The 129,032-nt window shown below is 39.1% G+C and overlaps 2 protein-coding genes and 1 pseudogene across 3 annotated transcripts; 1 reads left to right on the forward strand and 2 right to left on the reverse strand.

Moving 5' to 3' along the window:
- Positions 1 to 9,111: 9,111 nt before the first annotated feature.
- Positions 9,112 to 59,854, forward strand: BCL2L13 (BCL2 like 13). 2 transcript variants are annotated; one of them, XM_027857281.1, is made up of 7 exons: positions 9,112 to 9,293; positions 22,243 to 22,432; positions 31,605 to 31,712; positions 33,940 to 34,096; positions 38,135 to 38,204; positions 51,933 to 52,076; positions 55,348 to 59,854. In XM_027857281.1, the coding sequence occupies exons 2-7, from the start codon at positions 22,312 to 22,314 to the stop codon at positions 56,179 to 56,181; spliced, it is 1,434 nt and encodes a 477-aa protein (XP_027713082.1). In that variant the 5' UTR covers positions 9,112 to 9,293; positions 22,243 to 22,311; the 3' UTR covers positions 56,182 to 59,854. The 2 variants fall into 2 exon arrangements, with proteins under 2 accessions (XP_027713082.1, XP_027713083.1); XM_027857282.1 differs by lacking the exon at positions 9,112 to 9,293 and adding an exon at positions 17,238 to 17,259.
- A 5,350-nt stretch (positions 59,855 to 65,204) lies between these two features.
- Positions 65,205 to 116,423, reverse strand: BID (BH3 interacting domain death agonist). Its single transcript, XM_027857287.1, has 6 exons — positions 116,279 to 116,423; positions 86,177 to 86,257; positions 79,195 to 79,390; positions 76,368 to 76,507; positions 69,697 to 69,915; positions 65,205 to 65,365 (listed from the first exon to the last, which is right to left on the reverse strand). The coding sequence occupies exons 2-6, from the start codon at positions 86,183 to 86,185 to the stop codon at positions 65,354 to 65,356; spliced, it is 576 nt and encodes a 191-aa protein (XP_027713088.1). The 5' UTR covers positions 86,186 to 86,257; positions 116,279 to 116,423; the 3' UTR covers positions 65,205 to 65,353.
- Positions 100,909 to 102,310, reverse strand: LOC114039553 (annotated as a pseudogene).
- Positions 116,424 to 129,032: the final 12,609 nt, after the last annotated feature.

Below are 129,032 nucleotides of genomic sequence, written 5' to 3' on the forward strand. Positions count from 1 at the left end.
CTGTTAAGATAGAACAAACCCAAAAGAGGCAGAAGGTGCCATGTGTTCATGGCCACCATAGCCGTCTGTGAATACCCCCCACAGCTCTCAGGAGGCAACTCAAACCAGACCTGTCTTTCCAAAAGGAAGGAAAAAGGAATGAAGGAGGATGGGTTGCTCCTTTTGTATATCTACTGAGTTCCAGCTCAGCAATTAATCAGGGAACTCTTCATCATCACTCAGTGCAACTCCTCTCAGGCACATTTGGCTGAAAGTGGCTTCCCCAAAATGTCTTTTTTTCCATGTCTGGCAATTTTTAAAAGGTTTCTTATTTTTACTTACTTATTTTTATTTGTTTATCTATTCCACTACCTGAGCAAATTAAAATAAATAAGCCCTCAACACACAGCTACACAGCTACATACTCTAACAAGGCAGATGCCCACACTGGCCATGTCTCACAAGTGTATGTGTCTTTTTCTGCATTTTAAGTTCACCATCTCTCTGTTCAGAGGTGAGCAGCATTTCCACAGCCTTCAACGTGGTAGACTGTAAATAGGAAAGGGACATCTGTCTATGCTCCTTAGACCAGTTCATCTATGCTATAAATTAAAAAAAAAAAGGGAGAAAGTAACTCATTAAAACCAATCAATTCATCAATCATATCTGAAAGTATATTAAATATTCCCCACCCACAGTGCCCCATTTCTGAAAAGCTAAGATAAGTGAAGAGGTTTTTGGGTGTTGGGAACCTGACAATACCAAGGTAGAGTTGCCTGGAACAAATTCACACACTCAAGCCCTCTTTTAGTCAAGTGGCAAAAGTTTATTATAACGCTTTAGCAAAAGCAGGCAAAGTTCCAAGGGAACCTGCAAGCTAGTGAGGATGGTATTGGGCTTATATGGAAAAAGGACAAGGGAAAAGAATGCCAAGGATGCTAATTAGATAAACTAGGCACTTCAAGGGATATGCCAGGGGTCCAGGTGTCTTTGGGAGTAGGCGCCTATAATCTGTGGATGGAAAAATAGAGAGAGTCTGCGGAGATAATTTTGTTGATACCAGTCATTGAGGGAGAAAAGACAGTTTTTGTTTAGTTGCCAGAGGCATGGACCTTGGGGATCTGGGGAGGGAGAGTCCTTGGGCCAGCCAGGGACAAGAATCCTTGGGCCATGCACCCCTGTGTCTGTTCTAATAAAAGGAATTAGAGTCAGGCCTGCATGTGTTCTGAAAGAGAAAATTTTCACACAGGGCAGGGGCCTACTGAGAGACTGGGAGGCTTCCAGAGACATGATCTTAGGGCTGAGGCCCAAGCACAAGCATCCCATCAGAAATACATTTTCTCAACTCTTCTCATGGACTAAGCTTAGCCATAATTATACAGCATTCATTTTCTTTTTGCTTTTCATTATTAACTTGACAAACATCAAGAAAAATTACATAACATTTTCTCATACTAAGAACATAAAAAGACAACTGTATATGAAACTGTGACTCTCCACAACTTCTGTCATAGGACATAAAATAAAAATAAATTGATCCCTCTTAACATAACAACTCTTCAAATATTTGAACATAATGAGCATGTCTGTCCTGTCTTTTTTTTCTCCATATTAAAAATTTCCATTTCCTTCAAATGATCTTTGTATGGTTTCTAGTCTCCATACCATCTTGCCTACTTTTTCCTGGACAAAGTTCAAATTATCAATGCCCTTTCTAAAATATGGCATCCAGATTTGGATACAACACTCCAAATGTAGTCTGATCAGGGTAAATAACAGTGGTTATACAATCACTTCCTTCCTTCTAGAGATTATAATTGTATTAATGAAGCCTAAGATTTTTGGATGTCACGTCATACATGTCTTCTCTAGAGCCTTTTTCATATTAACTGTTTACTATTAACTATTTTCCCCTGCTGTCTTCCTGTACGTCTATATTTGTGCAGTTGATTTTTTTTAAAGCCAGATGTTGGGCCTTATATTTAATCCCATTAAATTTCCTGAGTGGCAGCATGACATAATGGATAGTTGGCCTCCAATCAGAAAGGCCCAGGTTCAAGTCCCACCCTCGATTCAAACTAGTTGGGTTACTCTTAGCAAATCACTTAACCTCTCAGTGCCCCAGACAGCTCTAAGACTTTATATTATAGAGCAGGTACTGATCACAGGTCCAGTAAGAAAAGAAAGAAAGAAAGTATCCTAATAAAATCAGCCCATCTTTGTAGTCTGTCAAATTTTAATTCTGTTTACCAGTGTATTAGCTATGTTTCCCAGCATTCTCATTGGTCAATTTGATGAGCACATCACACGACTTCCTCTATATCATTGATAAAAATGTTGAACAGAACAGGGAAGACAAAACCTATCATACTTTACATGAGAATTCCCTCTAAGTTGACATTAATCTATTAATCAATATCCTGAACACCACGTTTATAGCACTTCCCAGATTTATTAGTCTATAAACCTTGTTGCCTAGACTGGCAGCCTAAGTGTCATCCTTTACTCCTCATACTTTCACTTACCATCTCCAATCTGTTGCCAAAGCCTATCAATTTTACCTTTTATCTCTTACATATGTCCTCTTCTTTCCTCTGACACTGTTGTTCAGTTGTATCCAACTCTCCCTGGCCTCATTAGGGTTTTCTTGACAAAGACGTTTTGCCAAAAGGAGTGGTTTGCTATTTCCTTCTCCAGCTCATTTTACATATGAGGAAACTGAGGCAAAAAGGGTTCAGTGACTTATCCAGGGTCATACAGCTAAGTAAGTCTCTGACGCCAGAGATAACTCGGGAGGATAAGTCTTCCTGGCTCTAGGCCCAGCACTCTATCCACTGTGCCACCTAACTGCCCTCTGTCAATACCCTAGTGAAGGCCACCATCACTTCACGTCTGGACTCATATAGCCTGTTCTTCCTCCCCCAAATCTCTTTCCCATGCCAGTCTTTCCTCCATTCAATTGTCAAATTGATCATCGTAAAGCCCAGGTATGACCATGTCACTCTCCTTCCTCCATCCATAAATCCCTATCGCTTCATATAAAATATAAAATCCTCTGGTGTTCAAAGCCCTTTATAACCTATTCTAGTGCCCCTCCCACCTCCCAGCTATCTAGTCTTCTTACACCTTACTTCCCAACCCCCAAACCCAGATACTCTTTGATCCAGTGATGCTGGCCTCTTTGCTGAAAACAAGACACTCCATCTCCTGACTCCAGGTATTTTCAATGGCTGTTCCCCATGCCTGTAATGCTCTCCCTTACTCACTTCTCCTTCTTGGCTTCTCTGGCTTCCTTCAAGTTCTAGCTTTTATAGGAAACCTTTCGTGATTCCTCTTACTTCTACTGTCTTCTCTCCTTTGATTATTTCAAATCTGTCCTTCTGTAAATAGCTGCTCGTATGCAACAAGACTGTGAATTCCTTAAGAGTGGGACGATCTTCTGCTTTTCTTTGAATCCCTAATGCCTGGCACATAGTAGGCATTAAATAAATGTTAACTGGCTGTCTGAAAAAGAAGATGAGGTATAACCTGTTCTTGATGAACTAGTGCTGCCCTCCGCGTCACTGCTTCCCTCACAAGCCACCCCATTCAATGATCCATTCCAATGATTCCAGTGTAATTTTTTTCAAGAATTAACATCAACCTCGTCAGCTTTTAGTTCGAAGAATCCACCTTTTTCTCCTTTTTGAAAATGAGATATTTCCCTGTGATTGTATGGCACCTCTCATTTTCAACTCTTTTACTTTAGTGATCATGGTTCATGATCCCCTCGCTACACGTCTCAACAACACTCTATGCCAAATGAAGACACATAGCCCGTGCCCCCTGTTCTTATGCCTATGAAATCTGTAAAAAACAAAATCAAAAACACCCCCTAAGTTGAGATTCCAGGATAAAAATCTGTGATTGACAGGAATCTATTAAGCACCTATTATGTGCCAAGCATAGTGTGCCTAGGCACAGGGGATACAAATAATAAAAAATGAAATAATGTCTATACTCAAGGAGTTTTTTGATAAAGAGTTCATCAAATATCATCCTGACACAGACAGACTATTGTATTACCTTCCAAACTAGTCTTTTCTGTCTCTAACGTCTTTTACGCTGCTGCCCACATAATTTCTGATCCTAGTCATTAGGCCCTTCCCATTGCCTACTCCTGAATATGGCATTCAATGTCTTCTACAATCTAACTTCACTACTATTTCTCTTAACATACTGGTCTAACTTCTAATCCATTCTTGTTCTGCCTTTCTGTCTCCATGCTTTTGTACAAGCCACTGCAAGTATATAATTTGCCAACACTTGAAGTGGGTGTCTGATTAAATTCTTCCCTTGGTTCAAGGCCTAATTAGAGTGTCACCTCTTATTGTTGCCAAACTCTTCCTTACTCCCACTCTCCAAACTTAAAATGATCTCTCTTATCTAAAATTATTCATAGTATATTGCCTGGACCTCTCTCTTCTTTGTCACCCTATCCCTCGGAAGCCAAAGTTTTAAGAGCAGGGTCTGTATTGTATATAACTTCGTAATTCAGCATTTCCCCATGTCCAATATATTCCCAAATATTAATAGCACTTCTATATATTAATCTCAAAAACAATAATGCAAGAAAATTATAAAGATTGCATTAAAATAATCTCATGAACTAAAATATACAATAAAACTTGTCATAAATATTAATTAATAACATTAGTCCAATTAATAAATAACATTAGTCCAGTTCATTTCCAAATCATCCATGGGGAAAAAATACTCCATTCATATATATCCCAATTTTGACATTCTATGTTGATAATATAAACAATGTGGTAGGCTTTGGTGAGATACCTACCCTAAATGAACATGGCAGAGAATTAACTAGGTGGAAACCAGAAAAAAAACATGTTGTAAAATAGGGGAGGGAAAAAAGTCTGAAAAACATGTTGCAAAACGTTAAATAGACATACTGAATCTAGATCCTGTTTTGATTGTTACCCAAGCAACTCCCAAGGCTGATGCAGCACTCAGCATTTGGGGATACAAGTAGTAAGCAGGAAGAGAGGTCATTCCACTTGTGACCAGGCAAAGTCTTCTGATTTTGAGGGGGCTGTTGTGGGGGTCAGGTAGAGGTATGGACAATCTGTCTCCTGACTGGAACAGTGATTAGGCCTTATTTGACGTTGTAGCTTTACCAGCTGAAGTAAACGCCTTTTTTATGTGCCCTTCCTTGATTGTATTGGGTCAGCCTTTTTCATTACCTTGATGCCCGAGATTAAGATGGCTTCCTCAGTCTACAAAAATAAGGGGTTAGCATCTTTTTTTTTTTTTGGTGCATGGGCCAGGAATGTTAGCATCTTTTTAAAAAAATCTACATGATTTTGTTGTTCTGTATTTGATATATATAATAAAAAAATGAACACTTCCACATACATGGAACAGAAAAAGATGCTTGTATACGAACCCATGAATCTATTATAGGTAGATTCCTTCTTTAAAAATAATATAATACATGTTAATTTCAAAGCCATCCTTTTGTGCAAGAAATCAGAACTTCCTTGTGTTCTCTTCTATTCATAAAAAAGCTGTAGTTCTCTTTTCTTTCCTTCTTTTGTTTTTATATCACTATCATTAGTCCTGCTTCTCCCTCCAAATTCCCTCTCCCAAATTAAAAAAAAAAACCAAACAACAAAAAAAACCCCCCAAAAAACTCCTTTGTAACAAATGAGCAAAATAAAAATACAGCTCAATCTGCCCTTTGAGTACTTTCCCTCTTTTTTGATTTCTTTGTATCACAGACCTAGTAGTGGTATTATTGGGTCAAAAGGTATGTACAATATAATGCTTTTGGGGCATAATTTCAAATTGTTTTCCAGAATGGTTGGACTAGTTCACAACTCTACCAAAAGTATATTAAATAAAGTACCTGTTTTCCTATGTCCCCTTCAGTATTTGTCATTTTTCTTTTTTGTCAGCTTAGCCAATCTGATAGGTGTGAGATGGTACCTTGAGTTGTTTTGTGTTTCTCTAATTACTAGTGATTTAGAACACTTTTTCATATGGCTATTGATAGCTTCAGTTCCTTCCTTTGAAAACTGTGTATTAATATCCTTTGGTCATTTATCAATTGGAGAATAGCTGTTATTTTTATAAATTTAACTTAGTGTCCTATAATGAAATTAGACTTGTCAGAGAAATTTGCTGCAAAGATCCTCCCCAATTTCCTGCTTCTTTTTAAATTTTAACTGCATTAGTTTTGTTTGTGCAAAAACTTTTTAATTTTATGTAATCAAAATTATTCATTTTATCTCCTATGAATCTCTCTTTCTCTTGTTTAGTCATGCATTAGCCATATATCTGACAAAGAAATTTTTTTCATGATCCTCTAATTTGCTTATAATGTCACCCTTTATGTCTAAATTATGTACTCATTTTGAACTTATCTTGGTTTACGGTGTGAGATGTTGGTCTGTACCTAGTTCCTGTCAAATAGTTTGCCCAAAAGTTTTTGAAAAATAAATTCCTACCCTAATAACTGTTATCTTTGTTTACCAAAAACAAAGTTTCTATGCCCCCATAATTTCAAATTCTTTGCTACAGCAAAAAGTCCTTCTACAAATAGTTTTGTACATATGGCTTTCTTTTTTCTCGGATCTCTCTGGTGTATATACCTAGTGGCAGTATCATTGGGTTGAAAAGCATGCACAATTTGGTCACTTTTGGGGTATAGTTTCAAATTGGTCTTCAGGATCTTTATAGCAATTCAGAGCTCTACTGACAGTCTATTTGTTTGCCTGTCCTCCCACATGCCCTCAAAATCTTTTAAAAATGAATGTTAAGAACTAAAAAGAAATAAATTAATATGTGTGTAAATGTATATATGAATGCATATATGTATATGTATATATGCATATATATACACCTACACATACTGTAAATAGAAGGTAATCTGAGGATGAAGAGTTGTGGCGACAAGACCCAGAATGACTTTTGAAGGTGAAATTTTATTTTTTTTTAATCAATTAATTTATTTTTAGTTTTCAACAATCACTTCCATAAGCTTTTGAGTTTTAAATTTTCTCCCCTTCCCTCCTTGCCTCCCTTCCCAAGACAGCATGCAATCTGATATAGACTCTACATATACATTCCTATTAAACATATTTTCACATAAGTCATGTTGTAAAGAAGAATTAAAACCAATAGGAGGAACCACAAGAAAGAAGAAACAAAACAAAACAAAAGAAAAAAAAAAGAGCAAATAGTATGCTTTGATCTGCATTCAAAAGCCATAGCCCTTTCTCTGGATGTTGATGTCTTACATCCTTGCATTGCTGAGAAGAGCCAAGTCTATCAAAATTAGTCATCGAAAAACATGGCTGTTAACTGTGTACAATGTTCTCCTGGTTCATCTCACTTCACTCTGCATCAGTCCATTCAAGTCTTTCCTGGTTTTTCTGAAGTCTGCCTGCTCATCATTTCTTATATCACAATAGTACTCCATTACATTCCTATACCACAACTTGTTCAGTCATTCCCCAATTGATGGGTCATTCCCTCAAATTCCAATTCTTTGCCACCACAAAAAGAGCTATAAATATTTTTGTACATATGGATGGATCCTTTTCCCATTTTTATGATCACTCTGGGATACAGACCTAGAAGTGGTATTGCTGGGTCAAAGGGTATGCACAGTTTTATAGCCCTTTGAATTATGAAGAGCATATCAAGCATGGGGGACAAGAAAGGAGGCTGGATCCATGACTTTGAAGTGTATTCTTTTGATAAGCATTTGAGTAGCCAACGTGATGCAGTGCAAGGTACACCTTGTTGGGGAATATGAGGCCCAAGTCTGGTCCCCCCATTTTAATAAGTAAGCACTTACCACTACAAGAACCAGGCAATTGATGAAGAACTTTCATAATTTTATTATAACTTACTTTAGTTACTGGGGGCAACTACTGGTACAATGGATAGTGCCAGGCCTGGAGTCAGGAAGACTCATCTCCCTGAGTTCAAATCCAGCCTCAGACACTAGATGTGTGACCCTGAGCAAGTCACTTAACTCTGACTCAGTTTCCTCATCTGTAAAATGAGAAGGAAATGGCAAACCACTCCAGTATCTTTGACAAGAAAATCCCAAATGGGGTCATGAAGAGTTTGACACCATGAACAAATATGTCTCCTATCTATGCAAATGTACTTTACCAATATTTGCAAGAAGAATTTCTAATTTGACTTTTAAATAAAAAAATTCACCCCAGTATCTCTGTTCTCTTTGTCTTAAGGTAGACAAGCAGACATTCTAATTTTACTGTGAAGAAAAAATTTCACCCTATCCTTATTTCCTTTGCCTTAAAGTAATTTTACGAGCAGATTTTCTTGAAATAAAAATTTTTATCCTATCTTCAATTTTTTTTTTTTTGCCTTAAGGTCCTGGATAAACAACAACAGAAACGCAACGAGTCACTTAATAATTCAGCTTGGTCTTTTAGACCTTGTCTTGAATGCTGGTTCTTCTCATTACCCAGTGACTGAACTGTATAAGAAATGGCTAGGCAAAGGTGGGAGAGTCTGATACGTGTCAGAATCAGGCCTTGAACCCAGAACACCAGGCTTTGGGGCCGGCTTTCTCCCCATGACACCCGAGCTCTCAACTGGAAGAGCCGCTGCCAGGCCGCCTAATTTCGGACTCGTTCAGACGTGATGACATCACTAGGTCCTAGCCCTACAACGTAATGATGCCACTTCGCAGCACGTGTTTGGGAGTAATTGCTCATCTCCTCTTCTGACCTAGTGAGCGATGAGGTTCGTGAAGAATAAAATGTCTTTTTCACTTCCGCTCGCGCCCCCTCCCCCATAAGCATCTGTTCTTTAAGGAGCCATGACCGGAAGTAGCTGCAGTCCACGTCGCTTTCTCCCCGCCGGCAACTATAGAGTCAGAATGCCCCGATCCGGGGATGGTGCCGACTCCGCAGACACTTTCCGGTCGGGCCCGTGCAGGATCTCTCTCTTCCCCAACACTCCGGACACCTCCCCCTCACTAGGAGGGAGGGGCTCTGGTTGCCTCTGGCCCTCCTCCTTTTCCTTCTCTTTCTTCCACCCTCCCCTCCAGACCGCCTTGACGCTGGCGCTGACGTCATCACGCACGGGTGACCTCCGCCTCCATCATGGTCGCGGCAGTAGATTGGGGTCGTGGGTCGGGCCGGTTGCTGCCGTAGCTGCGGGATTGTGTGAGGACCCGCTGCCGCTGCCGCCGCCGCCGTCGCCACCTCCTCTCCCTCTTCCTCTTCCTTCTTCTCTTCCTCCTTCTCTTCCTCCCCCGGAACCAGGGCCAGGTGACGAGGGGACGGGGTCCGGGCAACCAGGGCCGGGCCGGGCCAGCCGGGGAGGCGGGGGCTGGGGCCGGGAGCTCGGGTGCCCCTCCTTCCCAGCCCCTGGGGTGGCTTTTGTGCTCCCAGCCCCCCTCCCCGGGGACGTTTGGGGTGCAAATAGACCAGTCCCTTGCCTTGAGCCTCGCTGAGGCCCCCCCTCCCTTTCCAATGAGAACTTTTGTACTGCCAGGAGGAGTGGGGCCGCTTCCATTGCAGGTCCAAAACTTGAAAACCAGAGAGCTGATAAATAAGAACTCTTGGTTAAGAGTGTGATCGAATAATATTACAGATAATAACTATTGACTTGATTTTGCCTGGGTCACTCACCAAGTGGCTGGCGTGGGGGTCTAGTTAATATGACATATATAATTAAGTCACTATGAAATGGTGGGATAGTGGGGTCTATGATAAACCCTACCTATCAAGGTTTTTGTGAGGATCAGATGAGATAGTATATGCAAAGTTCTTTGCAAACGGTATTTATCCAAAGTGATCGTTCCACTGCCCCTATTTAGACTTTTTAAATCTAGCTGATTCTTTATATCTTGTTTTTGTATTGGGGTCTTTTCATCAAAATAGGGGAAAACAGCCGGTTGAAAAAAGCTGTTCGTTTCCACTGGATACTTGAGATAAAATTTAGTACCAGAACGCCAGTGACTTGCCTACAGTTTTGGATAAGTAGACACTTTCTTCTAGTATTTCTTTTTTCTCCAGAGAATTGAGCAAGTACTTAACTACTGGTGCTGTTTTGAGCTTGTGAAATGTTCACAAGTCCTTGGGTAAATGTCCCTTGAGTATCATGAGTATTTAAAGCATTATGAAACAACCTTTACTTAGCAATACGAAGCTGAGGGAAATGGGATCAGAAATTATCTTGATGTAGATCCTGCTCATTAATCTTTCAGTCTGGAGATATGTAGGAATATCTTCATTATTGCAGCTAATTATTATGTTTTTCAGACATTTAATAAGCACCTACTATGTTGCAGGTATGTTTGGTACTTAGAATACAGAGTTGAAAACCAATACAGTCCCTGCTTTTAAGGAATTTACGATTTTAAGTTGACAGCTCTCTTTTACCTCAGAAACATCTCACTTTTCCAACCACTAGCCTGCATCAGGTCTGGTATGGCCAATTGTAATAGGGTTCTAATTGATCTGCTTGCTACCAGTTTCTTTCCTTTTCCAACACCTACCCTCCACACTGCTGCCAAATAATATTCCTGAGTCTGTCTTTATAGCTTGGCAATCTTCATTATCTAACTATTGCTTCTAGGATAAAATATCTGATCCTGTGCAGTTTAGCTCAGCCTTAGTGCTCTGCGCTTTAAGTTCCTGCTCTCTTGCCTTCTCCCACTTTTCTTCTCACCCAGACCCCAGTCATAGGTTTATATCTTTTATTTTTTTCCTCTTAAGTCTTTCTTCCCAGTTACCTGCTCCGAGCTTTGTTTTGCCTATGACTAATCTCTCTTGTCTCTTCCTGTTCCCTGTCCTGTTGTATTTCTACACCATACTCTTTGTGTATATGTTCTACCCTATTTTGACCAGTTTCACATGACCGTGAGGTTCAAGCGATACCAGTTCCTCCTACTCCTTCTTTTGTAATGATTTCTTTCCACACCCTGATCATGTTCACGACTCAGTTTGACATTTTTGTTAGATATTTGTTTGATTAGTTGTGGGGAGAGTTATTCCAGTTTTCAGGAAGATAACATGCGTAGTAGAGATGGCCCAGAAGCCTTGTGAACATGTAGTTTGGGACAAGGTGAAGGAAGGCTCACCTATGAGAGCCCAGTTTCCCAGGGTAGTTCCAATTGAAATACATTAGAGAAAAATAAAAGAGAGAGAGCCTGTGTAAGAGGTTGAAGATAGTGAACTTAATTCCTTCCCATTTTGAAGGATATATTAGATTATGTTTAGAAGATTATGTAAGCTAGAAGTTAATATTTATTAGAAAATTCAGTTAATAAATAGTTATTGAGTACCTTTAATAGTAAACCATAAGAGCAGCAGTTCTTAACCTGGAGTCCTTTAAATTATTTAAATATTTTGATAGCTCTTTCAGTATAATTTATATGTTTTGTAATCCTATGCTTTTTATTTTATGCATTTAAAAATATTCTGAAAAGGTGTCCGTTGGCTGCTGTGTCTATGACCCCCCCAAAATTAAGGATTCTTGCTTTAAAGTATGATGTTGTTTCCCTGTGTTAATATCTTTTAACAAAACAAGAATGAATCCTTTTTTTTTCTTTTTTATCAAAGAAATTTTTGACTAATAGTCCAGCCAAATAAGGTGGTTGCCGTATAGCCCTTTATACATATTTCTTTTTATTGCAGAGGGCTTTGTTAAAGGCAAGAGGTGCCTTAAAAGATGAGCTATATATAGAACGAGTGGGTCTTGATGGATAGAGAGACTTTCTCCAGTAAGTAAGACTTGGGGATCATCAAAAATTCTTTCTGTGACTTAATTGGAGTGGCTTATCTGCATCGGTAGAAGTTTTCTTCTGGGGGACCCACTCTTTCCCTCTTCCTTCTCTAAAAGGATACTGCCTTTTCTTGTAAGTGAATTTTTTGTACTGGTATTCATCACTGTCATCACATTCATCATCTATTTATAGGTAATCGTAACGAAGTTTAATTAACTTATTTTGAAAAGCAGTGCCCTAAAAAGTTAATATTTGTCGTAGTAGAGATCAGAATTAAAGCATAAAGGAATGCCAGTCAGTGACTATAAATATTCTTGGACAGTTATTACAAAGTTTTAAGTAGTGTGTTTCAATTAGATAAGCATGTTTTTTAGCTCAATAGTGTGTTATTTATTAAAATACTTAGCGTCTGTTCAGTTTTTAAAACAAAGCATATATTGGCTGGCTGTATTTCCCACGATGGTAGAATTTCTGCACATTCACAACTTGTATTAAACATCTGCATTTTTACTCCTGCAGAAAGTTCTAAAGACATAAAAAAACATCAAGGAAGTACTTATCTCAGCTGACTACACCAACAAAATTCTACTTGAAGTAATATCCCAGAAGATTCAATCTTTTCACTCCTCCTGATAGCCCAGCAACTACTGCAACTAGCCCTGGGCTTTATTTCACTTCCAGGTCATCTCCCCCATTGCTTTGCCATTTGAACCGGAAGCCTTGCCCTTAGGACTTAACTCTTTTTTTTTTTTTTTTTGGGTGAGGCAGTAGGGGTTAAGTGACTTGCCCAAGGTCACACAGCTAGTACATGTCAAGTGTTTGGTCTGAGGCTGGATTTGAACTCAGGTCCTCCTGACTTCAGGGTCAGTGCTCTATCCACTGTGCCATCTAGCTGCCCCTTAGGACTTAACTCTTTAACTTTCTTAATGTTCTTGGGGGGGGGCGGGCCCTATCATTGTAGTCCTGGTCATCATGGTTGTTATTATTTAGTTGTTTTCAGTTGTGTGCTCTTCATGACCCCATTTGGGGTCTTGGCAAAGATATAGGAGTGGTTTCCCATTTCCTCTAGTTCATTTTATAGATGAGGAAACTGAGGCAAACAGGGTTAAGCCTGGGGTCACACACTAGTAAGTGTTTGAGGCTGAATTTGAACTCAATCCTGACTCCAGGCCTGGCATTCTATCCACTGCCACCTAGCTGCCCCCTGTCATTAATGGTCCTTATTGCTGTTCCCTACCCACTATATCTTCTAAGCCTGGCTCCCTCGATTCACTCCAGGCTATCTTGTCATCTTATTCCTTCCTGTTCCCACTTTCCAATTATTATTATTTTTTTTTTTTTGCAATTGGGGTTAAGTTACTTGCCCAGGGTCACACAGCTAGTAAGTGTCAGGTTTTTAATCTGATGCTGGATTTGAACTCAGGTCCTCCTGACCTCAGGGCCCGGTGCTGTATCCACTGTGCCACTTAGCTGCCCCCCCCTTCCAATTTTTGAACCATAATCAAATCAATTCTGTCATTGGCCCTGGAAAGGAACTTTCCAAAATACACTGTTCCACTACTCCCCTAAGAGAATGTAAGCTTCTTGAAAGCTGGCTTTCCTTGTTTTGGTACCAGCCCTAGCCCTTGGCACTTAATGAATGCTTAATAAAACATTTATTTTCTCTCATCAATTCTTTCATCTTTTAGATCTCTTCCATCTCTAAACAAATGAGTTAAATAAATGTAAAGTAAACTATTGCATTAGTGAGATTATCAGTGAAAATTTATGCTGAGTCTGCCTCAAGTCTCATAGTGTCCTTGTAGTCAGTCTTCTCTTGATCAAAAGTTAGAAAGTGTCGGTGATCTTTTTATAATCAAGAAATTAGATCCAGAGAATCCAAGTGACAAATAAGGTCATGAAGCTGGATAATATTGTAGGTCTGGTATTCAAGCCCAGATCTTCTAATTCCAAATCCAGTGCTCTTTGTGTTATGTAGTAGATAGAACACAGGGCTGGAGTCAGGAAGACTGGAGTTCAAATGTTGCCTCAGATGCTCACTAGCTGTGTGACCCTAAGCAAGTCATTTAACCTCCGTGTTTCAGTTTCCTCCTCTATAAAATGGAGATAATAATAGCACCTATTTCTCAGGGCTGTTGTGAGGGTCAAATGAGTTAACATGTAAAGTGTTTTGTACATTTTAAATCATTATATAGATGCTTTTTTAGCAAAATTATTTATAAAATACTATGCAAATGAAAGTCAATTTTTAGCCTTAATGTTACAAATAAAAGTAGCCACCAGATATTGATTTGTTTAGTAGGTTGTTGTAAAGAAACTATGCAAACTGAAGCATACTATCTCCTGAATGTCTTGTACGTTTCCTGTTTGTTTTGTTTTTCCATCATTGCTTGATGAATTATTACTAATCTTTTGTGAATTTCTACTAAGCTCAACTCGGATGTTACCTTTTCTATGAAGCCTTCAGATCCATATATTATTCCCTTTTCTCTTTCTAAAGTTCCAGTCTCACATCATGAACTGCCTAGTGAACATTTCTCACTAGATAATCTATAGTCATGTCAAAGTCCTCATTTCTACAATAACTCACTATCTTTTCTTCCAAACTTCTGTGCTACTAATATCCTTCTTGTTCTGCATTTCTTACCTCACTGTTAACTCCTCATTTTTCTTCATTTCACATCCAAGTTGTCATGTCTTTAAATTTGTGTCTACATTTCTTGTGTATCCTTCCCCTCCCCCAATCACCACTTTGGGTCAAACTCTCATGTCTTCTTACCAATGTTATGGTTGTCTTCCTAATTGTTCTTTCTGGCTAAAAATCTCTCCTAATTCCAGTCAGTTAGTCCTTCAGAAGTGATTTTTCTAAACCACCAACTTCAGTTTTTCTCTGTTACTTCTAATAAACTGCTCTTTTTGACATCAAAGGTTTTTCGTAATTTGGCTTCTTCCTTTCTTCTCAGTCTTCTTACACATTGTTCCTCTATTGTCCAGCCAAAATGGCCTACTTGTTATTCTTCACACAAAACCCTTTACCTCCTATCTGTATGTCTTTGTATTGGCTCTCTCCCATTCCTTGGATGTCCTCCCTGCTCACCTCTGACCTTTGGAATTCCTGCCTTTCTTCAAGACTCAGCTTTTGTTGTTGTTTGTCCTTCATTTTCAAAGAGGACCAGTGACATCATGGGGTGATGTCTTGACTGGTGCTTGTGAATTGGATTTAAGTGAGGCAGCATTGCACAAAGCTGTCAGCTTCACTCTTTTCCTGAGTCGCTGAAGTTCAGTGGCAGGACAGAAATCAAGATGACTGGCAGTGGCCCAGGATGCTTGACCAAGCTCTAAGCAGTCCACAGCACCTGCTTAAGCTGAAAGCTTGAAAGCCTTCATGGCCTTTGGAACAAATTGTTCTCATCTGCCCATTCCTCTGGGGAAAGTCTTCAGATGCGTGGGGTAGACATCCGCCTAAGAGAGGTTTGAGGCCCATTGGTTAACCTCAACCTGTTTTAGCCTGTCTGCTGAGACTGTTTACCGGGTGGGGCTGCTGTGCATGCTATAGCTTTTTGGAGCCACAGGTGAGAGTGGACACCAAAGGTAGATGAGCAGCCCTGAAAAGGCCTCACACCAGAGGTGCTAGTCTTCCCCAAACACTAAGACATCTCATTTACCTGTTGTCTTCCCCATTAGAATGTAAGCTCCCTGAGGGTAGGGACTTTCACTTTTGTCCTAGTACCTTCAGCACTTAGCACAGTGCCTGCCACTGTAGTAGGTACTTAAAAAATGCTTATTGAGTTGTTGATATCTAATGGAGGGGGCAGAATATATACAGTGTTTCTATCATGTTGTATTTCTTTTTTTAGAAAATTATGTGTTTTCAGTCAGCAAAAATCTACCTTCTCAACCACCCTAAATCTTCTCCTCTGCCAATGGGGGATGTAAAGACCCCCAAAACTTCTGTTAAAGATATTTCAAGTCAATCAAAATAAATTTCTGCATTGGCCATGTCCAAAGAACAAATAAATCTATATAATGTGCATACAAATGTGTATATATTGTATGTGTATCTATCTATACATCTATCTATCTAAATATATATCTCATTCTGCAATTTCAGTCTTTTCATCCCTCAGGAAATAGGTAGTATGTTTCATTATTAGTCCTCAGGAATTATGGATGATCATTAATACTGATCAGAGTTTCTAATTCTTTCACAGTTTGTTTTTGCAATATTGTTGTCATTGTACAAATTGATCTCTTGAGTCTGTTTACTTCATTCAGCATGAGTTTCTACAGGTCTTTGCAGGCTTCCCTAAAACCATCCCCTTCATTATTTCATGTACCACAGGAATATTCTATCACATTTATATACCAAAACTTATTCAGCCATTCTCCATTTGATGGTAACTTTCTCAAATTCTCATTCTATACCGTCTAAAAAGAGCTATAAATATTTTTGTATATCTTCAGAGTTTTCTTTGCTTAGAAATAATCCACTCTCTTAATCTCGTTTTCATCTTCCCTTCTCCCCTTTCCCTTCTATTTCCACGTTGAGTGAAATGTACTTCTTTACCCAGCTTAGTGTATGTATGAGTGTATATGTACGAGTATTTTTCCCTCCTTTGTTCAGACAAGAGTAAGGTTCAAGTGTTCTTTCCACCCCTTCTTCTTTGTTTGTATAGACTTCTACTTGTATACCCTGATTTGTGAGATAGCTTTTCCTCACCTTCCCTCACTTCTCTCCCTCTTTTCTCCTCCCCTCACCCTTTCTGTTCTTCTTTTAAGATTATCAAAACATTGTTGAACCACTTCTAGGCATTCTGTCTAATTAGATTCCCTTTGTGACTCCTGGTGATGATAGGGTTCAGAGGGGACACATGAATCATTTTCCCATGTTTGAATGTCAATAGTTTATCTTTTGATTATTCTCTTAAGATTATTTATTCTTGTTTATCTTTTTATGCTTCTCATGTGTTTGAACTTCAAAGTGCCTGTGGAGTTCTGGTCTTTTCATGAGCAGTGCTTGGAAGTCTTCTATTTTATTAAAGATCCATTTTTTTACCTATAGGATTATCTTAAGTTTTGCTGGGTAAGTTACTCTTGTCTCTAAGCCTGTGTCCCTTGTTTTCTGGAGTATTGTATTCCAAGCTATCCATTCCTTTATAGTGGTGGCTGCTAAATTGTGTATAAGTATGACTATGATTCTTCCTTCTGGCTACTCGTAATGTCATCATCGTCATCATCATCATCATTATTGTTATTACCTAGAAATGCTAGAATTACAGTGTTCCTGGGAGTTTTCATTTGGGGTTTTTTTTTTCACAAAGTGACTGGTAGATTCTATTTCCACTTTGCTCTCTGGTTCTAAGAAATCTGGACAGATTTATTTGAAGATTTCTTACACATTTTTTTTTTTTTTTTAGGAAATTGGGGTTAAGTGACTTGGCCAGGGTCACACAGCTAGTAAGTGTCTGAGGCTGGATTTGAACTGAGGTCCTCCAGACTACAGAGTGGGTACTCTTATTTATTGTGCCACCTAGTTGCCCCATTGAAGATTTCTTGAAATATGATTTATAGGCTGTTGTTTGGTTGTGGCATTCAGGTTGTCTAATGCTTCTTAAATTCTTTTTTCTCCTTGATATGTTTTCAGGTCAGGTGTTTTTTTTGTTTATTTTGCTATGTAATGTCTTACAGATTTTTCAACTTTTTTTAACCTTTTGCTTGGTTTTAATGTTTCTTGTTGCCTTATTCCAATTTTCATTTATTTATTCATCCATTTATTTATTAAATGTATGCACAGTTTATTAGTTTTTTGGGTGTAGTTCCAAATTGCTTTTCAGAGTACCTGTTTTCCCACAGCCCTTCCAGCATCTATTCCAATTTTCAGGAAGTTTGTTTCTTGGGCACGATTTGTACCTCTCGTGCCAAGCTTTTGCCTTTCCAATTCTTTCTTCCATAGTTTTAATTTCTCTTGCAATTTTTCTTTTAGTGGTTGCATTTATAAATTTTTTTTAACACTTTTAAAAACTCTTCTTTAAAAAAAAAACTCTTCTTAAAACTCTTGCTTCATGTCTTCCAAGAATTTTAGTTGAATTTTTGGCCGAGCTGTGGGGTTTGTTTGTGGGTTTTTTTTGTTTTTGAGTTTTGTTTTGGTTTTTTGTTTTTGAGGCTTTTCTTGTATATGTTTTGAAGTCCTTCTCTTCTAAGGTTTGTGTCATAAACATCCCAGTCATCCTAACTGCTCTTTATATGGGGTTTTGTTTGTTTGTTTGTTCTTTCTTTCAGCCTGCTTCCTGACTTCAGACTTGACTGTTTGGGCTGATCCCTTTGTACTTCTTGAGGGAAAGTGGAGGTTGTTGCTGTTGTTCCTTTCTTGTGTATTGAGTTTTGTACTATTCTAAGATCTCTGGGACAGCTCAGGCATGCAAGCTTTCACTGCTCTCTAAGTAGTCTGATCTGGGCAAAGTCTGAGTGTAACCCCTTTGATCTGAGCTCTGGAAGTTCTTGACCTGGGATTGGGTCTGAGCAACAATAGAATGTTGCTGGACTCAGCCACTGCCATCCATCTGGGAAGCTCTGTGGGTTCAGAGTGGTAGAACTACAGGTTCCCTTCTGGTTTGGAGTTCCTTTCCAAGCAATTGCAGGCTTCAGAGGAGGGTAGAAGTTGGAACTGAGACCCTGTTTTGCTCCTTGGTTCAGAGTCACACAGTTTCTTCTTAATTCTGAACTTGATCATCTATCACTACAGCACCTTGGATCTATAACTGTACCATACTCTGGACTACCATCTCTGGGTGAAGGTCCTTCTCTTTCTGCTCTGGTCTGTTCAAACTGGGTAATAATGCATGACAAAGCTTCCAGTTGGCACCTGTTGTTGTTAAGGTTTAGAGGTGTAGGGGTGCTGGGACCCCAAAATATCAAGAGCAAGAGATGCATGTCCTACATGAAAGAATTTGACCTAAGCCTTCTTTTAGCCAAGGAGAAAGTTTATTGAAGATCTGCCATATTGGCCAGACTCAAAATCTGAACATCTGTGAGCTATTGGCTAGACTCTTAAAAAATCTGAGCATTTGGCTAGATTTTAAGAATCTAGCACCTTATGAATTAAGAATTAAGAGCACCTTAATGGAGACAAGATGAATTTCATGTACAGAAAGACTGGGAGGGATCCAGGAGTGGCCAAGTAGTCTGGGGTGACTGGAGGAGGGATCTAAGGAGGATCTGAATGGGAGTGGCCAGTAAGCTGGGGTGAACAGAACCCAGGGACCTGGACCTTGTGGCCAAGGCAGAATGGAGCCTAGCTAGAATTAAGGGTAGGAAGTGGCCAGGGGCGATCAGGAAGTAACAGAATAGAGTTGAGAGATTGGGCGCAGCCACAATGAAAGACCAGTTGAGTGGATTACAGCCTCAGGCAAATATCAGAGACTTGGCCTTGTGGGAAAGTTGAGGGTTTTTTCTTTTTGGGGTTCAGATCCCAAAGACGTGGTCTTTTCCTTTTAGGTGTTCAGATTTCATCCCCACTGTTCTCATACTGGGCAGTGTTGATATGTCTTAGTTTGGGTCTTGGACATCCTCTTACCCTGGTGTACAACCTGTTCTGGGCGCTGGTGGTTATCTACATGCTGTGCTCTTGGCTAAGTGCTGTCCTCAGTGTGTACTTCCCTCTCTGTCTCCCAGTGTTTACTTGTGCTGGAAAAATGAATCACTGTGGCTTTTTTCTTGGATGTTTTCTAGATCTAGGTTTGGCAGTCAAATAAGAAAACATGAGTAATTAAAGCTGTTTTTGAAGACTCATATTCAAGTTATTTTAGCCTAGCTATTGCAAAATATTTCAAGGACTACTAGCAGGGATAGGGAGCCTGTGGTCTCAAAGTAAATGAAGTAAATGAAGTTAATCATTTATATTCATTTGCATTCAGTGGAAGGGCCACACTTGAGGACCTAAAGGGCCACCTGTGGCCGGACTTGTGGAATTGTGTTTTTGTATTGCTGATTTTAGATAATGCAGCAGGTCATCCAACTACATTTGGTTTGAAATGTGAGAATCTGAGCGTGCAGATTTACTGAGATTTGGATAAAGCTGCATCTCCCAGCGTATATGTATGATGATTTAAAGAAAGAAACAATTCAATCTACCTTGCTAAAATATTTTAAACCATAAGGATCTTTTTATCCTCAGTGTAGGCTTATCTCTTTAGGTGTGTTATTCAGTAAGTTTGTTTTTAAAAAAATTTGCTTTCTGTTACTTTGTAATACACTTGAATCAGAAATGTATTTTTTCTTATCCTTTGCTCTTATAAAGAGATAATAAAGTTTATCTCTCTCTCTCTCTCTTTTTTTTTTTTTTTGGTGAGGCCATTGGGGTTAAGTGACTTGCCCAAGGTCACACAGCTAGTACATGTCAAGTGTTTGGTCTGAGGCTGGATTTGAACTCAGGTCCTCCTGACTTCAGGGCCGGTGCTCTATCCACTGCGCCACCTAGCTGCCCTAGCTGTCTTTATTAAGTTTATCTCTTACGTATTTCCATTGGCTGAAACCAATTACCATGTTTTTATATATAATTATAATTTTGAATAATGTGACTTTGAATAACAGGACCACTTCATGGGATTATTCATGATTCATACTAATGAGAACCTGACCTTACCTTGTGTGGTAGCAATTATTTTATGTAGGCTGCACTCTTTTCTCTTTAATACCGATAGGATTTCCTGGCTCCTGAGATATAAGAAGCCCAGCTATTAGTCAAGGATCCTTAGGTCTGGTGCTGTCAGAATTAATATACATTTCTGGGCATTACTGCCATTACAGATGTGGACTCAAAGGGGAATCTCATCATGAATCAGTGTTATAACCTTAAGATCCTTTTTTTGATTGAGTAAATTTCCCTTTGTTAAATATTTTATTGTCAATGAGAGTCTTAGTGCAATTTGATCCTAAACCTGAACCACTTGACTGACTTGAATTAGATCTAGGACATTTTATCATTGTCTTTGTACTTGTTTGAATCCCATTCAAAAAAACCATGTAGTAACTTGTTTGGTTGGACAGTTTAGAACCACCAAGAAAGATTTGAAGAAGAGATCAGTTACGATGAAATTCAGAAATTTGGGAAGACTATCTTATAATTGATTGTAGAGAGTAAGATACTGGATTTATGACCAGTGGCATTTTATATTTCCAAGGAATTTCATTTAAGCACAGCAGATTACAGGATAACTTGTGTTTCTTCAAAGCATTATTTATAGATATATTTCTCCAGTCCTATTCTTTTAATTGTGTTTGACTTGAGCCTAAATGCCCAGAATATGGTTTTACTATTAATGTTTTTACTTTGGTAATGGGAAGCTTTCGGAACTAATGTAAAGTAAGTAGGACCTGAAAAATAATATATGTACCCAAAGTCTTAGGGCAGTTTTAAGCTTAACTCAAGTACAAATACTATAAACTTAGGAAAAAAAACATTTGAAAGGCTAATTATTAAGATTTAAAAAATATTGAATGTTTCTTATGAGAGTTCAACATAGCTACCATCATATGCTATGTAATACTCTAGTCCATTTTCAGACTTCTAAAAGCTTTCCTTAGCTGCTCCTCATTTACTGAAAGTATTGCATTTTTAATCTTAGCTTTAAAATCTTCCAAAGAATGAAGTTTTGATGCTTGTACAACAGTTTTATTTGACCCCACAGGATAATGCTTCTTTTGTAATAAAAAAATTTTTTTTTTTAAGCAGTTGGGGTTAAGTGACTTGTCCAGAGTCATGTAGCTAGTAAGTGTCAAGTTTTAGTCTGAGGCCGGATTTGAACTCAAGTCCTCCTGACTTCAGTGCTGGTGCTCTATCTACTGTGCCACCTGGGTGCCCCCTGTAACAAAAAGTTTTGAAGAGATAAAAGGCTATTCAGCAAACCCACTCAAGTCCCCGGTCAGATTAGGATTTGCTTACTATGAATCTTAAAATTTATTCACCATAGCTCTCTTTACCCACCATACCTAACCTTAGTTCTTTGGAACTTCTCTTTATCCTATTGAATCCACTAAAATATTTTTAAAGCACACTCCTTTGTTTTGTGTTTTGAATGGAAACAAAATTATTTAAAGAAACAGAATGGAACAGTCATTTTGTTGGAAGCAGCTTGGTATGTGTGATAGGAAGGAAACCCAAGATATAGGTTCTGGTCCCAGCTGTGGCATTTCCTAGCTGTCAGTTCTTGAGCAAATTACTCTTTCATTTTCCTCATACAAACAACCAACACCATCCTCTATTGCTCCTGGAAAAAAGTAAAAAAGGAGAAATGAGATGGGGAAAAAATTTTGTATTTGAACCAAAATTTGAGTATGTAAGGCCTCCGCTTATAAGTAAAGTTAATCAAAAGTTAAATGTTCCCTTTTTTTTTTTTTTTTGGTTAATTATGATGGTAATGGTGAAAATCTTTCAATTAGTTTGACTTAGTAAAATTTAAAATTAACAAAACTACTTTTCTGTCTTTCAGCATTTTCATATTTACCAGAGGAATAGTCCCCTTGTGCTGGAATTTTGCGGAACTTTGCCAGCCAGCCTAATGGCATCCTCTGTTGCTGTGCCTGTAGGATTTCACTATGAAACAAAATATGTTGTTCTCAGTTACCTGGGACTCCTTTCAAGGGAGAAGCCACAAGAACAGGATCCTTTCTCAGCTCAAGGTAATAGTTTTGACTTGTGATACTGGTAGTGGTAGTAGTGATTTTATATAGAGAGCTTGATGATAGATAGCAGAACTTAATAGTAGCTGTAAGTCTAATTCAATTGAATTCAGACATTTATGTAAGCATATACTATGTGCAAAGCATTGTGCTAAGTGCTGGGGGGTGGGGGTGAGAATGGATACAAAGACCAGAAAAAGGTCCCTGCCCTCAAGTGACTTGAATATTCACCTGTGGCAATATTATATTAAAATAAATAACGGTATACTTTGAGGAGGGAGAAAAATTAACAACTAAGAGGATCACAAAAGGTTTTCTGGAGGAGTTGGCACCTCAGTTGAGCTGTGGGAATGGGTTTCAGACATGTTGTATAAACAGAAAAAAAGATGTGGCAGTAAGAGTTACCGTGACATGGAAAGATGATATTTGTAACTCATGAGACCTTTGTTAGTATTAGGGTAGTTGGAGGGTGAAAGTTATATGTATGTATAGATAGATAGATAGGTAGAGGGCACAGGGTGAGTTGAAGATGAAGGGGTGATACCTGGAGAATAAAATTAAAGGGTGAGAGAGGATTATACTGGGACAAGGAGAAAGGGAGAGGTAGAATGGAGTAAATTATCTCACATAAAACAGACAAGAAAAGGCTTTTGTAGTGGAGGGGAAATGGGGAAAGGTGAGAGGGAATGAGTGAATCTTATTCTCATAGGATTTGGCTTAAGGAGGGAATAACACACACTCAATTGGGTATGGAAATCTATCTTACCCTACAGGAAAATAGGGGGGAAAGGGGACAAGAGAGCAGGGGGATGATAGAGGGAGGGCAGATTGGGAGAGGGGGTAATCAGAAGCAAACACTTCTGAGGAGGGACAGCGTCAAAAGAGAATAGAATAAATGGGGGACAGGATAGGATAAAAGGAAATTTACTTAGTTTTTCACAACATGACTACTATGGAATTGTTTTGCATGACTACACATGTATAACCTGTTTAAAAAAAAAAGTTACCATGCCAAATTTGGAGAACAGGTAGGCTAATTTGGGTGGAATGTAGTTCCATGAAGGGGAGCAATAATGATTTTTTTCCCCTTCATATTGCTGTAGCCCAACCAAGAGCAGCAAATCTTTCTCCAATTTAAACTTCTCTTTTTATCTTTAAAGAGTGATGTTGTAGTATTTATATAAATTTTGTGTATTTTTGTAGGTTGGCCCTGAATTATATACATTTTGTAGCTACTTTGAATTTATCTTATATTTCTTCCTGATTTTTTAAAGTATAGAAATATTAATGATTTTTGCAAGTTTATTTTGTATCCTTGATCTTGCTGAAGTTATTGTTTTAGTTTCTTCGTTGACTATGGGGTTTTCTGTTTTATTTTATTTTATTTTTTCCACTTAATAGTATTTTAGTTTTAATCTTGTATCAGTTCCTTATGAGGTTGAATGACTTTAATTTACTGCTGATATTTTTCTGCAATCTGTTTCTTTTAATTTTAGAGGTGTTGATTTTGTTGTATTAAAAACTCATCTTTGTATAATCAAATTGTGAATTTTATCTTCAGTCATTTCTTCTGTTTGATAAAAATGTTTCTGTCCATAGTTGAGTTGTATTATTCATTTTTCTTCCATTTAAAAAAAAAGTGTGGATTGTTAATAATTAGTTTGCTATGTACTGTATGGTGTGAATCAACACCTTATTTTTGGTCATAGAACTATCCAATTTTCCCAACAGTTTTTATTAATTTGTCATTCTATTCCCTAGATTTTAAAAAGAAATTCTTTTTTTGATACTTTATTTTGAAACACAATGAACATTCTCTACAAACCAGTCATCCTGAAAACATTTAACAAAAGCATCCTATAGAGTGAGTTTGACTAATAGTATTTGGTGCTTTCTACTTTTGTAGCTTATTAGCTATTAATAGAAAGGGAGAATGAGTACTTTGAATTTAATTCTTTGGTACCAGCATTTTCTGTTCTTTGACCTGAGATGTGTTTGCTTCATGTTGTTGTTTTTTAAAAATTTACATTGTTGTAGTTTTTGTATGCTTTTTTTTGGGTTCTGCTTTCTTCACTCTGCATCACTCCATACAAGTCTTTCAATCTTTCCCTGAATTTTTCCATATTTGTGATTACTTATAGTATAGAAATATTCCATTACATTCATATAACACAATTTGTTCAGCCATTCCCCAGTTGTTGAGCACATTTTGTTTGTATATATGTTTTTTCTCTGCTTTTTGTATATATAGGTCTTTTGTTTTATTATTGTATTTGTTTTTGTACTTCATTATTATTATTAACCTACTTAATGTTTTTTTAAGCATATTGATAGGTCCTGTTTATGGGTTCTTTATTCTCTCACTGATGTTGTTCTGTTTTGTGTGTGTGTGTGTGTGTGTGTATATATATGTAGGTACTGAAGGCAGCATAATAATTACTGCTTTATGGTTTGCCAGTTTTATTTTTCATATTTCCTTATAGTCTTACCTGTTACTTTTTCCATAATGAACTTTATTATGACTTTGGTTCTAAGAAATAGCCTGCTAGTATTTTGATTGGTCGTGTGTTCAATCTGCATATCAGTTTGTGAAGTGTTAATATTCTTACTATATTTCCTTGACCCTAACTATTAGCTTGGAATAGCTTTCCTTTTCAGGTTTTAAAAAAAATTTTGTCAGAACAAAAATTTTAAGTTGTCTTTACGTCATTTGGGTGTCTTAATGATTTATTGCATATATTTTAATGCTTTTTGTCATTATACAGAATGTTTTTTTTTTCTCGGATTTCTTTATAGATGATAAAAAGCTGTTGGTCCTGGTTAGCTAGAAAAATGACTTGATGGAACATTAAACAAGGGAAGATCAGAAACAATGAAACGAAATAATCCAGTGTTTAATAAATCCCTACCACAAATTACTTACTAAAGAGCTCCCTATTTGATATGAACTGCTGGGAAAACTAGAAGCAGGCTGGCAGATATTAGACTTGTCAACATCTTACCTTCTATTATATAGTAAACTCAAAATGTGTACATGACAACATTAAAGGTGGTTTGAATAGACTTATTGCAGAGAAGCAAATGGGGATAGATTTTTGGGTGGTTGAGGGAGGATAAACACCAGAGAGTGAGAATGATGAAGCATGTGAACACACCTCCCAACAGAGAGCTTATGAATTTGAAGTGTGGGATACATTTGTGTTTGTACTCGGCCACTGTCTGTATTTGTTTTGCGTGGCTATGCTTATTTGTTATAAGGGTCTACTTCTCTCTTTCCCCCAATATATTTTTTATGTTTTATATGGTGAAAAGTATTTTTAAAATAATAATGAATTAACCACATGAAGGACATGCTTTGTCCAGACCCCAAGCAGAGCCAGTCCATGTTGTGAGAGTGAATTGCATTGCATAGCTTTATCAATTACTCTACTTAATTAATTTTGCCTTAAAATCCCCATTTGCTGCCTTAAAATAGCTAATAATTTATGTAGCATTTTAAGGTTTGCCACGTCCTTTATATTTATTGTCTCATTTGATCTCTATGGACGGTGGGTGCCCTGTGGGAGTACAAGGGGAGGAAGGAGGAACACTGCTTGCCTTGGGGCTGCACTTTTCATTTAAAAAAAAAAACCAAACAAATGTAACCAACAGCTTTGTAACCAAGCAAACAAAACAGGTTATAATGTAAACTGTATTAATCTTGCTGTTTTATACAAGTAACCATACAAGTAACATTAAACATACAATTGATGCTGCTACTGCTGTGTTTCTAAATTAAAATGAACTGTTCTTCTAAGAAGTAAGATTTAGTGGAGACTGACCTTTAAACCTTTAGTGGGAACACACAGTTTCTCTCCCCAAAAGTAGGCCTGCTAATGCTCTGGCCTCCTTCTTTCCTTCAGTTTCCTTCAAGTCAGATCTTTGGTCCTCTGTATGCTTGGGAAAGGCTCTGTGAGTTGTCCAAACTCAGGGTATTTCTGACTTCATTTTCATTTTCTCGATGTAGTTCCCTGGGTCTAATTATTTTGGGGTATATAGACTTGATTTCCTATAAACTGTGAACATCTCCTAGGCTCTTGTTCACTTTCCTGTTCTTTGTCCTTGTATCACTTCCTGGACAAGGCTTCTTTGACTAATCTTACTTGTATCCCTTGTATCCCTTGTAACCTCACTGACTAGTGACCACAGCTAGGACCTTAGCTGTGCAATGTGGGGAGTGAAACCTTGTATTAACTCAGTCCATCTGATAACATTAAACATTAAAGGAATGAAAGATTGAGAGATTACAAAGATAAGGTTGTGATACTGTTACCACAGAGTAGATAGGGAATAAGACATTCAGAGTGAAAGAGACAAAATGCAAAATGTATAGATTCCTGTCTACCACCTTATTCTCTACGAATTATTACAGTATGTTGCTGTCTCTTAAAGTAACCATTTCTTTTTGGATACCTATCTATCTTATTCCTGCCTTCAATTCAGCAAACACATAAGCACCACTATGCTGTGTAAGGAATACACAGATATAAATATAATCTCTGCCCTACATTCTTTTGGGATACTGGAGAGGGAGGGCCAGACATACACATATAAGCTAATAAAAGTGAGAAAGTAGAGGAGCTTTCCAGACTAAGTAAGTATGCTAGGAATGTTTGAGGAGAGAGAATCCTTTCTGCTGGAAAGATTGCATAGAGAAGAAGAACCTGATAGTCTTGAAGGAAGATAAGTATTCTGAAGAGTAGGAAGCAGTGCATTCAAAGCAAAGGGAATAGTTTTTATGAATGTATGGAGGCAAGAGATGTCATGTTGAGTTTGGGGAACAACCTGTACTCTAGTTTGGCTGGCAGGTTAAGGAAAATGATGTGAAATAAGACTGGGTTAGGAGGTCAGAGCAAGATTATGGAGGTCCATAAATGCAAAGCTAAGCGATTTGTATTTTATCTTGGGTGTGAAAGTGAGGCACTGGAAGTTTTTGAATAAGTCAGACCTGGGCCTTAGAAAGATTATTTTGACATCTGTATTAATGTTGTATTGGAAAAGGGGGGAAACTGGAAGAAAAATTAAAAGGTTATTACAGTAGTCCAGAGGAAGGCTAATGAGAATCTATATTTGAGTGGATTAGAGAGAAAGAAGATACTGATATTTCTATAATATATATATATATATATATATATATATACACACACACACACACACATAGTATAAGTGGTAAGTTATAGGAGATGTTATGGAGAATTAATAAAACAGAATCATGGGGAGGAAAGGAAGACAACTATAATATTTGCAACTAAAAATAGGGGAGCTTAGAGGAAGTAATTTAGGCTTAGGGACATAGATATGGAGATGACCAGCCAGCAATTGAAGATGTGGCATTTGGGGGGAGATTAGGGGTGTGTGTGTGTGTGTGTGTGTGTGTGTGTGTGTGTGAGAGAGAGAGACAGAGAGAGAGAGAATGAATGTTAGCTATAGAGAAGGAGTAATTATTTCCAGGAGAGTGGGTGATGTCACCAAGGGAGAGAATGTAGAACTAGAAGAGGGCCCAGGACAGAGCATTGGCAGATTAATTGTCCTTAAGCAACAGGAGATTGAAGATAAACAAAAGAAATTGAGAAAGATCTTTCAGACACATATCAATCGGTCAGCAAGTATTTATTAACATCTGCCATGTGCCAGGCACTCTACTAGCTGCTAGGGTTACAAATACAATGAATGAAACTCTAAATGCAATGAAACATGCAAGGGACTTACATACATATTCAAATGGAAAAAATAGCAGGTAATTATATATAAGTATATGCAGAATACATTAAATAAATCCAAAGTATTAACTAAGGTGGTTTAGGAGTGAGAGCACTAGTAGTTGAGGTGATTAAGAAAGGCTTTATTTAGAAGTTGGTGTTCATGCTGCATCTTAAAGGGAGAAAGGGGTTCTATGAAGTGGAAGAACAGAAGGGGGAAGTGAGTCAGAAGAAAACTAGGATGAAGCATTGTCTTAGAAGCTAATAGAGAAGAGTCTAGGAGGACATATTCACTGATGTCCAACACTGTAAAGAAATCAAAGAAAAGGCCATTTAGATTTAGCAGTTTAAGAGAGTAGCAACTTTGGAGAGAGCTGTTCCAGTAGAGTTGAATTTAAAAGTCAGAATTACTAGGGATTGAGATTTGAGTGAATGGTGAGTAAGTGTGGAGGCAGAGAATATAAATAATTCTTTCTAGAAGCTTACCACTAAAAAAGAATAGAAGTCTCTTGTGAGAATGATGATGTAAAGGGAAGGTTTTTTAGTTTGGGTGCGTGACCAGAGCATATTTGTAGATTATGGAAGAGCCAGCAGATAGAGCTATGTTAGCAGAGTGGGAAAAGTGATTGATTGGACAAATTCATAAAGGACGAGGAGTTGGAGATAAGGGCAAGTTTAGAGTTAGAAAGGAGAATGCCACTTATTTCTCAGAAAATGGAGCAGAGGAGGAGATGGGTAAAGGTGTAGAGGTTTTTTGGTTTGAAATAGTTGACAGAATTTATGATAGCTTATATTTTATCAATAAAGTAGGAGATGCCCAAAGGGCTATAAAACTGTGCATACCCTTTGATCTAGGAATGCCACTAGGAGATTTGTATCCCAAAGAGATCATAAAAAAGGGAAAAGGATCCACATGTACAAAAGTATTTATAGCAGCTCTTTTTGTGGTGGCAAAGAAATTCTGGTTTAAATTGAGGTGATGCCCATCAATTGGGAAATGGCTGAACAAGTTGTGGTATATGAATGTAATGGAATACTATTGTGCTGTAAGAAATGATGAGCAGGCGGATTTCAGAAAAACCTGAAAAGACTTACATGAACTGATGCTGAGTGAAGTGAGCAGAACCAGGAGAACATTGTATACACTAACAGCAACACTGTGCAATGACCACCTTTGATAGACTTAGCTCTTCTCAGCAATATAATGATCTAAGACAATTCCAAGGGAATCATGGTGGGAAATGCTGTCCACGTCCAGAGAAAGAACTAAGGAGTCCGAATGCAGATTGAAGCATGTTTTCTTTTTTTTTTTCTTGTGGTTTTTTCCTTTCGTTTTGATTTTTCTTTCACAATATGACTAATGTAGAAATATGTTTAATATGATTGTACATGTATAGCCTATATCAGATTGCATGTTGTCTTAGGGAAGACAGAGGGAATGGAGGGAGAAAAAAATTTGGAACTCAAAATCTTGTAAAAGTGAGTATTGAAAACTGTCTTTGCAAGTAATTGGAAAAAATTAAATATTATTAAGTGGAAAAAAATAAAGTAGGAGGTGAGATCATCTGAAACATGTTTGGGGTGACATTGGGAGCTTGAGAGAAAGTTGTGGTCAAGAAAGAATACAAATCTAGTAAAAAAAATTTTTTTTAAGTATGCTGAAGAAAACAGAAGTTCACAGGTCAATTTTGTTACTACTTTGTTAAATTAATATAAATTTGTAATGGACCCAGTAGGAGTGGTTGCATGAATTCAGTAGTATTCAGCATCTAGGGAGTTAGAATAAAAGGTGGAGGATGACTAGGGGTTAAGTATTAGTAGAGTGTGAATGTTGAAAGAATAAAGGGACAGGGGTTTCAAGGTTGAAGACAATGTACATAGTCACGCTTAGGGTCAGGACAATATATGTGTGATAGAGCAGGAGAACATGATGGAACAGGAAGCCATAATAAGTACAAAAAATAGGTTTAGAAGTGATTCATAGGGACAGCTAGGTGGTGCAGTGGATAGAGCAAACCGTCCCTGGAGTCCGGAAGACCTGAGTTCAAGTCCAACCTCAGACACATAATGCTTACTAGCTGTGTGACTTTGGGCAAGTCACTTAACCCCAGTTGCCTTGCCAAAAAAAAAAAAGTGATTCATAGAGAGAGGTGGAAGAAATGGTTGTTATTTCAGAGTTTAAAGTCACAAAACAGTAATAATTTAGAGTGCTAGTTAAATCTAACATGCAAATACCTCTCTGGGTTGCTGAAGTAAAGTGATAATAGAAATGGAAGTCATGAGAGTGGAAATTAAGGAAGTTTAGGGTGTTGGATCATCAGTATAAATATTGTAATTATCCAGGATGAGGTCAGAGATTAGTTAGGATGAAGATGAAGATTATAAGCCTAATACTGAACTTGAGAAATGAGGGAGAATGACCTACAAGTGAATAAATGACCTACAAGTGAATAAATGACTACCACAAGAATCCTGTCCAGGTGTTATGGATAGAAAGTGAATTTCATGGGAGGAAGAGTTGCTGAGTTAACAGTAGAAGAGAGGCAGCATCTAGATGTGACAATAGGGAGCAAAGAGTATGTGCATGATTCTTTTTGGCCCTGTATTATGAGAGGAGTGTCTGGCACTGAAGAGTGGCAATGGTTGACATATTTTCAAGAAAGAGTCTTATTTATGTGAGCTCCAAAAGATAGAAGTAGTGAGAGAATGAGGTTTAGGATGAAGGAGATTTTGTTAAGGGCAGCTGCAGGGTACAGTGACTAGAGTGCCAAGCCTGGAGTCAGGAAGACTCATCTAACTTAATTCAAATCTGACTTCAGATATTGCTAGGTGTGTGACCCAGGGCAAGTCACTCAACTCTGTTTGCCTCAGTTTCCTCATCTGTATAATGAACTGGAGAAGAAAATGGCAAACTAAGAAAACCCTAAATGGGGTCACAGAGTTGGACACAACAGAAAACAACTGTACAACAACAAAAGATTTTGTTAATAAGGTATAGCTGAGCTAGAGAGGGATAAATGAATGGGGAGAAAGGCAACAGTGGAGAATGAAGTTTTTGTCTTGGCAGAATGGACTCTGAATTACAGGATTAAGGGCATAGAAATTTCCACAGGTTGGTTCTTGAAATGTTACTCTCTTATTTGCCCCTCTCTAGCAGAAATATCTAGGACAAGGGGACCTCAAGTCAGTTTTCTTTTTGTTTAATTCCCTTAAATTTCCACTGAACTTTACTCTAATCATTGGGCCCAAATACTTACAAGTGTCTTCCCAACAGGGCCATATGGGCCCAACTTCTAAACAAGGGCCTTGAATCAAAATTTTTTCAGTGGTTAATGCTATATTAATTTTTTGCATGTTTTTGATGCTTGTCTTTTATTTTTCTCCTGCTGTGTCTTTCTCTTTATATGTGTGTTAAGCTTTCTGATTTATTTTAGGGGTCCAGCCATCTACATCTTTACAACTCTTGGACCAAGAACTTCTATTGAAAGTTAAGACTGAAATTGAAAAAGAGCTGAGGTCTCTGAATGAAGAAGTTTCTGGAGGTTTGTTTGTTCATCTTATTCTAGCTATATTTCATTTTTGGTTTGTTTAAAAAATTCTTCAGGATTTGTTCTACTTTATTTTTAGAATAATATGCTCACATAAAGTAGTAAATATTTCAGTGGTAGAGGGCTTTTTGTTTTCTTCTAGAACATCTTCCAAATCACAGAACCTCAGAGTTTGGAAGGTATCATATTACTTACTCATTTGAGAATCCCTCTACAACATGTCTAGACAACAAATCTTTGCTTAAAGACCTTTTGTGACAGAGTCATTGAACAAAGTTCTCTCTGATTGAATTTATTAAAGATGCATAGATCATCACATGTTCATTCCTTAGCTAAGATACATCTTTAGTTTTAGCAAGTCACACAGCTTTTTTCTAACCAATAAACAAATTAAATTGAACAAATAAAAAAAGTGGAATCATCCATTTTTATACTTTTTGAAATAGAATGCTAATCTTATTAAATGATCTGTGAATAATTTTTTCTGGTAGTAGTAGGTCATGAATTAAAACACCACTTAATCATAATTACAAAATCACAGAATTTGAGAGTTAGCCATCTAACCCAACTTATACATGAATGAATCCCCTGCTTGAAGACTTCCAAGGAAGGAACTCATTATCTCTCTTTGCTTTTTTTTTTTTGGTGAGACAATCGGGGTTAAGTGACTTGCCCAGGGTCACACAGCTAGTTAATTGTTAATGTCTGAGGTTGGATTTAAACTCAGATCCTCCTGACTCCAAGGCCAGAGCTCTGTTCACTGTGCCACCTCACTGCCCCCAAACCCACTATGTCTCAAGGCAAATCGTTTCACTTTTGGATAGCTCTTGTTGTTAGGAAGCTTTTTTTCTGACATGAAGCCGAAATTTGCTTCTTTGCAAGCTCCCGTCCATTGTTAGTTCTGTTCTCATTCCATCCCTGATCTATAGTTGTCACCTGGTGTCTACTCTTCGATTTTTAGTACATGCAAAAAAATCTAAATTCTTAATTATTCATGCTAGCTGGAAAGGATAATTAGTAAAAATTAAGAAGGTTACTGTAGCTTTGACTTCCCAGACATTTCATATTTAATTTGATTTAACCAACAGTTATTAAGTATCTACTATGTGCAAGGCACTGCAAGGCTCTTGGGATACAAAGATAAAAGTAAAAAAAATAAGCCCAACTTCCTACTTAGAGATAAAATATATGGGCAGATAAGTAAATATAAAAATAACTGGAAGAGAGATCTCTGAAAATTAGGAGGCTTAAGAAAGGCTTTCTTTAGGATGTGGTATCAGACCTGAATCCTAAATGAAACTGGTTCCAGTCATGTGGGCAGCCTGAGCAAAGGCATGCAAAAGTAGACCAGTTTGGCCAGAATTCAGGTCTTAAAGTGGTGCTTCCAAACCTCTTTGTTTTTTAGCCTCCATTGTGACTCTTCTAAGCAGTGACATAGTTCAGAGGCAGTCAATGGAAGAAAGAAAACAAAAGGCCTAGGTAGCTAGATAATCCACCAACTGGATCAATCCTTAATCAGAAATCCAATGTAACTTGGGGAAAAGGTGGTGTTTTTGATGAGCTGCAGTTAGTATATAGAGAAAATAATAATATCTCCTACTTATGTAGCACTTTCAGATTACAAAGTATTTTCTTTGGAACCAGCACAGTTATGATTTCTATTTTACACATGAAGAACTAGGCTCAGAGAGGATTGATGACTTACCTGAGGTCACAGATGAGTAAGTTCTGGAGTGGGGATTCCCAGGATGTTCAGTCAAGCTCTGCTTCCGTCTCTTATGACCACGTAGGATCGAGCCTAAAATCAGTACCATGGGAAAAAAAAAAACAAAAAACAAACAAAGCAAACAGAGGACAAGGTACGATAGAGCCAGGAGTTAACTGTAAAAGAAAACCACGTGTTGTCTTTGCTATGAGGATGCAGAAGCACTGAATATGTCTCTAAGGAATGAAGATGAAGCCTTGTCCCTTCCAGTTTTATAGCAGTGTAGCCTTCTTGTTTAGTCTTCTAAAGCCAAGTTCATTGACCTCTCCCTGATAATTAAGCTAAGTTGTTTGACTGATCCTTGTCTTTATCATTCCATGTATCTTGAACAATCACAATGTTATCTGTTTATTATTTTGCCACACCTAATGATATATTCTTGGGAGTGGACTTGCATTATATATACACCTGTAGATGTCATTTAAGTTGGGTTTTTCTTTTGATCTGTTTCTTCAGCTTTCACCAGCACAGGCTTTGACTGCCACATGTCTCCAGTATTCAGCCCTGTTAACCCAGAGAGCTCAATAGAAGACTGCTTGTCCCATCTTGGACAGAAGGTGTCACTGAAACTGAAAGAACGCATGCATGAAGCATTGCAGACTCTGCTCAGCCAGTGAGTCACCATTGCCAAGTCAGAGTGTGCGTCCCCTCAGTGTCTAGCCTTCTCGTAAGAATGCATTGACTGAGGCTTTGCTTTTATGGGAACCGTATCATTTATTTTGTCACCTTAACACTTTAAAAAAAATCTTCCCCAGATATAATATACCCTTTGTGTTTAGATGGCAGACATTGTTTCAGATAAATAGAGCCAAATAATGGTACCTTCTTATTTATTTATTGTGTCAATAACAACAAATACGTTTCCTTGATATTTAGAAATGGCTCATTTAATTGTCTTAATCTCCAACTTCCACTACTGCACAGGCCTATACCTAAATATTAACGTTTGGATATTGTGTTATAACATAAGATTAATATTATCTCTTATTTTAGGACTCCCAAGTGTTGCTAAACTTGGAATTGTACATTGGCCCATGGAACTATTTTCACATTTTTTTAAATGGAAACTTAGCTCTCTCCCAGTCATTTTTCTGGCTTTTTAAGACTAGAGGCAAATAGAAAGTAATAGTTAAGGTATGTTAAAATATATCAAAACTATTTGGTGTAAATCTTCATTTAAATAAACAAACCAGAATAAACTTTTCTCCTAATTACTTACTGGTAGGTTATTAGGAAAGTGACATGAATTTGAAATAGTATTTGGCTGATACATGCACTTTTGAAAGCAGATAGGAATACTGGCTCATAATACAGGTCTATTTCAAGAACCACAGTTGAGATGCTCAGTGTGGTAGGAAGTTCTTGAATTCAAGTGGACAAAGTTTATTGTTTATTATTTCTTAAATGCTGTTATAGGTGAACTTAATTCATTTCTCTGCATTTTGATTAATTGAATATCCATAAGCTTCCAAATTACTCTTGGATAATTCTAGATTTGAGTAAGTCAGAATTTGATGTATCATTTTCTACTGAAAACCCAGTTTAAGTTTCTTTGAATCCTATTCTGTGGAAAGAACATGAGGTACAAATAAGTATGGGGGTTGGGGAAAAAGACATTTGAATGGAGAATCATGGGATAGAGTAATAAGAGAAAAACAAAAGACAAAGATTCTTTATTTAGAGCTTTTACTTTGTGGTTACTAGTGAATCACTTAATTTCTTTTAGTTTCCATGTCTTTCAGATTCCACTGATATGTTAGGAGCAAGAATTAAATAATGATTTTTAACATGCTTTGAGTTCCCCGAAGAAAGATGTTCTTTAGGCAAAGTATTCTTAATTTCTTCCCTAGTCTATTAGTAATCTCTCTCTCTCTCTCTCTCTCTCTCTCTCTCTCTCTCTCTTTCTCTCTCTCCTAAATAAATGGCTTTCCCCCCCTTTTTATCTTATTTTTATGAAAGGCCTAAGTGTTATGATTTATTTTGAAATTTGTACCTCATGTAAAATATCACAATTCACATTTCTTAAGTGAATGTGATTTCTTTTTTCCACCTTTGAAAAATGGGTTTGGATTGATGAGATATGATAATAGTTCCTTAAGTATAATTGACTTGCAGTGAATGGAGTGGGAATAAGTGCTTACTGGTGCATGACCTTACAATTTCTTAAGAGTTAGCTTATTATTTGTGTTTACTGGAATTTTTTAATCACTCATTCAGAATCAAGTCTAAATAAAACCAAGCTTGATTGGTTTCTGAAGATTGTTTCCCTTTCCACCATCCTTTTGTAGGAAAGTCATGACTGTTTTCTGATCACAATCACTTTAGAAGCTAATCAAATTTGTGTTATGATATTTTGGCAAATCAAAACACAAAAAAGCCTACATTTGTATCTCCAACTATGGTGTTTTGAAGTTGAATGTGTTACCTCATCCTCAGAACCACTTTAAGTCAGGCTGAGAAGCTAATTCTGGACTTTGTAGCAGAGCCTCAGAGTTTTATTTAGGGATGGTGAATGAACTTCTTTGGCTTGGCTATGCATTAGGTTTTCACTGAATGTTTCAAACAACTCTCATTTTCTAAATGTCCGTATGTGTGTAGGTGTAATTAGCAAAATATGTGCTCACCCTGAAAGATCTTCAAGTACTTTAGCTGCATAAATGACCTCCATGTAAGGATCACTAAGAGCAGCAGAACAGAGGAGTCCAGCAAAGGAAGTGAAGGGATTGAAAGCCCCTAGCTGATCTTCAGAGGGAATTTTAGATAGAAGCAGAATGTATTCTAGTAAGTAGTCCAGTTGAAATGTCACCAGAGTCTAGCACAAAATCCTACTCCATTAAAAATTCTGTGGCAACTCTTAATTAGTTTATTGTTAGGAGTGTGGCAATAAGGTCTTTTTTTCAAAATGAATTACTGAGAAGCACAGTTCCCTTTGATGTTGTTTTGATGTTGCTTCAGTATTAATTTGTGAAGGATATTTGCTGGGTTTCTGAAGCACTTGAATTGTTCATTCTTGCATCTAAATCCTAACCAAATGTGATGATTGCCGTTTGTGTGGGAACAGTTGCATTTATTTAAATAAAATTAAATTACAGTATGAGCTATAAAAAAGTTTTCTGTAGTCTACATATTTAGATGACTAGTTGCTTTTCTGAAATTAGACATATTCTTTACAAATCTGTAAATCCATGTGTAGGTAACAATAATTTTTGTGTATGTGATTTTAAAAAGTTACATATTTTTTCCTCGTCAGTTGTCTATGGTATATGGGATGTTTTAGATTTATACCTAACACTGTCCAAAACTACTTTTAAAAAATAGTGTTCAGAAATCATATTATCCAACTAACTGCTTCTTTACCAAATTTTTTCAGTGAGTGTACAAAATCTACCTGTACTACAGACTCTTTTGTTAAATTATGGTCTCTGAGAGAGTCATCTAATTAATTTTCTGTCACTTCCTTTCACCCCTAAATTAGCTTAGTAAGAGCTAGTGAATAAGAGGATACTATCCCTGAGGTAATATAAGTTTTATAAATCTTAACCGCTCTCTTCTGACTCGAGTTTCTTTTTTGAATAGCATTAATTTGATGATTCAGAATCAGAGAGTATTAGAGCAGAAAAGGAGTTTAGAGATCATTGAGAGTCCATTCTCTAGATGAAGGGATTGAAGCCCAGAGAAGTTCAATGACTTACTCAAGGTGACATAACTATAGCTAGTGAAGGTCAAAGGTTGAAACTATGACCTAAGTCTCCTGACTCCCAGTTCACTGCACTTTCTGTTGTACTGAGTTGCTTTATGGGGCCATTAGTGGACAAGAGAGACATTTTAAGAAGAGGTTCGAGTCTTAAAAAATGAATGCTTTTATTGTTTATTATATAAGTTTAAATCCTGCCAATTAAAAAAATTGTTTTCGTTAAATGAATTGCTGTTCTCATGCATTAACTGGCTACCAAGTAGATGAGGAAACCAAGGTACAGAATTTAGAACTTAGAGCAAATTAATAAATGACCTAATTTATCATCTATTATTGCCACCCAGTTATTTGAATTTCTGGTAGGTCTAGTCTATAATTCTTATAGAAATAAGAAAAACTTCTTTCTAGACTTTGAGGGATTAGTATTTCGAGGTTTTGATTTATAAATACGGTCTATTCCTTTAAACATGAAAAGTTTTACCAGGTGTCGTGTCTCTTTGTTTGTTAAACATTTATATTGTGGTTGGTTTTTAGAACTGTCCTGAATGAAACCCTTTTTTTCTTCCTTTATTTCATTATTCTTTGGTCCTATAATGAGCCAGATTGTGATATATAGGGAATATTAAATTAATTTCAAGAAAACCTAAAACATACCTAACAGAGTACAAATTTAGCTGAACATATAGCCATTGCTCCAGAAAAGTGACTACCCAGTTCAAAATATTTTCCATTAACCTAAAATAAATGTTTGAAGAACAATGGAAACTGTTAGTTTGAAGTCATACTTTTCCTTTAATTATGGGTTTAATTTTTTTTTTCTTTCTAGGGCCTAAACAGAATCTATTAGTTCATGGTAGAGAGGGTGAATCATGTTTCATATGTGTTTGTATTCATATAGTCATCTGAACATTTAGCATTTTCCTTCTTTGACTCAGACTTTTAAAAAAATTTCTACAGGCCAGTGAGCTATCAGGCATATCGGGAATGTACACTGGACACTGCAGCTCTTGCCAGCGGATGGAATAAGGTACTATCCAAATTATCATGTGTGTTTAAAGTATTTTTAACATGTTGATATTAAGGTAGCATAGACTTCCTGATCAATAGTAGATCTCTTGTAGCTTAGTACCTATAGAAAAATCAAGACTGGTCCTATGTGCAGGTAGCCCTATAGAGGGTACGAATTTTTAGTTGCTATTATAAGGCCCCCATCTGTTCTTAAAAGAGGGTTTTGATATGGTGCCACTGTCTTCTCATGGTTGGCCCAAAATTTCCATCAATAGCTTCACTCACTTAGATTAAACAGAGGACATTTTTCCTAAAAATTACACTCACTCATATGTTACCTAGCCAGAGAAATCAAGCCTTAGTAGATAGATAGCCTTCTTCTTTACTATCATTGCATGCTAATTTATCGTTAATTGTTCATTATTATCATGAATACCTGAGGCACAGAGAACATGAGGGCATATGATTCAGCATGGTTGAATTTCAAAAGGCTGTTTAAAGAGATAGGATAGCATGGTGATTGCTACTAAGATGAGCCCGAGAGGGTAGTTATTGATGATTGTCCATAGATACCCAAAGAGTGGGCACCTGAGTGAAGGGAGCAGACAGAAAAAATGAGAACTTTGAAGATTTGCTTGATAAAGTTGCCATGCTATACAAGAAAAAATTAGTATAATGGGCAGTGACATATAGTTTCTGGTTATCACTCTATAGATTAGGTCCAATAACAGTGAAATCTCTTTATAAAAATCCCCCTTTAACACAGATTCTTTTTTGCTTTAGGTTAAATTATGTTCCTTATTACATTTATATAGTACAAATTAACACTTGAGAGTGAGCATATAGAGCATTGTTTTTCTCAATTTTTCTGTTTTCCTAAGATAGTGACCAGAAAATTGGTGTGTTTGGAGAGGGGAGTAAAGTAGTAACTAGAGAATTGACTTTAGAGTCAGAAGACCTGGGTTCATGTCTTGCCTCTGACATGCAGGCTTGCCTTGGAGATACTGTAGTTTCAGTTCCAGACTACCACAATAAAGTGAAAAGTCACACAAGTTTTTTGGTTTTCCACTGCATAGAAAAGTTAATGTTTACGCTACACCATAGTGAATTAAGTGTGCAGTAGTGTTACATCTAAAAAAATTCTAATGTACATACCTTAAATAAGAAATATTTTATTGTTAAAAAATGCTTATCTGACCTTCATTGAGTCATAATCCTTGTGGTGGAGGGTCTTGACTTGATGTTGATGACTGCTGATTTATCAGGGTAGTGGTTGCTGAAGATTAGGGTGGCTGTGGCAATTTCTTAAAATAAGACAATGAAGTTTGCCTCATCGATTGACTCTTTTTTTACTTGAACACTTAGAGGCCATTGTAGGGTTATTAATTGGCCTAATTTCAATATTGTTATGTCTCAGGGAATAGGGAGGCCTGAGGAGAAGGAGAGAGATGGGGGAATGGCAGGACAGTGGAGCAGTCAGAACACACAACATTTATCGATCAAGTTCACTGTCTTATATGGTCATGGTTTGTGACACCCCAAACAATTACAATAGTAACGTCAAAGATCACAGGTCACCATAACAGATATAATAATAATGGAAAAGTTTGAAATATTTAGAGAATTACCAAAATGTGACACAGAGCACATGCTTTTGGAAAAATGAAACTGATAGACTTGCTTGATACAGGGTTGCTACAAGTCTTCAGTTTGTAAAAACCGCAACATCTGCAAAGTGCTGTAAAACAAGGTATACCTATACTTACTTTGTGGTCCTCTGCAAATCACTTAATCTCCTAGTACCCTAGGGAACTTTAGAAGAATTGTTTGGTAGAGGGAGCTTTCTCACCGAGAGTGCCCTCCGCCAATAAAATCATAGGATCAGACCAAAAAATAATTTACACTTATGTAGTGTATTAAGATTATACAACATTTTAAGTACATATCTCATTTGACCCTCACACTCTTCCTGTGTGGTAGATAGTGCAAGTAGTATCCCCATTGAAGTTTCTAATGACTTACTTAAGTTCACAAGAGCTGTAGAGTTGGAACTGAAACTTAGGTCTTCTGATTCTACATCCATTTGTGTTTTAACTGCTTTTCTACTGTTGTATAAGTCTTCATATTACAAGCCTATAATACAGATGTTTTAGTCCCCTAACTCCAGCATTATTAGTGTGTTTTCATCTATGTTAGATATTATATAAATGGATTCTGTTGTATTATATGCCTACATTTGTTTCCATTGAATAAGGAAAATACTATTTCACATGTGAATGTTTGGGATAGCTTTTATAACTTTTTATAATTATAAAGGTATAAGATGAGATTGATTCTAGTAAAGTCCTCCACTGTTGATGCCACCTTCTCATGGTTTAGAGGTGATTCTATGTTCTAGAAGCGTAAGCTTTGATAGGTACTATCAAACTGAAGAGGTTTCAGGTATATTGCCAGCAACAGATTTGGCCTGTTGTATCCTTCAGTCTAGATAAGTTCAAGGAAATTCATCACCAGGTTGACCACAGGTTGATGAGTTTTCTGCTAAGTCATGGAGAAGTAGACAGAAATCTCTATGAATAGATGGAGTAGTCACATTGATGAAACTAGGGACCCTTAAAGTATTAAAATATAATTGACTTGTATTATATTGAAACTGTTTGGTAATTAGATAGATCAGTGAACAAAAATTAAGATACTAATATCATGGGTTTTCAGGCCTTCTTTGTATTCTCTTCTTCCTGCTAATCTTGCCCTTTGACTAGTCTGGTCAACTTATATTTATCTGATATGATCATTCCTTCTTAGGAGTGACCTCAGCTATTGATTTCTATCCCTTTGTCACACCCCTGTGGCTCTCTACTTTTCCCTGTTCCCCACTTCTTTACAGTTAATCTACCTTCACAGATTACCTTCAGAACTACCTTCACTGTAGTTATCATTATTGTTCATCTCTTGGCTTTGAGATAGTAACTGGAAGAGACTGGTGAAGGTGAAGTGTAGTTGATTCTTTGTCAGCTAATAGCAAGTGAGTTACTTTTTGTTTATAGAGAATTCAGTTACCCCAGGCCAGACCAAACCTTGACAAGGAGAGCTCAATCTGATAGTTCACCTCTTGATTTTAGCCCAAGATTTGTGAAGCAGAGTGGTGTCCTGGAGAGACTCCTGAATTTACCATCAGAGAATCTTAGATCACATCCCAGCTCTGCCAGGTAGTAATAGTGGAATCTTGGGCAAGTTCCACCTGCTGGTCTTCAGTTTCCTCAGAGTCATTTTGATTTTCATTTCTCTTGTTAGTGATTTGGACCATTCTTCATGTGATTATGGGAGCTTGCTTTTCTTCTTTTAGAAGCTGCCTGTTTGTATCCTTTGACCATTCATCTATTAGAAAATGACTTTTGTTCTTATATTTTTGTAGTTTGAAAAAAATTTTAAGTAGCCAAGGAGAGTCCTTTTCTCCTGCTACCACTCCACATGTCATCCCTACCTTTTGCAGTTCTATCTTCCTCTTCCATTGTGGCTTACAGAATCTGTTAACAAATTGCTCTTCATTTCAGAACTTTTCCTTTTTTTTTTTTTTTTTTTGTTTAGCTAGGCATTGGGGTCAAGTGCCTTACCCAGGGTCACACAGCTAGTATCAACTGTCTGAGGCCAGATTTGAACTCAGGTCCTCCTGAATTCAGGGCTGGTGCTCTATCCACTTCACTATCTAGCTGCCCCAGACCTTTTCCTTTTAAGCTTCTTCTATCTTCTTTCAATTATAGATATGACTCCTCCCCCACAGTCATTGCCTTATTCTGGGCCACCTTCTCTGGTCATGCATTCACCTTGACTCATTCCCCTCCTTCCTTCCCAACACTCTGTCCCTGCAACATTAACTGGATCAAGAGGTAGAATAGGCATGCTTCTTGCTTTTTAGTGCCACTCTGTGGTCATTCACTTGGAAACTGTTTTTGAGGTTCACTCCATCCAGATATATCACTTTATCTGTCTCTCAGGTCTTTTTCCTTCTCAGGGAGATCATTTCTTAACACATCCTCTCTACCACATCCCCCAACTCTTAAACTTGAATTCTTCAGTTTACATTTTATTTTATTATTTTTTGTTTTATTCTATTTCTAGGCAATTGGGGTTAAGTTACTTGCCCAGGGTCACACCGCTAGTAAGTGTCACATGTTTGGTCTGAGGCCGGATTTGAACTCAGGCCCTCCTGACTTCAGGGCCGGTGCTCTATCCAATTAGTTTATATTTTAAATCGCCCTGCTTCCCAATTCTTTAGCTTCCATGATTTGTACTTAACCTTAGTCACATATAGATGTGGCAGTCAAGGTCATCATCCTGGATTTCATCCTCACCAGCAGGTTACTCTACATTTCCTTTATTTCATTGGTCTTCACAGTGAGATTGTGTACCCCCCAAGGAGTGATGGGCTGATATGAGAGGGAGTACAACCAAACAAATGCAGGAGTGAGAAGATGGATCAAATTCCATCCACCCCATGAGAGCCAATGGGAGAGCACCAGCACCCTGTTCACCTGTCATCACTCTAATATTCTCCCATTCGACCCTCTTCCAACCTTTTCCCTTCTGTGAGATGTGTCAACTCCTCAGGGAGTTTGTAACCCAAGGCAACTGCAGCAATAATGCAGATTACACTGGAAAAACCCTGTGCTCTATCACTTCATGGTTGTGGTATGTGCCTTTCCTTGACTCTGAGTTCTAGAGCAGGGAGTGGAGAGTAATGTCTTGCTTGGTTTCCTTAAATTTTCTCTCAGGAGGGACGGTGATGGGTTGTGCTTTGTAACACAATTCATTTTCTTTCCCTCTAAAACCACCTTTCTTCTGAACTTCCTTATTACTATTGAGAGTATCACCATCCTTTTAGTTTACAACCTGGGCTTACAGCTCAGTGTCATTCTGAACTCACTCAAACATACTCCATATATTTAATCTGCCAAACCTTGTTTCTGCCTCTAAAACATCTCTTGTATTTGTAATCTTCTCTTTACTCACATTGCCATCACTTTAGTTCAGGCACATCTTGCTTGAACTGTAGCAGTAGCCTTCTGTTCTAAGCTTGGTCTAATTCAGGACAGTCTGGTGATTCTGGCTACTGATCAGTACAAAATGAGACACTGGTAGACCATCTAACATTTAACAAAAAAGTTGTGTACTTACTTGCAGACCTGCACAACTTGGCAGTAGGTGGGGGCCAAAATTAAAATAGGCTAAACTTCCTCAGCGGCGGATAGGTTAGATTAGAGACACACTGACAGTGGGTAGTTGCCACAATTTGCGTGACGAAGAGGAGAGAGTGCTCAGTGGCAACCCTACATTTTTCTGGGAACCGTGGGAAATCCCAGCCAAATGTTGTGCAGGCTGCTTATGGAAAGGAGGTTTAGCAAAGATATGATTTAGTTCTGTACAGTTTTCTTGACTGAATTTTCTAAGAATCCTGACTTTTATTCTAAGGTAACCAAGAAGCTGGGGCAGCTAGGTGGCACAGTTAATAGAGCACTAGTGGCTTCAGACACGTACTAGCTGTGTGATTTTGGGCAAATCGCTTAACCCTGTTTGCCTCAATTCCTCATCTGTAAAATGAGCTAGAGAAGGAAATGGCAAACCACTCATTGCCAAGGAAATCCCAAATGGGGTCACGAAGACTTGGACACAACTGAAACAACTGAACAACAGTTACCAAGAAGCTATATCAGTGGTTCAAGCTATAACCTTCTGGACCAGTTAAGTCTCAGGACAGTTTCATTACAGTTAATTTTTTCTTCTGAACTTGAGAAACACTCCCCCCCCCAAAAAATGAGCATTTCCATGTACAGAATAGAATGTAAAAAGAGGTCGTATAGGGAATCCTGACTCTTACACATAGCTTGATTTTTATAAAATGTCCATATAATAAACTGAACATATTTCAAGGCTATCCTGCTTGTCTGTTTCCTTCTGAACATCTATTCTCTCTGTGCATTTTTTTTCCTTCTGTACATTTTTATAACTGCTTCCATATTCCTTTTTTCTTTCTTTCTTTTTTTCCTTTGGCATAACTATTGCTAGCTCCATTTCTTACCTAGTTTAAGAAAATCTTTTAACAAAAAAAACTACCCAATAGTGATGCTTTAAAATGTATGTTTCTGCACCTCTCTTTTAGGTGAGTAACATTTTTCATTATTGGCCTGAAAGATGTTTGTTGTTGTTGTTTTTTGTTTTTGTTTTTGTTTTTTTTTTTTTGGCAATTGGGGTTAAGTGACTTGCCCAGGGTCACACAGCTAGTAAGTATCAAGTGTTTGGTCTGAGGCTGAATTTGAACTCAGGTCCTCCTGACTTCAGGGCCAGTGCTCTATCTACTGCACCACCTAGTTGCCCCAGATGTTTTTCTTTACAAAGGTGCTATTATTGTTATAAGTTGTTCTCCTAATTTTACTTACCTCTGCATCAATTTACACATCTTCTCAGAATTCTCTAAAATAATTTCTTTCCTAATTTCTTTTTAAAAATAAAATAAATTCAAATAAAATATTTTTCTTCTGAACTAACACCAAAAAAGAGCAGTTCTGTAGGTACAATGTAACACAAAAGAGGATTGTGTATGAAACTGTGAACCTTTATTTCATAACACTTTCCAAGTTATATATTAAATAATTATATAAAAATAATATAATATATAAATATATAATATATTTATAAGTATATAAAATACACAAGTTATTTTCAAACTGCCCTGCTTGTCTGTGCTTCCTTCTGAATGTCCCTCTGTTTTCTTCTGTGCAATTAAAAAAATTTTTCAGTCTTCCTCTTTATTAGTACATTGTAATTGCTCCAAACCCTGTTAGGAAAATTCATAATATTTACTCTTATGTTTGGCTCTCTGTTTTAATTTACATTTTATCTCTAGCTACTTTGTGGTAGAGGCAAGATTCAGGTTGCTGGAAACACATGGTTTACAAGCAGATTATATTGTAGTGTGTCTCTAGATAGATAGACAGCAGAAGGGGGAGTTGGGAGAAAAAATCATACTTTTTTCTTAGAACTTCCTTCATCCTCGAATAGCTGAGTATGATGCCATCAACCTGAATCTTTTGCTCTGAAGTGCCTGTGGCCTTCCTTTGTGTCTCCCATGTTTGCAACAGCTCAGTATTGTCTTTTCTGCTTTTGCTGTTTGCCTTTGAACTATTAGTTCTTTCTCTTTCAGCTCTGTATGATTCTACTCTATCATCTCTGCTTCTAGATGCTTGGTTTCTCTATTTGATTCTGACATAGCATCTCCTTTTTATACAAGTTCCTTAGGCTGTGACCAAACCTTTCGTAGGACAGGCAGGCCAGCCTAGCTGAAGCTGCAAGGTACTCTGAGAGAAACAGGTGACACATGCCAAGCAAGTCAAACCACCACCACCACCTTGACTACCATCTCTCCTGGGACCCCAGTGGAAAATGCCTAGGACTCTTGAATCCAAGAGCCTTTGGAATAACATAGCAATGCTTCTAGCCCACTGCCTGCTACCATCGTCCTGAGAAGCAACTTCTGTGGAGATACAGCCTAGCAACTGCTCCTGAAGGTGCTACGGTCCCATTTTTTGAAGACCCAGAAAAGGGCTTTGCCATTGACAAAAGTTTCAGTATCAGAAACTGATACATCTTTGTCAGTGGAAATGACATTAAAGAAGAGGCTGCACCTTGCTAGCCTGAATTAAAGAGAAGACAGCCAATACAGCAACAATTATGATCTTTAATTGAGGCAAGGGAGTTGCAGCCGAGGTACAACTTAGCAGCAAGTGCTGGGGAGCCAGAGGAAGGAGTTGGGCGCTTAGGGTATTAGGACAGAGGGAGAGGGGTACAATTCTCCAAAGGGTCTAGCTGCTGGTGTGGGGGGGGGGGAGACATCCCACCCTTTGATGTGGTAGGTTGTTGCATAACAACTGAAAGTCCTTAAAGAAAGCTTGTGAGGGGGAGAGTTAAGTATTTGCAAAAAAAATCAGGCTGGGGCTGGTTAGCCTCAGGCAATTCATGGGTCTGGGAATGGGGACAAGGTCAGTTTTTGGTCTACTTGCTTTCAGTTTATGTTGACTACCCTCAGGACCTTTGGACCTTTCCATCTGACTTGCAGCTGAAATCTTCTATATGTGCCGTCTTCCCCAACAGAAGATGAGCTCTTTGAGAGCAGGGAGAATCTTACTTTTTTGTTTGTATCCTTAGCGCTCAGCACTGTGCTTTGTACATAGTAAGCTCTGTGTAAAGAAATTCTTCATTCATTCATTCGTTAGCCATGTATACACAGGAAATATACTGAGTGGATGAAAGGTAATCTCTGCGGGGAAACCACTAACAATAGGTGGGTGGAGTGTGTGTATTAGAGGGGAGCTGGAGGAGGTTGTGTGGGAAGACCTCTTGATGAAAGAAGTTGGAATTTGACCTGCACTGTGAAGGAAGCCAGACTGAGTGAGACTAACACCTTGAGAGACAGCCATTGAAAATGCAGGTGGAGTATCTGGTTCAAGGAACAGTTAAAAGGCTAATATTGACGGGTGATGGGATCTCAACCACAAAAAGGAAAAGCCCTGGACTTTCCCTGAGGCTGTAATCCTATCAAGTAGCCATTCATTATGCCCAGTCTCTCAATTCTTTGTTACCCTTAACCTAGCCTAGCCCTCTATTGGCTTACCTCCCAAAGGCCCCCTGTCACTTTCTACCCTGAATTGTATCTAGGCTCCATTCTCACTTGGCCACATGGTCCAGGTCCCTGGTACTCTGTTACCTCACAGTCACCCCAGCTTACTGGCCACTCCCATCCAGATCCTCCTTAGACCTCTCCAGTCACCCCAGACTACTTGGCTACTCCTAGATCCCTCCCATAGCCTTTCTGTGTATAAGATCCATCTGGCCTCCATTAAGGTGCTCAGATTCTTATAATCTAGTTTAGGGCTCAGATTCTTAACATCTGGCCCACTTGCATTAGCGATATGAATGCTTAGATTGCTTAAGAGTCTGGCCAGCATGACTGATTCTTTAAATCTCACCCACCCCAATTCTATGTTCTAATAAACCTTGTGTTTGACTGAAAGAAGGCTTGGGTTGAATTCATTTGGGCAGGACCTGTGTGTTGTGATATTGGGGTCCCAACACCCCTAAGCCTCTAAACCTCAACAGTATTACTGGGTGGTAGATTATGTGGAAGGGAATTGAGTTCAGGTCCTCCTGACTTCAGGGCTGGTGCTCTATCCACTGCGCCACCTAGCTGCCCCCACATTTTTTCCTTTACATTTAGTCCAAGATGGTGTTGAGGGTTAGACGTTATGGGTGCTGGGACCCCAAAATCATTATATGCAGGTCCTGCTCGAAAGAATTCGACCCAAGTCTTCTTTCAGCCAAAGACAAGGTTTATCAAAGATGAGCCATATAGGTCAGACTCTTAAAGGATCTGAACATTTGTGACACTCATAAGGACAAGCGGGCATGAGGAAGTCTGGGCCCCTAAATGATGGCCAGGATTGATTTTATATACAGAAAGACAATGGGAGGGATCTAGTAGTGGCCAAGTAGTTTGGGAGGAGGGACTGGGAGAAGGTGTCTTTCCAGAGCATTTTAAGTCTTGTAGTACAAAAGAATGTTTTGGCTGATACCAAAAGTTTGTCTGTTATAGTGGACAAAGCAAAATTATTAAGTTTATTAATTTAATGATCTTATAACTTTTTTAATTTTAAAAAAGAACATGCAAAATTTCCTTCTTTTGATGCATTCTTTTACATTATTTGTTATAGAATTTATAAAATTTTGACATATAACTTTTTAATTCTTAATCCTGAAACTACATTTATCACCTTGGATACTTAGTTTCCTTTTGACATAGTCTATTTTGCAAATCTAGTATTGATTGAAACCAGTAGATTTTCAAAGGGGTGGATCAAATCAGACTAGTTTCCCAGGCCATTAAAGCATGTTTATTTTCACATCTTGGAAAATTTTCTCAATTTTTTTCGTCATATAGGATGGTATGAATTGATGTTGCAATATTTCATCTCCATTTGGGAAATTTTGTAGTTCTGGAGAAATTCTATTTCTCAATATTTTATGTAGTTGTTGATAGCTTTCATTTCTTCTTTTGAAAACTGCCTGTTAGAACCTTTGACCATTTACCTATTGTGGAGTGGCTCTTGTTCTTATATATCTATGTGAATGTCTTTTATATTTATATATCAGATTTTTATCAGAGAAATTTGTTTAAAAAATTTACCCCAACTCATTGTTTCCCTTCCTTTGTAACTGCACTGATTTTGTTTTTACAAGAACTTTTCAATTTTATGTAATCAAAATTGGTCATGTTATCTTATGTGATCACCTCTATCCCTTTTTATCTAAAAATTCTCTCCCTTTCTCTACCTGTGAAAGATGCTTCTTCCCTCTTCTCATTTGTGGAAGCTTCTTCTGTAACCCAAGTGTTGAGTTTGGAAGTTCTGGCTGTTCATACATTAAGGAGGCAATAATGCTACTACTACCTTTTTCATCTATGTTACAACTTTGCCAACATCTTTTTTGCCTTGGGCTTATGGTTTCCTTTCTAACCTTTTATCCTAGACCTTCTCATACCTGAGCCTGGGGTAGATGAAAGTAGTCGTGAATCAACTATGGCACGAGTAGATACCATGCTAAGGATCTCTGTAGGCTTTGAGCCAGAACACAGTATAAAGATGCTACTACCATTGACCCAACCAAAACAGAACGTGAATTTTTAGTTGCTTTTCACTACCACATCAGTGAGTTGAGTTTAGTAGCCCCACATGTTGTATTTATGGTCCCAAAGCTTTTCTTTTCTTTTCTTTTCTTTTTTTTTTTTCCTTAAGCACATGACTCTTTAACTACTGAGTTGTTCTCCTGCTGGTTCACAGTTTCAGAGCAGGACTGTTTGATATTCTATCAGAGGAGAAAACCTGGACATAGGTGAGCATATGCAGAATAAAAATGAGGTAGTGTCAGAAGTTGGAGAGATTAGGAAAGGCTTCTTTTAGAAGATGATGCTTGGACTACCTTAAAGAAGTAAGGGATGCCACCCGGTGAAGTGAGGAGGAAGTGCATTCCAGGCATGACAGTTGGACAGCATAAAGACATGGAAGGGACATGGGATCCTATGTGTGAGGAACAGCAAGACTGCCAGTTTGGTTAGATTGTAGAGTACAGGAAGGGGAATAATGTAAAATGAGGTTAGAAAGGTAATTTGGGATGAGGTTGTGAAAGGCTTTTAAAAGTCAAACAAAAGAGTTTGCATTTTATCTTAGAGTTCATTGGGAGCCGCTAGAATTTACTGAGTAGGGAGTAATATTACTGGTAATACGGTCCATCCCTTTCCACTTTGGCAGCTGTGTGGAGGATGGATTAGAGTGGGGAGACTTGAGGCAGTGATACCAACTGGGAGGGAATTTCAGTAGTCCATGCACCTGGTAATGAGAAACTGTGAACTAAGTTCATGACAGTATGAGTAATGAGAAGGGAATGAATTCAAGAGTTGTTATGGAAGTAGAGAAACAGAAGATTTGGCAACAGGTTAGATATGTGGGGTGAAGGAGAAGTTGAGGTTGAGGACATAAGATACTGAAAAAATGGTTGTGACTGCAACTACAATAGTGAAGTTTGTGAGAGGAGTTTTTAGGGGGAAGATGCTGAGTTTTATATGTCTTAGTTCACAGTTTCTCATTACCAGTTGCGTGGACTACTGAAATTCCCTCCCAGTTGGTATCATTGCTTCAAGTCTCCCCACTCTAATCCATCCTCCACACAGCTGCCAAAGTGGAAAGGGATGGACCGTATTACCAGTAATATTACTCCCTACTCAGTAAATTCTAGCGGCTCCCAATGAACTCTAGCATAAAATACAAACTCTTTTGTTTGACTTTTAAAAGCCTTTCACAACCTAATCCCAATTTACCTTTCTAACCTCATTTTACACTAGTAATTATCTTTAAGCCTTTATTATGAGGTTTTGTGTGTGTGTGTGTGAATTGGGGTTAAGTGACTTGGCCAGGGTCACACAGCTAGTAAGTGTCAAGTGTCCAAGGTCGGATTTGAACTCAGGCCCTCCTGACTCCAAGGCCAGAGCTCTATCCACTGTGCCACCTAGCTGCCCCTGAGTTTTTTCATTGCTTTTTATAGTTCCCCGGTGTTTCATTGCATTTCAATTCTAAGCCTGAAGCACTGGCTCCAAATATGGATTGATCCAGAATATTTAGTATTAATTTGCAGGTTTGGATCACAATGACTTTGTGGTTGAATTGGGAAGGGTAATGTGGAAACAAAAGTTTTGATAATTGAATGGTCAAAGTCTGGTACCCTGTGGCTGGAGAACTCATGGGTTGCCCTTTAAATGGGATAAGGAAGGGGCCCCTTCTCACCCTGTGATATTAACACATTGGTGGTTAAAGAGTTTGACATGCAGAGTAAAAAATTGTAAAAACCAATATTGAGGCAGCTAGGTGGTATGGTGGATAGAGCATTGGCCCTGGTCAGGAAGACTTGAGTTCAGATTTGGCCTCAAACACTAGCTGTATGACCCTGGGCAAGTCACTTAATCCCAGTTGCCTACCCCCTCAGAAAAAAACCCAAACCTAATATCTACTGGCTTTTACCAACAATTTTAGAAAAGTTGGATCCCTAATAATAAGGAAAATGAAAACAAAATGTCCTTGTGTATTTAAGTGTTGGAGACTGTTGTGGATGCTTTTGGTTTTAAGGACCATACCTTGAGGACAGGGGAGCAGTAGTGTAACTACTGCTTGGGTGATCAATGTTCAGATTGATAGGCAACCTGTGGGCAATGTAGTCTTGCCTGACTATTTGGCAAAGGTTCTAATGGAGAATGTGCTGAATATTACTTAGATTGGGGCCTTCAGGGAACAGAATGGGAGTGAAGAGGAGAATTAAGAACCCACCTCAGTTTCAATGACCATATTACCATATAGGCTTCAGCAAACTAACATGTGAAATTTGAATGGAATCTTGGGACATTCCTAGTGACTGATTAGGCAGATGTGTTTGCTCACACAAATCACTGCTCTAGGATGATGGGAGCAGAGCCTGGGCTTGCATTCATGTTAGTTAACCACAGGGTGATGATATTCCTTCCATGGGGTCAGGATGATGGTTGATTATCAGCCTGTGGTGGTGGTAGCAAAATTGTATTGCTTTGTCTGGGATCAGGGAAATAAAGGATATTTTGCAAGGCGAAGACTGTTCTAACTGCAGGACTATGAGGGGACCAGAGGCCGTATGCCCGAATCAGTGATTTAGAAGGTGACGAGGTCAAATATATTAATTAAGGAGCTCCTTCCTCCTGGCAGCCAGGATATTCTGTATGCTGGAGTCCCTCAATAGTTTCAAAAGGCACCCCAGTTTTCAATGGAGGTATCTGAAGAGAAAGAACACTGCTAAGGAGAAGAGCATCCTTGCTCATGTGGAGTTTATACTAGATGTTGGGGATATAAAAATTAAAAAAGAGTTCCTGCCTTGACGTAGCTGCCATTCTGTTGTAAGTGCAGTTTCTTTTTTGAATCATATATACAGCCATACATGGGTCTCCCTATTTTAGAAATCTGTATATTTTCTCAGGACAATCGTATTGGAGATTGTTAGCCTTTTTTCTCTGTTGGAGAGAAATTTGCTCTCATCTATACACTATAGTCAGTTCTTCCCTGATAGTTAGCACTAAAAAATCATTTTCAAATTTAAAATCTTACTTTCCCCTCTTCTTTTTTTGAAGGTTTTGGTGCCTCTGATTCTACTACAGCAAATGCTAATGGAATTGACAAGACGAGGAGAGGATCATCTTACTGCATTGATACAGTTTGGTGTGTGGTATCTGGAGGACTGTGCTGCAAATTATATAATTCAGCAAGGCGGATGGGTAAGGGGGGGGGCTTCTATCTTGATTCTTCCCTCTGTTCTCATCCTTTTTGTCTGTCACATAGCAATGGAATTTGAAGATTTCTCTAGGTTGTTTTGAACATAAAAATTGATTATACCACCTTGCCCTTGGGAGACTAGATGGCCAGGATGTTCCTTCTTGTTTGGTCTGACTAGGTTGTAAGTTAAAGAACAACTAAGCAAAACCATTGAAGAATTGGTTAATTATAGATGATATAAGGGGTATTCAAGGAGAATAGGGAATGGAATAGGAATCAATTCTTGAAGCATCACTCATTCTACCTTTATCATTTCTGTTTAGCTCTCCTCTTAAAGAAATATGGCCAATTAAGTACATCCAAAGGATGTTGTTTCCTTCATATGTTATATTCCCAGTAGGTTAGAATTTGGCCCTGGGTCTTGATATTAATGGCTTAGATTCTTAGGGCTTATATACCATATTAAAAGATTATAGGATATGTGTTAAAATTAGTCTTAACTGGGAAATAGTGATCTTAGATAAATGTTTTTAATATACCTTTGGAAAAGTCTACTCTTGTTTACTGTTCCTTGTAGGAAACTAGATTTCTATCACTGCCTAGGCTGTCAGATTGTGAAAAAACAGATTTCTGATATATTAATACTGAATGATTAAGGGAAATATGGCAAAATTTCATTAATTTGAAGTTTAAGATAAGTAGGACAGAGGATGGGTTGAAATTTACCTTTACACTATCTATGAAAAAAGGAGTTACTATTTCCCGTGGTGTGCCAAAGGCATGGCTCATGGGTTCAAGGAGCGCCCGAAGCAAATGGCTGCCCCACAAACACTGGATGCTTCACACGCTAACTGAGGGGTTTGCTCTCAGGCCATCCACAGGCTCTCATAACTGAGGAAGTACCTCCCACTCATCATCTTCTTCCACAGCTGATTCAGGTGCAACCTGACAGAGGGGGATAAGGTTAAGCTACGCATACATTGGTTCATCAAGATTGATGACAAGGTCCACATGCGCATGACCTGCTCTTGCTTGCTTCATGGATGTCATCACCATTGAGAAGACTGGTTAGCATTTCTGTCTAGTGTATGACATGACATCAAGGACTACCTTGCTGTTCATTGTCACAATTGAGGAAGCAAAATATAAATTGTGAACCTGAGGAAGACTTGTGAGCACAAAGGCCATTCATCATCTTGTTGTCCATGATGCTTGCAACATCCACTACTACCCCATAGCCCCCAAATAGAGTAGTAGGTGAATGTTCACATATCACAACAGGTTTTCTCTGGCCAAATAAAGACCTTGCAATGTGTTTTAAAAAGAAAAAAGTTACTAAGTAAATGGATTCATTTAAACCCACAAAAGTTCAGGAGTCATCATCACATATCAGACTATGCTGTAAAGCAGTGATCCTTAAAACTAAATAATACCAGTTTAAAAATAGGAAAAGTTGATCAATGGAACAGATTGAGTAAACAAGACCCACAAGCAATCAAACGTAGTTAGCATAGTGTTTTATAAATTTTAGAGCACCAGATACTGAGCTGGATTAGGCATTTCCCAATTAATGACCACCTGTAACAAACTTCCTGTGTGGCAAAAACTGCTAAGAATCCTGGAAAGCACTTTGGCAGAAATGAAGTTTAGACCTGGAGCTTACACCATGTAGTACAATTAACTCCAAAAGGATAAATGACCTAAATAAAAATATCACTTTTTTCTTACTATATCTGTAATTTCAACATTGAAGGGAGCGCCTACTGAGGAATTTTCTACACCAGTAGAGATCAACATTTTCTCTAAAACATAAAGTCATTAAGAATTACCTGGAGCACCTGGAGATAATGTGACTTGCCCAGGCTCACACATGTGGCCAGAACAGGCCACTGTAGGGAATAAGCTAACGTTCACATCTATGACTAATCAAAAAAATCTTAACTACACAAAGTATATATACTTAACAAAAAAATCTTAACTTAGAAGATAAAAATAGTCCATATCATTAGTATTAAGAGAACTGTAAACTAAAACAGCTCTGAGGTTTATCTGCAATTCCTTCAGATTGACAACAATGTCAGAAGATGAAAATGGAGGTTCTAAGATGTTGTGGGAGGATACTGTGCCCATCAACTAGGAAATGGCTAAACAAATTGTGGTATGTGAATGTAATGGAATATCATTGCATTATAAGAAGTGATACATTAAGAAAAACAGGTATGAACTAATACAGAGTGAAATAAGCGGATCGAGGAGAACAATTTACATAACCACAATAATGCAAGAAAAATAACTTCACCTATTGAATTGGTGATTTCAGTGACTAGTCTTAACTTTGAAGTTAACACGAATGATGAAGTGTACCACCATATTGTATGTATGTGCCACCACTGTATTCACAGAATATTGCTTCTCAGGGAAAGAACATAGTCTGAAAAGAACTGTATGCCTCAAAATATTTTCAGGGCTCTCGTGTAGAAAAGAAAGTAGGTTTGTTCTCTTTTATCTCTAGCAGAAATGGTGAAGTAGGCACAGTGGATAGAGCACCAGCCCTGGATTCAGGAGGACCTGAGTTCAAATCCGGCCTCAGACCAAACACTTGACACTTACTAGGTGTGTGACCCCGGGCAGGTCACTTAACCCCAATTGCCTTTAAAAAAAGAAAAAGAAAGCAAGAGTATAAGGCCCAGAGGACCTTAGGATCAAGTGGCAGGGCAGATGATAAGAGCAAATATTCTTCCGTCTCACTTGGAAGGATTAGAATTAGTGACTTCCATTTCACCCACGTGGTATAAATAGTCATATCACTCTTCTCAATTGACATCTCTCATAAGGACTTGGTGGCCTGGGGTAGGTGGAGAGGGCAAGTGAAAGGAAAGGAAAGGGTGAGTGGGTCCTTAGCTCCTGGCTGCTTCATGGGATTTCTCTGAACTGACTTAAAAATTGATATATTATGGGCTGAACATGAGAGGCAGTATTCTACAGTGCATAGAGTGTTGGACTTGGATCAAGTACTCTTGGGTTCAGTTCCAGACTCTTGTCACTTACTAGTTATGTGACCCTGAGCAAGTCACTTTCTCATCTGTAAAATGGTGATAATAATAGTCCTTAACCAGATTCCTGTGAAGAGCAAATGAGATTAATATGTAAAATGCATCATAGACCTTAAAGTGCTAGATAAATTTGAGCTACGTAAGGTACTTGGAGTTTAGGAAGGAAATATGAGAAATAGTCTTTTAATCTTTGCTACCTTGGCTTATTCTTCTTCATTAGGGCACTGTCTTTAATCTGGAGTCAGAAGAGGAGGACCCTGGAATTATTGCAGAGGACAACAATGATATTTATATCCTAACCAGTGACAATTCTGCACAGGTCACTCCTCCAGAATCTCCAACTGTGACCACTTCCTGGCAGTCAGAAAGCTTACCTGTTTCTCTGTCAGCGAGTCAAAGTTGGCATACAGAAAATTTACCAGTGTCCTTGGGTCCTGAGTCCTGGCAACAGATCGCTATGGATCCTGAAGAGGTTAAGAGTTTGGATAGTAATGGTGGTGGGGAAGAAAGAAGTGAGAACAACTCTTCTAATTCTGATATTGTGCATGTGGAGAAAGAAGAAATACCAGAGGGAATAGAAGGGACAGTGTCAGCTTCTGTGGCCCTGCAGGTACAAGAGGGGCTCCAGAGTGCCCCTGCCCTGTTGCTTCCAGACCCCACTGCCACTTCCTTGGTAGAGAAGGAACAGGTCACAGAGATTGTTGCTGTTGAGAAAACCAGCCCTGCCACATCTTCATTTGTAGAACTTGAGGAAGAAGAGGTCAGAGCAGCAAAAGAGAAATCGGTTGGACTGCAGTTCCCCATGCCAAGTTTTCCTCCATTGAAATCAACCCCCAAAGCTGAAGGGGTGCCTACTCCAGAGCTGAAGAAAATGCTGCCTCAGGAAGGAGAGATAAAAATAAGGAAGGAGGGCCTCTCTGAAGACACATCTGCTGGAGAAGAGAAGCACATTTTGTTACCAGAGGGCAAATCTGTCCTGCTGTATGGTGGTGCTGCTGCCGTCGCCATGTTGGCAGTAGCAGTGGGAGTGGCTCTGGCACTGAGAAAGAAATAGCAGATTGTGTGAAGGGAAGGGAAGCAAGCAGATGACCACATTTGGATTTGGAGTGAAGTTACTGATAACAGAGTCCATAGGTTTGCGTGTTCATCCTGTGGATTCACTCTGTGAGCGTGAAAGAGAAGGGTTAATTTAGCGGAATCGGAAATGGGAATTCCTGGGGGCAAAAGAATTTAGTGGCAGACTCCTCCAGCAACTGGCCTGTCTGCTGTTTACCCCCTGAAATTTCTAGTTTTCTTAAGGTGCTGGCTGCTGTTGCAGCCACACCAGTTCATCCCTTCTCCTTTTCTCTACGTCCTCTGTCCTGTAGCATGAGGGAGCCCTCCCCTTATGTTTCAGCTGCCTCTCAGGTACTGCACTGCTCCTTTTCATCCCCAAATTTCTTCTGAGTCCCCATGGGAGAGTGCTTGCTCTATACCTCTGCTCTTACCGTCAAGTCCCCAAAGCTTTCCACGGCTCTGCCTTGTAAAGATGCTGCCTTTAGAACTCTCAAAAACCACCCCCAAAGCAGAGATACCCAGGGTTCCTTATGCAGTCAGAGGACAGGGCAAATCACTGTTGATCAGAAGGAGAAATTTTAGTCTTCCTTGGAGACCGAAGGTCAGACCAGTTGACCTGCTCTGGTTCCTTTTTATAATTATCCTATTCACTTTTCTGGTCGTTTCCCTCAGTGGTGGAATCAACTCTATTGTCACTTGTCTGTGACACTGCTTTTCTCATTTGCTGATTGTCTTTCCTATTACATGTCCAGCTCTTGACAGGTCACAATTCAGTGTGATGAGGATTCATACACTATTGTTTATGGAGCCAGCTGACAACTTGTTAAATATAGAAAGTCATTTATATTTTGTTGAAGTCAAGCTAGGAAGCTGGAAAACCTGTAAAATTAAAGACCAAGGCCTCCTCTGGGGTGTTAGTTTGGCTTGGTCATTCCAGAATGCCATCACTGTAATATTGGTTTCTTCATGCTTCTTTCTACAGAGTAAAGTGATATAGGCCAAAAGGAAATCAAAGCAGTGGTTCCCAGTCAGTGTAGTTAGTTTCCATTCAATACAGTCTCTCTCCTATCTCTTTGGCAGTGTTTCAAATTCCTTTCCCAAAAGAGGGATCGAGCTATGTCATTTCATGCTTTTAAGGTCATAGTGTCATGCAGATGACATATGCCTGATGCAAAAACCTATTTCACATGCATCAGAAAATGTAAATTACTTTTTTTGATCTTGTAATTTGTAATAAAATTAATTTGAAAAGACATCTACCTAAACTGATCCCATAAACCCTCATGTTTTATATGTACTTTGTTTTTTACATTTCTTTTCATTTTTTAAAAATAATTTCTTCCTGGAGCAATATTGTTTCTTATTTGGCCAAGAAAATAACTAAAAATTTATCTAGCTTCTGTAGTTTTATGGATGCAGTGTATTTTGTCATTCCTGAGATTTGCTTAGGACTTTATGTTGTCTAGGTTTTAGCGTAGCTCAAGAAATAGCCAGAATTAGCACAATTTTGAATGAATTAAGAACCAGAAAACCCCTTGAACACTAACTGTTCTTTGAGATTATGGCAGTCAGATTTGGTTTGTGTGCATTTTTATTTCTGCATCTTGAATTTGTCTTTTTAATTGTAACTCACTAAGATGGTAATGAAGAGAACTGATTAGTTTATCTTGACCTTTTTTTTAAAATAGTAAAATAAAATTCTCTGTTCTTATGTAATTTTAAAACCCTGGGTTTTAAAGCCCAGTGGCTGGTGCTGAATACAAAAAAGAGGCACTAATAAAGGCAAACCCAGATTTTTGAGCTGCTAATTAGGGAATTTTAACCTTACAAGGTTATGTGTGTGTGCTTGCTTTCTTTTCCCTTCAAGAAAGATAAGAAGGAAGAGGGAGGGGCCTAAAGAAGTGATAGTTTTAGCTCTAACCGTGTGGGTTTGCTGTGTTTGTTTTTCCTTCTGTTTCCAGCCTATTTTTTTGCCGTATTTGCTGCATAAGTTAAATAGCAATTTCTTTATCTCTTCCCTTAACTTTCTAAGACCGTTTTTTTTGGTTCTTGGATAAGGTGGCATATACTTCTTATGTATTAATGTTTCCATTGCCCTTCTGACTCCCTAAATCAAAATTAAAATGAAAATTCAAAACAAATTTGATTGGTTTCTAGAAATCATCTTTTTAATATTCAGACATCTCCTCTTGTTTACCCTCTTTTTAAAAAGGGTGCTCCATTCTTTGGAATATTGAAAAATATGTTTTTTTGTCTTCAGTTTCCTATTTCCTGGTTTGGATGGAATATATATCTCCTTTATAATTTATTTTAATACTCAGCAAAGAGCCAGGCTAAAAATCTAGAAATAAATTTATCCTTTTTTCTGTGCTTAGGCAAATCAGTGTTTTCTTCCCCGGAGCCCTCCTCCCTCTGTATTCTGTGGGTGCTAAATTAATGATAGTTATTTTCGTTTTAATAACTGTGGGGAAATATACACTTCTGGGGGGGACAGTACAAGTGTTAACCATTTCTTTCACGCAATTTTCACAGTTGAACATCTGAATCCTAAGTATCTTCTGTGCACCATTTATTTTTAACACAATCTTGGTAAGTTCAGACACTGATAGAGTTTTATTTTTTTGCTCTCTAGAGGATTGAGAGTGGACATAGTCAGCAATCTTGGTTTCCATTCTGTGTTCTCTTGCTGATTTACTGTGACAAATAATTTCATTGGTCTATGCTCCAATTTCCTCTTAGGTAAACTAAGTTTAATAGCTGATTCTTGTCTATTTTCTGAAGGTAATGTGTGAAGCAATATAATAATACCTTCAGAGATTTCTAGGGTTTTCTCTTAGAAATTTTATAAAAATTAAAGGGGCTATTTATAGGTCATCTTTCCCGTGTTTCTGTGGTAACCACCCTCATGATTTTTCTCTTTTCTCAAATCATCATCTAAGAATCTGCAAAGAACTTGAGTTGATGATGACAGTTATCCCACTTTCTGCGACCCCAAAAGAATGGCCTATGGGGTTGAGCACTCTTCTACCAGATAAACTATTTGTTTGTAGCTAATGATTTTTCTGAAACGTTTTTACTTTTGGTGTATTTTGTCCTTTATATAAAAAGCCTATTGCCCATAAAAAGCATATTTACCTATAAGAACTATCTTCTCAATTAGTTTATCATCAAATTCTCATTTCACATTAGGAAAATCTATTCTTTCCTTTGTCTTAGAGTATCAGCTTCCACTTTTCAGTGTGAAATCCCTCTCCCCCTCCCACCACCATTCGTCGATGAGAAAGTTGATCTCTGATATGACTGGCCTAAATTAGGATATACTTTTTTCATGTTAGAATTACTTTTCCTGTAAGGTTGTGTGTGTGTGTCCATGTTCATGACTGTATGACTGGCCTTGAGTTAATTAGGGAGGAGAGAGGCAGGCTGTGAGACTTTTTTTCACCACAGTCATCCAAGATTTCGACCACATACACCAAAAAGCTAGTAGGATCAAGGGCCTCTCTCAGAGACGAAGCTGTGGAAAACATTAGGAGATTACATTCTGTTTGGTTTTTAAAAGAACTGATCTGAAATTTTATGTAATATCAGGGAGAGAGTTTTCATCTGTGAAAAGAGACTAAGTCTAGATCAGGGGTGGGGAGCCTGTGGCCTTGAGGCCACATATGGTCTTCTAGGTCCTTGGTTGCAGCCTTTTGACCGAGTCCAAGTTTTGCAGGACAGATTTTTTTATTAAGGGGATTTGTTCTGTGAAGTTTGGATTCAGTCAAAGGGCTGCACTTGAGGATCTAGAGGGCCGGCCTCGAGGCTGCTGGTTGCCCACTGGTCTAGATGCTCACCTTTCTAGTTCTAACTCCTATGATCCCATGATGTGGATCATTGGAGAGACAATAAGAGACCACTTAAACCTTACTAGTGTAAGAAAGTTATCATTCGTGCCAGTCTTTTATTAGTTCCTTTGGTTTATAGATTAAGAATGAGCTTAGGCCTATTAAGTGCTTTTATATCTTAGGAACATGCAGCTTGAGGGAGCATGGGTGACTCCATCCTTCTCCACGTGCATCTTTGTTTCACATCACTCTACTCTCCTTTTTGTTCGTTCTCTCATAATCCACAGGTCAACCGGGGGCATCTACCAACACTGCTTAGCCCAGCTTGCGGGCAATTCAAAGCCTAAAAGATGTCGCTTACTGTCACATAAATAACTAAGTCATTTAATTTCCTTCTTAACCCAGCCAGGAAAGTTGGGTTAGCTATGTGTTGAGCCAGTGTCTGACGATTGTCAGCACTTTGATATAATGTTAATTCTCTTGCACAAACCTGGGAGGATAGCATATTGCTAGGTAACCAAGTCTTCCTAGGCATTCTGTAGTTCACCTATGACTATCATCCAAGAACTAGGATGAATTGTGGCTCCAAGGTGAATACCTTTCTATAAGCCAAAACTTACAATTGCTTTATAAGATTTAAAGATAGATAAATAGGTAGTTAGATATTTTCGTAAGGTATTTTCATTCCTGCCTCTCCTCTGAAATAGAAGAGCCAGTCCACCCCTGTGAGTCTTAAAAGTGTCTACACTTAAAAAGATCTAAAAATATATATATATCTAACTCCCTCTCAAGACTAATATTAGGTGACCCTAGCCTAGGCTAGATTGCTATTGTTAGTAATTGGAAGTCACTGGATCCTTATGTTTACACTACATACAGCCAGTCATGTGGCTTCTCAGTATGTAGAGCTCAGGTTGAAATTATGCTCAGGGATGTTTGCTCAGCATTGCAATAGGCCAGAAAGCAGAGAAGGCTTAAGGCAACTTTTTTCCCCCATTATTTCACCAGAGCAGAAGGGAAATTTTATGATTATTGCTCACTATTAATAAACTCCCTCTGTACTACTAGGGACAAAGCTAACTTTAAAAAAAATGCATTTTCTGTTTAGAGCACAACTGTTAATATTTGGGGTGTCTGGCTTGTTACCTGGCTTTTGAGGTGCAAGAAGGAAAATGGGCACGTTGTTTTGTGAACTAGTATAATTGTCCTGGCACCTTCTAACAGGAGGATTGTGCTTTCATAGGGAATTTTTTTATCAGCATTGACTGAAATAATCCATTCCAGATCTGTGCTTTGCTGCTGTTGTCTTTCATTTTTCTCTTCCTTCAGATTAAGTGCCTCACTTTCTGCCTAACCAGTTTCCTGACTGGTTTTGTCTTCATTATGTTCTCATCTAAAAAAAAAAACAACTTAGAAGTCAATGAGAATTTAATGAATCCAAAATCTCCCAATCTTGTTTGTTCTTTTCCTATTTATAGCCACAGAGTCTGCATTCAGATTATTCCAGCATCTGGTTTATCCACCTTATAGGTGGTTCATTTCTTCTTCCTTTCCACTGCCTCTCTTTTGGCCATTTCACCCCTTGTAAAACAAGAAACAAACAAAAACGTGTTGGTTTTGTGGGTGAGCAAGTTGGGACTAATGACCATTTGAAGTTTTGGGGACATCCCTCAATTACCATTCCCTATAGAGAATTTGCAGCACTAAACCCCAGTCAGTACAAATATCTGCAAATAGGCTGTGCAAACAAAACCAGATTCTGGAAAGTGCTACTATACCTGCTTGAGATTTTGGGTAAGAATTGAGCACCTCTTAGCAATGATGATGGTCAGGTTGGGGAAAAGGTGAGATGTGTAGTGATTTATCATTTTACATACATCATCTTGCTTGCAGAAACCCAACATCTTTTGAGAAGAGTGCTTTTTGTCTTTTTCCCAAGAGAAACAAATGAAATGAACCATTCTATGAATCTGATAAAGTCAACTTTCATTTATTTACATTGGCATCATCCATGGTCAATTTAAAATTCTCCAGCCCATCTGAGTGACCTGCTGACCTTTTGTGAGAACTCAAATCTTGAAAATTAATTTTAATGTAGTGTAACTTCTGTAATGGTAATTGGGAACAAGACTAATAACTAATAACAGGCTCACCATGTTAAGATTTTTATTATGTACCTATTTTATAGATCTATATAGGTCTAATTGTCTGTATTTGGTGGTTGAATCCTCCTCACTTAGCTGTAACAAAACATTGGGAAGCAAAGTCTACGTTGTAAAAATAGTCTAGATTGTTTGACCTTTTGAATTATCTAAGTCACTGCCCTTAACTATCACTGGCAATTTATGGTTGACACCTTATATTTTAATTGTTCTTTTTTGCTAAAAATTTCTCCCATCCTCCCCTGAGAAACTTAATGTATTGATGCATAATGCATAAAAATGAACAAAGCATATGTGAACAGCCAAACTCCCTCATATTGATATATATTGATTTATTTTTAATCAATAAATTTCTTGTTCATGGGGTCTTAATTTTTTTTTTAATGAAGAGGCAGCCCTTAGTTCAAGCGTCTTTGTCTTTGTCCTCAATTTGGTGACACCATTGTGCTGTATTCATTTTAGGATCTGTTTGCTCCTTGCTGAATCCAGCCAAGGCTGAAGATAGAAACTTCTGTTTTTTCTAACAACTTTCTAGCTCTTCAGCTTCATTTGAGTCCTGAAGATTACCTCCATTGTCTTAAATTATCTAATTTCCTATTCCTAATGAGGTTTCCAATTTGAAGGCAGAAAGTGGAATTTCTGAGCTCACGAAATGCTTTTCTTACAATCAAGTGTATCAGCCCCTTTTGATGGATAAGGGAACTGAGGTTCAGAGAGGTTGTGACATGAAACAATGTAGTGGCAGAACTGGGATTTTAATTGAAGTCTGGGCTCCAGGCGCAGCACTCTTTCTGCTACTCCATACTTGCCCTCATGTGTCTGTAGTTATTGCTAATCTCTATTCTGTTGGTCACACGTTTTGTTACTAGACTTTGAGGTGACGTTCCTGCTTGCTTGGTTTTTAAACCACTAATGTTTTGGCCTGGCTACAACCTATTGCATGTTCTTAGTAACTATTAGATTGGAGCCCAATCCAGTTTAATATTGTGATACACAAAACAGAAAAAAAAGTATTCTCTTTCTTGATAATCTAAATTAACGAGCCACAAAAAAAGGCATTTTTGTGGGTTTTGATGAAATCCATTTGTTCACAGGATGAATTCTTATCTTGTTCATGTCCCTTTCAAATGACAGTGATACATTCAAAACTAAAATCATATGATCTCTTCTTGGCCACTCTGAAATAATTCCTTTGGCTGGATTAGGCTCGTTAGAACAAGTCTTGGTGTAATGTATGAACACTAAGGCCATAATCTGGATCCATGTTCATTCTCACCTTCGAAGAAGAGTCATTGTCATCCTTACACTCGTGCCTGGGAACTCTGTAAACTGGCACTGACTGTGAAACAGAGAGGGTTCCATGGGGCCATATCAACAATCTGCCTATTTCCTGATTCTTTCTGGAGCTGTCAGAATGGTTTCTGTCACTGGGATTGCCTTGGAATCAGGGTTAAGAAAGAAGGGAAAGATGATCCTCAGGTTTTCTTTGATCATTCTTGCCTGGTAAAAGGGGTAAAAACCCCTTTTTAGCAGTTTTATGTGTTAGCTAGGTATGCAGAAAATGGAGGAGCTGATGATGTGACTCAAAATCAGAATATGTGAAAAAGCATTGAGCAGTATGTGCTATACAGTACGTGGCCCACAACACCTTCCAGGAGACCCTTGTCAACTTAAGGGACAATCTTTCCACTTAGTACAAAGTCTTGGCTTTTTGAAGCCCAGGATGATCATCTAGAGAAAATGTAGTGATTAACTAGGCCAGAGGCCTTTAAATAACCTTCTTACCCATGATCATCTGTTTTCACTAAGTTCTGGTAAAGTTGGGTGTTAATACCTAATGCAGCTGTGGCCTAATCCATTGTTTGAGTACAGCACTTTAAAGTTCAAAACCTTTTGTGCCATTTGGTTTTTTAAACAGGAAAGATATTTACTTCTTCAGTGTTGAGAAGTTTTCTCCATCCCTAGTGGAATATATTTAGTTTCTAAGGGGTGTGTACATGCTTTCTCCAATATTCCCTTTCCTTTAGATGGAACATTGCTTGCTGTAAGACCATACCCTAAGGTTGCACTTTAATAAACAAACAATAAAATTCTTTTTTTTAAAGTGTGCACATTTTTTTCTTATTCTAATTACGTATTTTAATGGTTATTGATTCAGGAAATTAATCACTTGTACCATTTTGGTCATGTCAGTTTTCAGCACAGTTTTCAACTACAGAGTTTTCAGCACATGAAGGTTTTTAAATTAATTTAAAACAATTTTAATTAGAGTATGAACTCCAATCCATCTAGTACGTATGTCTTTTAAGGCTAGTATCTCCAGCTTTCTTATGTTGCTTTCTTAACCATAGTTTTCACACACATCGATAACCAATTTAAAATTTTATTTCCAATTATAAAAATTATCAACAAAACTGAAACATGATTAAGTTATATAAAGTCTTAACCACATCCTAGAAAATGAGATAGGTCATAATAAAATTTACTAAAAATTGTCTTCAAGTCATCAAATAAAATTTCAAGTATAAAGCAGAAATTTAGCAGTGCACCTTATTGATACTTTCTTTCCATTCTTTTCTGTTCTACTGGTGGTAAACAGTAGATATCTATAACTGCCAGCAGTGTCAAACTCAAATATAAATTGTGTCACAGAACTATATATTAGGATCCATATGGGCAGCATACTGACTTAGATGCTGATACCTATGTTCTATATATATATATTTTTTTTTAAAATTTAAATGTTTCCCAATTACATTTTAATCTAGTTTGGGCCCACACTGGGGAGTGCCCCAGTGTGGCCTCCCTGCATCTGACACTTGGGGACTAACTACCCTATGTCAAGAAATGAATGACACACCTTTGGCTCAAAGGCCAAAGTCATGAATACAGAACAGGTGACTTAGCATTGTAACAAAGAGCTCTTTTCAGAGGAACAGGAGAAGAGAATCCTTTCTGTTCTCCACTAAATCACCAAATTAAAAGTTCTGTTTGTTTTTTTAAATATCCAGGAAAACAAATAATCCAGCATCTTGTCTATATTCATCATGTCTTTATTCTTAAAACATAACATCTAAAAATATTTGCTCTTCCTATTCCATCAGACACTGGACTGCTTTCTCAAAAGCAGGTTTTAAATAGTCCAAATGTTTGGGTAAATGGCCTTTGCAAGGTACTCCATTCAGTCCATGTCCTAGAGAAAAAAGGACAAGAAAACAAAAGGGTTAGAATTAATCTAATGAAATAGTTCTTCCTTTGGGAATCCAGAATTAAAGCTGGAATGAGACCTTAGAGTAAGCTTAACCCCCTTATTCTACAACAGTTTACCCAAGATCACACAGCAGGTGGCCGAGCTGCAGTTTGGATCCAGGGTCTCTGACTATAAAATGAGCAAACACTCTTTCCTGTTACACCACACTGATTACTTAGTGTTTTAATGTATTGTAATTACTGGGGTGTAACTCCAGATGCCACTGATCATACGTAAGAGCAGCACAGTTAAAATAAAAAAAAATTAAAGGAGAAACCTCATATACATGGCTGCTACAGCCATGGCATCTCATGCCCCTGTAAATATAGCATATTCAACTTACCTTGTTCCTTAAAGATAACCAATCCATGTTACTGAGTGAGCCCCCTTTTAGGCTTCCTAGGCCTATAGCTATATGTGAGATGTGTGTAAAAACATCTTGGTCACCTTGATAACCATTCTCCATAACATCTCGCTCTGCAAGTTCTTAGGAAGGGTAAAAGTTTTAAAGCACTTTGACTTGAAGACTTGTATCTATTGAATAAGCTGCCCTTCAGCTTCTTCAGTGGTTCAGGCAGTAATCAAAAATCTCAGGACTCTACCATAATCCTTTCTCTATAGCGATCAGGCCCAGTTGACTCTTGACAGCTTGGATGCATGCTGCTAAAAGCAATTTTACAGGAACTTTGTCAGGGCCTACTTCTTAAAAACTCAATTTGATTTAATCTTTGAGTTCTTACGTTATTCGCTACACCTTTTCTCTACTGGCGATATGGTACTTTAAATCGATAGTATCATAGCAAATGAATGCAGTAGGTAGCCTGAAGCAGTTAGTTTTAGGGATCATTGATGAATATTAGGAAGTAGTGGGAAGTCAGCTTATTCATGTAGAAACTGTAAAAAAAAAACAAAACCAGGATGTCTCTTTAAAAAATAATTCAGATACAAACTGAATCTTTCATTCAGATGAAATGCTTAGGTAACATGTACTCACTTGTGACTTCAACATTGATTCATAACTTAGGAGACAGCCTAGAGTCCTAGTGACGAGTTAGAATGAGCGCCTTTAAATTTTTCAGGGACTTGAATATGGAAATGAGGTACTCTGGCACAGGGAAGATTTTAAATAGTACTTTGCATACTTTTCCCTTTGAATTTCTCCTGACTCCTTTGCTTTCAAATACATGGTTTTAAAATATGCTAACTTTTCATGAAGTGACAGAATAAAAACGAGTCCTACCCATTTTTATCTACACTCCACATGTATGGGCCTGTGAACCCATCACTTACCTACCAGAAGCATGACAAAACTCCCATCTTGTGTCTGCTAATAACTCAAAAAGTCATGACGAGAGGCCTTGTGTTCAAAACCATTTCCCATCTCTCCTTGCTGCATGAAAACAAACCTCTACAAATGCCTTATTTCCTGAGAATTAGGTTTAGCTGCATCAGTTTTCTTTTTGGGTAGGACACCAGAACCATTGGTAGCAAGGTGAGCATACTGTGCACAGGTAGTCCATGACTGGTTTGAGTAATCACTGTTCCCTTCTTGGCTTTGGAACTCCCAAAAAGGCTTGATTAGTGAGTACCAAACACCTAACCTATGTCAGACTGACCCAAACCCTCCTTCACATCCCATCCACCAGAGTCAGCCTGCAATCTGCACCTAACTCAACACACACACCTGCTTTGGACATAATAATCAAATCAACGTACTATTGCTTCTGGAAAGGTGATCAACTCTCCATTCCCTACAATTCCCAAGACCCAAACTCCTTTCCCTGGCTGCCCCTCTTCTGCATGTATTTTCTCCTGTTACAATGTAAGCTTAAAACAGTGCATTGAAAAAGATGTGTTCGGTGACTCCTCTTGCTATCCTCTTCTAAACCCTCTGCAACCTGGCTTCTATGCCTCAGTCAACTGAAACTACCCTCTCCCAAGTTACCAATGATCTTTTAATTATCAAATCTAATGGTCTTTTCTGAATTTTCTTCCTTTTTGACCTCTCTGCAGGACCTGATATTGTCGGTCACCTATTCCTAGATACTCTCTCCCCCTCTAGGTTTTCATGGCACTGCACTCTCTTGGTTCTCCTCCTCTATGTGAATGCTCCTTCTCAATCTCCACTGAGTCCATGTCATGCCTGTTAACACTTCCAGTTCCAGTCCCTCTTTCTTTTCTCTCTCAGTGGTGACCAAATCATCTCCTGTAAGTTAAATTATCAAATCCATGCAGTTGATTCTCAGATCTTTATAATCAAGTCATAGTCTTTGTCCAGTCCCACATCACCAGCTGCTTACTGGACACATCTCAAACTGGAGGTCCTGTGGGTATCTCAAATAACACATCCCCAAACTGTTCCCTCTTAACAACTCTCCTATCACTGCGAGAGCACTACCATCTTCTTACAGTCACACAGAAAAGAGAGTTGCTGTATCTTGTACTTTGTAACTCCTCAACATCTACACACATGCCCTTCTCTTCACTCAAACAACCACTACTCTAGGTGAAGCCCTCCTTACCTCTCACCTGAAATGTTATTAGACAGGTCTAATTGGTTTCCCTGCTTCAAGTCTCTCCTTACTCTAATCCATTCTCCACTCATCTGCCAAGGTGATTTTCCTAAAATGTAAGGCAGTCAGTAATTAAACTCTTAAGTGCCTACTATATGCCAGGCACTGGGCTAAACAGTAGGGGTATGAAAAGACAATCCCTAGTCTCAAGGTACTTACAATCTAATGGGGGAGACAACATGCAAACAAATCTATACAAAGCAAGCTATATACCGGATAAAAAGGAAATAATTAACAGAGGGAAGGCACTGGAATTAAGACCTAGTAGAAAGTGGAATTTTAGTTGAGACTTAAGCCAGGGAGATCCACAGTCAGAGCAGAGGAGGGAGAGCATTCTAGGCATGGGGGAATAGCCACAGAAAATGCCCAGAGCTGAAAGATGTAGTGTTTTGTTCATGGAACAGCCAGGAGACCAGTGTCACTGACCTAAGAGTATGCGGTAGGGAGTAAGGTGTAAGAAGACTATAAAGGTAGGAAGGAGCTAGGTTATGAAGGGCTTTGAATGCCAAACAGCATTTTGTATTTGCTTCTGGAGGTAATAGGGAGCCATTGGAGTTTACTGAGTGGGGTGGGGAGAACGGGGTTGGGGGTAGGGGGTACGCAACATGATCAGACCTGTGCTTTAGGAAAATCACTTTAGTGGCTGAATGGAGGATAAATTGGAGCAGGGAAAAAACTGAGGCAGGCAGATCCACCAGCAGGCTATTACAGTAATCCAGAAGGCTTATGTTAGAGTGGGGGCAGTATTAGAGGAATGAAGGGTGCATATTCTAGAAATGTTGTGAAATCAACATGCCTTGGCAACAGTTTGGACGTGGGGGGTGAGAAATAGGGAGGAGTCCAGGATGACTCCTAGATTTTGAGCCTAAGGGACTGGGAAGATGGTGTTGCCCTCTATAGTAATAGAGATGCTAGGAGAAGGGAGGGTTTAGGGGGAAAGATAATGAATCTGTTTTGGACATGGTGAGTCATATAGGTCTGACTGAGTCACTCCTTTTACTCAATAAACTCCAGTTGGCCCCCTCTTACCTCCGGGATCAAATATAAAGTCCTATATTTGGCATTTAAAACCCTTCACAACTGGACACCTTCCAACCTTTCCAAGATCCAGCTATACTGGACTATTTGCTGTTCCTTGAACATGACACACCATCTTCTGGTTCTCTTGTTTTTGCAATGGTTGTCTTCCACGCTCTTCCTCACTTCCATTTCTTGGAATCCCTGGCTTCTTTAAGAATTTAACTCAAATTCCTTCTGTAAGTGAGCTTTCCTGGGACCCTTCAGCTGCTAGAACCTTCCCCTCAAAATTACCTGCCATATTCTCTGTATTTGTCTTGCCTGTATCTAGTTAACATGTTATTTCTCCCATTATAATGTCCTCTTTGAGGATAGGAACAGTTTTTGCTTTTCTTTGTACCCCGACACTTAACACAGTGCTTGGCAAATAGTGAGATTTTAATAAAAGCTTGTCATCTGACTGCCACATGCTAAATACTTAATAAATCCATTTTCATTCATCCATTCTATCATTTGTTCATTCATTCCTCTAAACCAACTGAAGCTAGGCTGTCATAATCGGCTCAGATTTGTCCTGTCATTTGGTTCTGTAATTCTTAGAAGATTTATGAAAACAGGTACATAGAAAAGTAAACTTGAGATGACCCCCAGCAATGTAAGACAGGTGTCATCCTTGGAACTTACATGTCTAGTTAAGTTCCTTGTGTAGGTAAGGAGGTTCTGGTTAATGTAATCTACAGTGATGTAAAAGATGCTTCGGAACAAGGATGGGGCATGGGTCATAACTTTTTTAGCCAACAGCATTGTTAGCAATAGTTTAGCCTTCTCTTGCCCAAGGTCCTGAGAAATTGTCTGCATCTGCATCACTTTGTCCACAGTAGCAGCCAGTTGTCTTCTCTTTTCCTATGGGAGAGAGGAGAAAAAAGGTAGAAAAAAGTTCAGAGCTTTTTTAACCAACATTTTTTCCTCCAGAAGGCACAAAGAAAGCATTCTACATAGGTATCTAACAAGCAAAAATAAGTGCACGTCAATCATAGCAAGGTTAGATAGCAAGGACTATTAAACCTTGTGAGAAACTGGAAAAGAAGCTCAAATAAAAACCCAAAACAACTGCAAAGCAGTTTCACAGAAATTAGCCTTTGATCAACATCTTAGGGCGGCCATATATTAAAATAAATTCCAAATAGATAAGTGACCTTAATGTAGAAGTCACATAAGAATCTAAACCCACCACCAAACATTTATTTGTTCATTCTAAATTCAATTTTGTTTTCAATTCTGAATTTCATCCTTCCTTTCTCTCCCACCCTACCCACTGAGAAGTCAAGAAAAGCAAAATCCATTACAGATGAGTATAGTCATGCAAAACAATTTTCTGCATTAGCCATGTCCAAAAAAGAAAAAAAAAAATGCTTCAAACTGTCCATGAACTCTCTATCTGGAGGTTGTTTAAAAAAAAAAAAATTAAAGGAGAATGAAGGGGGCACTTTTCAGATCCATGGCTAGGGGAAAAATTAATCAAGGTATAGCAATGATCATAACAGATAAGACAATTTTGAGTACATAAAACTAAAAAGCTTTTGCATAAACAAAATCAATTATCTAGAAAGAGAAGAGAAACTGTCAAACTGGGAAATCATCGTATCATAATCTCCAAGATAGAGAATTGAGACAAATACTTAAGATAAAAAAAAAATCATTTCCCAGTAGACAGGTCAGCTAATGGTATGAAGTTTTTTTTTTTAAATTATATCCTTGGTTTTGATATCAATTTCATTTCCAAATATTATCCTTCCCCTCTGACTTACCCATCCAATCCTTCCTTGTAACAAAGAGTAAAAAGAAAGAGAAAGCAATTTTAGCACATCAACTAAGTCTAACAGTGCATACAATATTCCACACTCATCATCTCCCACTTCTGCAAAGAAGAGAGAGAAGTGTATTTTCTCAACTCTATTCCAGGGCCAAGCTTCATCATAAGAACAAAGAGTTGAGCTTAATTTTTTTAATGGGTAGTTAAAGGCTGAAATGTGAACTATCAACAATGCTCCAAAGAATAACAAAATGCGAACTGAGGTTTTACCTTATACTCAGATTGGCAAAGATGACGAAAGACAAAAATGGTAAATGTTGGAGATGTGGGAAGGCATGTCCACCTTAATGTACACTGGTTAAGCTAAGCCTTGATCTAATGCTTCTAGAAAACAATTTGGAACTATCCTAAAAATTCACTAAGCTATACTTCATGATACTAATATTCAGCCTGTACCGAAAGTCTGAGAGAGACTGGTCCTGTGTATATAAAAATATTTATAGCAGCACATTTAAAAATAAAAATTTGTTGGTATCTCTTTTTAAACAATCTTAAATCACCTATACCTCCCCCTTCCATATAGCAGAGATTCTTAATGTGATGACTATGAACTTACTTTTTTCTTTTATTTAGGATTTTATTTTTCTCCAGTTCACGTAAACACAATTTTTAACATTCGTTCTTAAAACTCTGAGTTCCAATTTCTCTCCCTTCCTCCCTCCCCACCCTATCCCCCCCCCCATTGAGAAGACAAGCAATTTGATACAGGTTATATATATGAAGTCATGTGAAACATTTCCATAATAGTCATGTGAAAGAAACATAGACCTCCTCCCTCAAAAACAAACACCTCAAGATAAACAAAGCAAGTAAAAAACTTATGCTTTGATCTGTATTCAGATACTATCAATTCTTTCTCTGGGGATGGATAACATTTTTCATCTTGGGTCCTTCAGAGTTGTCTTAGATCACTGTATTAGTGAAAATAGCTAAGTATGAGCTTATTTTTAAAAAATATTTTGATAACTGCATTTCAACATAAGTGGTTTCCTTTATGTGATTTATTTATTATTTTGAAAAGGGCTTCACCAGACTGCCAAAGGAATCTATGTCAAAAAAGGTTAAAAACTTCTACTTAAAAAAGAATAAAAGAGGAGGGAAAAATTAAGCAAAACTAACTTACATATTCAGGCCAAACTCTCATGGTCTGAACTCATTCCTTAATAATTAACATATAACCCTGTCATCCTATCATGCCCTATCCCAGTGATTATGAACCCCACAAATACCTGAAAGTCTTTCAATTCATTAAATGTCTTCTGTTTTTTTTTAAATTTTGTCATTCAGCTTTGCTGGGTAAGTTATTCTTGGTTGCAACCCCAGCTCCTTTGCTCTTCTAAATATAATGTTCCAAGCCCTTCTGTCTTTTATTTATTTTTTTCTTTTTTAGGCAATTGGGGTTAATTGACTTGCCCAGGGTCACACAGCTAGTAAGTGTCTAATGTCTGGTCTGAGGCCAAGTTTGAACTCAGGTCCTCCTGACTTCAGGGTCGGTGCTCAATCCACTGCCCCACTAGCTGCACCCCCCTTCTGTCTTTTAATGTAAAAGCTGCTACATCTTGTGTTATCCTGGCTGGAGCTCCACAGTATTTAAATTGTTTTCTTTTTCTTGTTGCTTGTAGTATTTTCTCCTTAACCTGGGAGCTTCAAAACTTGGCTCTGATGTTTCTGTGAATTTTTATCTTGGGATCTCTTTCAGGTGGTGATTGATAGATTTTTCCTATTTCTATTTTACCCTCTCATCCTAGAACTTCAGAGCAATTTTCCTTAATGATTTCTTGTAATATAGTATTTAGACTCTTATTTTTATCATAACTTTCAGGTAGTCCAACAATTCTTACATTGTCTCTTCTCAATCTGTTCTCTGGATTAGCTGGGGTTTTTTTTTTTTTGGTTTGTTTGTTTGTTTTTAATGAGATATTTCACATTCTCTTCTATTTTTTCATTCCTGTGATTTTGTTTTATTATTTCTTGGTATCTTATGACATCATTAGCTTCCTCTTGCCCAATTCTACTTTTTAAGGAGTTATTTTCTTCCTTAAGCTTTTGAATCTCTTTTTCCAATTGGTGGACTCTTTGTAATTTTCTTGATTTTCTTAGATTGCTCTTTTTCCCCTCCTAATTCTTCCTCAGTTTCTCTTATCTGATTTTTAAATTTCTTTTAAAGTTCTTCCAAGAACTCTTTTTGGACTTGTGACTATTTGACATTTTTCTTTGAAGTAGGAATGGCTTTTTTAACTTTACTATCTCCTTCTGAGTATGAACCCAGATCTTCTCTAGCCTCATTGTAGCTATCTATCATTGGGTTAATTCTCCTTTACTTAGTTAGTTATTATGGCTTATTATTATATTATCATCACATTATATTATCATCATTATTATTATTACAGTCAGGATTTAGTCCCACAGTATGAGGGGCAAAACTTCAAGCTTTTCCTACTGTTGTTATCTAAGTACTGTCTGGGGGCCTGACCTCCAGCATTCCTTTCCACCTCTGAGCTACAGCCAGGGCCTCCAACCAGAGACCCCAGCCACCTGTCACCATAAATACTTCTGCTCCCTGTGGTCCCTCCTGCAGCTACAAATGTCAGCTGAACCCTGTGCCTTGGAATTGAAACCAGGAACTCCATTCTCCTACAATTAGCCGTAACTAGCGGCCCAGGACCATGTCTGGTCAGCACAGTTGGGCCTGATACCCAGCAACAGCAGAGGGTCCTTTCATCTTTGCCAACTCAGCTGCTGCCCCCCAACCTTGTCTGTGAAATGGAAGTTCCTGAGGCTGAAGCTGCCTCCCTGACCCAGCTGCCCTCCAACAAATCACAAGCCAAGTGATTTGTTAACTGGGGGAGTTGCCTGGAGGTGTCTGCACTTCAGTCGGGCCAAACCTCCAACCCTGGAGGTCTGGTCTTTCTTGAGGTCCTCTCAAGTTGTCTTAGAAGGACAAGTGCTTTACCCCAATTTTTATTTATTTCTGTCCCTCTAAGTTCACTTTGAGGTGATGTTTTGTCTTGTATGTGGAAGAAATTTGGAGAGCCTGATATTTCTGATGTACTCTGCCATCTTCCCAGAACCTGGTCTCCCAGTACCTTCTTTTGACTATGGTGACCCACCTCACAGTTCAAGGTACTAGTGATATGCAAATTTCTGCCTCTAGAAATGAAGCAGGAGGATGGATCAAGCTAGTATTACTCTTGTTATTGTGATTATTATCACTTACTGTTACTGTAAGTGCAACCTCCATTTTGGAAGGCTCCTAAGTACAAGGAACTTTAAAAATTATGTACGGTTTGTTTCAATCCTTTTTACTTACATGAAAAGAGTAAACAGTTTTCTTTAAAACATAACCACCTGTTAAAAGTGCAATAGATTTTAGTCTTCCTCACTTCTGCAAAAGGTTTTTGTCTCCACTCCCTACCCCCTCTACCCCACTCAAAGTTAAGAGGAGTTCCTCTGAGAAGGTGGTTCTAAGGATATTTATTTCTATCCAAGCTTAGCAGCCTGCCATCCTGAGATCTCAGAGCACAGGCTTAGAGCTGAAAAGATCAATGAATGGATGGAACCACAGCTCAGGGATAAGGGATGAGAGTAATTGACAACAGAGAAAAGGCACAGCTGTTTGGTTCTCATCTGCATGTTTTCTCAGTCCGCTTGGAGTCAAGAAGACCTGAATTCAAATCCAGCCTCAGATACTTACTAGCTATGTGACCCTGCACAAGTCACTTAACCATTCTCTGCCTCAGTTTCCTCATTTATAAAATGGGGATAATAACAGCACCTACCTCCTAGAGTGGTTTTGAGAATCACAACTGAGATTATATATGTATAACACTATAATAAAAGTAACCAAGAAGAGTAAAAGATCACTTAGCTGCTTTTGATGAGTTCACGTCACCAGAAAACCTGCATCTCTGCTATGCAGAAGAACTGGAAGATGTGATAACTGAGATGCTATCACGTGATCTCTGAAAGACCACAGAGAATAGGAGAGGCACAGCAACACTTAAAAAAGGCAAATGTTTGGATTTTCCAAAGAGGGAAAAGGTGAATTCTGTGAACTGTATAGACCAGTAAATTTTACTTCAATTTCTGGCAAAATTCTAGAACCTATTATCACTATGGGAATGGTTAATAAAAAAACTAAACAAGGGAGAAACGATCACAAAGAGCCAGCATGGCTAAATCAGGAAAAGGCAACGCTGGGCTAGTCTCAGTTTCCTTTTTGGCAGGGTTACTAGATTGCTCCGTCAGGGTATTACAAAAAGGCACCAAAGTCCCATGCTTTTCTTGTAGAAAAATGAGAAGATGGCCACTAGATGGCAATACAGAGAGGTGGATTCAGAGCTGGTTGACTAGCCAGCTCTAAAGAGTAGTCATCAATTGGGACAGCTAGGTGGTGTAGTGGATAGAGTGTCAGCCCTGGAGTCAGGAGGACCTGAGTTCAAGTCTGGCCTCAGACATATAACACTCACAAGCTGTGTGACTCTGGGCCAGTCATTTAACCCCAATTGCCTCATATAAAAAAAAAACAAAAAAAACCCCAAAAGAGTAGTCATCAATAACATGAGATCAGCATAGAGAAATGTCTCTAGTGGAGCGCTCCAAGGATTCTTCCTTGGCCATGTGCTGTTTAATATTTTTCAACAATAACTTGGAAGAGGGAGTAGATGGTATACCTATCAAATTTGCAGATAACAAAGCTAGGATAAGGTAACTAAATATTGGATGACAGAGTCAGGATCCAAAAAGATCTCCAAATCCTGGAATACTGGTTCAAATCTAATAAGATGAAATTTAAGAAAGATAAATGTAAAAGCTTATGCTTGGGCTCAGTAAGTCATTGTCAAGATACAAAATGGGGAAAGAGGGTGTGCTTAGATAGCAGTTCATTTACAAAATATCTCCAAGTTTTAGTGTTTTGATAGCTCAATATGAGCCAACAGTTTGATATAGCAAACAAAAACATTAATGGCTGTATTTAGGCTTCATTGAGTGCCACTGTGCTCAGTGGTCAAATAAGATAATATTTGTAAAATGCTTAGCTTAGTGCCTGGCACATAGAAAAACACTATATAAATGTGAGCTGTTTTTATCATTGTTATTACTCTTACCATTACCCAGGACTGGAGAAGTAACAGTTTTGCTATGCTTTGCCTGGGTAAGACTACTTTGGAGACTATGTATTGGGAAAGATAGTGATAAACGGGGAACCATCCTCCCTCCCACAAAAAAGGCAACCAGGATGGGGAGGGGTCATGGGATCCCAAAGCTCCATGAGGATAAGCTGAAGGAATATTCCATCTTTCCCATATCTTTCAGTCCTAAGTATTACAGGCTGGAACTTCTTCTGAACCCAACAGCAGAATGTGGGCAGACCAGGCTGGGACTAAGCAAATCCTCATAAAGCAACCTTGATTTCTTAGAACTAATCATGATGAACAGACAATATTTTCACTGATGAGCACAAAGGTTTTTATTCCCTTACCTCAGTTGGCAGATTCCCACTCTTGAGCCAATGGATCACGTCATTCACCACATTGGGCTGGATGCTATTTTCCATCTCGTCCCCAATCTGAGCAAGCTTTATTGCTATGTTCCGGATAATCTCCTCTTGGCTTTCTGAATCTGATTTCACAAACAGCCAAATAGGAAAGAGCCAAATTAGAGAGATTAGACAGGCTTTATTTGCCTGTCACCCACAGAAAGCTTTCCCTATTTGTAACAGACCAGACTCCCCATTTCAGCTCTTATTTATACAATGTACTGAACCACTACACAAAGGATAAAGGGAGGTTACTGGGGGGTGGGGGTGGGTTGGTAGAGAGTTAATTAACAATATAGGAGACCAAGGGAAGAGTACTAGGTCTAGTGAAATAACCTGAATGTGAGGAAAGTTCAAGAGAAGAAAGTGACCAGTAAGGTGAACCTCTCCCTGAATTTGGGCAACATTAGATGGTTAACGTCTTCATGTGGGGAAAGTAGAAGAGGAGATCTGAGCATTCTGAATGCCTGGGGCTAGGTGGCATATAGACTTCTTATTCTGAGTACTTATGCAGGCTAAATACAGCTACTAGTGTAGCTGCTGTTGATTGTATATGTATTTTTCTTTCCCATAGAGACTATTCCACCCCCATCACCCTTTTCTTTGCATGTCCCCTTCACACGACAGGTACTTCACAAGCATTTCTGGCTCTCCTCCGAGTGAGAGGAGTTTCCTATATGGCCAACCAGATCACAACACAGGATTGGCAAAGACAGGCAACATTAACTACACCAAGTACTTTCCAACTACTCTCTGGGCCAAGTTTGACTTTAGAAATCAGAATTGTGGTGGAGGTGAGTGCCTCGCTTAGTGTGCAGCAAAGGATGAAGAAGAGAAAAGACTCAAGAATCCTGAATGGGGAGCAGACCTAGCTAATGAGGAAGGAGAATCCTGAAAGAAGAATCCTGAAAGGAGAACAGTGGTGTTTTCCTATTTTTAAACAGTAAGTGAAACCCAATGCCCAAGCCCTTTTTGAATAGAAGAGCCAGGGTTTCCTGGTCCCTGATGCTTTGAGACCAACTATCTCGCTTTAGAGAAGCAGGTAGAAGAGAGTCGTTGATTATGTCCTGGCTCTTTCCAACATGAAATGCCAATAAGCTTCAGGATATGAGACCTCCTAATATACACTAGAGAAGTACAGCCTCACACTCTGAATTAGAGTGAAGTTAGGGACCCAGCTGTTTTAGAGCCCCTGTGTTCATACAGGGACAGGTTAGGGAAGGGAGAGCCATTCATCTAATCCAGAGACACCCAGCTGACACAGCTCATAATGCTAATGTGCTTTGCTCACAATAACACTATGAAACAGACAGTGGAGGAATTATTATTCCAACTTTTTACAGATGAGCACCCTGAAGTGCACAAAATTTAACTGACCTAACCAATTTATTCAGTCTCATGTCTAGCAAGTAACGTGATCTTTCCTAGAACTAGAATTCTCCCATGATCTTCTGACACTAGTCAGCTGTCCTAGTCACTATACCATGCTGACATAAAACCCATGGACCAAGGCAGCTTTTAGGACCAGATGGGACATCCTGAGAGTGTTCTGGAGCATCTGGCCTCACTCACGTGATGGCCTGAGCCATAGGGCTGATGACTAGATCTCCTCCCTGGCCCACTGTGTGTTCAGCTGGTGGGGTGCTGTGCTTTGCAATGTCAAATATATGATTATTTATCAAAAGGGATAAATAATCCATTCCTGAGAACATTCTGAGGATGGGGTGAATATGAGCCAGGCTCCATACAATTTTAAGACCTACAGACAAAACTGTGAATGTAACGTTGGAAATGGAAAAAAAATTATAATCGACAAGAAGCCTCATCTCTCCAAGAATCTAGTCCATTTCAGCATCTTGTCTCTGGTCACAGGGCTTGTGGGAATGGGAAGCTCAGAAGTATCAAAGACAAAAGCTTGGGAAGTGAACCCTCAGGGTAAGAGGAGAATACTGATTTTTTTTTTGAAGGGGGGGGGAGGCAATTGTGGTTAGGTGACTTGCCCAGGGTCACACAGTCAGTAAGTATCTGAGGCAGGATTTCAACTCCAGTCTTCCTGACTCCAGGGCTAGTTGCTCTGTCCACTGTGCCACCTAGCTACCTCTTTGTTTGTTTGTTTTTTAAATTTTTTTTTCTTTTTTAAAGTAGAAAAAACTTGGGAACCATTGGCTTTTGTTGTTGTTCAGTCATTTTTCAGTCATGTCCAACTCTTTGTGACCCCGTTTGGGGTTTTCTTGGCAAAGATACTGGAATGATTTGCCATTTCCTTCTCCGGCTCATTTTACAGATGAGAAAACTGAGGCAAACAAGGTTAAGTGACTTGCCCAGGGTCACACAGATAGTAAGTATCTGAGGCTGGATTTGAACTCAGGTCTTCCTGACTCCAGGCCAGGTGCTCTATCCACTGCACCATCTAGCTGCCTCACTTATTAGCTATAACTATGTAATTATTCCATAAGTATTTGGTAAGTACCTACTGTGCCATGCACTGTGCTAGAAACAGAAATACAAAGCATGAAACAAGTTCTACTCTCAAACAGCTTATGTACAATCCTATGCAAGTCTGCTAGCCAACCTCTGATTCTTTCCTCATCTGCAAAAAAAGAATAATATTTGTCATCTTTTTCAATCAGAGTTCTTGTGGGATCAAAGGAGACAATGTATGTGAAAGTGTCATACACATGTGAGGCAGTGGTTTTGTAAAACACACAACCAGGAACTCTCCACTGCTCTCTGACTAGCCTGGAAAAAGGAGACAGGATCAGAGGCCTACCTAACTCCTCTGCTCTGGGCATCTCAAAAAAGCACCGATTGCCATCTGTCTGCAGTTCATAGTCATCCTCCAAACGACCGCCCTGGGAGACTTTCCTGGTCAGCTCGCTGCCCAGCTCCTTCAGCTCCGTCTGGAAAACGTCGTTACTGGAACACTGCAGGAAGTTGTACAGCAGCAAGCTGGTCTGTCGATTGTCCTTGGAGCAACAGAGAAACCAATTAGCAACTGGTCTGGTCCTGGAACACCCTTTAGGTACTAAGTTACCATTGCTTAACAGAAGAGGAGAAAATGCTGCATGATTAACTTTTAAAAGCATATGTTCAGGGCAGCTAGGTGGTGCAGTGGATAGAGCACTAGCCCTGAAGTCAGGAGGACCTGAGTTCAAATGCGGCCTCAGCCCAAACACTTGACACTTACTAGCTGTGTGAACCTGGGCAAGTCACTTAACCCCAACTGCCTTAAAAAAAAAAAAAAGCATTTGCTCGTTTGGCCAAAAGGTCTCAACTGCTCTTTCGGTATCAGTTTTAAACGAAAGTACACTAAGAGTTTGGGGACAAACTGTAAAAATCTTAGCCAGGATGGCTTGGGTGTGGGTGAGCTCGCTCAATACATACAACAAAAAGACTTGGGTGTCAAAGGGTTTTTAGGTCTCAGTTTGTACAACCTCTAGACAGCAGAGCCTGCTACATTACTGCTGCCTAAGTAAATTTTGTGGACTCATCTCCTTAATTCCCAGCACCTCCTCATACCCTACCAAGGCAAAATATCAACAATATACCTTCCCCCTCCTTCTAACTTACCTAGCTCTGTTAATGGAACCAGGGTCACAGAAGTTTTTAATCTCAGAGTCATCTTTGATCTTTCCTTCTCCTGCAGCTTGCACATCAAATCAGCTGCCAAGTCCGCAATATCTCTCATATGTGTTCCCTTTTTCACACTCATTCTTCAACTATCTTAGTTCACTCCTTCATTCTTGTTGCAGAGACTAGTGGTCTCCAAATTTTCTGACCATGCCCCTCATCAATAAAAAATTGTTGAACAGGTACCCATAATACATGTATATTTGCTTATTTATAAATTAAATACATGTACTAGTATATTAATAATTGTGTAAATTACAAAGCTCATACAAAAATGCAAAAATTTTAAAGGATTAGATAAAAATAAAATAATATTTGATCCTAGAATCAATAGGGAACCATTGCAGTTTTTTTGAGGAGGGAAGTGATGAAACCTATACTTCCAGAAAATCACTTTGGCAAGCTGAATGGAAGGTGGATTGGAGCGGGGAAGAGACAAGTCATGTAGGGCAATAAGGAGGCTATTGCAATAGTCTAGGCAAGAAGGTGATGAGGGCAGAGAGAACTGATTGTGTGAGTATAGAGAAGGTGACATATATGAGAAATGTAAAAATAAAAGGATAATATGGTGAATGAGAAGGATGATAGCACCTTCGATAGCAATAGGGAAGTTGAGAAGGGAGAGGGGGAGAGAGACAAGTTCTGATGGAGACATGATGAGTTTGAGATGCTTGTGAAATCCAGTTTTAGATGTCCAAAATACACTTGGTGATACAGGACTAGGCTCAGGAGAGAAACTTGGGCTAGATAAACAGATCTGGGAATTGTTTGTACAGAGATGATAATTGAACTAATGGGTGCTGATGAGATCATCACATCAAATGAGATAGTATAGAGAGAAGAGGGTCCCGCATGGAGCCACAGAGAACATGCACAAAGACATCATGTGGATGATAATGGAACAAAGGAATTAAGTGGTCAGACAGGAAAACCAAAAGAGCAATAATGTCAAAAAAAATGTCACAATAACACAGAGTACAGAGAATCCAGAAGGTGATCAACATTTTCAATTGCTATAGAAAGGTCAAGAAAAATGAAGATTGAGAAAAGGGCATCAGATGTAATTAAAAGATGATTGAAAATTTTGAAGAAAACCATTTTAAATGATTAAGGTATCAAGAATAAGGAGGAGGTCAAGTACCTATGAAACTATGATCATGGAAACAGGTGAGTTCAGAAAAGGGTTAGTTTTTTTTTTTTTTGTAAAGATAATGTAATCACAACCCTTATTCACTCTTTCCCACTGAATAATGAAAAGTGTGTTAGAGGCCACCCCAGAGAACACCAAGCCTGTTTGCTGTGGTTATCTAGAGGTCAGGATGTGAGGTCACTGAAGGGGAGAAGTGAGGGTAGTGGAAATTGGCCTGTGTAGCTTTTAACGAAGCCCGAACCAGGTTAAGTTGGGAAGGGGAAGAGTTTGAGGAGTGTTGAAAGGTATAATATTGAGTTGGAAACTGGGTAGGGAGGTGGAAAGGAGTATGACCTGTCTTCTCACCTACTGATTGATCACCCATCCCTTTGGGTCAAGCCCCTGCTGCAAAGTGGTCTAGATTATTGTAATGGCCCCCTAACAGATCTTCCTGCCTTCACTCTGATCACTTTTCCAGTTCATCCTTCATGCCTGAGTAACAGTACTCTAATAATATTACTTTTCTACCCCAAAACCCTGTGGTTCCCCATTTACCAGTATCAATCAATCAACTATTAAGTATTTATTAAGTGCTTACTATGTTCCAGGCACCATGCTAAGTGATGGGGATACAAAGGCAAGAGAGGCAATATGCAAAAAAGGGCAAGAAACAAGCATTTTTATGTAGCGCCTACCATGTGCCAGTCACTGTGCAAAAACAGTAATGACCACATTCCTTCTCTTTCACTACTTCCTCCTTCTTTATAAAGAAGAGGCAGGGGCATAAAAAGAGGATGAAAGAGAATACGATGGAAGGAAATTATAACAATATACTGTTATACAATTAACAATTATAATTGTGACTGATTTCCTTCCTAATACTAAATGCATTGTGTTTGTTCAAAAACTTTATAATTTTATGTAATCAAAAGCATTTGTGGTATATCTTATGATTACGTTTATGCCTTCTTTGCTCAAGAACTCATTCGGCCCCTTCTAATTGCTCAAGTGTATTTTTATTTCTATGTTTTTGTATCTCCTTGCGGGTGGGGAAGAGGGAACATTTCAACAATCTTGCCTATCTCTGGCTGGACAGGCTGGTTCTGCTTTTTTGTCTCTTGCGCTACTTCTCTGTTATGTTCTGGTCTACATCTTGCCTCTGACCCAATCCTTGGCTTTTGAGTGCTAACTCTGACGTGCTCACTGACCTTTTCTCCTTTCACAACAATGGGAGTTGACTCATCTCCGAAAGACCCTACTGGATGTCAGAGAAAGTACTGGTCTACTTCTCCTTGACTCTACCCCTTCCTAGGCACTATGCATTTCCTATTTTGGGTAGTCATCCAGTAGGAGCTGGCCTCGTCCCCTAACGTAGCTCTGAGAGGAGCACTGGGTACACCTCTTGGACAGCACAGAGGCATGTGGGCCCTTCTAGGCGCTGTCTTCCCTCTCAGTGATGAGGGTAGAATGGCCCTGTCCCTTGCTAAAGCTCCACCAGGCCAGGGCTTCAATAGCTTCAGGCCCCTTTTACTTGTCCGGCTTTTGGCTCCCCCTAGTGTCATCCCCACTTAGGAGACCTGCAGGCCTCTAGTCCTATTCTTATCCAGTCCTCCTCGGAGTAGTGTTTCCCTTTGATCTTAGTTATCATTGCTTCGCCTGGTGCTATCTCTGCAACTTTCGTGCCCTATTCTTTACATTTTAATTCTTTACTACTGTGTCCCTTGAAGATAATGAGATACTTAAAAGACATTTGTTTCCACTATTAGATCTTTTTTAAAAATTAAACTTTATTTTTTAATGAACAAAAATCTATTTTTATCTCTCCCACCTTCCTTTCCCCATGTAAAAGAAAAACAAAATCTTTATAATAAATATGCATAGTTAAGCAAAACCATTGTCACTGGACTGAAGAATATGGGGAGGGGGGTTTAAGGTATAAGAAAACTAGAAAGTGTTTGTGTGGGGGGGCCAGGTTATAAAAGACTTCGAAGATTTTGAATTTAACCCTCGAGGTAATAGTAAGCTATTGAAGTTTATTGAGGAGGGGGGTAACATGGTAGGAACTGCGTCTTAGGAAAATAACTTTGGCATCTTGAGTGGAGGAAGTGCTAGAGTGGAGAGTCTTCTGGTAAGAAAACCAACCGGCAGGCCATAGTGAAAGTCCAGGTATATGGAGATGAGGGCCTGTAACTAGGCTGAAGGCAGTGCCAGAGAAGAGATGTTTGACAGGCCTTGAAAATAGATTGGATATAGGGGGTGGAGAGATAGTAAGGAACTGAGAGCCTGGGGACTGGAAAGATGGAAATGATAAGGAATTTTGGAAGTGGAGACTTTTAGGGGGGAAAGATAATGAGTTTAGTTTTGGACACTTTGAGTCCAAGTTAGGTGGTACAGTGGATAGAGTGCTGGGCCTGGAGTCAGAAAGACCTGAGTTCAAATGTGGCCTCAGACACTTACTAGCTCTGTGACCCTGGGCAAGTCACTTAACCTATGTTTGCCTTGGTTTTCTCATCTGTAAAATGGGGTCATAATAGCATCTACCTCCCAAGGTTGTTGGGAGGATCAAAGGAGATAATAATTTTAAAGTGTTTAGCACAGTGCCTGGCACATAGTAAGCACTACATAAATATTAACTACTATTGTTATTACAGGATATTCAGTCTGATATATCTACTAAACAAATGGAGATGTGAAACTGGAGGTCATCAAAGAGGTTAGGGCTAGATAAGCAGATATGGGAATCATCAACATAGAGATGACAACTGAATTCAACGGGAGCCGATGTGATCACCAAGTAAAACAGTTAGGACAGAGAAGAGAAAAGGGCCCAGGACAGTCCTGAGGGACACCTACAGTAAGCTGGCTTGATCTGGATGAAGATACAATAAAGGAGACTGGGAAAGAGCAGTCAGATAAGTAGGAAGAGGACCAGGAGACAGTAGTTTCCCCAAAACCTAGAGAGAAGATGGTGATCAACCTTTGTCGAAGGCTGCAGGGAGGTCAGGACGGATGAGGACTGAGAACAGGTTATTGGGTTTGGCAATTGAGATGGGCACCTTTGGAGAGAGCAGGATAGGAATCAAACTGTACAGAGTTAAGAAGTGAGTGAGAGGAGAGGAAGTCGAGACTCATATTGTGACCAGCCTTCCCAAGGAGTTCAGCCACAAAATGCAGGAGAGCTACAAAACAAAAATCAACAGAGATAGATTAAATGAGGGTTTTCTGAGGACGGGGGAGACATGGGCATGTTTATTATAGGCAGCAGGGAAGCAGCCAGTGAACAGGGAGCAACCACAGACAAGTGAGAGGACAGGGATGAAAGTGGGGACAACCTTCTGGAGAGATGGAGTGGGATCACCTGCGCATGTGGAGAGGCTGGCTTTGACAAGGAGAAGGGCCATCTCTTCTTGTGAGTCAGGGGAGAAGGCATCTGAGTGATGTGAGATGAAGAGGAAGGCAGCAATGAATGGTCTCGATTTTTTTTTCTTCAGTAATATAAGAGACAAGGGTTCTTTAGCTGAGACAGGAGGGAGATGACATCATCGGATGTCTGAGGAGGGATGAAAAGGACTGGAAGAGCTGCTGTGGTGACTGGGATACCATGTTAAAAAATCAGAGAGATTCCGAGCAGCAGTGAGGGCCCAGGTGAGGTTGTGTAATATAAATATCCATACTATAATGGAATTATTGTCCAATCATTTCCCAGAATTATGTCACTTTATATTTTGCTTTTTGAGCTTTCTGACCCTTTCCAGTCTTCTTAAACTTTATTCTCTTCTGTGTACTCTACTTGCCACAACACAACACTCCAATCTCTTTCAGATCATGGAGAATTTTGGTAGATGTAATAAACCCTCTAATGAATGACAATGAGGTTGGAGGAGGTGAAGCCATGACTAATTTTAGATTTTTACACAGTCGATGAATTTTCTCAGATAAAAGGACTCTTAGAGCTCAGCTCACCCCAAGCTCTTATTTTATGAGGTCTCTTGGACCTTAAGAGAGGAAAAGATCTGCCCTATTCACAAAGTAAGTGGCCAGGGTGAAATAAAACCCCTGATCATTAGTGATCTTTCTATTACACTAAATTGTTTCTTCCCTTTCTTTTCTTTTTGGAGGCAGTTGAGGTTAAGTGACTTGCCCAGGATGACACAGTTAGTAAGTGTCTGAGATCACATTTGAACTCAAATTCTCCTAACTCCAAGGCCAGTGCTCTATCAACTGTGCCACCTAGCTGCCCCCCTAAGTTTTTTATATAGATAATCTTCTCAGTATGCACTCAGTTGGAAACACTCTTAAGTTTTCTGCAGTTGTTCAGTTGTGTAACTCCAATTGGGGCCTTCTTGGCAAAGATACTGGAGTGGTTTGCTGTTTCCTTCTCCAGCTCATTTTACAGATGAGGAAACTGAGGCAGAAAGTATTAAATGACTTGCCCAGGGTCACACAGCTCATAAGTGTCGAGACTGAATTTGAACTCAGGTCCACCTGACTCCAGGTCTGGCTCTCTATCCACTGCATCGCGCCCCCCCCCCCCCGCCCGTCCCAGCTGCTCTACTTCACAATAAGTGCAGCTCCTTTATTATTACTTTCCCATCCCACCTCACCCTGTTAACAGCTCTGTAAACATGGATCACAAATTTACCAGCTTTTTAAAAACCACCCAAAAGCTTCCTGATGTACTTGGGAGGTAAAAATAAATATTTAAATAATAACAAATATTTAAATATCTTATTTTCTAAGTACCCCAAAAGAGCTCTTTCCACTGGCAAGGTTATTTTTCCAAGGTCATTTTCCTCGACAGTGAAACACATATCCCCTTGGAGGGGCATGGGCTTTCCTAAGTCAGTGCTTGGGTCTTCCGCTCACTAGTGAGCTGCATAAAATAGAAAGCACTCTCTGCCTGTCTTTTCCTCTCTGAGTGGCTTCTTTCTTTTCCTTTTTCACTCATCAAACTCCTACATTAGCATCCAACTTGGGGGGACTTGGCTCTAACCTGATCCATTGCAGAGTCACTTCCAGACACCAGTGCCTCAGTGGAACCTCAGTGTGGCCTCCCGGGGGTCAGGATAGCAGCCTGGAAGAGAAAAATGCAAACAAGAGGAGTGGGTAGAGAGCACAGGGACATGCATTCACCCGTTAATAAGCAGGTTCACTCACTTGCACCAATCAAGGGGAGCTTATCTGAACATACCAGTGTAATTTCCTGTGTGAACTGCTTGACTGAGCTCTTTGGAACGACTGTGGGTCTCACTTAGGAAGCCCAGTAGTGTTCTGTGGCTTGTTATAGTCAACACAATGCCATCCACAAATAGTACCATTTGGAAGTCCTCACTCTCTACAGAGAATCCCTCATCCATTTGTTCTCTCTGCAGGCCATTGTCCACAACACTAGCAAACAAGCATCTCCTTATTTTAGGCCTCACTTGACATTGAAAAAAAAAACCAAAGTAAATTGTTATGGTTACATCTTTGAAATAATCTTAATATGAGAAGTAATCTTTAAGCTTCAATAGCTTAAAGCTGCACTAAGACTTATAGGACAGGCTATATATTCCTGGGAGGCACCTAATTGCTGGAGAGTCTTTAAGGCTGTATTTTATTCTTTTTTGTAATCAACAAACAATACACAGAGAAGAACCTTGTCTTGTTTATGCCTCTCAGTCAAATGTGTGGCTGTTAAGACGTTGTCTGCTGAGGGGTGGCTAGGTGGTGCGGTAGATAGAGCACCGGCCCCCAAAGTCAGGAGGACCTGAGTTCAAATCCGGTCTCAGACCAAACACTTGACACTTACTAGCTGTGTGACTCTGGGCAAGTCACTTAACTCCAACTGCCCCCACCAAAAAAAAACAAAACAAAGTCACAAAGCTATTTGAAATTTGGCCTTCCTGACTCCAGGCCCAACACTGTGCTACCTAGCTGCCTATATCACTCCATTTCTCCCTGTGCTTTACCCTTCATAAATGTATTCTTCATTCTCACTAAGACGTCCAATCCCCCCACCCCTCAGTACTTTCTCATTCCATTATCCCTGCTCCGACTTCATTTCCATCCCTTCCCAATCTCAACCCTATAGTTAAAGTGTTCAGCTACCCCCCATCCCTAAGTTCTTTCTGGTCCTGTCACTGTTCACGCTTTGCCAAACCTCAGCCCTGGATTAGCCCCACCATCCACCTTCTTTGCTACTATTCATGTGCTCCTAAATGGACGTGGAGAAAGTCAGGCAATGAGCTGATGGGGTTGCACTACAAATTATCCTATTTAACTTTAACAGAGCCCTCACGGCAACAAGGCAATTATTTTACTCCTCCTTAAGTGATTCCCTATTCCAGTCCCTACAGAGGCTATTTCCAACCTTCTCTTCAATCTTCAAACATCCCACACCATCTCAACTGAAGACCTCATTTCATCCATTACTGAGAAAATGGAGCCCACTGTCTTCTTCTTCTTCTTCTTTTTTTTTTTTTTGATGAGGCAATTGAGGTTAAATGACTTGCCCAGAGTCACACAGCTAGTGAGTGTTATGTGTCTGAAGCTGCATTTGAACTCAGATCCTCCTGACTCCAGGGCAGGTGCTTTATCCATTGTGGCACCCAGCTGCCCCTCTCCCACTCTCTTCTTTACTCCAGTATCTGATAATGAGGTAGCATTTCTCCTCTGTCCACGTCAATAATTCAAAATACTCTAACTGCTTTTAAAATCAATTATAAGCTTCTCTTCTTAGCTGTTAAAGCTCTTCACAAACTGGCCCCAACCTGCTTTTCCAACCCTCTCTGGGGCTAACCCCTCAACTCAAAATTGCATTCACAGATTAGTCCCAGCCACACTCTGTGGGGTCATCCCTCCTAAAACTTGAACGCCCATCAGAGTACTTCCCTTTAAGAGTCAGTCAATGGATGCAATTAGCTTAAAGCTACGCTGGTAGGGAAGAAAATACATAGAAAACATATGTGGCCAAAGCAACTTATGCTTCCCATACTGTAGGACCTGATAGTCTTTCCCTTCTCATGCTGCTCGCTCCCTGGGTACAGCATCTTTGAGGCAATCCCTGAGCATGATCCTCTCCTCATCTGGCCTCCTGAGGGCCAGGACCAATTCTCTTTTGAATACATGGTTAGCTCTCTTCTCTAAGTTGCATCCTTCCTCAACCACCTCTAGGGCTAGCAAGCCAAGTTGCTCTTCCATTTCACATTAGGGAAATTTCATTACACTTCATAAATAGGAAGCAGGGTACAGATAAGACCGAGCATTTTATTTAACACTTCAACACCTTATTACCTCTGTTATTTGCCCCTAACTTTCCATGACTGCATAAACTAGATGTGTGGAATAGAAACCAATTCCCTCATACTATATTATATATCATCTCTTTCCCACATTCTACTCTCTAGCCCAGATTCTCCACCCCTGGTCTAGCCAAACTGAACTTCATGCTGCTCCTCAAAGTTAGTAATTTATTACACACACACACACACACACACACGCTCACATGTATATGTGTGTGTATGTATATACTTATATATAATGTGATATGTATGTATAAATATTACGTTGTTGTTCAGTCATTTTGTTCGTGTCCAACTCCTTATGACCCCATTTGAGGTTTTCTTGGCAAGGATACTGAAGTGGTTTGCTATTTCCTTCTCCAACTCATTTTATAGATGAGGAAACTAAGGCAAACAAGGTGAAGTGATTTGCCCAGGGTCACACAGCTAGTAAGTGTCTGAGGCCAGATTTGAACTCAGGAAGATGAGCCTTCCTCACTCTAGGCCCAGCACTCTAGCCACTGTGTCACCTCGCTGCTTTATCTATCTTTCTATCTATCTGTCTGTCTATCTGCATATATGTGTGTATATATGTCAGTCATTTATTTTATATATGTATATGTGTGTATGTCTAAATATATGTGTATATGTATGTATTAAGCACCTGCTATGTTAGATACTATGCTAAGAGTTGGGGGTACAAAAAGAGGCAAAAGTTAGCCCTTGCCTTCAAGGAGTTCATAATTTAGTCACATACGACACTCCACCTCCTAACTCCATGTCTGTCTCTGCACTGTCTATCTCCCATGCCTGGAATATATTTTCACCTCACCTACACCACTAAGAATTTCCTTTACTGATTTCCCCAGCTTCTAGTGCCCTCTTCCTGCAAAACTGACCTTGTATTTATTGTGCATGCATACACACACACACACACACACACACACACACACACACACACATGCCCATGTTATCTTTTCCAATAGAATGCAAACTCCATGAAGGAAGGGACTTTGTTTTTTGTCAAAGTATCCCCAGCACCTAGCACAGTGCCTAGACCAGGGGTGGGGAACCTGTGAGCTCCAGGCCACATGTAGCTTTCTCGGTCCTTGGGTGCAACCTTTTGACTGAGTTCAGGTTTTTTTTTTCTTTAGTGAGGCAATTGGGGTTAAGTGACTTGCCCAGAGTCACACAGCTAGGAAGTATTATGTGTCTTGAGGCCGGATTTCAACTCAGATCCTCCTGACTCCAGGGCTAGTGCTCTATCCACTGTGCCACCTAGCTGCCCCTGACTGAGTCCAAGTATTACAGAACAAACCCTTTTATTATGGGTTATTATTACTATATGTATTATTATTATTATATGAAATTTGGATTCAGTCAAAGGGCTGCACTTGAGGACCTAGAGGGCCACATGTGGCCTCAAGGCCACAGGTTCTCTGCCCCTGGCCTAGACCATACAAGGTACTTGATAAATGTTTGCTGAATGACTGAGTGATTGACCCAGCAAAGGAGACAAGAAGGAACAATCAGATAAGTAAGAGAAAAATCAAGGAGAGGGTCCCACCAGAGGTTAAGCACAGAAAGAAAGTTTCCATATACAACAACATATTCAGAGTAGCATTTTTTTTTTTTTGGTGGTAGCAAAGAATTGTAGGGGCAGCTAGGTGGCACAGTGGATGGAGCACCGGCCCTTGAGTGAGGAAGATCTGAGTTCAAGTGCAGCCTCACACACACAACACTCACTAGCTGTATGACTTTGGGCAAGTCACTTAACCCCAACTGCCTCACTTAAAAAAAAAAAAAAAAGAACTGGAAACAACCTAAATGCCCATCAGTGAACGAAAGGCCTGACAAACTGTGGTACACGAAAATAAGGGAAGATTACTGCATGATATGAAATGATAAATAATGAACTTAGATGAGCTTGGAGAACCTTACACGAACCAATGCAGAATAAAGTAACAAAATCAGGAAAACAATACACAAGATGACAAGTGGAAAAGAATAACAACAAAATACCCTGAACATTGTAGAATTATAATAACCAAAAAGTTTAATCAAAAAAAAAAAAAAAGTTTGGTCCTATAGGAGAACTTAGAAAATTTGCCATTCTCTTTCCTTTGCAGAAATGGGGGAAAATGGATATGAAATACTGCATATGTCATCAGACTTAATGGATATGTTGGTTGGTTTTGCTGGACTGCTTTTATTTCTTAAAAAACAAAAAACAAGACAACAACAACAGCAACAACAACAACTTGGGGGCAGCTAGGTGGAGCAGTGGGTAGAGCACGGGCCCTGGAGTCAGGAGGACCTGAGTTCAAATGCGACCTCACATACTTCACACTTCCTAGCTGTGTGACCCTAGGCAAGTCACTTAACCAAACCTACCTCACCAAAAAAAAAAGAAAAGAAAAAAAAAAAACCTCTGTTGCAAGGGAGGGATGGGTGCCTAAGGAAAAGAGGATGTATTTGGAAGTGAAATGAAATAAAAACCAAAGATATTAATTTTTTAAAAAAATTTTAAAAAAGGAAAATACAGGGGGACACAGTTTCTAGAAGTAAAGGTTCCAGTATGGTCAAATGCTGCAGTGAGGTCGTTAAGGGCTTCATGGGAGACTAAGAAAATGCCAGTAGTTTTCACAATTAAGAGGTTACTGATAAAACTGGAAAGTGTTGAGGCCAGAAACAAGACGGAAAGCGGTTGAAAAGTGACTGAGAATCAGTTGGGGAATGGCTGAACAAGTTGTGATAGATGATTTTGATGAAATACCACTCTGTTGGAAGAAATAATGAGCTCAACGATTTTAGAAAAACATGGAACATGAACTAATGAGCAAAATGAGCAGAACCAAGAGAACATTGTATACAGTAATAGCAATATTGTTTTAAGAATGACTTTGAGCAGTTATTTTGTCTATTATAAATACCCAAATTAACTATAAAGGACATATAAAGAAAGACTTTATATCCAGAGAAAGAATTGATAAACAGAAGTATCTATAGAATAATGGTAGCCTTCTCTAGGGCAGGGGAGATGGGAAGAAAAAAAAAGAAATTTACATGATAATTTTGTTGTATATTTGAAAGCAATAGCAAGTTGTGCATAGTAGATTTGTAGTTTCATGTATAATCATCTTTCTTCATTGCACTATGTTATGGAAATGCTTGTTTTATTCCTTAAATTAAAAATACAATTTTTTAAAAACTGATTGGGAAGAACGAAAATTGAGACAGTTAGTTGGCATGGTAAATGGTATGCTGGGCCTAGACTCAAGAAGGCTCTTATTCAGATTCTACCTTAGACACTTATTGTGTGATCTTGGGCAAGTCACTTAGCTTTGTCTGCTAACAAAATAATAGCACCTACCTCCCAGGGTTGCTGTGAGAATCAAATAGCAAAATATTTGTAAAGTGAAGACCAGAGTGCCTGGCACATAGTAGGAGCTAAATAAATGCTAACTATAATTATTACTATTGTAATAATGAGTGTAGGTGGCTTTTTCTAGGAGTGTGCCTGTGAAAGGGAGATGCAGTATCAATATAAGGAATGAGGACACTGCAAATCAAGTTTGTGGACAGAGGAAATTTGGACATGTGTTTGACAACATGGAAGTAGCCAGGCGGTCAGGTCAATCTGAAGATGATTCCTGGAGATGGGAGGGGATGGCGTCAAGGCCACAAATAGAGGTGTTGTCCTTGGCAAGAACGACCTTCTTCAAAGACCAGATCAAAAGAGGAAAGATTGGTGATATAATACGGAGGGGATTTTGAGGTATAGAATTAGTGAGAAGAGGTATTTCACGACTGGGAGGGAGAGAGAAGAAAGAAGAAAGGTCTTTAATTGAGAAAAGGAGAATCAAGCCTTGAGCAGAGGAGAAGAAGTTTGGTACAACTGCTACATGGAAAGCGATAAAAAGTCAAGAGAGGCAAGCTAGTCTGGAAGTTAGGAAGATCTGGGTTCAAGTTCTATCTCTTGACACATAACTTAACATTTCATCTAAAGTTGCCAAATAGGTGCTACGTGCATTGGTAGAGGCAGTTCCTCAGGGTAGGTAACTACTTGCACTGATGAAATCATATGTCTAATTTTTTAAAAAGTCAATTAGAGGAGAATAAAAGAATTGTCATGCACCAAGGAGGCCCAGCTGACATTAGATAACATAGATTTATATTGGAACTAGTTGTCACAGTTGTGTGGATGATGGGGATAAACCACGGTTGGCATTTGGCAGGGTCCAAGTAGTCCAAGAAGTACACTGGGGAAGAAATTTAAAAGTTCAGCAAACGCACTAGTTAATTATAAGGTCAAGATTACAATAGGAAGTGAAGCTGAAGTAGGGGTGATGGACTGGTCGAAGAGGGAGGCACGAATGACTAGAGATTTTGGTAAGGATGAAAAATAGTTTTAGGAAAATTAATGCACAAGAAGAGAAGGAAGGATCAGAGCCTGTGGTCAAATAGACAAAATTTCAGAGTTCTAGATCTTGGACCAAGAACATATATATAGCTGATGGTGAGAACAAGGATATGACCCGTCACTATGAAAGAATGGGTCATGGAATGGAACGGAATAAAGCTGCAGATAGATCATGGGGATTGAGGATATTTATGAATTGGGAGACTAGCAAAGTTAAGACGACATAAACAAAAGCAACCCAGCCTGTTTCCATCTTCCAGTTCTGTTCCAGGCTTAATTCACTGTCTGTCCACAATGACAACCCAAGATGCATGTTTTGATGAAACTCTGTGAGCTGTGCATTCAGTTGCATATCATGGTCCTGACATTCTTTATATGCTTGTTTTTTCCTTTGCCCAAGAGACTAAACTCCTTTGAGTGATTATGGATCTCATTTATGAAGCTTACAGTATTCTAGAGTTCAAGGAGATGACCAGGATGTCACATGAAAACAGAAGCATCTGGAAGATCTTACAATGAATGGGGAAACATCTCTTCCATATGAACTCTGAGCTGGACATTCTCCATGAGAATGGCAAAACCTGTGCCAAGCATACATCTTTCAGTATTATTCTTCAGTTGATATTAATAATAACCATCTGATATTAATTGATTGAAACATAATATTAATAATAAAGTTGATATTAATAAAACATTCATTTTAATATTTAAGTGAAATTATTATAGTTGTTGCATCTTTCAAATAATCTTATATGTTTTTAATACACATATAGAGAGGTACCTTAAGTAGCATTTGGTTCAACAGTGGGATCTTGTTTTCTCTACACTTTTCAGTAAATTACACGTGACTACAAAAATGTGGTATGATGTAGCATATCATTTGTGAATACCTACTTCTTCCCTTCTCATACCTTCCTTCAATTAAGGATGTCCTTAATATATGGGTAGATTATTCTCCTAAGGATTTGTAGAGATAGGAAAGTTAATATATGAGTTGGTAGCTAATATTTCTTTGATCACTTTTTTTTGGTAGTAATAATAAGTGATTTTAAAAGTGTTCTTTAAACTAGAATTTGTATGTGACCCTCGAATGTATCTTCTATCAAACTTTATTTTTTCTTTTCTATTTTTAAAAATGCATGTAATTGGCTCACATCAACATGACTTTAAAAAAAGATTTTTTTTAAGCAAAAAAGAAAATGGAAAGAAAAAAGGTTAGATGAATGAAGTATGATTTTTAAATCTGTTTTACTGGAATTCTTTTTTTTTTTTAAGTGAAGCAATCAGGGTTGAGTGACTTACCCAAGGTCACACAGCTAGTATGTTAAGTGTTTGGTCTGAGGTCGCATTTGAACTCAGGTCCTCCTGACTTCAGGGCCGGTGCTCTATCCACTGCGCCACCTAGCTGTCCTTACTGGAATTCTTTTTAATGATTACAGTGGACTTTTTTTTTTTAATGTACATTGGCGTTTGGCTTTTTAATGTGATTCATTTTAGAGATGAATCCAACAAAAATTGGTTTTTTTGGTTGGAATTCAGATCTAAAGAGATTTAGTTACTGAAATGCCAAGAGGACTTTGCCCTTGCTATAAGGCAGTTTCATGCTATGAACTCCTTGGTACAGCTCCTAGCTGGGATTCCTTTTATAATATTTATTATAAACATTCATTTTGTTATAAATTGGGTTGGGTCAGAAAGTTTCACTATAGCCCCAAGTCTGTATCATCTAATAGTGAAAGGAGCAGTCCTTGATTCTGGGCTTTAGCTCTGGCACATGAGATATTTGAAAAAGCAAGTAACTGAAATTGGAAATCAAGTTATAAATAAGGATATGGAGAATATGCAGGCTATGAAGCAACTAAATGGACATTACTGTAAATGAGTAGGACAAATGAATAGAGGAAGAGAGCATCCTGCAAATTAAGCAAGAGAAACAATGAACCAAAATGTTTTATGAGAAAGTGGTCTGGGGTGAAAGCTAGAGGATATGAATTTGAAAAAGAATTGTTGAAATGAGAGTAGAATTACAAAGAGCCAATAAGATTGTGGAAAATATATGGAAGAAGCAACATAAAAGGAAGAGCTGATTTTTTTATTTAGTTTTAAGAACAGCATGAAAATGGGGTTAACAAATTTCATATGTATTCAGAATCCATCATAAGTACAACCTTAACCTAGACTTGGAATACAAGATACAGAAGTCCTTTTGTGTCCACCTGTTCTTAAAACGGTACTGAAATACAAATGAAGGAAAAGATTTATGTGTTATATATAGTCTGGCTGGAAAGTGATGTGTGACTGATTTTTAAAAATAAATACTACAGAATTAAAAAAAATAAAAGTTCTTTATTATGAACTTATATATTAAAAATGAACATTTTAATATATAAAGAATAGAAAAGATTGTGAACTTATGTTACATACAGTTTTTAAAGTATATATTAAATTTAACACAGAAGTAATAAAACTGTCCTGCTTTATCCATGTTACCTTCTGAACTTCCTTCTCTTTTATGTAACATTTTCATTTTTGTCTTACTATCACTAACCACCAAGTAAGTCTCCTCTCCCAATAGCAGCCCTCCTTTGTAACAAATAAGTCTAGTCAAGCAAAATAAATCCACACATTAGCCATACTTATAAATGTGTGTCTCATTCTGCACCTCCGGTATCAGTATTGGTGATTTTTTCCCTCTTTCAGATAACTTTATAAATTCTGTTTCAGATATCATTATTAAACCTATTGTCCAATGCCTTAAAACTCTGTCACTCGCACCATGGATTAGGATCCTCCACAGCTACGTGGTCTCATTTTGCAGCTCTTCCTACTTTGTGTTTTCTTCAGTGTCATTTCTACTTCCTTATATATTAACCATGACATTAAGAGTCCAACTGTGGAAGCTCCACTTAGCACTGGTGGAGAAAATAGTTTGCTATACGAATTTTAATTTTAATAGACCTTTTCCATTTTTCTCATCTTTTTGCTGTCCTTCCAGTTTCCTGCTTAAATTCTGCCAGGAAGATCTGGCTTAATAGCCAAGTATCCTATACATGGGTTTTTATCTCTATTGTTTCTCTGTTGTTTTATGAGGTTCTATTGCTTATAATCTTTCACTATCCTCCTCTATAAGATTTTTTTACAAACAAGTTTATATCCTAAACCACTCTTGCACCTGACTGCCATCGCTTTACTTAGCAAGAAGATAAGACAATTGCTAATTGAGACTGTTTTGGCCTGTTGTGTTGTTTTTTTTTTAATGGCAACCGATTTACAGTAGTTAAACTTCCTGTAGAAATGACGATAATTTACATTGATGGACTTTGTTTTATTTTCATGGTAACCTTTCTGCTTATGCTCATCCTGGGCAATGAAGAACTGGAGACCTAGTATTCCATGACATTATACTTCTTGCTGTCTTGGAATGCACAATAAAACAATTCCAACTCCTTCATTAGCTTCTACAAGGAGAGGCTGTGAGGCACCTTTCCATTCAGCTACAACTTCCTTTAGTATTCTAATTTAATCATTTATAGTAAGAATGCAAATTACAGATATTACTCAGTTCCTCAAGTAGTGTGCCTATTCGTGGGTCATTGGATAAGGACTTAACATTTAAGTTATAACCAGTTAAATTCATATTTATATACAGTGTAAAAATAGTGTGATTATAACCACCCGCTACCCCCTTTTCTGCCACTGTCACTACTGAAAGGCATTGGGAAGGAGAGGGAACAAGCATTTATTAGGTACCTACTAGGTGCTAGGCATTGTGCTATGTGATTTACAAATATTATCTTATTTGATTTGAAGAAGTAGAAAAGGACCAGACCACACATGACTGATGGCCATTTTGTAAATTTTTTTCTTAATTTTTTTTTTTTCTGATGAGGACAATTGGGGTTAAGTGACTTGCCCAATCACATAGCTAGTATTATGTGTCTGAGGCTGGATTTGAACTCAGGTCCTCCTGACTCCGGGGCCCGTGCTCTATCCATTGTGCCCCCTAGATGCCCCCTTAATTTTTTTCTTAAAGAATTCATCATCTAGCAGCCAGCAAACTGGTGATGAACCTGTGGGTACTAAGCAAATGGGCCATTTTTCAGAAATCAGACATAGTCTGTTGAGATTGCATTAGTAAGGGCAGAAAACAGAACAATAGCAAAGGACCTAGAGGAAGCAGAAATTGGAAAGAAGACTATCTGAAATGTCAGCTGCAGAATCCCAGGCCCGTGGAAGAGGACTCAGCATTAGTCAATATTCATTCGGCCCACTCAAAATGGAGGCTTAGGCCACACCAAGGAAGAAGTAAGTGAACACGGACAGCATTTATGAAGCACCATAGTGCAAAGAGGGCTGAAGTTGAAGTCAGAAAGACCCAAGTTCAAGTCTGGCCTCAGACACATCCTAGCTATGACCTTGGGCAAGTCACTTAACCTGTCTGCTTCAGTTTCTTCAACTGTAAAATGGAAACGTTAAGAGCATCAATCTCGCAGGGCTGTTGTGAGGATCAAATGATAATGGCTAACATTTATATATCACTTGCAATATGCCAGGCACTGTGTTAAAAGCTTTAAAATTATTATCTTTTTTTATCCTCACAACTCTTGGAAGTAGGTACTATTATTATCCCCATTTTATAGATGAGGAAATTGAGGTAAATAGAAGTTAAATAACTTGCCCAGAGTTACATAGCTAGTAAGTGTCTGAGGTCGAATTTGAATTCAGGTCTTCCTGACTTGAGGCCCAAGGCTCTTTCTACTATGCCACTAGGAGGCACTTAATGTTCACAGTGCCTGGCACATAGTAGGTGCTGAATAAATGTTTATTGATTACTTACTAAGTGATTCTCTACCCTTGAATACACAAGGGGTATTCAGTGTTTTTTTTGGGGGGAGGTAATTGGGGTTAAGTGACTTGCCCAAGGTCACACAGCTAGTAAGTGTCAAGTGTATGGTCTGAGGCTGGATTTGAACTTAGGTCCTCTTTACTCCAGGGCCGATGCTCTATCCACTGCACCACCTAGCTGCCCCTCATAAAGGGTATTCAAAACCTTGTCTGCTCCAGTTTCCAACAGTATCTCCTCCCAACACTTTCTTCAGTGAGACCTTTACATCATACTTCACTGAAAAAAAATTTTAAAACTTCCTCTTCTCCTTTCCTCTTCATTTCACAAGCCCTCAGCTTTACCCCGACCATATTTTCCTTTATTCATGTATCTGGAACGTATCTTCCACATGCACCCTTGATCCCACCCCCTCCCACCTTATCCAACACATTGCTTCAACTTTCATCCCCCTTTTCTCTCTAATTTTCATTACTTCCCTTTCTACTGGTTCCTTCCTTGCCTACAAACATGCTGAAATGTCCCTGCCCTGCAAAAAAACCACTTACACGCAGTCTCCACTTCCCGTCCTCTCACTTTTCTAAATCCCCTGGAATGTTTGCTTCCGAACTTATCAATCAACTAACATTCTTCTCTCATCATAATAATCTCTTATTTGCCAAATTTAACAGTCTCTTCTTAGTCCTCACAGTCTTTACCCTCTCTGTAGTGTTTGACATCACTGATCACCATCTCCTTCTGTACATTCTTCTCTCTGGGTTTTTGGGACATAGCCCTCTCCTGGTTCTCCTCCTGACTCTTTAACTGATTATTCTCAATCTCCCGGCGGGCTCCACCCAAGGCAGAGGACTCCCAGAACTCTATAGCTAGCCTAAGTCTCCCTCATATGTTCCAGTCCTGTCCCAAACTGTGTAATAGACATTTTCATCTGGACTTCCTGCATGTCCAAAAGTGAACTCATTCTCTTTTCTTCCCCACCACCCCTCTTTTTTTTCTCCCCTCCCCCCTTTCCCCATGACCCCTCTTTTAAACTTTCCTATTGTTATCATGGGCACCACCATTCTTCCAGTCACCTAGATTTGCAACCTCAGGAAATCGCCAGCTTCTCACTCTCACTCACCTTAACATGATATCTAATCACTTGCCAAATCCTTCAATCTCTCCATATTTTGAATATTCACATTGCAACCACCCTTGTCCAGACCCTCATCCCTTCTGGACTATTGCAATCACAATTTGGTCTCCCTGGCTCAAGCCTCTATCTCCACTCCAATTCCATCTTCCACACAGTCACCAAAGTTATTTTCCTATGTGGCAGGTCTGATCATATCACTCTACCCACCCCAAACTCTAGGGACTGCCTATTGCCTCTAGAATCAACACAAACGCCTCCATTTGGCATTTAATTCTCTTCATGATCTAACCCCTTCGCACCTTTCAAATCTTTTTACACATTACTTCCCTCCTGACATTCTGTGATGCAGCTATACTGGCCTATCCTCTCTGCTACTAGCCCCTTTGTGTATATTATATATGTATGCACAGTGTGTCTCCCATTAGAATACAAACTCTTCGACAGCAAGAGGAGGCCTGTAGTATAGGAGAAAGGGAATGGGATTTGGAATCAGAGGATGGGGGCTCTAATCTTAATTCTGACTCTTATTGCCTGTGTGACTTTGAACAAATCACTTAACTTCTTGGTGCCTCAGTTTCCTCATTTGTAAATGAAGGTGTTACACACTTGATGCCTTGAGGTCCCTTCCAGCTTTCAGTCTATGTAGTCTATGAGTCTATGAGGCAGAGTTTTACTTTTGTCTTTGTATACCTTAGCATAATACCCGGCACTATTACCGACTTAAAAAATGTCTGCTGATTAACTGATTGCGTGCCATGATCGCCTGTGGTCTCTCCTTGTGTGCTTCTTCATTCATGTACTTCGGTCACATGTTTCTTCTATGCGCTCTCTTCTGCCCCCTGACCAGACTACTCCACAGAGGCATCCCAGAGGGGAGCAACCCTTCTGGAGAAGCGCCCCACAGTTCCCACCACTAACTGCCACCTACAGGCAGGGAAGCCCAAGAGTCCTGGAGATAACAGCATCCTCCAGACCACTGGGTCTACTTCCAGCTCTTTTTGTCAGCTCAGCTTCCAACCTTGAATCCATGGTGGGTCCTCGTCTCTGCTGCCTGCGACCATGCATTTTGAAGATTCGCCCTGAGGTTCTCATGTTTCATGCTTGTCTCAATGTTTCTGAGGCTGGCAAGTTTAGTTTAGCATTTTAAAGACCATGTGAACTATTGTCAATCTTGACCCCAGTCAATGATCAGCTACCCTTTTCATTGTATCTGGGAGAACCCCTTCGCACTTCACAAAAGGATAAAAGGCTACAGATATGTGTTTGTACTTCTTTTACACATTAACCCTTTGTTATCTATTTCAGTGATCACATCAAATGGGCTTAGGGGCAGGAGAATGAGTTCTCTCATTATGCCAAGACATAAATACCCTCCTTAAATTTGTAGATATAAGAATTTACTAGCATGGTCTTTTCAGGTAATAATAGTATTATGCTACTCTTAAGTGTTCTACACTGAAGATTCCTGTTACATAAGGCCAAAGTCTTTAAACTGATTTTAAAATAAAACTGAAAAATATTTTTAACTTTCTAAAATTTAAAAATGACAAGGAATGGAAACTTTCTGGTGATAATTACAGCCTAACATTTAGTTCATGCTAAATCTTTTTCTATAAGAGGGGGCCCTTTACATTTTCCAAGGATAGGTTTTAGAGGTCCTTGCAGAATACGAGAAACTACGGGCATCCATAAGGAGGAAGGCATTTTCCAAACAGAAAAGTGCTTATTTATTACTCAGAGGGAAGTACTTCAGGGTACGACTAAGAGGAAGGTCAAGAGAGGAACCCCCAAACTATGTCTGCTTGTCTCTTTCCTTCCCTTCTCTTGCTCTAATCAAAACTCTCATTCATTGAGGATACATCTGCTGAGTGTATTTGATTTGACAGTTATTCCTTCCATATCACGGGGTTTAGGGGCACAGCACCCTTGTGATCTAGAAAATCCACATAAAAGTTTTTGGCCCTCCCTTTGTACCAGAGAAGAAGTCTGAATTTTTTCTTTTTCTTTTACTTTTATGGGGTGTTTACAGTACCTTATTGTAAAGTTTGGGTTAAGTATTTGGTCATTCTTCTGTGTCGTCTGCTGGCTTTGCGTGTTGTCTGTGGCTTCCATTAAACTCCTCAAAATTTTGATTTAATTTCTTCTGCTGACCCGAGATATATCCAAACTGCAATGGGGAAAGTCGGGATGTGGGAGGGATAACTACAGTGATGATTCCATGATCTCTGCATGGTGAATGCTCCCTGCACCCGTGCTGATTACAACCTACTCATGTCTACCTTTCCATAACTCTTCCATAGAGAAGGCTGGTTTCTCTGGTTCAAGTTCTTCTCATATTCTAGTCGATTCTCCTCACAGCTGCCAAAATGATTTTCGTTAAGCACAGATCTGATTATGTTATTTCTCTATTAAATAAACTCCAGTGGCTCCCAAATGCCTTTAGGAAAAAAATATAAACGCTCCTGTTTAACTTTTAAAGCTCTTCACAAACTGTCTCCAACCTCACTGTGTATTGCTCCCCGCACCCCCGCCCCATACTCTGCAACCCAGTCCTTTTCTCTGTTCTTCACATGTGACATTCATTGCCTTCACACTGGTCATCCTCCTCGCCTGGAGTGCACAACTTCTATGCTTTGACCCCCTAGCATTCTCTTCCTCCAAGATCCAGTATAAGCACCATCTTCTACCAGAAGACTTTCCTGATCCCTTTAAATTTCAGTGCCCTCCCTGCTTAACTATTTTATATTCATTCATTTGTTCATTCATTCATTTATTCGTTCATTCATTCATTTATTTTCAAGGTCAGATTGGCTTTACTAGGCAGACTGGTACAAGTCAATGCACCCTACCAGGGGTTTAATTCTCTTTCAGGGAACAGTAGGAGTTCAGATGAAAATGGAAGCCCTGCCTCATCTCCATCCAGGGAGTAGATGATCCACGGAGCAACTCTAATTATGTCCATGGACGTAGGGTCAGGGTATACCTTGACTTCTAGCTAGAAGGAAAGCTGTTGTTTCAGGCCTCTTTCTCACTCTCCTAGGTAAACAAAGAGGTCTGAATTATCTTCAGAACTGTCGTCCTTGGAAGACTGGGTTTTCTCAGGAGTTCTGGCTGAGGAGGTCTGTTCTGCTGTAGCTTTGTTTCTCCACTACCTTAGAAAAGGCTTCAGGCCAGAGTCTCTCCTTTTGCAGAAAACAGACATGATCCTTGCAGAGGACACAGGAGAATTTGGCCTTTATCTTTTCCTCTTTCTCCATAGGGTCCACAATGAGAAAGTTACCTTTCTTGATCCAGATGTTCTTATGGCATTTGGAGGGCATGCTGACTCCCTGGGCAGTCTCTGCCTCATGCAGGTTGTTGCCAGAGGTCCCTAAAACCATCACAATATGCTGCTGGTCAGAGGGCACCATGTGCTCCCCCAACACCTCCTACACTACATGCTTCCATTTGGTGGCCTGAAACATACTGGGCAGAGGGGCGTTCTGGGTCCACGAGGTTGTGTCCAGTCAGATCATTAGTGTGAGAGGCCCTGAATGCCTGGCTATTCAGTTTCTACTATCCCCCATCACACTAGGGAACTACTGAAGTTTCCTGAAGAGTGTAGTGACAGGGTGTAACCTGTGTTTTGGGAAAGTTGGGACTCGACTGGAGACTATTTGGACAGTTGAAGTAAGAGGTGAAGAGGGGCTGGGCCAGGCAGCCTGGAGGGAGAGATGGCCCACAAAATCAGCAGCTGGTTGGGTAGGGCCTTCTCTAGCCTCCGCTTGAAGCTTGAAGGATGCGGTGGTGGTGGAGGGAGCCCCACTCTGTATATACTTATATAACCCTTTATTGTTGTTGAGCTGTTTTGTCATCTTCTTAGCAAAGATACTGAAGTGATTTGCCATTTCCTTCTCCAGCTCATTTTAGATATGAGGAACTGAGACAAACAGGGTTAAATGACTCGCCCAAGGTCACACAGCTAGTAAGTGTCTAAGCCTGGATTTGAATTCAGGTCCTCTTGACTCCAGGGCTAGCACTCTATCCACTGTACCACCTAGCTACCCTATGTAACCCTACTTCTTCCCTAGTCTGGGCAAGGTTTCCTCAAGCACAATCCTGAGTTATTCTTAAATGTGTGTATGAGGAAATCATGGATGAGGAGATAGAAGAAGGAGCATAATGACTCAAAGCATGGTGAGTTAGACGATTTCTTACTCAGAGGCAAGTAAAAGTGTGTGTGGCTCCCTCACTTTGCAGATCCACGGGCACACAATCACCATGGAGTCTAGGTGGCCTCGATACCCTGATCTCCTGGGTCTCTCCTCCAATGTCTCACTGTTGCTAGGCAGATTCACAGGTACTAAGTGGGAAGGGGAAATCTTAGGGAGCAGTCAATCACAGGGTGGTCTGGATTGCTGCCCTCCCTTATTAACCTCAAGGACAGTAAGGTTTGCTAATCTTACACACCTGGATTAGATGAAGTTTGCTAAACTGATATTTTGCTAACTTGGCATTCCTATTCCTAAATATAGCTGACTGAACCAGTTGGTGGATAGACAGGAACTTTATGGTATATAGGTCAATCAATGGTTAAAGAGAGTCATTTATCTCAGAATGTACTGCCTCTCCCCATCCCCCAATTCTTCCCTAAGTCAATGTAAACTCTTGGAGAGTAGGGTCATTTCATTCTTTGTATCTGTGTCTTCAGCACTAAGCATAACAACTAGCACATAAAAGTTTATTGGCTGACAGAGGATCTGCTGCCCAACTCTCGGAAAACCCTCCTCTAGTTCTGTTTTGTGGATAATAGTGCAATTAGTAGGTATATACAGCAACAAACTTGGTTGCAATTCATGGAATATTAACAACTCTAAAAAAATTAAAGCCGAGGTCACCAAAAGGGCAAGAAAAATATGGTAGGCATAAATAGCTTACAATGCATATTTGTTGTTGTTGTTCAGTCGTTTTCAGTTGCGGCTGACTCTTTATGATTCCATTTGAGGTTATCCAAAGACACTGGGGTGGTTTGCTATTTTCTTCTCCAGCTCATTTTACAGATGAGGAAATGGAGGCAAACAGGGTTCAGTGACTTGCTTAGGGTCACAAAGGTAGTATCTGAGGCCAAATTTGAACTTAGGAAGATGTCTTCCCCTATCCACCGTATCCACTGCATCACCTAGCTGTCATGCAATGCATAACCAACCAAGAATTAAGTAAAAAATGGAACAAAGGATGTCACTGGAGAGATACATAAGAAAAGAAGTGAGATAGTCATATAGAGAAAGCAGGATCACTCATGCACAGCATACTGACTCTAGTGGTATTCTTTCATGGTTAAGGGAACCAGCAGAAAACCCTCACCATATTGGACTAGACTTTTAATGGAAGATTTCTGGGAAGATTGAGACAAGAGTTGTGGAAGGGCAATGGCATGGATGAGTGGTAATTTTCAAGGTTGGAAGAAGCAATTGAATAAATGTTATCATAGATCGATTAAAAGAGGGAAATATCATTACAGCATTTAAGCTGCTCACCAATTACTGATCTATGATGGTCCCATTTTGTTTTCTGATCCTACTTGTCCTTGGTGATGTCTTTTCACCTGCAATTCATTCTTTCTGATATGCTTCATCCTTCTTACACACAACATATGTTCTTCCATCACTATTTGGGTCACGTGTAATTTTTATTGAAATTTTGGTGTTCCATGATTTATAGTCCTCTGGTTGGATTCATGCTGCAATAGTTTTGCAGTCTCTCACCTCTCTGTCCCCACCAAGAACTAGGTGGGGCAATGGATAGAGAGCTGGACCTAGAGTCAGGAAGATCTGAGTTCAAATCCTGCCTCGGACGTTTACTACCTGTGTTATCCTGGGCAAGTCACTTAACCTCTGTGTGCCTCAGTTTTTCAACTGTAAAACAAAGATAATAATAGCACTTATCTTGTAGAACTGTTGTAAGGATCAAATGAGATAATAATTGTAAGGTGTTTAGCACAGTGCCTGGCACATAGTAGGCACTATATAAATATTTATTCCCTTCCTTACCTTTCCCTTCCTTACATAATGAAAAGCCCCACAGTGAGCTAAGATAGCCACAAGCATATGCCCCTTACCTTGTGTACAGAAGCTTTTCTTGCCAGTTACTTATAAGGAAATGCACATGCACGTACTCTCTCTCTCTCTCTCTCTCTCTCTCTCTCTCTCTCTCTCTCTCTCTCACCTTCTAATCCAAAGGTGATCAAACAGACCTCAGGTGACCTGCACATTGTGGCATATTAAAGAGCACCACCCAAGGAGCCAGCAGACCTATCCTAGTCCTGCCTTCTGTGTACCTTGGCGAGTAATTTTACTTCCTTGGATCTCAGTTTCTTCATCTATAAATATGAAATAAGAAGGGCTATTATGTGCCCATTCTCTTTGGGCTAGAGAATGTCTAAGATCTCATCCATCTCTAAGTCTAATCAGAGTATCTCTGGGGTAGGAATGACCTTTACTAAGGTCTATGCCACATAGGCTGCCTAGTTTTCGCTTAAAGGCAATAAAATCATTCTCGATAATTCATCGGTCCAGAGAGCAAAGGTTCAAACCACTGATGTGGCTTCCTGATCACCTAAAGTACAAAAACTTAGTGCATGAGAAGCTTGACCCACACTCATGACTGGCCATACCATTATGGCAAATACAGACGCAGGGGACTGCATCCAAATGAACCAATATTGTATCTCTTCCAAGCACACTTTTCATGCTACTATCAAGTAAACTTCTTTGCTGGATGGTCTAAAAGTGCCTTTAGGATTATTCCAATCTTAAAGCTGAGCCATTGGACTGATCTGAGTCAGTCCACATGTTCATGACCTAGAACAGGACGAATGGTTGAATGGGCTAAAGAAGAGATAGATACAGTCAGAGGTCATGATGAAGGAAGAGCCATAAATGTGGAAAAATAGAGCTAGTTCCACTAATTAGTTGTGTGATTTAAGGAAGCTGCCAACATCTCTAATAAAGTTATTGTGCAGATCATAGATTTACAGTTCTAAGGGACCTTAGAAGTCATCAAGTCCAATCTCCTTATTTTATAGATGAGAAAACTTGAGGCCAAGAGATTTCAAGGGTTCAGAGGCATATGACTAGTAAATGTCAAAGGTAGGATTCAAATCCAGGTCTTCCTAACTCCAAGTCTAACACTATTTACTACCTCATGCTACCTTAACAAACTAACTTTGCCTCTAAATCCTGTGCCTCCCCCCTCCCCCCACCTTAGTCCCCAGCTATCCTAGCAGTTGAGTTGAGTTCACTCACCAGACAAGAGGCCTGCTATAACAGTGCAACCTGTCAACCACCCAATACCCACTGGGGATGGAGAGGTGAAGACCCAAGAATCATCTCTTCCCACATGTGCACCACCCCCCCACACGTAAGACTACACATAAAAACTGGGAGCGAAACAAAGGGTGGTGGGCAACCCCAGAAACTTCAAATCTCTTCATGGAACATCTAGGAGCACAAACTACTAAGGTACCTGGAACCTGTTTGGGAGAAAGGCTCTAAAGATGTAATCACATTAGACAACAACAATTCATAATTATACAGTACTTTAAGACTCAAAAAGTGCTTTCCTGTTAAGAAGATAGTCACAGAGAAACTGACAGGTGAGAGCACCAAAGACCACTGTGCATGTACAACACTTTGAAACTATAAAGGTTTCTAAACATCAGGTATTATTATTATTATTATTTATACAGGTAAGATTTAACTCAACAACTGTAATGATCATAATACAATGAACCATCTTCCTCTTCTGTTCAGCCTCCCTGTCTACCCCCTAGACCATATACAGTTTTCATAACCCACCAGCTTCTTCCTAGGTTTCTATTCTCATCTGTTTTCATAATAGATTCTTACGACAGTGTTCTGGTAGAAATTCCCATTCTTACTCAGACCACACAGCTGTACTGCTGACATACTACACAGCTGTACTGCCAACATAGTTACACAGCTGTACTGCCCAACGTAGCTTCGTAGCTATACTGCCAAAGTAGTTACACAGCTATACTGCTGACATAGCTACACGGCTGTACAATGTAGCAGACTTGGCCCTCACAGAAGAGCTCATAGAAGTAGTTAATTGGGAGAAACCTTGGACATCATCTAATCAAGCCTTTCATCTTATAAACGAGGAAACTAAGACCCACAAATTTTAAGTGATTTGTCCAAGGTCGACTAGGTAGATCATAGCTAGAGTACGATGTACTGAATTTAAGGAAGGATGCTAGACAGCTTCCTATTGCTTCTCTTGCTGGAAAGCAATGAGGATGGTGAGAGAATTGGGAACTATGTTAGATGAAGATTATTCAAAGGAACTGGGGATGCTTAGGATAGGAAAGAGAAGACTTAGGTGATAGCTGTCCTGTATTTAAAGGGCTTTCTTTCATGTGGAAAGGGGATAAGACTTATTTTGCTTGGACACAGAGGGCAAAAACAAAGCAATGGGAGGGAGTTAGAGCAAAAAATTTGGGCCAGATATAAGAAAAAAAAACCCAGCTATTTCATCAGTTCCATGGGTCAAATTATAATTTCGATTCAAATAACTCCAAGATTAAAACACAGCCTTTATCTCTCTCTTGAGCTCCAGTCCTTTTATCCCCCACAGTCTACTGAACTTCTCTACCTTATTGTCCCCAAAATGACTCAAACTTAAAATGTCTAAAATAAAATTCAGTATATTTCCCCCAAACCCACACTTCCCCTCCTGACTTTCCTATTTCAGATAGAAGAACTACCAATCTTCCAGTTAATCAGTTAAATGACCCTGGAGCCACAGTTAACAATTTCACTTTCACATCAACTCCCACTTTTGCCCCTTTTCAAGTCCTCATCACCCTCTCCTGGATAGCCTCCTAATTATAACTAATAATAACTAATCTCTCCCCCTCTCTTCCTCAGAGCTGCCAAAATAAAGCACAGGCCTAACCGCCTCACTCCCCTAATCAAGAAACATCAGACTGATGACTGCTTCCAGGATAACATACAAACACCTCTGTCGCTTAAAGCCCTTCACAGTCTTCCCCCAGGCCATCATTCCAGACTGATTCTACTATAATCTCAAGAATTTGCTCTTCCCATTCCCGTTGCCGTGTCTATTATCCATCTCCCAGCAAGGTGTTTTTACACAGGTTATCTTCCATTTCTAAAGTGCACAGCCTTTGACTCTTCTGATTTTTAGCATCCCAGCGCTGGAATCAAGTCTCTGCTCAGGCGCCATCTCTTCCTAAACAAAGTCTTTCCTGATTGCTCTCTCCCCTCTCCTGAAATTACGTTGTATTATTTTGTAGGTTTTCATATTTACTAACCTTTGAACATTTTTTTAATCTACCCTAGCAGAACACAACCTCCTTCTGGACAGGAACTACCTTATTTGTCTTTGCATCCCTCTTAATAACTCTACAGTTTGTCCTCTGACCTCATCATTCAACTGAAACTGCTCTTTTCAAATTACCAATGATCTCTTAAAGGCCTTTCCTCGATCCTCATCCTTCTTGACATCCTTCCTTTAGCCTCTGATTCCATCACTCTCTTCACTTTGATACTCTCTAGATTTTTATGGCATTACTCTCTCCTGATTTTCCTCCTATCTTTTTGATTCTTCCTTCACAATCTCCTTTGCTGGATCTTCTTTCAGCTCAAGCCACCATGGCTCTGTCCTGGACCATCTTCTCTTCTCCCTCTATACTATTTCATTTGGTGAGTTCATAATTTCCAATGCATTCAATTATCATCACTGATGATTCTCAAATCTACTGATCCAGTCCCTACTCTCTCTCAATCTCCAATCTCAGAGAGCCTACTAGACATCTCAAACTGCAGGTCCTATAGACATCTTAAACTCAATGTGTCCAAAACAGAATTTGTTGTCTTTTCCCCCAAACTCACCCTTCTTCCTAACTTCTATAATATTGTCAAGGGTACCAACATCCCCCTAGCCACCCATGCTTAAAATCTAGGTGACATCCTAGAATCCTCTATCTCACCCCCCACATCCAATCAGCTGCCAAAACCTGTTGATTCTACCTTTAAAACATCATTGGTATATGCTCCATCCTCTCCTTTGAAACGGCCACCACACTGGTGCAGGCCCTGATTACTTCATGCCTGGAGTATTACCATAGCCTGCTGGTTACTAGCCCTGCCTCTAGTCTTTCCCACTCCATTCCCTCCTCCACTCCACTGTCAAATTGATTTTTCTTAAACACAAGTTTGACCATATCAGTCCACCTTCCCCCCACCATTCAATAAACTCCAGTGGGTCCCTATTACATCCAGGACCAAATATAAAATCCTATTTAGCGTTCAAAGCCCTTCATGACCTGGCCCCTTCCTATGTTTCAAGTCTTCTTATGCTTTACTCCTCCTCACATATTCTGTGATCTAGTGATGCTGGCCTCCTCGCTCTTTTTTTGTTTCCTTTCTTTCTATTTTTTCAGGCAATTGGGGTTAAGTGATTTGCCCAGGGTCATCCAACTAGCAAGTGTCTGAGGCCAGATTTGAACTCAGGTCCTCCAGACTCCAGGGCTACTGCTCTATCCACTGTGTCACCTAGATGCCCCTCTCCTTGCTGTTTCTTGAATGAGACACTCCAGCTCTTGACTGTGCATTTTCACTGGCCATCCCCAATGGCTGGAATTTTCTGCCTCCTCAGCTCTGCCTTCTGACTTCTTCCAAGTCCTTAACTCTCTTAATGCACGGATGAGTAAAAGGAATAGCAAGCAGATCCACTTGGCTGAAACACTGAGTGTGTGAATGAAAGTAAATGGTAAGCCTGAAAAAGTAGGCTTTTAAATGCCAAATGAGTTTTTATTTTATACAAGAGGCTTATTATTTTATTTTATACAGGAGTCACCAGAGGTTTCTGAGCAGGGGAGAGACACAATCAAACCTGTGCCATAGGAATACCAATTGAGCAGCCAATCTCTATTTTAAGGGCAGCGATAGGAGACAGTTAACAGTACAGCCCCTCAGATCCCTGTGTATAGCAATCAGGTTCCTTCAGTCTTGTCTTTTCAAGCGTAACCAGCCCCAATTCCTTCAAGCAATTCTCATACGGTATGATCTTAAGACCCTGTATTATCCTGATATTCCTTTTCTTCCATCTCCAGCCTGCTCTTTCTAAAGTGGGATGCCCAGAACCAAACACAATCCTACAGATGTGGTCTGAGCAGTGCAGAATGCAGCAGGAAGATCACTCCTCTTGTTCCAGACAGTTCTCCAGTGCTTCAATGCATATGTAGTTTAATGAAAAGGGAGATTCCCCCATCAGTGCAGAACCAGACTCACCCACACCTTCTCATCCTATGTAATTCTCATTCATGGTCTTCCATAAATCATTTGCAGTGAATCTAGCATATGTGCCGGGGTTTTTATGTCTCACCTAATAATCCCTGGGGGTCTCCATCTGTTACCTAGTCACATGATCAACCCACCTCCCAACGGATAAGCACAGGTTCTACTTAGGAGGTACAGGAAGCAACTACATGAAAGGCAGGTTCACAGCTGGAAGGGACTCCAGTGGTCATCTAGTCCAAGTCATGTCAAATGAGAAAACCCTATAAGGTACACCTGATAGATGGTCATCCAGCCTCTGTCTGAAGACCTTCGGTGAGGGGAAACATAAGTGGAGCTCTTCCTTCTCCTTCCCCACCCCACTTAACATTTCATTTATCAAGTTTTGTTAATCTTACCTCTTCATCATCCCTGACATCCCTTTTGCCACCATCCAAGACCGCTCACTCATCACGACTTACCTGGACCATCGAAATGTGAAAGCTTAACTAGTCTCCAGGCCTCTAATCTCTCTCTCTCTCCCTCCAATCCATCATCCACACATTTGCAAATTACTATTCCTAAAGCTCAAGTCTGACAATGCCATTTCCCTCCTTTACACAGGCTTTCTCAAATCCTGAAATGTTCTTTATTTACTCCCTCCTCTTGGGAGCATTAGCGATTCAGGTCTCCTCAAGTACCACCTCTTATCTGAGCCTCCAGTTGTTAGCACTCCCCTCCTCCAGCCCCTAAGTAATTACACACATACACACACACACGTGTGTGTGTGTGTGTGTGTGTGTGTGTGTGTGTTTATTTACTAGTGCACATGTTGTTGCCTTCTAATAGAGCACAAGAGGGACTACATTCAGTTTTGTCTTTGTATCTATCATCCTCATTCTCTTATCATCAATCTTGTCCTATCTACTTGACTGAACCCTGCTGCTTACAAATATACCTACATCTCTATCATCCTTAAAAACCTTAACTTCATCTGCCCATCCCTCCTAGCTACTGTCCTAAATACTTCCTCTCCTTAGCTAAACTCCTTAAGAAAGCCATCTATACCAGGGACTTCCAATTCCTCTTCTCTCACTTCTTTTATAAAAATTTTTATTGATGTTTTCTGTTTCTTACATCCCCATAGTATCCCATGTATCCTTCCCTCTCTCCCTACCAGAAAGCCATTTCATATGACAAACAGAATTTTTTAAGGGAGGGGGGAGTCAGCACAATTGAGTTTACATTGAGAAAGTCTGAAAATATGTGCAATAAGTAACACCTGTGGACCTCCTACCTCCACGAAGGGGTAGGTTAGGTTGTCTTCTTCTATCTCTTCATTTGAGTCCTCCTTGATTTTCATAATTTTATTACATTTACTTTTAATTTTTTGATGTTGCTCTTTCCATTTACATTGTAGTTACTGTGTGTATATTGTTTTCTTGGCTCTGCTTGCTTCTCTCTGAATCAGTTCATATAGATCTTTCCAAGCTTCTTCCATCATTTCTTAAAGCACAGTTGTATTCCATTACAGTCTGGTACCATAATTTGTTTAGCCATTTCCAAACTGATGGCCACCTACTTTATTTCCAATTCTCAGCTATCACAAAAAGTACTGCTATAAATATTTTAGAGCATATAAGGACTTTTCTTCTTAGCAATGGCTTCCTTGGGGCATAAGCCTAACACTGGAGTCTCCAGTTCAAAGGGTATGGACATTTTAGTCACTTTATTTGCATGATTCCAAATTGCTTTCTAAAATGATTAAACTATTTCACAGCTCCACCAACAATGGGTTAGCATGTGCCCATCTGTTGATCTTTCTAAATTTGTGTGTTGCCATTTTTTGTCATTTTTGCCAATTTGCAGGGTATGAGGTAAAACCACAGGGTTCTTTTGATTTTAATTTCTCTTATTACTAGTGATTGGAGAATTTTTTCATGTGGTTTCTCCTTTCACTTCTAAGTCACTTGCAATCTGATTAACTGAAACTGCCCTCTCTGAAGTTACCACTGATCTAATAGTCTTTTTTTAAACCCAATTCTTCTCAACCTCTCTGCAGTCCCTTTAACAATGTTGATCATCCTTGCCTTTTGGATACTCTGTCCCCTCTAGGTTTACATGACAGTGCTCTCTCCTGGCACTTCTCTGCCTTTCCTATGTCTCCTTTGCTAGATTTTCATTCAGGTTATGCACACTAAGGTACACCCCAAAGTTCTGTCCTCAGCCCTCTTCTCTTCTCTCTCTCTTTTCTTGCATTTGGTGATCTCATCAGCTCCTATGGGTTCAAACAGCATCTCTTTAAATGATTTCAGATTTAAAAGTCCAGTCCTTTTCTCCTCAGCTCCAGTCCCATATCACCGACTTTGGGTTTCTTGAACTGAATGTCTTGCAGGTGTATCAAACTCACCATGTCCAAAAGGGAGTTCATTGTCTTTTCCCTGAAACCATATCCTCTTCCTAAACTCCCTATTACTGTTGAGGGCACCACCATCTTTTCATTCACTTCATTCAGTCAGGTGCCAAATCTTGTCCTTTCTACCATCACAACATCTTTCCTGTATGTCCAGCATTTAGGACGTGCCTGGCACATAGTAAGTACTTAAGAAATGTTTATTGAATTGAATGTCCCTCTCTTTACACTCAAAGAGTTATCACCTCAGTACAAGATCTCATCACCTTTTACCTGAATACCTTTCTAATTGGTCTCTTCCTATTCCAATCCATCCTCTACTTAGCTGCCAAAGTGATTTTTTGGGGGAGGCAATCAGGGTTAAGTGACTTGCCCAGGGTGACATAGCTAGTAAGTGCCTGAGGCTAGATTTGAACTCAGGTCCTCTTGACTCCAGGGCTGGTGTTCTATCCACTATACCACCCAGCTGCCCCTAAAAGTGATTTTCCTGAAGTCTGACCATGTCATCTTACTACTCAACAAACTCTATAAACTGGCCCCTTTCTACCTTTCCACCACACACTACAATTTAGTTTCACTGTCCTACTTGCTGTTCTCACATGACATGCTATCTCCCTTGGCGCACTGGCTATCCCCCATGCTTGGAAAATTATGCCCCCTTACCTCTGCCTCCTGGATTCCTTGGCTTCCTTCAAAATTCATTTTATATCCCCCCTTCTGTAGGAGGCCTTTCCTGTCCCCCATCCCTTTAATAGTGCTTTTCTTTTGAGATTACTTAGCTTAGCATTTATGTACACTGTCTCCCCCATTAAAATGTGAGCCCCTTGAGAGCAGGGGCTGTTTTTGCCTTTCTTTGTATCATTTATGTCTGACTCTTCATGACCCCATGGGCCACAGCATGCCAATGCTATCCATGGGGTTTTCTTGGCAAAGATACCGGAGCGGTTTGACATTTCTTTACCCTGATACACAGTAAGAGCTTAATAAACGTTTGTTGAATGACTTTATCTCCAGCCCCTAGCACAGTGCCTGACACATAATAGGCCTTAGTAAATGCTTGATGAATTTAAATGAATTGGAAGAGTAAGCTTAGTAGGGTGTATAGAGAGCTAGTCTCAGAGCTGGAAAAATCCAAGCTGAAGTTTGGACTCTGACACATACCAAATGTGTAACTCTGGACAAGTAACTTAACCTTTCGGTGTCCCAGGTAACTCTCTAAAACTATTAGTTGCTGAGAAGGTACAGATCAGCATTAGTATAGGTAGTTCCCTATACTAATGGAATCAAAGGTCCAGTACAAAAACAAAAGACATTAGAATTAAAATGCATTGAACCACCCAGCTCCAAAAGCATTCCATTATGCTTTCTGAAGAGTTATGATTGTTTGCAACTTCTTTCTCACATTACATCTATATCTGCTTCTCTAAAACTTCTAACAATTCTTCCTAGTTCTTTCTACTCTTTAGAGGTTAAGAAGAAAAAATCTATTCACAGTTCTTCAAATACTTCAAGACAACTATCACTTTAAAACCTTAAAGTGTTATTAAAGCTTAAAACCTCACTAAGACTTTTAGGAAATTCTGTATAACTGTCACTTATCATGTCCACTCTAACTCCTCTCTTCCTGTCTCCAGGCTAAACTTCCTCAGTTTCTTCATATGGCATGAGAGCATTCAAATAGTTTTAGTCTATAGATCTGCTGGGACCCATCTTCTCCTACCCCAGTGGCCATTCTCCTTACTGAGGAGCACCCCTCTACATGTGCCCTCGATCTCATTCCATCCTATCACCTCCAGCAAATGGCCACCTTGAGCATCCTCACTTTCTCAGTAATTTTCAATCTCTCACTGTCTACTGGCTCCTTCCCTATTGCCTATCTTAAAAACAAACCCTCCCCTTAAAAACAAAACAAAACAAAACAGCTTCATTTGCTAACTATTATTCTGTATCTCTCCTCTCTTTCAGGACTAAATTCCTCAAGAAAGCCATCTACAATTGGTCCTTCCCTTTCCTTTCCTTCCACTCTCTTCTAAACCCTCTGCTGTCTGGCTTCACTCAATAGAAACGTTATTTCCAAATATACTAATCATTTCTAAATTGCCAAATCCAATGGTTTTTCTCATTCTTCATCCCTCTTGACCTCTTGGTAGCTGATGACACTGTCAATCTCCCTCTTCTAGACACTGTCCTCTCCAGGGTTTTTTGTTGTTGTTGTTTTTGTAACATTTCTCCTACCTGCCTGACTGGTCCTTCTTGGTCTTCTTTATTGGCTTTCATCCAGGCCATAGCCACTAACGGTGGGTATCCCTCAAGGTTCTATCCTTGGCCCTCTTCTTCCTCTATAATATCATGCTTGATGGTGACATTGGCTTGAGTCAATTATCATCGTTATTCAGATGATTCTTAGATCCACTTATCTAGCCCCAACATCTTTCCAGACCTCCAGTCTTGCATCACCAACTGCCTATTGACTATCTAGCAAAGAATGCTCTTTAGACATATAAACTCAGCATGTACAAAACAGAATTCATTCTCTTTCCCCCTAAAACCTCCCCTCTTCCAAATTACCCAGTTAGTCTAGGTGTCATCCTTGCCTCCTGACTTGCATTCACTCCAAATATCTAATCAGGTGTCCTCATTTTTACCTTCACAACATCACTTCCATGCATCTCCTTCCTTCCTTTGTTGAAGCCTGGTGGCAGCATCCTGGTGGCTGTACCCTGGTACACTCTCTCATCACCTCTCCCCCAGATTTCAGTGGTCTGCTGTGTCTGTCTGCTTACCACAAGTCTCTCCCTGCTCCAGTCCACCTTCCACTCAACTGCCAAAGTGAATTTCCTTAAGCACAGGAATGACCACTTCACTCCCCTATTCAACAAACTCCTGTAGCTCCCTGATTACTTTCAGGATCAAATATAAAGTCCTTTCTGTGGCTTTTAAAACCCTCCACAACCTGATCCCTTCCTACCCTTCTAGTTTTCTTATACTTCACTTTCCTTCACCTAGTCTACGATCCAGCAAAACTGGCCTTCTGGCTGTTCCTAGCACTCCTGACTTCGTTCATGCTGTTTCCCATGCTTGGAATGATCTCCCTCCTGTCTCCTGGCTTCCCTGGCTTCTTTTAAGACAGCATAAATCCCAGCCTCTACAAGAGGCCTTTTCCATTCCCACTCCCGCTCTCCCCACCTCCTTATCCCCATTAATGCTTTCCCGCTCAGATTACCTCCCATTTATACTGTACATATGTAAGTAGTTTACATATTGTCTCCCCATTATACTGTGAGCTTCTCGAAAGCAGGGCCAGTATTTTTGCCTTTTTTTGGGGGGGGGGGAGATCCCCAGCGCTTAGCACAGTGCCTGGCACATAGCAGGCCCTTTATAAATGCTTGCCGACCCTTGATCACCCTGTGTCGGCTAAAGACAGAAGTGGGATATGGGGCCTGGAGAATTCGAGCCACATGAGCGAGAGAAACCCAGACGGTCAGCACCCGCGGGGCAAAGACGGGACAGACGAACAAAACGGGCCTGGAGGGGAAGGGTTAAGGCCAGGGCTCAGTCCCCACTCCACTGCCACCCTCCCTCCCTGCCAGCCCCCATCCTGCACCCCCGGGGCACGCGACGGGAGACCTACAGGTAAGGCCCGGGGAGCCGCGGCGCGCTCGGGAACAGGAACTCCTGCCTGCGCAGGACCCTGGGATCCCCAGGGCGAGGATACTTACTGCTCGAGCCGTCAGAATCCCGGGGACAAGGGAGTTAAGAGTGGCAGGAGAGCAGCTTGAGCTCGTAAATGGCTAAAGCACAAGGAGCCAAGGCTTCGCGGAAGCTCCACTTCCTTTAACTCTTCCTCCTTCCTTCACCCAGCCCTAGACCACTCCCACCAGGCCAGTCCCCAACTTGCGCTTAAAGGAGAAAGAGCCTGGATTCCAAGACAACTGCCCCTAGTAACCTCGTCAGTTAAACCTCATTTTCCAGAGGAGGACCACAAGGGCAAAGGTTACACAATTAGGCTGTGGATAATCCGGGATTCGAACCGCCGTTCTCTGACGAGAGCGCCTGCGCGCTCTCCAGGTAGACTCACAGAAATGACGGGAATCACTGAGTTGGGAGAGATTTCAGAAGTCATTCAGTTTCGTGTAAGCGAAACGTCTATGTGCAAAGCTCTGTGCTAGCAACCCGGGCATACAAAGACCTAAACGAAAGTCTCAGTCCTCAAAGAACATTTTGTGGCCCATCACTGCTATAAAGTCGTCCACTAAAGGTTAGTTAAATGCCTCCAGGACAGAGGTACGCCAGAAGTCAGCCCGTTGTAATTGTGGTCAGCTCTGATTGTTTGGCTGTTGGAAGTCCTGTTGTCTTTTCTCCGAGGTTGACCAAGAAGTAGGAACCCGAACTAGTGGACACCAATCTAAAAAGAAACAAAACTCATTTTAAAAAAAACATCGGTGCAAATCAGAAGTCAAATTTACCGAGTTGCCATTTTATACAACCTATGAATGAGCAACTCAAGATTGTCACTTACCATTTGTATAATTAGCCATTACTTAACCTCTTAATTAGAGAGTTGGACTGATGGTCCAGTTCTAAATCCTATGCTTCTAAGACTCCTACTAAGGTCCAGAAGAGGTTATTGTTTTACGTTTGCAGAAGAGGCCCCACCCTCACCAATGGGGCAGCTAGATGTCACAATGGACAGGGCTTGGAATTAGGAAGACTCATCTTCATGAGTTCAAATCCAGCTGCAGATGCTTACTAGTTGTATGACCCTGGGCAAGTCACCTAACCCTGTTTGCAAATCACTCCAGTATCTTTGCCAAGAAAATCCCAAATGGGGTCATGAAGAGTTGGATGTAACCGACACCCTCACCAATAAATTGGAAACTGTTTCAATGCAGAAGTAAACTTATCTGAGTTAATCCATCTAAATGAATGATGTCCTGTTCAAAGCAGTCACTTTAGAATGTTGCCATTGCTGGAAAGGAAAATCACAAGAACCATTCCTTTACAAGAGGTTAAAGAAGATAAACAATTTTCCAAAAAAAAATTTCAAGTTGTCAATGACTGTATGAAAATATGTTCTAAATTATTAATAGTAAGAAAAATGCACATTAAAACAACACTGAAGTTTTACTTCACACCGTTGCAGGAGTGGCAAAGAAGACAAAAAACAAAAAAAAACCCCAGAAACAATGTCGAGAAACCTTTGGGAAGAGATGTACACTAATCATTGTTGGTGGAGCTGTGAATTGGTAAACTCTCGGCAACTTCTTGGAATTATGTAAGAAAAGTTTCTAGGGGCAGCTAGGTGGTGCAGTGGATAGAGCACTGGGCCCTGAAGTCAGGAGGACTTGAGTTCAAATCTGGCCTCAGACCAAACGCTTGACACTTACTAGCTGTGTGACCCTGGGCAAGTCACTTAACCCCAATTGCCTTAAAAAAAAGTTTCTAAATTGTACTCACCAAATCACTGATATAACAAATATTTCAAAGAAGTCTAGACAGAAACAAAGATCCTACACGTGTCAAAATACCCATAGTACAATTTTTTGTGTATAATATAAAAGAACTGGAAACAAAGTGGGTACCCATCAATTGAAGACTAGCTGAACAAACTGGCATATGCAGGTAATGGAATATTTTTGCAGTAGGAAATGACAAATATAAAGAATTCTGGGAAGCATGAGAAGATGTATATGAGTTTATGAAGAGTGAAGTTATTGTTTGTCCTTCATACTTGAAAAGTATGAATAATGTTATGGTCAATAATGTCATAATGTTAGGGTCAATATATAGTGTGTTTCAGCTGTGGCTGATCAGTTCAGTATGAGTTCAGAAGACTCTACCAGAGGTCAGGTACGAATAGTCCATTTGAACATTTGGGATGGAGATGTCCCTAGATTTGAGCATCTCATGTTTCTCTTAAGCTAGTTCGGTTCTACTTTGTTTTTTGTTTTTGTTTTTGTTTTTAGACAATTGGGGTTAAGTGACTTGCCCAGGGTCACACAGCTAGTGTCAAATGTTTGGTCTGAGGCCAGATTTGAACTCAGGTCTTCCTGACTTCAGAGCCGGTGCTCTATCCACTGGGCCACCTAGCTGCCCCTTGGTTCTACTTTGTTCATAGAGTACAGAGCCTCCTTTAATGCAGGCTGGTCCTATGCTAGTATCTCCCCATCTCATAAGCATAAGCCAAACCAGAACAATATAAACAATAACTACAACAATGTAAATGAAACCAAATGCTGAGTAATTCAAAAACCAATAATGGTCCCAGAGAACAAATGTGTGAAGTGGGAAACAGAGTTATGAAACAGAGGTATGAAACATACCTGTGTCCTCTTGGTTTGAAGACAAACTGTTACAGACATTGTCAGATGTGGTCATTGCATCAGTGATTTTTTTTTTTTTGATTTTGTTTTTGTTACAAGGAAGTTTCAATTAGTTGGAAACTGAAGGAAGGGGAGTGTTGGTGCCAACTAAATTACAACTAGCACAAATGTATAGCCTAACGTCTGATTGGGAGATGCTATACTCCTTTTCATAATGTATTTAAGAATATATTTGCTGTTTAGGGTTTTTATAACTGCACATGTCATCTTTCCTTTGTGAATGTTAACAAATCAATACTGCTTGTTAAAGAATGAATACGGGGCAGCTAAGTGGTGCAGTGGATAGAGCACTGGGCCCTGAAGTCAGAAGGACCTTAGTTCAAATCCGACCTCAGACCACTTGACACTTACTAACTGTGTGACCCTGGGCAAGTCACTTAACCCCAATTGCCTTAAAAAAAAAAAGAATGAATACACACTCATTTCTGCATACTTGTAAGTTAATTAAGGCCCCTTTCTCTCCAATATTAGGATCTTGAAGTGTTTTATTCTCTCTCCTAGAATCCAGGCAAACATTTTTATGTTGAATCTCAAGGGAGAGCTATAGCTCCTTAAAGCAAAGGCCCTATTGTCTCTTCACAAAAATATTCCTTATGGCTGTTACTCTTGGCCTTGGTCAAAGCTATTTAGAGTTAAAAGTCATTAGGATACTCTATTAAAAGTCCAGTTCCCAGGAAGAGCTTAAGGTGTATCAGAGATGGAAAGTTTTCTATATGTAGCTACAGTTTTAGAAGTTGGTGTCCATATTCCTTGAACCTCAGTGTAGCACCCCCACAGGGCTGCTCCTCACCTTGCACTTGCATTAGTATGTTGGGTCCCCTGACAGTGACTTCTCCCTCAAGGTCCAAGCAGTACCCACTCCTAAAACAGGCATCCACTGTATTCTTCCAATTAACAATCAGCCAGCACACCCAGTTAGCTTTTAGCAAAGATATTTACTAAAATAATATAGTAAGAACAGTAGTTATAAAACATTTCCTCCCTCCCAAGAAATTTGAGCGGATTGTCCCACTAATACTTACAGAAGAGGAATAGAAGCAATGAAAGGGACAACCCGTAATTTCATAACTGCCACACCTTGAAGTCCTTTCTCTCCTTTCTTCATGAAGTCTTCTCTTCAGCTCCACTCCTGTTTGCCACTCTCTCTTGAGTCTTTAGTTGACTTTCTTCTCTTCTACCAGGGATCATGCACCTTGAAATTGCTTCCGGCTTCGAGTGACTATCTCACTGTGTGTGTGTCTGTCTTGGGTGTGTATCTTTGCTTCATCACTGTACCTCTAACTCTCTGAATTGACTCAGACTTCTTGATGGAGTGTCTCCATCTGGGCAGGTAGCCATGCTGCTAGATGTCAGAATCAATAGGGAGATAGGAAAGAGAGAGAAATCCAAATGTTCCCTCCCTTCAGAACTCTATTCCACAACTAGCTCCTGGTATGCAGTCCCTAACTCCTAGAGCTGCCCAGAAAACTGATGGAGGCTAAACCTGAGAGCCAAAGAAAAAAAAAGCACAGAGGTTTTGTCCTGTCTCTAGTTTTCCTGACATCTTTACTTGTACAAAGAATATCCTTTGATAAATGTCATTAGTATATACAATTTATATTTCTTAAAAACAAAGAAACGTACATAGTAACAGCCACATTGTGCGATGACTAATATTAATAGACTTAACCCTTCTCAGCAATATAAGTATCTAAGATGTCTCCAAAGGCCTCATGATGGAAAATGCTATCCACATCCAAAAAAAGAACTACGGAGTTTGAATGCAAATCGAAACATATTATTTGCTATTTTTTTCTCTTCTGTTGTGTTTTGTTTCCTTTTTCTGGTGGTTCCTCCTATTAGTTCTAATTCTTACTTACAACATCACTAATGTGAAAATATGTTTAATAGGAATGTATATGTATAGCCTATATCAGATTGTGCGCTGTCTTGGGGAGGGAAGTGGGGAGGGAGGGGGAGAAAAATTTAAAACTCAAAAGCATATGGAAGTAATTGTTGATAATTCAAAATAAATTAATTTAAAAAAAAAAGAAACAAAAAACCTAAACCTCAGCTTTCTCTTCTTTCTTCTCTTTCTGTTGGAAAAGAGAAAAGGAAACAAAACTTTTGCAACAAATTTTGTTGTTCAATCATTGTCTGACTCTTCCTGACCACATTTGGGGTTTTGTTGGCAAAGATACTGGAGTGGTTTGCCATTTCCTTCTCCAGTTCATTTTACAGTTGAGAACAACAATTTTGTTTTGTGAAGTTTGGATTCAGTCAAAGAGCCACACTTGAGGACCTAGAGGGCCACATGTAGCCTTGAGGTCACAGGTTCCCCACCCCTGTCCTAAACCTATTCTGTTAAACCTGAGACTTCTATTCCCTTCATCTTCATCTTCTCTCCAACTTCACTTTCTTCCCTTTCCCATCTTGACTTCATAGTTAATCATTTCAATTCTATACTGTCGTTTGCTCTGAAATCTCTCACCCTATCACCGCTCATAACAAAATTCATCTAGAGAAACAAAAGGTCAAGAATCTCAAGAGAAATTAAAAAAAAAGTGAAACAAAAGGGGTCTAGTTGTACCAGATCTCAAATTATACAACAAAATAGTAATCAGAATTATTTGGAGCTAGTTAAAAAATGGGAGAGTTGGTCTGGGAAACACTTTGGGTATACAATAAATATATAGAGGTAAGTGAATGTAATAACATAGTGTTCAATAAAAGCAAAGACCCCAACTATGGGGTCAGGGATTTGTTATTCAATAGAAAGTGCTGGGAAAACGGGAAGGCATTCTGGCAAAAATTTAGTTTTAGACCAACACCTCGTCCCCATGTACCAATATAAATTCCAAATGGACACATAATTTAAATACATAATTAACATTACGTCTTAAAAATTAGAGGAGTCAAAAAGGAAATGCCTTTTTAAAAATCATATTTTTCCCTAATTACATGTAAAAACACTTTTTAACATTCATTTTTTAAAAAATTTGAGTTCCAAATTCCTTCCCTCCTTCCCTCTCCTCCCCCCTTCCTGAGATGGTAAGCAATCTGATATAGATTATACATGTACATTCATGCAGAACATATTTCCATATTAGTCATGTGGTGAAAGAAAACACAGACCAAAAACAGCATGAAAATAAAAGTGAAAAATAATATGCTTCAATCATCATTCACACTACACAATTCTTTCTCTGGAGGTAGACAGCATTTTTCACCATGGGTCAAAAAGGAAGTACCTAATACAACTATGGTTAAGAGTTCATGACTAAACAAGTGATAGAGAGGATCATAAACAAGACAGTTTTAAAAACATAAAACTGATAAAATTTGGTCCAAATGAACTTGAGGCAGTTAAAATTAGAAGGAAGACAGTTAACTGTGGAGAGGGGGATTAAGTTAACTGTGGAGAGGGGGATTAAGTTAACTGTGGATGTGGGGAACTAGGCAGCAAGTTTCTTTGAGAAAGGTCTAATTTCCAAAATACATGAGGAACTCATTTAAATATATAAGAACAGGAGCTATTCCCTAATAGATAAGTGGTTAAAGGATAAGAACAGGTGTTCTTAAACAAATCCACATATCTGAAAAAAATGCTCAAAATCACTATTAGAGAAATGAAAATTAAAGCAACTCTGAGGTGCCACTTCACATCTCTCAGATTGGCAAAGATGACAAAAAGCAAAATGACAGTTGGTGGAGCATGTGTGGGAAAACAGCTTTGTATATCTGTACCCCAGTGAGATTAAAAAAAAGAGGGGGAAGAAACCTTATGTACAAAAATATTGATAGCAGCTTTTTTGAACTGACAAAGAACTGGAAATGAAGGATGTGTCTATCAATTAAGGAATGGTGAACAAATTACGGTATGTGAATAGAATATGATGAGAAATGATCAAACTGAAAGTTTCAAAGCTAGGAAGACTTGTATGAACTGGTACAGCATGAAGTAAGGAAAACCCAGAGAACCATTTATACAATAACAACATTCCAAAGACAAACAAATTTGAAAGACTTCAAAACTCTAATAAAATGACCAACTATGATTATGGAGAGCTAGAGAGAAAACATGCTACTCATTTCCTGACAGAGAATTGATAATCTCAAGTTCCATATTGAGGCATACATTTTTTGACGTGGCCAAATGTGTAGATTTCTTTGTCTTGGCTATGCATATTAGACATGAGGATTTTGTTTTTCCTTCTTTAAATCTGGGGGCAGTGGTCTAGAAGGGGAAAAGAGCACTTTTAAAAAGAAGAAAACTGAGAAAAGAGAGTATTGGAGCATTTTGTAAAATGCTCAGAAAGAACAGAACAAATGTCAGTAGGAAACTTGAATAAGACGGTTTTGAAAATGACATGTTGAACACCAATGGAAATGGAAAGAACAACCACACACAAAAATCAGAAGTAAATGCAACAAAATTATAAAAGTCAAGCATGATTTAACTGAAGAGATATGAGAAGACATTCCCAATATACCTTTTCATGGATTTGAGAGGTCCACAGATGTTGCATGTTGTATGTGTTTTCAGATTTTTAAAAAATGTATTGATAGTTTGAGTTGATTTTTCTTTTTTTTTCTTTTTTCATTTTTTCTTTTTTTTTGGTCTTTAAAAAATACTATTTGTTATATGGGATGGCTATCTGGGAGGGGCAAGGAGAGTGATACTGAGGATAACTGTGATGATGAAAAAACAGAAGACATAATTTTTTTCCTTTTAAATGGTATTTTATTTTTTCCAAATACATATAAAGACAATTTTTAACATTAATTTTTAAATAGAATTTTGAGTTACAAATTTTCTCCCTCCCTTCTTCCCTCTCCCCTGAGATGGTAAGTAATTTGATATAGGTTATATATGTGCAATTGATGTAAAATAAATTTCCATATCAGTCATGCTAAACTATTTTATTAGAATGTAACCTAAATTTTCAAAAAAGAAAAGAACATGCTGAATTTAGGTATATAGGGGTAGGGTTGAAACCATCTAACCCCATTTTAGCTGTGATACCTTAACTAGGTGAGATGTCTCAATCAATTAATCAAACATAGACTTTAGACTACATTTGAAAAGTCCTTTCAACTAAAGTGATAATGCACAACAATAGTGTTTAGGTAGTCTGAGGATACTTAGCCATACCTCAGGGGTTATTTAAAAATTATCAAGCTAGTTAGAACCAGGATCATTCCAGAAATTGATGCAACCTGGCATTCTAACAAAACCCCTGAGAAGGAATCACCTGGGGAGAAAGGAAAGCCCTCAGCTTTGGCCTAGGCTAGGATATTCTTTCCCACCTTCTCTTTGGTCAGAGGAGGACTTTTGTGAGTTTGGGTCAGAAGGATTTTGATTTCCATTTAGTGTGTTCAGTCAGTTAGTTGAGGGCAGTATCTACATTGGGAGCTAAGGATAGATTAGACCCAAGGGGTAGGGCAGGAGCTATTACTGAAGCTATTATCAGAAATTTTTTTTTATTGATTCTGCATGGGGTTTAAATAAATCATCATGCTGTGCATAAATATAAAAGAAAATGCTCCCTCTATTCTTAGTCCTTCAATTTCTTTTTCTTTTCTTAATATAAATAGCATTTCTAGCAGTTTATGAAATAATAGCAGTCAATGGGCATCTTGGAACAAAGCAACTTTTTTCTGACATCCTTCTTGGACTGAACTCTCAGACCTATTTTGAGGCAGAAATAGACACATGACCAAGGATATAGCAGAATCTAATAATCTAATTAATCAATCTAATAAGCTATACATATAATAATGATTACTTAATTATATGATACTTACTTAAATAATGTTTACTCTAAACCCCATTTGGCCCATGATTCTCTAAACTTCTGGACACCAATCCTAGAAGCTTTCTTCACATTAGAAATGCCTCTACCTCCACATTCTTCTCCTCTGATTGGGGAGTTTGTCCCAAAACCTCCATCTGAACAAGCACCAGTAGAGTGCTGGAGACAGCGCTAATCAGCTTGTAAAATGGTTACATTTTCAGTGTGAGCATTTATACCTTGGAAATTAGCAACGAATACAAATCAGGGCTTGATTTATTGTTTGGTTGATTGCCTAGATTTAAGAAAATATTAATAATACTGATTAAACTTAAAAATGTGCTTGCATACATTTTTTCCTGGATAGTCTGGTTATTAGTCATTTATCAATACATGCCTGTATCGTATATTGTTCTAAAAATATTGCTTGAGCTCAGTAGGTGTGCAGTAGAAGGCTTAGGGAATCAATGAAATCGTCACCAGACTGGATTCCTGTTGACTGTAGGCTAACAACAACAACAACAACAACAACAACAACAGGCATTTATATAGTGCTTTGTGATTTGCAAAATGCTTTACACTCATTTTCTCATTTGAATCTTACTTTACCCTTGGGAATCATCTACGTGCCTAAGTGCCTATGCTTGCTACAAACCTAGTTCAATCCATAACTCCCTGGACTCCTTCTGTACCTTGGGACACCGTCCCCCCAACTCCCTCCATTAGAATGTAAGCTTTTTGAGGGCAGGGATTATCTTGCTTTTTGCTTGTTGCTTATACTTGTATTCCCAGGGTTCAGCACAGTTGCCTAGCACACAATAAACACTTAATAAATTTCTGTCTAACTGTTTTTGTGTCTGTTTACTAATATATTAATAATTACATCAACTAATTAGATCTGATAACTAGAGCAAAACATCCTGGCCTGAGCTATTGTTGTTATTGATAGCTACGTAGCACAGTAGACAAAGGGCTGGACTTGTAGTCTGGAGTTCAAATATTGCTTCAGACTAATATCTGAACTAGTATTAGCTATAAGGTGCTGGGCAAACCATTTAACGTCTCTATACCCCCTTTCCTGATCTGTAAAATGAGAGCATTAGATTCAATATCCTCTAAGATCTCTTCTAGGGCTATATCTATGATCCTATAATCTGATAACAGCAGTTACGGACAAGTGCCCAAGAATGAAGGGCAAGAGTAAGCTTCTTCCATGGAATCATCCCTGATCCCCTCTACCAGAAGTTAGCTGTCTCTGAACTCTCATAAAACTTCCTTTAGGCTTCTCCTAATACGCTCATGCTTCTACTCTGAGTTACTGTTATTGTCTAACATGTCTCATCACCCCTATGAGATGGAGGAGGTCCTTGAGGCCAGGTTCCATGCCTAAATTCCATATGCCCCACAGTATCCAACATAGTGCCTTTCATATAGTGGGCGCTTTATGTAGAATCACATTGACTCTAATTTAGTTAAGACATTCTGTTATCTAGGGAGGGGTAAAATAGAAACACAGAATCTCAGAATTTCAGAGTTGGGAGGGAGCTCAGAAGCTATAGAGTCCAACTCATGCCATTTTAGGTTATCCAGCCTCTGCTCAAAGATATACAATAAGAGGGAACCCACTACCTTCCAAAACAGCCCACTCCCTTTTGGGGTAGCTCTAATCGTCAGAACGTTTTTACTGACATCAATCTCACATTTGCCTCTTGTGACTTTCACCAATGTCTCCTGATTCTACCCTGCAGTATCAATAATAGTGACAATAATAATAACGTCAACAACAATAGTAACTAACATTTCTATAGTGCTTACTATGTACCAGGCACTGTGCTAACAACCTTGGGAAGGTGCTATTATTACCCATATTTTACAGATGAGGAAACTGAGGCAAACAGATTAAAAGACCTGCCCAAGGTCACACAGCTAGTAAGTGTCTGAGGCTGAATTTGTACTCAGGTCTTCCTGATTCCAGGCTTAGCATTGTTTCTCCTTGGCTTGGGGAACCGATGAAATCATCAAATGAGATACGACAGAAAAAAAAATGGAAGAGCACCTAGTAAAAAAGCCTTGGGGAATGGGGAAGACCAATTAGTGAGTATAACCTTGAAGATTCAGCAAATTGATGATAAGGAGACTTGGATAATATACTCCACGGACCCCCTGAGTTCCATCTCACTCGAGTCAACGCTAAACTGAGGGCTTAGAATGGGAGCTTAGACCTGGGATTTTGGAATTTTTTTCTCTAATTTTGGGATTTTTAAATTTTATGTTCTTTCTTTCATTATTTGTATTTTCCTTTAAGCAGGTTTGCCTCAGTGATATTGAAGCTAGTGGCAATGGGGATATTCCCATTTTGGAAGATTTCTTTTTCTTTGGTGCTTTTGAATTTTGAGCTAAATTTTTGCACAGTTTTCTTGCTGTTTTTTTGGGAAGAATTTTCTTTTTTAATTTTTACTATTTCTATTTTTAGAAGCTTATTTTTAAACATGTTTATGTTATTTATTGAAACTTTTTCCAGCCATGATTTTCTTAAAAATGCTGTTTTCTAGTTTTGTTTTTGTCTTTTTTTATTTTGTTTTTGCCTCTTTTACATTTGCTCAATCATAAAATCATTGCAATCATGAATATTATAAATTAAAAGTGCCTGGTTTTGATGCTAACTAATCTATGTTGAAAATATTATGTGCTTGGGTTTTTGTTTACATACATATTCATAATTGGTATTTGAGTACAATTATTATAAGTGCTTTCCTATGATCTTGTACATGTAATTTTATGTCACCATTAATTTGCATTCCTACTGTACTGTTTTATTTTTTGTTACTTGCATACAACTATTGCTTGATTGTTAGTAATGTGTAATATTGTGTTTCTAGTGTTTTGTTTGCTGAGTACTATAATCATAGATACATTTAGTGGAAAAAATAGCTTGACTTGATTCCATTGTATGAGTATAGAACCACACAAAGAAGAAAAGGATAGTATACTTTGTACACTGCTTTATGCAACTAGCTTCCACTCTTCTCTTTTTCTGTCAGCTACAACTTATTTTCCTTCCTTCCTTCCTTTTTTCCTTCCTTCTTTCCTTCCACCCTCCCTTCCTCTCTCGTTCCCTTCTCCCTACCTTTTTCTTCCTTCCTTCCTTTCTTTTTTCCTTCCTTCTTTTCTTCCTTCCTTCCTCCTCCTCCCTTACTCCTTACTTCCTTCTCTTTTCTTTTCTGGTATATTCTTCTCCCCATACCCCTTTACTTTCTTATTTTAAGATCATCAAAACAAACAAAATCTCTCTCAAACCCACCGTTTTATTTGACTTCTCTGTGTCCTCTGATGACATTAGTGTTCAAAGGAGACACTTGTATCACTCCCCCTCTCTCCATTAGAATACACACATTTCATCATTATAAAGTCCCTATCAATTGCTCACCTATATTTACCTTTTTATGTTTCTCTTTTTTTCCTTGGTTTGTATTTTAGAGATTCTATTCAACTCTTGTCTTTTCTTTTAAAGATAAGTTTTTATTAATATTTCCGGTTTCTTACATCATCATAGTATCCAATCCCATACGACAAATAATATTTTTTGGAAAGAAGAAAAAAGTCAGCACAACTTATCAATACATTGAGAAAGTCTGAAAACATGTGCAACATGTAACACCAGTTGACCTTCCATCTCCTCAAAGGGGTTGGTTGGGGGTGTCTTCTCATATCTCTTTGAGTCCCACTTGATCTTTATAATTTTGTTAAATTTACTTTTGATTTTTGTGGAGTGTGGTTGTTCTTTTCATTTATGTTGTTTCAGGGGTGGGGAACCTGCGGCTTCGAGGCTACATGTGGCCCTCTAGGTCACTAAAGAGGATTTGTTTTGTGAAGTTTGGATTCAGTCAAAGGATTGCACTTGAGGACCTATAGGTCCTCATCACGTACCTTATTTCTCACATCACAGTAATATTCCATGACATTCATGTACCATAATTTGTTTAGCCATTCCCCAATTGACAGGCATCTACTGTGCAGATGTTTTCAATTTTTAGCATACAAAGTGTTGCTATAAATATTTTAGAGTACATGGGGACTCTTTTCTTATTGATGGCACCCTTGGGGTATAAACTGTATTGATATTTTAGTCACTTTATTTGCATAATTCCAAATTACTTTCTAAAATGGTTGTACCATTTCAAAGCTCCACCAACAATGTACCTATCTTTCCACAACCCCTCTAACACTGACCGTTGCATTTTGGGGAGTCATTTTTGCCAATTTGCAGGATGTGAGGTGAAACCTCAGAGTTATTTTGATTTGCATTTCTCTTATTA

This window comes from Vombatus ursinus, unplaced genomic scaffold (genome assembly GCF_900497805.2).
Source record: "Vombatus ursinus unplaced genomic scaffold, bare-nosed wombat genome assembly UNPS02012082.1, whole genome shotgun sequence".
Classification (NCBI taxonomy): domain Eukaryota; kingdom Metazoa; phylum Chordata; class Mammalia; order Diprotodontia; family Vombatidae; genus Vombatus; species Vombatus ursinus.

What these genes read in the sequence shown, in the direction of transcription:
- BID (XM_027857287.1), bottom strand. An exon ending in GCCCAGAGCAGAGGAGTTAG is followed by an intron (nt 76,508 to 79,194) that starts GTAGGCCTCTGA and finishes TTGTGAAATCAG; the next exon opens with ATTCAGAAAGCCAAGAGGAG. An exon ending in GTGGGAATCTGCCAACTGAG is followed by an intron (nt 69,916 to 76,367) that starts GTAAGGGAATAA and finishes TCTCTCCCATAG; the next exon opens with GAAAAGAGAAGACAACTGGC.
- BCL2L13 (XM_027857281.1), top strand. Translation starts at nt 22,312, where the DNA reads ATGGCATCCTCTGTTGCTGTGCCTGTAGGATTTCACTATGAAACAAAA. An exon ending in TTGCAGACTCTGCTCAGCCA is followed by an intron (nt 34,097 to 38,134) that starts GTGAGTCACCAT and finishes AAATTTCTACAG; the next exon opens with GCCAGTGAGCTATCAGGCAT. An exon ending in TTGCCAGCGGATGGAATAAG is followed by an intron (nt 38,205 to 51,932) that starts GTACTATCCAAA and finishes CTTTTTTTGAAG; the next exon opens with GTTTTGGTGCCTCTGATTCT.